Source organism: Aedes albopictus, chromosome 1 (assembly GCF_035046485.1).
Source record: "Aedes albopictus strain Foshan chromosome 1, AalbF5, whole genome shotgun sequence".
NCBI lineage: Eukaryota > Metazoa > Arthropoda > Insecta > Diptera > Culicidae > Aedes > Aedes albopictus.
This window is the reverse complement of record NC_085136.1, coordinates 297,234,331-297,378,509: the sequence shown is the minus strand read 5'-3', so window position 1 is coordinate 297,378,509 and position 144,179 is coordinate 297,234,331. Positions and strand designations below refer to the sequence as shown.

Genomic DNA, 144,179 nt, shown 5'->3' with positions numbered 1-144,179 from the left:
CCGAGAAATCCAACATCAAGTGCATCCAAACCGTCGAACACTCAAACATCCAGTAGCAAATACCTGCTTTGTTCTCCAGCATTCTGGTAACATGCCCTGCCCAACGTATCCTTCCGGCTTTGACCACCTTTTCTTAACCGTAGAGTACACCCAAACCTTCATTTGGGTAGAATTCATTTAGGTTAAGTCTACTTGAGTACCTCCATTAAAGTAACATTATTTAAATGGAATTTGATTATGTTCAGAGCAGTTGGAGTAGTAAAGGTTAGGGATAAAGTTGGTTTACGAGAAAAAAAAGCAAAGTTAACAGTAAAGAGCGTTTTCGCCGCCTCCATTTAGTATCGGCTATCGGATCTACTAAGGTATTTGGTTGTCTCTAAGAGGTTCATGACTCACACAGCCGCAGGTAACTATGGCCTAACAAATGATGAGTTCTATGATTGTTTAAGGTCTCCAAGAACTTCCTTGAGTAAGAACCTACGAGAGCTAATAGTTGTTTCTAAGAGCATTATGAATGAGATTTATACTCACAAAGCCTCAGACATGTATGTTATATTAAGTTGTTAGATCTATGACTGTATAGGAGTATCCAAGAACTCCCTAGAATTTAAGTCATCTGATCTACAAGCGTAATCTGTGATCTATGGAAGCTTGATGAATAAAATTCATGCTCACACAGCCCTATGCAACTAAGCCATGTGCTGTCAAGTGGTGAGTTCATTGTTTGTTTCAAGATCTCCAAGAACTTCGTTGATCATAGGAAATAGGATCCACTAACGTAGTTGGTTGCCTCTATGAGCTTTACGTATAAGGTTCATACTCATCCAGTCTCAGGGAACTATGATCTATTAAGTGGTGAGTTCAATGATTCGTAAGGGTGTCCAAGAACTCCCTTGAGAAAAGGTCATCGAATCTACGAGAGCTACTAGTTGTATTTAAAAGCATTATGAATGAGGTTCATACTGACACAGCCTCAGGCATCTATGCTCTATCAAGTGCTTAGTTCTATTATTCTCTAGGAGTACCCGAGAGTTTTCTGGAGTTCAGGCCATCTAATCTACTAAAGTTTTGAAACGCCTCTGAAATCCCCATGAAATCTCCCTGAACTTAACCTCAGAGCCTCTGAATCTCCCCAAATCCACTATGAAATCTCTTAAAACGCATTGAAACGCCTCTAAAACCCTCATAAAACCTCCGTGAAATTCACCTGCGAAAATCTTAAGCCACCTATCTCCCCCCGGAAACCACTGGAAATGCCCTGTAATGCATTGAAATGCTTTGAAATGCTTTCAAACGCTTTTAAACGACTTTCAAAATCCCATGAAGTCTCCGTGGAATTCATCTGAGAGTGTCCGAAGTCCCCTAAGCCCCTCTGAAACCCACTGCAACGCCCTGAGCGGTGAAGTACCTCTGAAAACCATATGAAACCTCTTGAAATTCCCTGAAACACCTTAAAAAGCTTCGAAACACCTCAGAAACCCCCATTAATTCTTCGTGAAATTCACCTGAGAGCCTCTGAAGCCCCTTAAGTCCCATTGAAAACTTAACTTCTGGAACGTCTTGAAACACATCAAACGCATTGAAATGCTTTGAAAGGTGTTGAATCGCTTTGAAACACATCTGAAACCCTCACGAAATATTCATGAAATCCACCTGAGAGACTCTGATACCCTCTTAAACCTCCCTGAAACTACTGAAACGCATTGAAACGGTCCCTGTTATGCCCTATAACGCATTGAAACGCCTTGAAACACAATGAAACACCCTTGAAACCTTTGTCAAAGTTTTTCTGAGAGCCTCTGAAACCTACTTAAACCTGCCAGAAATCTTCAAAAACGCAATGAAATGCTTTGAAACACCTCTGAAACCCCCATGCAACTTTAGCAAAAGCCACCAGAGACCCTCAGAAGCCCCCTAAAACAGCTCCAAAACCTCCTCAAACGCTCTGCAACGCATTCAAACTCCATGAAACGCTATTGAACGCCTCTGAAAGTTCCTGAAAGTTCCCAAAATCCTACGTGAAACTTACTCGAGAAGGCCAAAACCCTGTAAACTCTTCAGAAACGTCTTGAAACGCTTTGAAACGCCTCTTAAAACTCCTTGAAATCTCCGTTAAACTCACCTAAGAGCATCTGAAGCCACGTGAAACCACTCTGAAGCCGCCTAAAATCTCTCTGGAAACTCTTAAAATGCTCTGAAACACCATGAAGCGTCTTGAAACGCTTTGGAACGCCTCTGAAACTCCAATGAAACCTCTCTGGAACTAGCCTTAGAACCCCCCAAGTCTCTCTAAAACACCTCTCAAGCGTCCTGAGCGTCCACTTGCCCTTTTCAAGCTTCTTTGCAACCTTGAAACCCGTTTAGGTAATGAACTGAATCCTGAAAAATCTGTTTACGCAGTCCCGACGTATTACCAGAATGGTGGTTCGGCCGTCTCCGGATTAACGACATCAAGCCTCGTCTACTAGACTAGCTAAAGACCACAGACTGATTGCTGCGCTGATCAATTCCAAAAACATTTCAACCCACCCCATATCTGCTACAACATCCTGTCGTACTCGATTTAAACACATAGTACGCCAAGTAGGTAGGTACTAACCCAAAACAAATACAGCTTATTCGAAACGGAACAGCTTTAGGCACCTCATCGCCTCATTCCGTAGGTACCAGCTCACGGTTTGTAAGTGACGCGAATTGTAATGTTGGTCGGACCGTGGCCAGCCGCGTGGTTTCCCGTTGTTACACGCACTAATTGGAACAAACTGGCGGCGGCTGTTGTAGTGACTGCGGTGACTGAGGCGATGAGCGAGCGGCAGGTAGATTAAACAATGCGTAACAATTGGTGTGAAATGTGGCCATCAACAAGACAACGAAGACTAGTACGGGTGGTCATTCGGATTGACTGCCATTTGGTAAGTACCCAGCACTGATTGAGCTTGATTTGGATTGGATGCGATTGGTTACGATTGAATGGATTGGACGGTTGATTGGTGAGGTGTTGATTGCCATGACGAGGAATTACATCGACGTAATCGTCCATCGTTTGTTTAGGAAATTGATCGGAACCGATGTTTTAAAGTTGATGTGCAACGCTGCTCACGCGGAAACCGGATTGGGGAAATGTAACAGTTTGGAGCGTTTTCTTCGCTGATATGCAAATGTGGGAAATGCAACTCGGTAGTTGTAACCATCGTCGTCGTCGTACCGTCTAGTGAAGACAGTTTAATCGATGCACTCTCATCAATTGCCTTCCTATTGCAAAAGGCGGAAGAGTATCCAGTTCAGTTCAGGCCTATCACGGTCGACCGTCCACCAGGTGCCAAGTCCGGCTGGTTATTTTCTCTGCCAAGCTCATTAACATACTACAGCAGCTGATGTCGAACCCGTTTTGCGCTCCCACGGCCACGCTGTAGTCTTGAAGACCGCCATTCGCCGCTTCCTTGGGTCTTGAATCCAGCCAGCAGCCGTCACGATCAGCGGCGTATTATGTCAAATGACGCGATGTAAACCGTGCTAAAATTCGCAATCTATGCGTAATCGTTATCATATCCACGTCGTCGTCCGTCGGACGTAGCTGTCCGTCGCCAGTTCAAAGCCAAGACCCAGGCTCGGTGCGATTATCCAACTCTTCGGCTTTTACATAAACCTCCGCATGCGCGCACATCTAATAAAAACAAGACCGTGTACGGTAACTGCCCCTCGTCCACCTCCGTAACCCGGCGTGCCACGATCAGCTTTTAATCATCTCACAAGAGCAGCAACCGCAGCAGCAGCAGCAATGTGGACCCCTCTCGGTGTAGGAAAATGACTACATCACGCGCCTCGCCGCCTAGACGGTCGTCGGACTCTTTTTATGTTTCAGGTAAAAAGTATCGCCGGACGGACGACGACGGTGTGCGAAACTGTGGCTGCTGCTGCCGTGTATGGACATACCGTCGTTGTTCGGATCATTTTGGGGCTACTCAGTGGGACCAGTCTGTAGTGGGAAGACGCCAGCGAGGGGGAACCGGAGTCTGCGTGACCGGATCAACAACGGAGCAGGAAACCGGCTGCTGGCACTTTCGCTTTTCATTTCACTTCCACTCCTCGCTTTTACACACATGGTAAGCATCGGCGATCGTCGGTGTTTACTGTTGCGGGGGTCTCTGATGGATCTACCTCTAAGGTTTTCGCTTCGAAATGGACATTCCCTTATAGTTTTTCAATGACAGTGCTGCGTGGCATTGCGCAAGGAGGGCCCTTTTTCGGAGTGATCCATGAGGGCAGTCACATCTGATACCTCTGGTGGTGCTTGGGTTCAAGTGATGCTGTAAGTTGCTGCTGGTTACCCGCGTGCTTGAAAGGTGTTTGTTTACCAAGTGCCCAGTATCAGCATGATTTGAGCTGCTCACAACCGATAACCGCCAACAAGTATTTTGCTGCTGCTATGCACGCAACAACGACGATTTAATTCATAAAGGGATTATATTGAGCCCTGATTAGGGCTGAATAGGGGAGTAATGCAATTTTGTAGTGGACAATCTGAAATCCTCAGTTGTTTTTGTTACAGCATAGAATAAAATCAAATGAAAATTAATTGCCGTGCTCAAAAGTGGACTTTTCTTGGCTTTCTTGAGCAAATACTACGGAATGTCTTGAATTTCTCGCAACGGATAGTTTTTTTTTATCTTTTACAGGTCATTCAAATTATTCTGGAATATAGACCTTCAAGTTCCACAAGCTCTACTGAATCTCTTTACTTTATCGGTGTAGCTCCTCAACAAAATCCTTCAGGAATTCTTCTAAGACTTTCTCCAAGATTTTTTTTACATAATCTTCCCAGGTATTCTTCCAAGAAATCCTGGAAGAATTCTTCCAGGAATTTTTCAAGAAATTCCTCGGAAATTCTTTCAGGAATTCCTTCAAGTATTATACCAAAAATTCCTACAAGAATCCCTCCAGCAATTTCTCCAACAATTCCTTCGAGAATTCCAGCAGGGATTTCTTCAAGAATTTCTCCAGATCTTCTTCTTCTTCTTCTTCTTGGCGTAACGTCCTCACTGGGACAAAGCCTGCTTCTCAGCTTAGTGTTCTATGAGCACTTCCACAGTTATTAACTGAGAGCTTCCTCTGCCAATGACCATTTTGCATGTGTATATCGTGTGGCAGGCACGAAGATACTCTATGCCCAAGGAAGTCAAGGAAATTTCCTTTACGAAAAGATCCTGGACCGACCGGGAATCGAACCCGTCACCCTCAGCATGGTCATGCTGAATACCCGTGCGTTTATCGCCTCGGCTATATGGGCCCTAATTCTCCAGATATGACTCTCAAAATTCTGCCAAGAATTCCTCAAAGAATCCCTCCAGGTATTCCTCCAACAATTTCTCCAGGAATTCCTCATAGACTTCTGCTTAGAAATTCTTCAAACATTCCTCCAGAAGTTCCTCCAAGAGTTTCTCCAGGAATTCCTCCAAGAATTCCCCTACGGGTTTTTCCAAGAATTTCTCAAGAAAATCTTCAAAGAATTTCTCCCGGAACCTCCGAAAAATCGTCCGAAAATTCTTCCAAAAATTACTCCAGGGGTTCATCCGAGATTATTTTCAGGCATTTCCCCAGAAACTCCTCCAGGAATTCGTGAATACATTTTTCAAGGGATTCCAACAGAAATTATTTCAGGAAATCCTTCAGTAACTTCTTTAGGAATTCTTCGTAGAATTCTTCCAGGGATTTTTTGGAAAGTTTTTTCAAAAATTCCTCCACAAATTCTTCCATGAACACCCCTAAGGCTCCTTCAGAAAACCTTTAATAATTCCTCAAAAAAAAAAACACTTCAGACATAGCTCTAAGAATTCGTCCGAGAATCCCTTCAGAGATTTCCTTAGAAATGCCTCCGAAAACTGTTGAGGAATTACGCCAAAAATTCCTCCCGAAATTCCTCAAGAAACTCCCTCTTCCAGGAACTCCTTCAAGTATTCCTTAATAGAGCATTCTTGGAACTCCACCAGGAAGTCCTCCAAGAATTCCCCGAGAAATATCTCCAAGAATTCATTCAAGAGTTCCTCTAAGACATCTGCCTAGAATCATTTCAAGAATCCCTCCAGGAATTCCTCTGAAAAATCCTACAGGGCCTTCTCCAAGATTTTAACCAGGGGTCTCTTCAAGAACCGCTGCCAAGAATACCAGGTATTTCGCCAGGAATATAACCAAGGATTTTTGCAACCCCTGGGATTCCTCCCAGAATTCTTTCGGCAACTGCTCCGAGATTTCTTCCCATAATTCCTCCAAGAATCCCATCAATAACTACAGGAATTCCTTTAAGAATTAATCCGGGAAATACTCCAAGAATTCCTACAAAAAAATATTCCGGAAATTGCTCCAGAAAACACTCCAAAGTTTGCTCCAGGAATTCCTCCAGGATTTCCTCCCAGATTTATTCCAAGAAGTACTCCAGGAATCCCTGCAAGGAATATTTCAAGAAATTCTCCTAAAATTACTCCAGGAAAAAAAATTACAAACAAAATTCCTTCGGGAGTTCCTTCAGGTCTTCTTCAAGTAAACCCTTCAAGAATTCCTCTAAGAATTCGCCCCAGGATGTTCTTGTAAAATTCCTTCACACTACATGAGTTCTTCCAGAAAGTACTCCAGGAATTCCTGCAGGATTTATACAGAAATTTCTTCGAGAAATTCTTGGACAAATTCCTGTTAGAATTCTTGTAGGAATTCTTGGAGGAAATCCAGTAAGAATTTTTCAAGGAATTCCTGAAGAAGTTCCTAGAGAAAATATTGGTGGAATTCTTAAAAGAAGTCTTGAAGGTATTCCTGAAGTAATTCATGGAAGGTAATTTTGGCAAGTATTCTAGATTGTTGGAGGAATTCCTGGATGAGTTCACTTCAAGGGGTCTGAAGGGTTTCCAGTAGTCTCAGGGGATTCCAATGGGCTCAAGAGTTTTAGAGAGTCTCAGGGACGTTTCAGGAGGTTCTGGGGGCTCTTGAAGAGGTTTTAGGGAGTACCAGGATATCTCAGGGGGTTTCAGCGGATACCGGGAGGTCTCATGGGGCGTTTAAGGGAGTCTCAAGTACGTCTCAGGAGCACTTCAGAGGTATTTCAGGGGTCTCAGAGGGGTTACAGGGGAGTCAGGACGCATGAGGGGTCTCATGGGAATTTCAAGGGGCCCATGGAGTATCAGAGGGTTTTACGAAGTCAGATGGAAGTTTCAGAGGTTCTCGAGAGCGTAACAGAGGGTCCCAGAACGTTTTTGGGGGTCTCAGAGAACACCAGTGGGTCTCAGTCAGAAGATAGCTCTCATGGGTTTTCCAGGGGATTTCAGGGGGATTCAAGGGGTTCCAGGAGGTATCTGGTTGCATGGGCGCTTCATCGGATCGGATCAGATCGGAGCGGGAAAACTAGAGTTCTCAGGAACGCTCTTGTAGATTTCAAGGGGCTTAAAGGGTTTCAGTGGGCTTCAGAGGGTTCCAAGGAGTATCTGGGACGCTTCAGTGGGTCTCAGGGGCGTTCTAGGGAGCCTCATGGGTATTCCAGTAGGTCTCAGCGATGTTTCAAGCGGTTTGGGGGAGGGAAGGGGGTTGCATGAGCACTTCAGGAGGTCTTAGGGGCGTTTCGTTAACGGATTTTGTCCCTTACCGTTTTAGTAACAATAGAAATCAAACATTTAATGGAGGTAGTGGTGTCGTTAATCCTTTCGCGAGAAGCGGGTTGGCTCCGTTAAGAAGTGGAGCTGGAGGAGTAGAAAGCTGTGCACGTAGTGACATCGGCAATCCAATTTCCTCCCCGGATAGTTTGTCGGGTAAGGTATTAGATGGAGCGTGGTTGATGAGGGCCATGAACAAGAATCAAGATGGGCTCTTTGTGATGGAGGTGGCTGCGCAGCAGCTTATCTCCATCATTTGACTTTGCGTCCTCGAAGCCCTGCTGAGATTTTGAAAGTCAATGACGGCAGCCAAACAAGAACATGAGTAACCCGGCTTTAGGACAATTCCCCGAATTCAATTACCCCGATTTCCATTACCCCGAATAACCCATTTCCCCGAATGGCCCAATATCCGTATGATTTATCCACAAGCTTACCTCGAGACCCGCCATGAGTAATCAACGGTACACCAAGTGTTTCACCACATTTCCAACAAAAATTTTCCTTTTTTAGCATATGTTGTTCTCTTTGACCTTACTACAAAAGACATTATCACTACTATTTGGCCATCACATATGTATCCTTCTTTCAAGCATAAGCTATTTATTCTAATCATCTATTTAAACAATTTGTTGGCGTCGCAACTGTTATTATTTTTATCACAGATTTTTCCTTCTTTTAATCATAGGCTGTTCTTTCAAGTTATACTGTTATAAAGAAGAGTGAAATGATCACATTAGTTTATTTCTTTCGTCCATATGATTAGAATCCAATTGTTCAGTAGAGATTTTTTTCTTCTTTTGGCTATTGCCTGTTCTTTTAATCATACTGGTCAAAGATCTATTCAAAGGGTCCCAGGAGATCATTTGCTTGGTATACTTACCGCAAAAAAAATAGGCAGAATAAAGTTTTATCAACCAAGCTAGTTCGTTCCGGGATGAACGTCATGATTTTCCTTCGTATTGGAAAATACGAAATTTATAGTTAAAAAAAATGTTCGGGGAAATGGGTCATTCGGGGTAATGTAATTAGGGGTAATGTCATTCGGGGTAATGGAATTCGGTGAAATGTCATAGAGTCATCGGATTGAAGGAAATAGGGAATTTTGTTAGGCCCTCAGCAGCCACAAAATAGGACGGATCAGGGGGACCGGGGCGTTTCAGGGTGTCTCAGGGGCGATTCAGGGCGTCTCAGTGGCTTTCCAGGGGGATCGATATGGTGTTCCAGGGGGTCTCAGGGACGTTTTAAGGAGTCCCAGGAGGTTTGAGGGATTTCAAGGGCGCTTCAGGGATTTTCAAGGCGTTTCAAAGGTGCGTAAAACGGTCTCAGTGGCATTCCAAGGATTCCTAGGGGGTTCAGAAGGGAGGGGGAGGTACATAACGGTCTCTGCGGCCATTCAAGAAGTCTTAGAAGGTTTCAGGGAGTCTCACGTGATTTCAGGTGGTTTCCAGCAGGTCTCAGTGGCGCTTCAGAGAGTCTCAGCAGGTTTCAAGGGGCTTTCAGGGAGTCTCAAGCGGGATTACAGAGGGGTTCCTAGAGGTCTCAGGGGCTCTCAGGGGGATTCAAGAGGTCTCTGGGCGCTTCATACAATTGAAGCGCACCCGAAATATCCGTTATCTTTCTGAAATACGCCTGAACGCCATTAAAAAACTCTTGGGACTCCTCCATGAGGCCCATTGAAACGTCCCTGAGACCTCGAAGAACCCCCTGAAGTCCTGCTTAAGACTTTGTTTTTTAGCGCTCTTCGTATTTATCAAACACGGTAAGCCTAAAAAAATCACTTTTTGCAACTCGTTGCAGAAATAACTATTTCTGCATTCTGTTCGATCGACACTATAACTAACACTAACACCACCAGCAAAGTTCACTTAAATTTTTGTTGAATCGTTGAATCGTAGCGGGTTTTGTGTACGGTGCGAACAGTGAAAGATAGACTTACCAGAACAAATGTGAGAAAATGATACCCGCACGTCATTTATTGCAACGCAAGTGAAGTCATCGATACCGTAGGGGTACTTCGTCCGGTCGAAGTGTGACTCAATTACAGCGATCCTCGTCAGGTGAATGCAAGGAACTACAATGGCATTTTAGGCCTTCAATTTTATTAAAGGTATTTCGTTTCGTTCCGTAGTGTGAAAATTTGCATCCCGCATGCACAACCGAATGCGAAAGTGACAACAATAACATTACGGCTGGATTGCGGCCGAACCAACTGGACAAGGCGCAGTAATTCCATTCACACGGCCAGCGGTTGCTCATTATTCGCACATATTTTGTCTTGGCCCTGCAGCCAGCAGTCTTCACGACCGACGTGCCCAGATTGGTGCTGTTGGTGGCGGTATGTTAGCAAAGAGAAATTTCGCCTTTTGGTGCGATGAGTTCATCCCGGATGCACCGACGGTAACTGAGGTGCATTTACAGATGACACTATTGGATGTTACGAAATTGGTGTGATGAAGTTATTGAATATTTGCGATCAAATGACAGGACCATTGTAGTGATGGTAAACTAGAGAAAGCTTTTCAATCTCACTGACCCCCTCACAACGTACAATTTAAGGCGAGTTAAACTACTCACATGACATCCTTAATTCACGATGTGTGGAGAAACGCTCGCAAACCATTCGGGTCAAATTGGAGCTAATTGGAAAAGGTTCATAAACCACACATCTACCCAACGAGGTTCACCTAACGAACAAACTAGCAAAGGTAAGACTAGAGCGTAAATCACTACTCAGGGGCACCGAACGAGCATGGCTACCGGCGTGGAAGATGAAAAGCGCCCCAAATAGATGTGCCAGGTACAGTTGAAATGTTAACAAGAGAAAATTAATAATTCCCATCGGAAACCCGACTGCGCTGCTAGTGCTACCGCTTCTTTTCGGACACTAATGTGCCATGTTGATGTAACCTTTTGGCCTCTCGCCTTTAATCATAGAAAGCAGCTCGGGCAGACATTTTAGCACCACTTTTACATCAATTTTTCATCAATATGTAGGAAATTGGTGGCTCTATTAATTTTACAAGCTTTCACTCTCTGCTTTTTTGTGAGTTTGTTGCATCTTGTGCCGACCGGGCACAAGCACACGCCGTCACCGGAGGGGAGCCCAATTTGCTGTCAGTTTCTCTCCATCTTATCTGCTTTTTGACCCACTCTTCCACTCGCATCTGATGCAGTGCGGCTCGAATGGCCGCTGCTGGCCGCTTCGTGGGGTTCGATGTTACGCTGCCTAAAGTTGATGATATCACGCTTATCACTGGACCATAATGCAGTTAATGATCGTCAGTTTGAAAGCGCAACGAGTTCAACGAGTGTGGAAATGAACTTTCGGACAGTACAATAGAGCCATGGTCATTTGAAATTTGTGTGACTCCATCATTCATCAAAAATCAATTCAGTTTACTATTTCCGAATTCAATTCTCTAAGCGATCCTAGCTTTGTCAGCCAAATAGAAAAAAAGTTTTGTCAAACTTCAAAGAAAAATGATACGATTTTTAAAAGGGAGCGTCCATAAAGGAAAAAGCTTTTAAGGGGGAGGGTGATTCTGGGATTGTGGGGCGAGCCAAGTATCGGCCAAAAATGCTACGTCATATATGGACGCTCCCTAATGATTCACATATCTGTAGGTCAATTTAGCTTTCAACAGATAGCCAATGCCGCAAATCAATAAGGACACATAAATTATACCCGTTGATCCAATTTACCGCTTTCTCCGAGCGCTAAACAATGGGGCAACATTCTCATGCAGAATTGATCTATTTAGCACCTACTGGTCGGCTTAGCCGGCGAGGCGGTAAACGCACGGGTATTCAGCATGACCATGCTGAGGGTGACGGGTTCGATTCCCGGTCGGTCCAGGATCTTTTCGTAAAGGAAATTTCCTTGACTTCCTTGGGCATAGAGTATCTTCGTGCCTGCCACACGATATACACATGCAAAATGGTAATTGGCAGAGGAAGCTCTCAGTTAATAACTGTGGAAGTGCTCATAGAACACTAAGCTGAGAAGCAGGCTTTGTCCCAGTGAGGACGTTACGCCAAGAAGAAGAAGAGAAGAGGTCGGCTTAGCCCACTTTCAATCTCCTTCGGTGCGAGTTCAGACAACGTTCGGACCACCAATTCAGGTAACACGCCCCATAAATCCATTTCCGTCAATACATGTTTATTACACCGCACGCCAAAAGCCTCTTATCATCCGCTTCGCAGGCAGATGATGTTGACCAGCAGTGGCGAACCTAATGACTGGAATTAGCATATATAATGCTGTGTATACCTCCCAGCGGACCGAATGAGTCCAGTTTTGGCTCTAATCTTAGCCAGAGAGTTTTCCTTTCGATTGGTTTTAGCTTCCAATTATTCAACTATGTGTCCATTCAACATTTTAGATGGATTTAAAGAAATAGCAAAGCTTATTTGTTACATTTAATGATGATGATAGAAAAGTATCCAATATAGCAACAGCAATATAACATGTATTGGGGCGCGAAACCTTTCGAGAAAATCGTAGTTTTCCTATCTTTTAGAGGAAATCTCTACAGAGATTCTGGAGGATTCTCTCCAGTGATTCTGGAGGATTCTCTCCAGAGATTCTGGAGGAATCTCTCCGGAGATTCTGGAGGAATCTCTCCGGAGATTCTGGAGGTATCTCTCCGGAGATTCTGGAGGAATCTCTCCGGAGATTCTGGAGGAATCTCTCCGGAGATTCTGGAGGAATCTCTCCGGAGATTCTGGAGGAATCTCTCCGGAGATTCTGGAGGAATCTCTCCGGAGATTCTGGAGGAATCTCTCCGGCGATTCTGGAGGAATCTCTCCGGAGATTCTGGAGGAATCTCTCCGGAGATTCTGGAGGAATCCCTCCGGAGATTCTGGAGGAATCTCTCCGGAGATTCTGGAGCAATCTCTCTAGAGATGTTGGAGGAATCTCTTCAGAGATTTTGGAGGAATCTCTCCAGAGACTTTGGAGGAATCTCTCCAGAGACTCTGGAGGAATCTCTCCAGAGATTTTGGAGGAATCTCTTCAAAGATGCTGGAGGAATCTCTCCAGAGATGCTGGAGGAATCTCTCCAGAGATGCTGGAGGAATCTCTCCAGAGATGCTGGAGGAATCCCTCTAGAGATGCTGGAGGAATCTCTCCAAAGATGCTGGAGGAATCTCTCCAGAGATTCTGGAGGAATCTCTCCAGAGATGCTGGAGGAATCTCTCCAGAGATGCTGGAGGAATCTCTCCAGAGATGCTGGAGGAATCTCTCCAGAGATGCTGGAGGAATCTCTCCAGAGATGCTGGAGGAATCTCTCCAGAGATGCTGGAGGAATCTCTCCAGAGATGCTGGAGGAATCTCTCCAGAGATGCTGGAGGAATCTCTCCAGAGAGGCTGGAGGAATCTCTCCAGAGATGCTGGAGGAATTTCTCCAGAGATGCTGGAGGAATCTCTTCAGAGATGCTGGAGGAATCTCTTCAGAGATGTTGGAGGAATCTCTCCAGAGATGCTGGAGGAATCTCTCCAGAGATACTGGAGGAATCTCTCCAGAGATGCTGGAGGAATCTCTCCAGAGATGCTGGAGGAATCTCTCCAGAGATGCTGGAGGAATCTCTCCAGAGATGCTGGAGGAATCTCTCCAGAGATTCTGGAGGAATCTCTCCAGAGATTCTGGAGGAATCTCTCCAGAGATTCTGGAGGAATCTCTCCAGAGATTCTGGAGGAATCTCTCCAGAGATTCTGGAGGAATCTCTCCAGAGATTCTGGAGGAATCTCTCCAGAGATTCTGGAGGAATCTCTCCAGAGATTCTGGAGGAATCTCTCCAGAGATTCTGGAGGAATCTCTCCAGAGATTCTGGAGGAATCTCTCCAGAGACTCTGGAGGAGTCTCTCCAGAGGAGTCTCTCCAGAGATTCTGGAGGAATCTCTCCAGAGATTCTGGAGGAATCTCTCCAGAGATTGTGGAGGAATCTCTCCAGAGATTGTGGAGGAATCTCTCCAGAGATTCTGGAGGAATCTCTCCGGAGATTCTGGAGGAATCTCTCCGGAGATTCTGGAGGAATCTCTCCGGAGATTCTGGAGGAATCTCTCCGGAGATTCTGGAGGAATCTCTCCGGAGATTCTGGAGGAATCTCTCCGGAGATTCTGGAGGAATCTCTCCGGAGATTCTGGAGGAATCTCTCCGGAGATTGTGGAGGAATCTCTTCGGAGATTGTGGAGGAATCTCTCCGGAGATTCTGGAGGAATCTCTCCGGAGATTCTGGAGGAATCTCTCCGGAGATTCTGGAGGAATCTCTCCGGAGATTCTGGAGGAATCTCTCCGGAGATTCTGGAGGAATCTCTCCGGAGATTCTGGAGGAATCTCTCCGGAGATTCTGGAGGAATCTCTCCGGAGATTCTGGAGGAATCTCTCCGGAGATTCTGGAGGAATCTCTCCGGAGATTCTGGAGGAATCTCTCCGGAGATTCTGGAGCAATCTCTCTAGAGATGCTGGAGGAATCTCTCCGGAGATTTTGGAGGAATCTCTCCGGAGATTTTGGAGGAATCTCTTCAGAGACTGTGGAGGAATCTCTCCAGAGATTTTGGAGGAATCTCTCCAAAGATGCTGGAGGAATCTCTCCAGAGATGCTGGAGGAATCTCTCCAGAGATGCTGGAGGAATCTCTCTAGAGATGCTGGAGGAATCTCTCTAGAGATGCTGGAGGAATCTCTCCAGAGATGCTGGAGGAATCTCTCTAGAGATGCTGGAGGAATCTCTCCAGAGATGCTGGAGGAATCTCTCCAGAGATGCTGGAGGAATCTCTCCAGAGATGCTGGAGGAATCTCTCCAGAGATGCTGGAGGAATCTCTCCAGAGATGCTGGAGGAATCTCTCCAGAGATGCTGGAGGAATCTCTCCAGAGATGCTGGAGGAATCTCTCCAGAGATGCTGGAGGAATCTCTCCAGAGATGCTGGAGGAATCTCTCCAGAGATGCTGGAGGAATCTCTCCAGAGATGCTGGAGGAATCTCTCCAGAGATGCTGGAGGAATCTCTCCAGAGATGCTGGAGGAATCTCTCCAGAGATGCTGGAGGAATCTCTCCAGAGATGCTGGAGGAATCTCTCCAGAGATGCTGGAGGAATCTCTCCAGAGATGCTGGAGGAATCTCTCCAGAGATGCTGGAGGAATCTCTCCAGAGATGCTGGAGGTATCTCTCCAGAGATGCTGGAGGAATCTCTCCGGAGATGCTGGAGAAATCTCTCCAGAGATGCTGGAGGAATCTCTCCAGAGATGCTGGGGGAATCTCTCCAGAGATGCTGGAGGAATCTCTCCAGAGATGTTGGAGGAATCTCTCCAGAGATTCTGGAGGAATCTCTCCAGAGATTCTGGAGGAATCTCTCCAGAGATTCTGGAGGAATCTCTCCAGAGATTCTGGAGGAATCTCTCCAGAGATTCTGGAGGAATCTCTCCAGAGATTCTGGAGGAATCTCTCCAGAGATTCTGGAGGAATCTCTCCAGAGATTCTGGAGGAATCTCTCCAGAGATTCTGGAGGAATCTCTCCAGAGATTCTGGAAGAATCTCTCCAGAGATTCTGGAAGAATCTCTCCAGAGATTCTGGAAGAATCTCTCCAGAGATTCTGGAAGAATCTCTCCAGAGATTCTGGAAGAATCTCTCCAGAGATTCTGGAGGAATCTCTCCAGAGATTCTGGAGGAATCTCTCCAGAGATTCTGGAGGAATCTCTCCAGAGATTCTGGAGGAATCTCTCCAGAGATTCTGGAGGAATCTCTCCAGAGATTCTGGAGGAATCTCTCCAGAGATTCTGGAGGAATCTCTCCAGAGATTCTGGAGGAATCTCTCCAGAGATTCTGGAGGAATCTCTCCAGCGATTCTGGAGGAATCTCTCCAGAGATTCTGGAGGAATCTCTCCAGAGATTCTGGAGGAATCTCTCCAGAGATTCTGGAGGAATCTCTCCAGAGATTCTGGAGGAATCTCTCCAGAGATTCTGGAGGAATCTCTCCAGAGATTCTGGAGGAATCTCTCCAGAGATTCTGGAGGAATCTCTCCAGAGATTCTGGAGGAATCTCTCCAGAGATTCTGGAGGAATCTCTCCAGAGATTCTGGAGGAATCTCTCCAGAGATTCTGGAGGAATCTCTCCAGAGATTCTGGAGGAATCTCTCCAGAGATTCTGGAGGAATCTCTCCAGAGATTCTGGAGGAATCTCTCCAGAGATTCTGGAGGAATCTCTCCAGAGATTCTGGAGGAATCTCTCCAGAGATTCTGGAGGAATCTCTCCAGAGATTCTGGAGGAATCTCTCCAGAGATTCTGGAGGAATCTCTCCAGAGATTCTGGAGGAATCTCTCCAGAGATTCTGGAGGAATCTCTCCAGAGATTCTGGAGGAATCTCTCCAGAGATTCTGGAGGAATCTCTCCAGAGATTCTGGAGGAATCTCTCCAGAGATTCTGGAGGAATCTCTCCAGAGATTCTGGAGGAATCTCTCCAGAGATTCTGGAGGAATCTCTCCAGAGATTCTGGAGGAATCTCTCCAGAGATTCTGAAGGAATCTCTCCAGAGATTCTGGAGGAATCTCTCCAGAGATTCTGAAGGAATCTCTCCAGAGATTCTGAAGGAATCTCTCCAGAGATTCTGAAGGAATCTCTCCAGAGATTCTGGAGGAATCTCTCCAGAGATTCTGGAGGAATCTCTCCAGAGATTCTGGAGGAATCTCTCCAGAGATTCTGGAGGAATCTCTCCAGAGATTCTGGAGGAATCTCTCGAGAGATTCTGGAGGAATCTCTCCAGAGATTCTGGAGGAATCTCTCCAGAGATTCTGGAGGAATCTCTCCAGAGATTCTGGAGGAATCTCTCCAGAGATTCTGGAGGAATCTCTCCAGAGATTCTGGAGGAATCTCTCCAGAGATTCTGGAGGAATCTCTCCAGAGATTCTGGAGGAATCTCTCCAGATATTCTAGAGAAATCTTCCCAGAGATTCTGGAGGAATCTCTCCAGAGATGCTGGAGGAATCTTTTCAGAGATTTTGGAGGAATCTCTCCAGAGATTGTGGAGGAATCTCTCTAGAGATTCTGGAGGAATTTTGCCAGAGATTTTGGACGAATCTCTCTAGAGATTCAGGAGGAATCTCTTCAGATATTCTAGAGAAATCTTCCCAGAGATTCTGGAAGAGTCTCCTCAGAGATTTTTGGAGGAATTTCTTCAGAGATTGTGGAGGAATCTCTTCAGAGATTATGGAGGAATCTCCCCGGAAATTTTAATGGAAAATCCCCCGATATTCTGGAGGAATCTCCCCAGAGATTCTGGAGGAAACTCCCTAGAGATTTTGAAGGAATCTCCCCAGAAATTCTGGAGGAATCTCCCCAAAGATTCTGGAGGAGTCTTCCCAGCAGGAATCTCCCTAGAGATTGTGGAGGAATATCTCCAGAGATTCTTGTGGAATGTCTCCAGAGATTCTGGAAGAATCTCCTCAGAGATTTTGGAAGGCTTGCTGACGTAGTATACAGTTTGGGTCAAGGATGCGTTTAACAATAAAACAACTGTTCAACTGTTGTTTTGGCTGGCAGCCGAAAACTTTTCGTAACCGCTACGGCGGGAATCGAACCCACGCTCCTCAGCACGATGCGACTGAGAGCTTGGTGACCCTAGCCGCACGACTACGGAGCCGTTTTTTTCTGTATAAGGAAATAAAGATCCGTCCGTAATATCTTAGTAAAATGATATTGGAAAGAACAGTTTTTCGTGAAATTCGAAACTTTGTAGTAACTTAACATGTTCACTGCTATGGCACTTACACCAGCCTGTCATGGCTCAATGTAGTGAAAACAGTTTTTTTTGAACTTTTAAAGAAAATTACACACTATTCAGCCAGAGGATGCTTAGACTAAACATAAATAACACTAGACAGTGACACAGTGATTAGTTTTTGGCACGAGGCTCACGAAATGTCCAGCCGACTCATGTCATTAACCGCACGGCCACGAAGCCGGTTCATTCGATTTGCAAAATTTTGGAACTCAGAAACCTGGGATGAATGTGAAATTTTTAAAATGTTTAACGGACTGAAGTTGCATTTATGAGAACAAAAAACTCAGACCACGTACTTATAAAAAACAAATTTTGTGTTTTGATGTTTATGTATATCAAAGCCCTGATTAATCCACCCAGCGGTGATGGTGCCTTTCTCGTGCCTTCGAAATCCCATTTCCAAAAAACTCAAGTGGTATGTTGATGAGTATCGCACTTTCATACGTTTAACAAAAATGGCACCAGAAATCATATTGTTTATCTGTCTTTTAATGTTCGGACCTTGAACTCTTGAAAAAAATAGCAATCTTTAATTTTAAGTCCGCCATCTTGGAAATTCTGGTCGCCTTTTTTGGACTCCAGACTTCTTTCCTAAGGTATGCACACAGCAAAATCTAGCCATCGCATTTTGGATAGAAATTTTACAATTTTCAACGAATATTGGTAACTTATGGCGCAAATGAAAGTTTATTGTGTAAGGAATCAAAAAATATTTACTTCGGGGGATATTTTGACATTGTGTTTAAAATGGAGCCAAGGGAATAAGAAGTCCTCGAAAAGTTTTTGCACAAACGTGCTGGAAATCTGACAATGTACATTAAAACGACCGTCCCCACAGACTTTAGTTAGCTTTCAAGAATTCGGTTCTATACATCATTACAACGTAGAAAGGTTGCAGATTAACTTAAGACCAAGAAATAATCGAAGTTTGGCAAGAAATACATAGTTTGGTCAACAATATGAAATTTTGGTTTGAAAAATCGAGCTTTCAATAATACATGTACAACGAATCATCTTTTTCACTACGGGGAATGTCGGGAAAAATGGCTGGCACCCCTTATTCAAAAGCTTAGATATTGTGTATTGATTTGGATTTATTTTTGTGCCCTGCTTATGGCGGAGAATCCTTGTGTTTGTATGCAGAAAACTATGTGAAAATTGTACTGCATTTTAACAAAAAACCTAAAATCTCATATACCTCAAAACACACACCAATTGAAAAATATTGAGTAATCGTGAATTGGAACCTTCAAAAAATGTCAAGAAAGGCAGCTTTCATCAAAAAATAAGATTGATTTAGACACAAAGGTGGTAAAATATTTGTGGCAAGCGATCGAAGGTACTGTGCAAAACTTTACGAAAGGACTCAAGCCAAGATATAATAAGTCAAATCAACAATGTTTTGATGTTGATCTAAAGGAAAATAATGACTTTTTACGATGAACTACTTTTTGTTTGGGAATATGTTCAAATGTATTAGTACTGCTTGATTATTTTTGGCTAGATTTTGCTGTGCGCATACCTTATCACAAACATACCCAAATTGCATAAACACCATTAAACAACAACCATCTAGTATTTTAGACCGCCATCTTGGATATCCTGGTTGCTAGTTTTGGACTCCAGACGTCTTCCCTATAGCAAATATACCCCATATTGCAAGGCAACCTTGGATTTAAGGTCCTCATCTTGAATATTGTTTCACCTTTTTAGGATTCCAGACATCTTTCCCATACCCCATTATACCTCATATTGCATGGTTTTAGAGCCTAAATCTTCATTAAACAGCCGCCATCTTGAATTTGGAGCCGCCATCTTGAATTTTAGGAGTTGGAGTTGGTAAGAGATTAACGAGGTTTTCCAAAGTCTTAGTTCGGTTATCGGAGACCACTGCCGTATGTTGTTTACAATTCTTAAATGCTTTCATTTGATCGGTATGCCGATTATGGATGAATTTCCCTTGCTTATTTAGCTAGCTGCCGTTGTTCACGTACCGCCCACACCTTGGAGTGTGTTTTGCCTCCAAAACCCTTGCAAGGTTTTCGAGGGGCGGCTTGAGAGAGCAAAAACCCTTGTTATATTCTGGATATCGTTTTATGGCACATATGCTGTTGATTGTTTGGTCTTCTTTTGTCGTCCTATAGGGAAAAACTCGCACTATCCGTGTTTGGCTTGGGTATAGCCTTGGTATGTGCTCTAAAAAACCCTTGCCTTATGGTTGTGTGTTTACTTTTGGTGTTCGGGTGTTTGATTTATATTTTGTTTAGTAGTTCTGTCTCCTTGAGGAATTCAAGGAGGTTTCTTTCGTTCGTTTCTGTGTTATTATATATCTCTAGTCCTGTTATGTTGTATTTTGTTCTTGTTTCGTCGTATCCTGCGCAGTTCCTTATTATGTGGTCTGCTGTTAGTATATCATTGCAGTATTGGCATCTTGGTTGATCTTCCTTGTGTAGGAGGTATCCATGTGATAGCCATGTGTGGCCTATTCTTAGTCTTGTGAGTGTTCTTCGTTCTTTTACGTTTTTTCTGTCTTTCCATGGTAGTGTGGTTAGTTTGGATCTTCTGAGAAAGGTATCTGATTTTCTTCGCCAACGGTATTCGTGGGACCATACTGTTCTTGTCTTGTACCAGTTGATTGCATCTTGTGCTGGTACTGTTTCGTATTTTGTTCCATTTTCCCTGCCTTTTTGTGCGGCTTTATCTGCTAGCTCGTTTCCCTTTATACCTGCGTGGCCTGGGACCCAGCATATTGTTATATCTTTTTCTTCCGCTGCCTTTTGGATCTTCTCTATCCATGGGTGGTGGGATGTTGCTTTGTGTAGTGCATCAAGGCAACTTGCGGAGTCGGTGAAGATAAGATTGGGTTTATCTTCGAGTGCTATATTGTGGCTATGTGTAGTGCTTTACTCTCTGCTGAGTATATGGTGCACATCTTGTTCAATTTGATTGTGGTTTCGGTGTTGTTGTGGCTTATTCCAACTTATAGCCAACTTCATCTTCTTTGAGTGATCCATCGGTATAGATTACATTATGGTTTGGATATTTGTTTAGTGTGTTGAGGAATTCTTGTTTTGCTATGGTTTGTTGTCCTCCTGCTTTGACCCTTTTCTTTATGGTCCAGTCAATCTTGACTTTTGGTTCGTACCATTTTCTTCCTAGTGGGGTCTCTCTTTTTGCTATCTCTGGTAGGTTTTCGCCTGTCAATTCGGCTGCGAACCGGTTGGCTCGCTCTACTAGGAATTTTCCTAGATCATTGTTATGATCGTGGAGTTCCATCCATTTGATTGCTTTGACTATGGTGTTCAGTTTTATTTGTGTGTTAAGGGGTAGCACCCCAGCTTCCGCCAGTATGGATTCTACCGGGCTTGTTCTTAGGGCTCCGGTTATTGTTCTTATCGTTTGGTTGAATTGCGGTGCTATTATGTCCCACATATCTTCTGTACTTGATGAGTATAGGTGGGCTCCATACTGCATATTTGATAGGACTATGGCGTTGAAGATATTGAGTATAGTGGTACGGTTTGCTCCTTTGTATCTTCTTCCTATTGCTTTAATCATATTGCATCTGTTTGCTATATTCTTTTTCATGTCCTTCATGTGTTGTTTGAAGTTGAATCTGCAATCGATGGTGATCCCAAGGATTCTCGCGCTTTTTACTTGTGGTACCCTTTGTCCGTCTATTTGTATTTCTTTGATGTTGGTGCTGTGTTTCGTTTTATTGCATATATGCAGGATTTTTGATTTATGTGGTGCTATCGTAAAGCCTCTGTTTTTGGCCCACTGGTTTACTCTTTTTACTACCTTTTGTAGCATGGTTCTTAATTTTGCTATTACTTCACCTATGACTATGATGAGTATATCATCTGCATAGACTAGAACTTGTATGTTCTTTTTACTTTTATTGTAAGTGATTATTATTGAGTTCATCGCTATAAGGAACAGTGTGACCGATATCACTGCTCCTTGGGGTATTTCGTTTTCTTGGGTTCTGGGCTCCGATCTTGTCGCGCCCAGCTCTACTTGGAAGGTTCAGTCCGATAAGAAATCCTGTATGTATCTTATCATGTTTCCTTCTATTTCCCATTTTTGGAGCTGGTTGAGTATTGTCCTTCTCCAGGCTCTATCGTATGCTTTTGGTAGGTTAGTAGGGCGCATTCGACATGTTTGCCCTTTTCAATTGCTGGTCTGATAATGCCTTCCAGTTCGGTGAAGTATTCATCTGTACTTTTCCCCGGTCTGAAGGCGAATTGCTTGGGGTTGAGTCTTTGTTTTTCTTCTAGTTCCGTTATGAGTCTTGTATTGACCATTCTTTCGAGGATTTTGCCTACGCAGCTCAATAGCGTTATGGGTCTGTAATTTTTGATATCGTGTTGGTTGTCGTTTTCCTTGGGGATTGGGACTACGAGTCCCGTCTTCCATTGTTTTGGTATGCTTCCATTGTTCCATATGTGGTTGTATGTTTGAAGTAGTGCTGTTTTGGCTTCTATTGGTAGGTGTCTTAGCATTTCTTAGCTGATTTCATCGATCCCGGTGGCTTTGCCTTCAGCATTTTCCAGTGCTATTTCGAGCTCTTGCAGTGTGAAGTTTTTGTTGTATTGTTTGTTACTGTTATGTTTGAATTTGATTTTCTTTCTTTCTTTCTTCATCTCTCTTTGTCTTTTTGAACTCTCTGCTATATTGCTTTGTAGCAGATTGATCATAGAAGTAGTCAGCTAGTTTTTCTGCTATCTCCTTTGGTTCTTCCGTTGTGCTAGTTCCGTCAAATATTGTTATTTTCTGTCGCTTCTGTTTACCACTCAGCGTGTTTATTTTGTTCCACAGGTCTCTGGTTTCTGTTTGTTCGCTGTTTATTGAGTTGAGAAATTGTAGCAGCTTCATCTTGGTTTGGTCATTATTGGGAATGTATCTTTAGTATTTACGTAATGCTGTCTTCCTTTTTCTAATGCACTCCGCTACCTGTTTGTTCCACCAGAGTACGTTTTTGTCCTTTGGTGGTGTGGTTTTGGGTATGCTTGCATTTGCTGCGTTTGTTATCTTTTCTGTTAATTGTTCAAGTGTGTATTCTACATCCGGTGTGATGTTTGCAATTAGCACGCTTTGGAAGGTCTTCCAATCTGCTGTGGTTCCATTTTGGTTTAAATTCGTTTTGATCCGGTTGTTTTTCTTCCGAGATTATTATTGGGAAATGGTCGCTTCCTCTACAATCATTCTCTACTTCCCACTTTAGTCTTTCTAGCTTATGGGATGTAATCGTGAGGTCTATTGCAGAAAGGCATGTGTCATTTTTGCTTGTTTTAGTGCTATTTCCATCGTTCATGAGGAAGAGGTCCATCTCGTTGATTACATCTTGGACTGCTGTTCCCCATCTATCCGTTTTGAAGCTTCCCCATTCCGTGCTGTGTGCGTTGAAGTTGCCCATCAGTATGAATGGTTTCGGTAGTTGTTTTACTACTTTGGATAGCTCTCTTTTGAGTTCTTTGGGTTTGATCTTCCTTGGGGGATGTAGTAGATCGATGCATATGTTGTTGCCTTCTTTCCTAGTGTTCTGCATGCTACTATCTGTAACTCAGACTCTATGTCAATTTGTTTGTGAGGTATGGATTTGTCTATGGCTAGGGCCACACCATTTTTGGATGGGTTCTTGCCTGCCATTAAGTACCATTTATATTTTCTTTTGTCAAGTCTATCTACGTATTTTTTGTTATTGAACATTGTTTCTTGTAGTGCTATTACTTTGGGTTTGTATTCGTTGGTTATCAGGTGGTGCTCCGGTATCTTTCCTCGGAGTCCGCATATGTTCCATTGGTAGATTGTTTCATGCTTGACATGGTGTTTCATGGGTGGGTTTTTATTGTCTGTGCTGTTGATGTTTGTTGTTGGTATATGGTCTGCCCTTTGGGCTGGGTTTATTGCGCTTTGGCTTCTGTTACGTTTTGGTTCTACCGTTGGTGCGGCAGTTCCTATTTGTCTTTTGGGGTAACCCTTGGTCTGTCTTGGATTGAGATTAGTTAGGTTTTTTACGTTATCCATATATTTGTCTGGTTTGATAGGATACCAACTGTTGATCACATTACTCCTACACACTCAAAACAGATTTGCGGGCTCGGCAAAAACGCGCACAGCCGTCTGCTCAGTAAAACTATCAGCTGATATCCCAGAGCGATTTCAAGCAACAGCATCAAAATTTAGGACTTTTTTTAATTCATGATTTTCTATTGAGCTGAAACTTTGCACAGTTTTTCAGTTCCATCTAAATCACCATTTTTCGATATCATATCTTCATGTTGAGTCACGACTAACTTTTCAAAAGGGTGTATGTGAAAATGGTTGAAAAATATTCAAAAAGCTGCACAGCAAAAACGGTTCGTTCGATTGTTATGATTTTTTCAGCACAATTAGATAACTAAATGGTGATTACTAAAAAAATATACACTGTAAAAAAAATATTTTTTTTGCATTAAAAAATATAATTTTTGTCACAAAAACTTAAATATCTCAAAACCCTATCTTTTTACCAACGTCATTTTTTTAGGGAAAATGGTCCGTTATATAAGCTATCTACCATAAAAATTTGGTGATGGTAAACTAATAAACAAAAAAGTTATGACATTTCAAACATTTCACAATTTTTTACTTTTAGTAGAAAAAAATTTTTTTACCGTGTAAATTATTTCGAGAATCACAGTTTGGTGCTGTTTTTTTTTTGTTAAGGGTCTTGCGGGAGTTAAACAAGTTGTTTTTACGATATTCAATATTTGTGTATTCATTTGTATTATGTATATTATATGTATAAATGTTATATGTATTTATATTATATGTATATACATGTAATATATATACATATAATATATATACATATAATATTTATACATATAAATGAATTCTCAAATTACACAACAATAATCATAGATTTGACACAATAGGGGTAAGAGAGGGCTAAGAGTTTTGGGTTTGGATTTTATTATGGGTTATGAGATCATGAAAACAGTTTTACTTATTTTTTATTTGATTTTATTTATTTTTTTACAATATCGAACACTTTGGCATTATTGTCAGAACAGTTTGAGTATAGTTTTGCTTTAATTGTATTTTCTGACAATGGAATGAAACAATGGAATTTTTGGGTTCCTTGGATCGTTTTCGCGTTATTATATTGCTCGCTGAGCTCTGAAGCCTTTATTTCGTACTCTTCCGTAGTAGTAAAACAAAATGATAATTTGGTTAAATCTTCTTCTTTTCTACGATTCGCCCATTCAAAAAGTTCTTTCGCAGTTTTAATTGGATGCTCACGTTCTTTGGCTAAACTTGCTCTTGTGGCCATGCGCTTTATTGTTCCTCCAATAGCATCACAAGGACCTTTGCCATGTGACGTAGCAAAAAAATGCCATTCTGCATCAATTCCGTACATTGATTTAAATTGACATAGGCTCGAAAAATTCTTACGGTTTTTGTACTGCGACGCTGCTCCATCAGACATAAAATATATCTTTTTGACTTCTTTATGTTTATCAACGCGTAAAAAGTTAATCATTTTGGCAATGAACAAGTTTACGGATATTGAATCGTGCCTTAAATCTTCGGAAATTACAATGAAACTAAAGTGTTCAATTTGCGAACTTCCATTAAAATAAATAACGAATGGATGAATTGTAGCTTGTTGCACGTTCCAGTGATGGGACTGAACTTCATCTTGCAATACAAAACTGTAATTTTCAGAAAAATCACAAATGACTAAAAATTCACCATTTTGTAACGTATTTTTCGTATTTTTTAAAAAGCTGGATTGCTCTGTTTTAATAAAATCGTGAGGGATTAAACTTTCTAATTTCAAGCAAAAATATGACACAAACTCATCTACAGGTTTTACAATTGTTTCTAGGTCACACCTATCCGTGGTTACCCATTGCTCAAATGATAACTGATCAATATATTTTTCTTCAAACTCACCGAATAAAGTATTTTCCAATAATGAAGAATCTGGACAATCCGAACAAGATCGTAGATAGCAATTTGATGTTGTATTTTCACACAAAAGACTACCAGTTAACATTTTAATATCCTTTGTTAAATTTATTCTTTTCAAACTATGTAAAATAAGGTTAATATTCTCATGGGTTGTGCACACACAAACATTATGTGTTGCTGAATTGGAAAGAAGCTTGCATTGCCTTGGCCGAAGGCTTGCAAATGAGGAAAAACCTACTTTAATATTATTGTGAATTTCCTTGAAGCGTGTGTAAGCTTCTTTCAATGTCGTCATCATTAAATTAAATTAAAATCATTAATCGTTTTTGGATTGCTTGACGCTTTCCATCTTGTTTTACTGATACATAATCTTTCTGGCCAGGCATAGCTCGACTTTCTTCATCATCTTCAAAATATTGAACTACTATTTCTTTTGCCTCGTCTGTTAACGCATTACTAGACCTAGTATTTTTGGTTGAAAGACAGTTATTCTTAAATAGTTTTGCCTCTTTTACTGTATATCTATTGGTTTCGAACTCATCAATGGCATCTTGAATAGACCACGAACTTGGCAGCATCGACAAAATCAATAATTTTTCTTTCCTTGTCGTGGCTGGATTCGAGAACCTTTCCTTCATATTCATAATTACCTCATCGTAGTCTGTATTTTCCACATCCTCAGGTCCTAATTTGAAGAGGTTTCTACGTACAGCTTCGTTTATTTCACGGTATTTTTTCTCTGGATAATAAACGTAGTCCATCTTCGTCCATTTAATCGGAGTCACTTTTATCCCAGCTATGCCCTCGTTAAAGCGTTCGATGTTTACCTTTTGAATACACTCATCTTCCGATTGATTTGTTGAAACAGATGTCGCTGATGGTACGGTGGCAAGGCTCTCTGCACTTGGAACTTCTAGTAATTCCTCAGTTGTTGTCGTTTTCGAACTTCCTGCGCCCTGCTCTTCCGATGATATACAGATTGCTCGTTTGTCAACGTTTAGACGGCAGGACGTGCAAATGCGTAAATTTGTATTCAATGTGGACATTGGAGCATAACCTGTCGCTTTCAGTTTATCTATGGTGCTTTCGGTGAGATTTCGTAACTCTTTTGAGCACTTTTTTTCTGCAAACGGCCTACAACAGTTGAGAAAGCGACTACTCATGTTGTTCGTTAGATTTTAATAAACAAAATCACTTTCAAGTTTTTACTGACTAGTTTGGTGTCGTTTACTTGACTGAAGAAAACTTTTACTTTACAATCCTTAATAACCATAGCGGTAGTAATTTTTTGCTTTTTCGTGAGCATTGTCATGGTACCTATCATGCATTTGTTGTTGTTGAAGTTACTCGCTTCCTCCCGATATTTATGATTCTATTCTCTGATAGGTAAATTTTTGCAGGTAAACTAGACGTCTAGAGCATTGTCGTGGTATGCACCTATTATGTATTTGTTGGTGTTGCAGTTACTCGCTTTCTCTCCATCATAAAATCTATTATTTAAGAGGTAAGTTTTTTGCAGGTAAACTAGACGCATTCGTCTATATAAAACTTGTTTTGCAGCTTTTATCTTAAAAATAATATTACTTATGTTTCTTATTATCAACAGGTTTTAACCCTATTAACAGAATTTTTCGCCAGTCACGTACAATAAAAATAATGACACTATCAATACTTTTGATCACTACACTGGATCGCGTCTAAGTTTCTAATAGATGCTATAATAGTTATGAATAATTAAATAAAAATATCATGAAAATAACTTGTTTAATTCATGCGGTAGCCTTAACAATAAAATCAGCATCATAATGCGATTCTCTGAATAATGTACACGGTAAAAAAAAACATATTTTTTTTACCAAATGTCTAAAATTGTGAAATGTTTGAAATATCATAACTTTTTTGTTTATTAGTTTACCATCACCAAATTTTTATGGTAGATAGCTAATATAATGGACCGTTTTCCCTGAAAAAATCACGTTGGTAAAAAAATAGGGTTTTGAGATATTTGAGTTTGTGTGACAAAAATGATATTTTTTTAATGCAAAAAAAAAATTTTACAGTGTATATTTTCTTAGCAATCCCCATTAAGTTATCTAACTTTGCTGAAAAAATCATAACAATCGAACGAACCGTTTTTGCTGTGCAGCTTTTTGAATGACGTTTTAGATGAAATTGAAAAACTGTGCAAAGTTTCAGATATTTTTGAAATGGTCGCTCAGGATCGACTTGCGTGCCTCCGTGGAATCCCTCCCCAGCAAAAAGTGATATTTGTTAGCTGACTCTCAGCAAAACGATTGCCGAAGCTCAGCAATGAACTGTCAAAAATGCTGAGATCTCAGCAAAATTGTTGTTTGCTGATTACTCGGCTGTGCAAATCTCGGCAAAAGAATGGAAAAATGCTGATATCCCGGCAATCTGAATTAAGTGTGTATATCATGTGACAAGGGCTGCTTACTACATGGTTCGCCCTGGTGCCATGTAGTTTTCCGTTAGCGACTTCTATGTTTAGAGACCCTCCGCCATTCATCCTCTCAGCACGGAGCTTCACACCTTAGGATTGGGTCTTGTGGGGGAATTATTGTCTTTTTGATTCACATTGATGTTTGGTCTGTCTTATTCTTGTTTTTGTAATGCATTGGTAGCGTTCGCCATGTTACTAGGTATTATAGGCTACTATGCTATCCGCTGTGGCCCATGGGCCCTATCTTGTCCTATTCCGCTATTCGACCCTCTCGTCCCTTCAAACATCAAAACTTATGCATTTATGTTTCCATTTATGCATGTTGGTGTTGGGGTGTTTCTGTAGGCACCCGAGACGAGCTTTATCCTTTCGGATCTCATATTGGACTCCCTTGTTCTATTTCGTCATGCTTCCCAGCCATTGCCCTGTGCGTTAGGAAATTGTACGGCTCCCATTTCACATGGCTGGTATAGCAACTCTGTTCTGGGGTGTTGCATGGCTTGGCTCACCCAGTTAGTACGTTTTGTTCAGACGGGGTTTATTTGATCTGTCTTATTCTTGACCTTGTAATGCTTTGGTAGCGTTCGCCGTTTTACTAGGTAGTACAAGCTACTATGCTATCCGTTTTGGCCTAGGGACTTTACTTGTTCGTTCCCTCTTCGGTCTTTTATTTCCATCTCTTAGCCTCTGAATTTTTGGCTGTCATCTTGAAAGTTCTGGTCTCAAGTATTGGTTTCCACACTAAATTCGCCAAACATGCAAAAGAATACAAAAATCGCCGCAGTTAGATGTGTCTTATGAGGGGGCTTAACCCTCGAGCGATCGCGCTGTTGTATTTTGTACAACACGTTGAAAAAATCTCGCTTTTTGTACTCAGCATTAGTGTGGTGCTGACGCAGGTAGTCAACCGCGCGAGTTACGGAAGGTTAATTTGGTTTTATATACGGTCAGTTCTTCCGGTACAGGGCCGGATCACTGAAACGGTCATAACTCAGGAATGCCGTGAACGATCCAGACCATTTTAAATAGCATACATTGCGAAAAATCGATCAACTGGAAGTGTTTTAAAAGTAACTGAACTTTTTTTGCTCACAGCCATACAAACAAACACACATACAGACGTCATCTCAATTCGTCGAACTGAGTTGATTGGTATATGTGACTTGAACCTCCGAGCCTTATATAGAAAATTCGTTTTTTTCAGTGAGCATTTCGGTATACTCAGGTGAACGAGAAAGGCAAAAAAGACAGTGATGCCACTACAGCTGTGGAGGCACTCCTGCAGACGTAATCGGTATGGCTAGCAAAGGTGAGCTTTTCGCCGCTGTGGTCGGCGTTAAGACAGACCGGACTATCTGTTTTTCAATGATTTCGAGAAAATGTCCTGCATGCACATTTTCAATCAAATCTCTGGCATTATTTTTAGATATACTATTATTCTTTTATGTAATGACACATCTGCATCAAAATAACGTGGAAAAGATCAGGTTTAACGAATTCCACAGCTTATCTTTACCTGCCCGAAAAATCGCGTAGTCCACTCTGACTGAACGTCGATCATGTATATGACAGAAAACTTTTAAGCGATACATTCTTCCGTAAAATATCTTGTCAACACTCTACTATTAGAGGCGAATGAATTTATAAAATTTAAAACCTCTTAAATAAAATAATAATAATAATAATAATAATAATCTTGTCAACAATGTCTCATTGAGCATACAACTGTCTGATGCATTCGCTCACCCACGGCAGAGATTAAAACCGTTGATTCAAATTCATGTGAAGAAGCATTGCAGCGGCGCATGTTCATTTTGATTAGCGGATTGCCGATTGCATGCAATGGGCATGGGCTTCTCAGCGAAGTTGCAATCCAAGGTGCTTTTGTTCCAGAATTAGATACTCTGTGCAACAGAGAGATGTTTGACTTCTCGAAGCGAAGACCTATATCAGCATTCAGTAGGATAGATAACGTATGAAAGTTACTGGACGTCAATAGCTCCGACGAAAATGAAAACCGAAAGTGATACATACTTCCAAAAACGTGTTCCCCATTGTTTGACTCGGCACGTCTTATGGGCTGGACCCTTTTTGGGGTCTGCTTGCGTGCCAGCCAAGAGCTAAATGACCTCCACCAGCAGAGATGATTGAGGGCGCTGCTGTGAGCTGAGGTGCAGCACAGCAAATTATTACCTCGCAGCCGGACACGAGCTCGATCTGCACAAGCTGATTCCGGATGCGGTCGTGCGGTGGTCTTATTTTATCTTATTTTTATTTTGTTTTTTTTTTTGTTCAATTTTTCGGACCCCGGAGCATACGTAACTCATGCATGATTTCGGTGCCTGATTAGGCAAGTCGAGGCGGTCCGATTTCGACATGACGAATTGGTTACAAAAGCATGATGATTTTTTTTTCGCTGTCTTGATTGCACTGCGTTATCTCATAATGAAACCGGACCTTTTCTTGTGAAGACAAAAGAAGTCCTCGATTTTTTTTTCACATCGAAAATGTAGAACGACGGTTGCATGGAACGCAACGGTGGAAAGTGTCCAGATGGTGGGCGTACGAATTGTTTGCATTTTAATCTCATCGGAGCATCTCTCAGACTCTGTGCGAGTTGGTGAAGGACGGATGAGTAGGTTGGCCTCGATTTCACATTTCACCGTCGATATTTGTGTATCCATCCAAACGACATACCATACGCAACGCACCGCACATACACAGCACGCTTGAATGGAACATCAAAAGCTCTCACTCTCTAGGGGAGATGATGCAAATTTTCGGCTTTCGCTTCTGACTGGGCCAACAACGAACTATCGATGGCCTTGTTAATGGGTGACACTTGGTTCAAATTCAAAAGCGAGTTAAATCTCCTCTTCTGCTGTTAAAAAAGTACAAAATGAATGTCGATATTTAAGATGGATTATGTCTTGGATGTTTTTTGTCTTCTTGTTTGATTAAAGAGGCAACACAGAAGTCATACCATGTAGTTACTCTTCAGTTTATGATGGGATGGATGGATGCAGAAATTTAAAACATGCTAAAATAAATAAAACAATTCGATAAGTTTCCGGCTTGGAATGCGAGAGGAACAGAATGTTTCTCAACACAAGAAGTATTCCCTAAGACACGCTGTTCGGTAGAAAAGAAGACACATGGCACTTATCTCCTGAGCTATACTTCAAACATCTAGTTTAGGTAGACAGATAACAGACATCCGCAAGTCTAACATTCAATGTCACATATGTTGTTCAACAATTGCACGGGAACCGTCCTTCATTTTCATATGATTTCGATGGGGAAGGAAGAGTTTGAGTTTTCCAGAGCATTCACAGATATATTTACTTTCAGTTTAGCAATCAGTATAGAAAGCAAGCAAAATTTCGTGAATATTGTGATGCTTTATTCATGGATGTATCACGAGTTCAGCTGATGTTGTTAACATTGAAGCTTCACTCAGCCAGACTTTGAGCTTGACTACAACAGCAGCTAGGTGGTGGGTTAGTAGTGAGCATGAGAAGCAAGTTACACCCTTCTTTAAATTTCTCGTCGGCAAGCGAACGGTGGTGACCGTACACAAAAAAAAAACAGATTCCATGCGAGGCGATGTGATGACCTCTGAAGAATTTGAGCATGGCGCTTCTTTGTAGGAAAAGGAGAGATGCTTCGGACAACAAATTGAGGTTGGGGATCACGCCCACCCAGATTCGATTGATGTGGGTTGAATTGGGTTGTTAGTTTGATGTAGCATTGACGTTGGGCTGCTATTTGGAATTTATTTGCATCTAATGGGATTCGAAGGTGGTTCACTGGGTCACTGATTTAGTAGAACAAAAGTAGGTGAACAGACTGTTTTGTTTTAAATCAAAGTTGCTTAAACTTGAAACAATAATAGAATGGAATTTAAATTTAAACAAAATTTAAACAATTGATTGGAGTACAACTATATCAACATTGGAACTGATAATTGGACTTACCAGATTGGTAGACATCTTGGTTCACATGAAGAGGTACGTTGGTCAGATGAACATCACGCATGTGATGATCCACAATGCGTTCTAAGCATATCAGAAGAAAAGAGGTCAAACTAATTGGTCTTCAACTTTTTGCTTCTTCAGACGACGCACAATCCAATTTCGGAATAAACTTCACATAATCAAATCCCTTCTGAAGCATATAGGATAAATCCCATCCATCTGCCCCAGGAGATTTGAAAGAAGCAAAACTGCTTATTTCCCACTCAATCGATTCTATATGTAGATGCAATACTCAGCGCCGAAGTCAGTGAATCATAAGAAAATACATCAAGTTCATCCTAAGATGTAATATCCCCACATCCGGGGAAAAGTGTGCTGCATAAGCATTCCAGAACTTCCGCACATGAGGAAGTGAAATCGCCGTTTGGTGAACGAAGTTTTTTCACTCGGAAATCCTGAGATTTGGCAAGGATTTTGTTTCACCGACTGTCTTCACTCAAACTGGGAACATTTGTACAAAGGTTTTTTTGCAGCTGGATCATTTTGCAGACCAGAGAGCTGTCTTGTAGGCCTTGCGAGCCAACCTGAAAGCCTCCGATCCTGCCGTACGTCGTCTGTTCCAATTCTTTCAACTTTGTTTCCTGAGCTTGGTCAGATCAGAGTTCCACCAAGGGGTTCCCATTGTGGTCTTCACAGACCATAGAGGGCAAGCTTCTTCAAAAGCTTCCATGATGAGGGCCGTTGTAGTATCAACGGCATCATCTAAATAACTTGAAGTGTCAATGGAAGGTGAGTATCCATGAAATTTGGACGTAACCAAATCAGTAAACAGATCCAATTTGGTTGACCGGGGATTCCTGAAACGCAAAGTTTGCGAAGTAACATTCACATTTTCAATAAAAATGTAGCGATGGTCAGATAAAAATTCTTCGTCCGACACATGCCAATTGGTCAACTCGTGACTAATTGTACTAGAGCAAAGCCTTATATCTAACACTTCGTCTCTAGCAGATATCATGAAGCTTAGGCGGTTGCCTATGTTAAGTAATCCAAGATCAATACTACTTAAGTATTCCATCAAACTGGAGCCTCTCAAGTTAATGTCTTAGCCCCAGATAATATGGTGAGCATTGGCATCACTGTCAACAATTAGTGGAAGGCCTTTTGAAGTGCAGTTGGGTGATGGTTGCGGCCACTTGGGCTATACCATTTTGCATAAGTCTGCAAAGATTGATCGTTGCTGTTCTTTTATGCTGAAGATTGATCTGAGCTATCCTAACCGTAGCCCTACCCAAACTAGGTAAGATTAAACTCTTCTCAATCACATTACTACAAAGAACAGTAGCAATTAAACCAGATCGGTATTGTTTGGAAAACGCCAAAGACGAGAATACACAGAATACACTGTGTTAATCGCATAATGCGAAACCATACCTCACAGAAAAAAATATTCATGTAAAATTCAGCGAAAAATCATACACATAAAGGGAATGCTAGATTTAGTGCATATTTACATGAGATATCATGTAAAATTAAGTTACGTTTGTGTAAATTTCCGCTAAAAGTCGCGTAACCGGTTGGTGTCTATGATGATTTACGCGATGGTTGGCGGAAATTTACACGATAGTAATGTCATTTTACATTATATCTCACGTAAAAGTGCAATAACTCTAGCATTTCCTTTATTTGCATGATTTCTCGCTGAATTTTATTTACATATTTTTTTCTGTGCTATAGGTGAAAATTTAAAGTAATCAACAACATTTTCTTAATGCCGCCCTTATTTAGCCTCAAGTTTGATACCAAAGAAGGGCAGCTGATTGTCTCGGAGAAACACAAGGACCACCGCGTCATTGCTCCGGTTAGCGCAGTAAGGGCAAAATACTGTGGAGGGCGTTCTGGTACTCCACAGACTCCGTTTGCGGTTAGGTTTTTATTAGACCCCCTAGCCATTCATTCCTAGGCACGGTAAGCATGAAGCCGCATCACTCCATGAATTGAAGGGTCACCTGTTAGTGGACTCTTACCACCAGAACAGGCGGTCCGTAGTGTTCTTAGCCAATTGAGACAATCGGTACCGACACTGCACCGCTATCTAGCCTGATCGAGAAAAGTAGTTAATATTGATGATCAACTTCATACGGGCTCGAATAGCTGACGACTTCGTTTTTGGATACCTTCTTAAGCTTCCCTTTGGAATTTCTCCAGGAATCTGCTATCTGGACTCTGAACATCTTCCCATACAAAATATACCCATATTGCATGGTTTTAGAGCCTAAAACTCCATTAACCATCATCCAGCCAACGTACGTTTTCCACCTTCGGAAATGGTCATAACTTTTTTGTTTTTCGATGGATTTTGATGAATTTTTCACAACTTCCCGAAAAACTGATGCCAGGGACATGGATACCTGGTCCACATGGTTTCGGAGTTATTCCGTATTGTCTTGGGGTACCAAAATTGGCCACATACTTTGCGCAACGTTTATCTCAAGATCCCGATGAGTTAGAAGTATGGTATCTTCGGCGAATTTGTTCAACAGGTTAGGAACTAACTGGCAACGGCGACTTTGATTCGCGATTCAGCCGCTAGGCGCCAGGGTCAAAAATGTTCAAACCCTAATATCTCGGAACCCTGATAAAATAGAATGATGCTGTCTTCGGCAAAATTCTTCAGCAAGCGCAGAACTATCTGATAGTAAGGTCTTTGGTTTGGGGTTTATCCGCTAGGTGGCGCATTGTGTCTGAATAATTCTAACACGTATATCTCGATACCCTAATGAGGTACAAGCATGCCGTTTTCAGCAAAGTTGTTCAGCATGGTAAGAACTATCTGGCAATGGCGTCTTTGGTTTGAGAATCGTCCGCTAGGTGGCGCCAGGGTCAAAAATCTTCAAACTTCTATATCTCAGAATCCTGATAAGATAGAATGATGCCGTCTTCAACAAAGTTCTAAACAAGCTAAAAACTGTCTGATAGTTAAGTCTTTGATTCGTGAATTATTCGCTAGGTGGCACCTTGTGTATAATATTTAAACACGTGTATCTCGATACTGTGATAAGCTAAAAGCATGGCGTTTTCTGTAAAATTTTTCGGCAGGTTGAGGTCTATCCGGTAATGGCGACGCTAGGTGACACCAGCAATCAAAACATTCAAACAATTTTATCTAAAAAATCGGAAAACGTCCAGGAAATTGTTCCGAAAGTTAAGAGAAAGTAAGACGTATCTGGTTCCTTGGTTCTGATATTATTCGATAGGTTCCGTCAAGTATTAGGAAAATAATATTATTTGTATGAATTTTCCCCTTACAAAATACACCCATATTACATTATACAGCCGCTATCTTGAATTTGGAGCCGCCATCTTGGATTTTATTAGATTATATACCGCGAAGCGATGGAAGAGCTGTACCGCGCTAAGGACACACGAAAGTTCTACGAGAAGCTGAACCGCTCGCGCAGAGGCTTTGTGCCACAAGCCGACATGTGCCGAGATAATCACGGGAATATTGTCACGAGCGAGCGTGAGGTGGTCGAGAGGTGGCGGCAGCATTACGATGAGCACCTCAATGGCGACGTTGCAAGTACCGAAGATGGCGTGGTAACAGATCTTGGAGTATGTGCACAGGACGAAAGACTTCCGGCCCCTGACCTCCAAGAGATTGAGGAGGAGGTTGGCCGGTTGAAAAACAACAAAGCCGCTGGAGCAGATGAACTACCAAGCGAGCTTCTAAAATACGGTGGATAAGCACTGGTGAGAGCACTACACTGGGTCATAATCAAGATTTGGGAGGAGGAAGTATTACCGGAGGAAAGGATGGAAGGTATCGTGTGTCCCATCTACAAAAAGGGCGACAAGTTGGATTGCGGGACTACCGCGCGATCACACTACTGAGCGGTGCCTACAAGGTACTCTCTCAAATTCTATGCCGCCGTCTATCACCGATTGCAAGAGAGTTCGTGGGGCAATATCAGGCTGGATTTATGGGTGAACGCGCTACAACGGACCAGATGTTCGCCATCCGCCAGGTGTTGCAGAAATGCCGCGAATACAACGTGCCCACACATCACTTGTTCATCGATTTCAAATCGGCGTATGATACAATCGATCGAGAACAGCTATGGCAGATTATGCAAGAATACGGATTCCCGGATAAACTGATACGATTGATCTAGGCGACGATGGATCGAGTGATGTGCGTAGTTCGAGTATCAGGGACACTCTCGAGTCCCTTCGAATCTCGCAGAGGGTTACGGCAAGGTGATGGTCTTTCGTGCTTGCTGTTCAACATTGCTTTAGAGGGTGTAATAAGAAGAGCGGGGATAAACACGAGTGGGACGATTTTCACGAAGTCCGTTCAGCTGCTTGGTTTCGCCGATGATATTGATATTATTGCTCGAAAATTTGAGATGATGTCGGAAACGTACATCCGACTAAAGAGTGAAGCCAGGCGAATCGGATTAGTCATTAATGTGTCGAAGGTAAAGTACATGATGGCAAAGGGCTCCAGAGAGGAATCAGCGCGCCCGCCACCCCGAATTTATATCGACGGTGATGAAATCGAGGCGGTTGAAGAATTCGTGTACTTGGGCTCACTGGTGACCGCCGACAACGACACCAGCAGAAAAATTCAGAGGCGCATTGTGGCAGGAAATCGTTCTTACTTTGGACTCCGCAGAACTCTACGATCGAATAAAGTTCGCCGTAACACGAAGTTAACCATCCACAAAACGCTGATTAGACCGGTCGTCCTCTATGGGCACGAAACATGGACCCTACGTGCAGAGGACCAACGCGCCCTTGGAGTTTTTGAACGGAAGGTGTTGCGTACCATCTACGGCGGAATGCAGATGGAAGACGGGACTTGGAGAAGGCGAATGAACCACGAGCTGCATCAGCTGCTGAGAGAACCAACCATCGTCCATACCGCGAAAATCGGGAGGCTACGGTGGGCAGGTCACGTCATCAGGATGTCGGATAGCATCCCGACTAAAATGGTCATCCGAGAGTCATCCGACCGGTACAAGAAGACGTGGAGCGCAGCGAGCTAGGTGGGTCCACCAAGTGGAGGACGATCTGCAGACCCTACGCAGAGTGCGGAACTGGAGACAAACAGCCATGGACCGAGTGGAATGGAGGCGGCCTCTATGTACAGCAGAGGCCACCCCGGCCTTTGCCTGATCGGTAAGGTAAGTATCTTGGATTTTATTCCGCCATCTTGAATTCCGGGCCGATATCGTACAATTTTCGGTCTTCAGTGTTGATTTGCACACAAAATTCGTCAACCATGCTAAAGTTAACGAAAATCGCCGCAGTTTGATGTGTTGCATGATGGGGCTTGCTTGGTTCAGTGTTGTATACAGCCAGTTATACCGGTGCTGCTCCAGATTACTGAAATGATCATAACTCCGGAACGCCTTGACCGATCCGGACCATTTTCATTAGCAAACAATGTGGTAAAATTCCGGTTCGGTATTTTCGTCCCTTATTTTGCAAAAACTGTAAATGTTATAAGTTTGTTAGTGGAAAATGATCGTTTCAGTTAAGAAATGATCGTGTCTGTTCGTTTCGTTCGGCAATCTTGAAGCAAAGTCGGTTTTGCAATTCAGGACAGCTCAAGCTAGAATTTTATTGATAAGTTTCAGTTCATTTTAAATTTACAAATTTTGCAAAACTTACAAATTAGTGTCCGAACTATTCCGGCGACGAACAAATATGTATAATAATGATACAAATAACCTATAATGAAGTATTATAACTATACGAACAGTAACAAATACAAATAAGAAAAAAAAACTTACTATTTCAAATGATGTCCAATTCAGCTAATTAGTTTTGACAAATTATATAATATCTAGTCCTGCTTCTAGTTCCAAGCACTATTGGTTACAAATGGTGTGCAATGTTGTGACATTAATTTAATCTCCCTTATCTTTTTTGACATTCGCTTGGACATCATTGGGACTCTTTGGGTCATCATTTTGGCTCTTTAGACGAGGGGCTTGCACGTTACAGTGTCCAAATTTGATGTCCGTATCTCAAGGCTAAGTGGTCCCCAAGTGTCCTAAGGTGGTCAATAATGGTATGGGACTAAAAAACATGTTTCTTTTTTCGACGAAAAATACGCTATTCTGCTACTTGAAATGGTTTGATAAAACCCGACCGCTTGGGTCGAAGGCATTTCAGGTACTTTCAGAGGATTTTCAGGGGGGGTCTGGAGGCGTTCCAGGGCATTTTCTAGGGTTTTGGAGGGTCTCAGGTGCGTTACATGAGGTCCGAGGGGGTTCCAAAGGATTTTCGGAGGCATGTGGGGGTATTTAAGGAGGGTTTTAAGGGCTTCCGGAACCGTTACATGAGTGAGAGGATCTCATATATGCTAGAAGTGGTCCTTGGGAGATCCATGGGATTTTTGCTAGTATTTCAAGAAGTTGAAGAGAATTTTTGCGGAATCTAGTGGCGTTAGTTGGACATTTCCGGTCGTTTAAGAGGATCTCAGGTGCATTACAGGAAGTCCGACAGGTTTCAGGGGGTCTTCGGTGGCATTCAGAAAGTTTCAGCGAATTTTCAGCGGTGGACGTGTTACAGAAACGTTTTCGGGGGTTTAGGAAGGTCTCATGTGTTACAGGCGGAGATGCCATATAAACAGATTTATCTGAATTATACAGATTTCTGAGCATCCCTAAAGATTTCGTTTCATGTGAAATACAGAACTTGCCCAAGTAACACATCGAAACAAGTTGCAGATGAAGAAACTCAAAAATATGTTATCTAAGAGTGTTTTATAAGTTTCTTCGAAACATCTTTAGTTAATATTTAGTTTTCAGAAAACATTTGCATCTAAAATAATTTTGCCAATATGTTTTCAGAAAACAAATAAATTTCGCGTCTCGCTGTCAAAGTGGATTTATCCGAATCTGACTTATGGGCTTAATTGGCTAGAGTTTATTCCATAAATAAGACTCAGCGAGTATTGCTGAAATTGGAGCTTGGCAATTCTGACCAGGGTTAGATTGCATCCTTGTCTGGCTTACCACTCAAAGATGTTTTGCAAGACGACTTGCTTCTTTGCTCGCCAGCTGGCGGGCAGAGAAGCAAACCGTCTTGCAGAACATTTTTCAGCTGATATTTGTTTAGCTTAGGGTAACCTGGGGTAATACGCACCCCCGGGGCAAAACGCCCTCACGCTATTTCATTATATAAGTAAAGTCCCATTCGATGCAAGCAAACTAGACGTAAAACTGAGCCAGACAAGCCCAAGAATGCAAAGAGTATTCGAATGAAAAGCGTGGAAAATGATGATTTTCCACATTTGGTAAGATTGGTTAATTTGAAGCGCACGCAATTTAAGCAATTGCGCGCTGATTATATGGAATCAACCTATTAACTACCATCCGCCTCCTACTCCATCCATTTGCTGCCGTAAATAGTAAGATGGAGCCGCCTGGTATCTCATTAGAATTCGAAGCGGAAAATGCCAGAGATCATATTGCCCCACCTCAAGGTGCGTTTTGCCCCCAACTGTTTATCAACACCCAAAACGTAACACTTTTTAAAATTGGTAATTTGATTCGGTAAAATTTATATCACGTGGACCAAAAGTTGGTGTCTCTTAGTCAAATAAGTAAACAAACTTTAAAAACGCAAGACACCTATAAAATCATCTTAATCTTAGCTAAAGGACCACGTTTGCTTAGGGGGTGCATATTACCCCACCTTCCCCTACCTGTTTGTGATTCATCTTCGCTTCAATAGTCGATAGATAGCCATTAGTCGTTGTTTCTACCGCCGTAAATCTCCCCTGCCGTTCTAATCAACGAAAAAAATGCCCGTGAACCGTCCTCATTTCTTTCCCAAACTTTGATTGTTTTGTTTATGTTTGACACTACACAACTGAGTCATGGGAAAGTCACGGCAGCACAAGTTTTGTTCTACAGAAGTCACTGTGACTTCTGTGCAACAAAACTTGTGCTGCCGTAACTCTTCCGTGACATGTGTGTTGTTCGCCATGAAACGAATGCATATTTCAAAACATAACGAAACATGTTTTTGACAGATGTTTCCAATTACAGTGTATGCTAAAAAAAATCACAAGAAATAAATAGAAACTATTTGGTTTCTTATATGCATCGACACACGAGTTTACTCGGTTGTCGTGTAATCGTTTGAAGTAAGAAGACATTATTGGAAAAAAATAATACTGTTCAGCATAGTTGGTTGAAAATATAAAATAATAATAATACATGCTAACAAAGTCATATGTCATTTTGGTTGACACTGTATATTTTCCGTGCAGCCGTATGATGCTATCGCCATATTGATTCTTCTTGAATAATAACAAGATTGTTGAAGAAGCTTAACGACCGTCGTAAAAAATCTCAATAATTTGGTAATATTCGGTCGATCGAATGGCGCTTTAATTTTGTGGAGGTACAATGTCATACTTCACGATAAAAGTCAAAGCGCACACTTAATTTAGCATTATTCGGCTATGTTCGAAGATCTATTTTCCTTAAAATTTGTGAGCAAGATTTTGTTTACTCTTTTCTGACGACAAGCTTACAAGATAAAACAAAATCAATCGCCTTTTCCTGTATTCGTGCGTTTATGATAATTTCCCGCAAAAAGTTGTCAGCTGATGTAAGAATTTTGTATTTCGCTAACATGTTTGTTTGTTATCATAAAGTTACAGGGTGCGGCAGGAAAAAATGCGAAAAGTTCAAGGCACTATTACACGCTAAATATGGGATATATATGACTATTTTTTCATGACAGTGTATCAGTCAATGTCTATACTCTAGCACTGAAAAATAAAAATGAACATATTTGATGTTTAACATGTAATAATGTAGGCCTTATAAGCGGATATCAATAAACTGCGCGCCCAATGGTCATTAAACAAAATGACTATAACAGTAACAAAACTAGCTCAAATTCGATGAACAACCAGACCACACTGATCCAGAGCCATGTAGTTTCACATACCAGATGAAATAAGTACATATATTTGATGATATTGTAGAGAAAATCAAAAAATTTGTTTTATCAGATGCGAAATTTAGCGACCTGTGTGATTTTCTGCGGTTTGAAAATTCTGGTTGTCTTTATCTTCAGGCGCCGCCCTGTAAAGGTTAGTGACCAAAATGGGAAATTTTTAAATTAACTTTTCAGAAAACTAGCCTATTATAGATCCTGGAACGTTGAAACATAGATTGATTAATATCAAATGGACGAAAATGAGGTTTGAAGTTGAAAAACACTTTCGCATTTTTTCCTGCCGCATACTGTACATCAAAACTTTTGCATAACAATAATTTGTTGCAGAAGACAAAATTCTTGCGCTTTTTCGGTCATGCAAAAGTTACGGAACATGTTGCCGCATCTTTATTTCACGACAGGAAAATGTTATGGAGAAGTATGACAAGCTTTTCCATAACAAAGTGTGTTGCTTGGGTGAAGCTTGAGGGGACATTTTATTTTTGTATGGGACACAGATTTTACACCAAAATTTTGTATGGGATACAGATTTTTGCAAAGAGTGAACAGATTTTTCAAAAGTCATCTGACATCCTTAGTTACAGGAAGTCCAACGGGGTTACAGGGATTTTCAGAGCCATTGCAGGTTAATTCAGATGATTTTAAGTGCATTTCTAAGGCGTTTTGAGGGATTTCGGAGGTCTCATGATCGTTACAGGGGGTTTTGAGGGGTTTAAGGACAGACTTGTTAGAGTCCCAAAATGGCCGCAACAATGGCCGACTTTAGCACCTACTCACGATTTCGTGCGTACAAATCTCTTCGTAAATAAAACCAGTGCACCTGATCTTCTTATTTTAAGCTTATTACAAGTGAGCAAAAACAGAATAATAAAATGCACTGTTGTTTGAAGCTTGCTTCTTGAGATTTGTGCGTCTGAAGTTCTGATGTATTGTTGAAGTGGGATATCAAGAAGTTTATTCTTAAAGGAGATAGTTTTTAAAAAATACATTTAGGATCACCGCACTCAGGTGAGCTTGAGGGGATTTTAAAGACGTCTGAAAGCATTGCTCAAACGTTACAGAGCGATTCCAAGCAACAGCATCAAAATTAAGGAAAATTTTTAATTCATGATTTTCTATTGAACTGAAACTTTGCACAGTTTTTCAGTTCCATCTAAATCGCCATTTTTCGATATCAAATTTTTATTTAGAGCCACGACTTATTCAAAAATATGCACAGCCAAAACGGATTGTTAGATTGTTATGAATTTTTCAGCAAAGTTAGATAGCTAAATGGTGATTTCTAAGAAAATATACACTGTGAAAAAAAATCTATTTTATCATTGAAAAACATCATTTTTGTCACAAAAACTCAAATATCTCAAAACCCTATCTTTTTACCAACTTGAATTTTTTAGGGAAAACGGTCCATTGTATCAGCAATCTACCATAAAAATTTGGTGATGGTAAACTAATAAACAAAAAAGTTATAACATTTCAAAAATTTCACAATTTTTACATTTAGTAAAAAAAATTTTTCTGTGTAAATTATTTCGGCCGGGAATCGCGATTTGATGCTGATTTTATTGTTCAGCAAAGTTAGATAACTAAATGGCGATTCCTAAGAAAATATACACTGTGAAAAAAATCTTTTTTAACATAAAAAAATATCATTTTTGTCACAAAAACTCAAATATCTCAAACCCCAATCTTTTTACCAACGTAATTTTTTAGAGAAAACGGTCCATTGTATTAGCAATCTACCATGAAAATAAACAAAAAAGTTATGACAATTCAAACATTTCACAATTTTCACATTTATGTAGTAATAATTTTTTTTAGTGTAAATTATTTCGGCCGGAAATTGAAGTTTGATGCTGATTTTATTGTTAATGGCCTTGCGTGAGTAAAACAAGTTGTTTTTATTATATATTATACATACATATAATATAATATACTATGTACCGTAATGTTCCGATTTTATCACGCCCTCCGCGCATTAGCCGTTTATTCATTAATTTGCTGTTACATTTGAGGACAAGTGTTTTCCCTCTTCTTCAAGATTAATGTTGAAAGCGTGTTTTGCAACGTTAAAAATATTGAAATGGGTATAGATGTTGAAGAATATTACAGGGCATTTTTGAAAAGGGGCGTAATTAAATTGTTTAAACAGATGTCGCTGATGGCAATTTCTCAGTTGTTGTCGTTTTCGAACTTCCTGCGCCCTGCTTTACCGATGATATACAGATGGCTCGTTTGTCAAATTCTAGACGGCAGGACGTGCAAATGCGTAATTTTGTACACAATGTGGACATTTGGGCATAACCAGTCTCTTTCAGTTTATCTATGGTGCTTTCGGTGAGATTTCGTAACTCTTTTGAACATTTTTTTTTCATCAAACGGTCTACAAGAGAGCGTTGAGTTGAAGACCTTTGAGAAAGCGACTGTTCATCTTGTTCGTTAGATTATAATAAACAAAATCACTTATTAATTTTAACTTACTTGTTTGGTGTTGGTGGCTGAAGAAAAAAATACTATACAATTTTTAATATTCATAGCGGTAGTATTTTTTTGTTTTTTTCGTGAGCATTGTCAGGTATGTATACAGACAAACAAACGTAACACTGGCGAAATTTTCATTGACCACGCCTTCAACGATCATTTTGAATCTTGGTTGTGGCTTTCATAACAAGAAGAGCGCCCATCGTTTTTCTTTGCGTTTGACGTTTCACACTAGCGCCTTCTGATGACGATATTGCACAACGCAGTGTTTCGTGAAACATTTCCACCAGGTGGTGATAGTGTGAACTGGGCGATGAATTTTCACTAAAATTGTTCTAGGCGTTTCGTCTGTTTGTCTGTGGTATGTACCTCTTATGCATTTGTTGTTGTTGAAGTTACTCGCATTCTTCCGATCATAAAGTCTGTTCTCTAAGAGGGATTTTTTTTGCGGATAAACTAGACGTATACGCGTATAAAAAAACTTTTATTATACAGCTTTTGTCTTAAAAATAAATTCAATTCCATTTTTCTTATAATCAACAGCTTTTCAACACTATCAAGGGATTTTTTCACCAGTCACGTACAATAAAAAGTATGACAATCTCAATATTTTTGATCACAACACTGGATCGCGTCTAAGTTTCAAATAGATACTATAGTAATTACGAATAATCAAACTAAAGTATCATGAAAACAACTTGTTTAATTCAGGCGGTAGCCTTTACAATAAAATCAGCATCAAAATATAATTCTCGAAATAATTTACACAGAAAAAAATTTTTTTTTTGTTACTAAATGTAAAAATTGTGAAATGTTTGAAATGTCATAACTTTTTTGTTTATCAGTTTACCATCACCAAAATTTTATGGTAGATAGCTGATATAATGGGCCATTTCCCCTAAAAAATTGAAGTTGGTAAAAAGATAGGGTTTTGAGATATTTGAGTTTTTGTGACAAATATCATATTTTTTCCAAGTAGAAAAAGAAATTTTTTACAGTGTATATTTTCTAAGGAATCATCATTTAGTTATCTAACTTTGCTGAAAAATTTATAACAATCGAACAATCCGTTTTTGCTGTACAGCTTTTAGAATATTTTAGAACTATTTTCGCATACACCCTTTTGAAAAGTTAGTCGTGAGTGAATATGAAGGTTTAATATCAAAAAATGGCGATTTATATGAAATTGAAAAACTGTGCAAAGTTTCAGATATTTTTGAAATGGTCGCTCAGGATCGACTGACATGACTCCGTGGAATTCCTCTACAGGCGGTTTCAGAAGGAATTCAAGACGTTATGCATGCAATTTCGATGACTTACGCAAAAGAGAACTCCAAATAGTACTAACACCATCCCTTTCTAGCCGTTTGACACCATCTGCCAAGATTTTTAAAGTTTTCCCAGCTACTGTAAAGTTGGAGGTGTTGTCCGTGTTAGAATCCAGAGATTTGGTCTTGTTGACCTTGAGGAGTGTTTGGCTAGATTATTGAGCTTACAATGGTTAAACACTGTGAAAACACTCAATACACATTAAACTGAGAAACAGCATCCCTTCTAGTTGAAACGTTCATACGTTTAACGTTCATATGTTTAACTTATACCACATTTCTCTACAGACCACTCTAATATCGTCATTTCATTCATTTTCCTGCCTTCTGATCCGGCTTTTGACCACCGATGAGATCGGTGAAGCGGAATCAATGAAGTACCACCCCTCAGAGTTCGGTTCACACACTCCGCACAAATGCCTCTCGTACATATGTGAATTGATTTATTAATCCTAAAAAAAGCTGATCCCATAAACGTGAAAATCGTTTCGAAAAGGTGCACTCATACGAGCGAGGCCCTTTGAGAGGACGCGACATCAAAACAGCGAAAAACATGAATGGAATTGCAGTCGGCCGGAACTACCACCCACCACTGCTCCTTGACAGTAGTCAACGCAAACATCGGTGTCTACAACCAATACCTGCTCCGGTCCGGAGTGGCTTGTGGGAATAAACTTTCCATGAAGGAGGTTGCAAGCAATAATGTCGACGGCGCGACCGGTGATGACGAAGGCAATTATGATTCAATGGTTTGCTTACCACCGCGCCGCCCACCTCCCGACAAAGCCGGAACGAAACAAGTACGGGGAGCTCTGTTGAATGGTTGGTTAAACGATCCAGTTTGAACAGATATAATTGAAAACACTTACCTAATGTGGCTGGTTTGGGAAATTGATTCATAACATAAAGTATGCACCATTAGCGGTGGTGGCGGTATTTTTCCTGCACCATAAGGGAGTGAAGTGGATGATATGTCGTTGCTTGGAAGGTCTTTTTCGGATGAGGTGGCTGAAATGGTTTTGCTCAAGCTTTTCGTAATGTTTTTGATATTGAATCTCTACATCGATACTATTAAACAATCTATGCCCAAGGAAGTCAAAGAAATTCCTATTACGAGAAGATCCTGAGTTTACCTGGAATCGAACCCGTTACCATCAGCATGGTCTTGATGAATATACGCGCGTTTACTGCTAAGGCTATATGAGCTCATATGTGGAGAAAGTATAGTGTAAGAATAATAATTTAGTTCAAAACAATACTTAAAACAATTTCTCAAACATGTTTTTGCCTTTCTCGTACACCAAGGTGTACCGAAAGGCTATATGTTCACTCCAAAAATGAAATCTTGATAGAACCTCCGGAGGGCCAAGTCTTATATACCAATCGACTCAGTTTGACGAGTTGAGATGATGTCTGTGTGTGTGTATGTGTGTGTGTATGTATGTATGTGTGTGTGTGTGTGCGTGTGTATGTGTGTATGTGTACATAAATGTCACCTCACTTTTGGATAGTAAATATCATCCGATTTCAACGCTTTATGTTTCAATCGACGCGGAATATTGTTCCGGAGTTATGGCCATTTAGGTGTTCCGGACCGGTACCCCAGGAAGGGGCCAGATATGAAATTGTAACAAACCCATGCATGCGACCCATCAAACCACGGCATTTTCGTTCATCTGATGAACGGTAAGCAGAAAAATAGTCGCAGACTATATCTGAACCGGTAGTGTTCCGGAACCGGTTCCGGGTGTCCCGCCGGAAGTGGCCAAATAAAAAAGTGTACCAAACCCATACATGCGACACATCAAAACGCAGCTTTTTGTATAACCTGTTGAACGGTAGACAGGAAAATAGTCTAAGACCATATCTAAACCGGTAGCATACCGGAACCGGTTCCGGGTGTCCCGCTGGAAATGGCCAAATATAAAAGTGAAACAAACCCATGTATGCGACACATCAAATCACCGCTTTTTCTGTAACCTGATGTTTGGGAACAAGAAAATACTCTCTGATATCTGATCTGGTAGTGTTCCGGAACCGGTTCCGGGTATCCCGCCGGAAGTGGCCAAATATAAAAGTGAACCAAACCCATGCATGCGACACATCAAATCGCAGCTTTTTCTATAACCTGATGAACGGTAATTAGGAAAATAGTTGTGCACAATATCTGACCGGTAGTGTTACGGAACCGGTTTCGGATCATATCTGAACTGGTAGCATCCCGGAACCGGTTCCTGATGTCCCGCCGGAAGTGGCCTAATTCATACATGCGACACATCAAATCGTAGCCTTTTCGATAACTTCTACGATCAGAAAGAAAATAAGCTAAGACCACATTAGAAACTACGGATAGTGTTCCGGAATTGGTTCGAGGTGTCTCGCTGAAAGTGGCCGAATGCAAAAACAAACCAAAAAAATATTCGCGACACATAAAATGGCATTTAAGGTATCCTGATGAACGGTTACAAAGAAAAAATATCTCAGACCATGCTTGGGAGAACTAGTAGTGTCCCGGAATCGGTTCCCGGTGTCCTTCCGGATGTGGTCAAATGTAGAAGGGAATCGAACTCCATGCATGCGCTTCATCAAATCGCGGTTTTTTCGATATGTTGATGAACGGTTATTAAGAAAATAAGCTGAGATTACGTTCCACCGGTCAAGAGTGTCCCACTGGAAGTGGACATATATAAAAGTGGATCAAACCGATGCTTGCGGTATCAAATCGCCTTTTTGTCCGGTGGTGTTGCAGAAGCAGCGTTGGGTACCTCAACGGAATTACGAAAGTGAACTAAATCAATGCAAGCGATGGATATGTGTAAGAGAACCAAAAACCTAACAAAAACTAAATCGATCTCATTAAATCACACAATTTTAGATTCCTGAGACGTAAATTTACAGTAGGATGGGTCAACGTTATATGGAAAAATTAAAATTTAAGCGCATCAGTCCCGAACATTCTTTGAAATCTTTATTTGCGTCTAAAATTACTGCGCAAAATTTTGATGCGACTGGAGAGCGAGCTCTGAAATGTGGTTTATATTTGAATGTGATATAGCATTGGCAATTCAAATTACTACATAACAAATTTTACATGGATCTTGTAACCAATGATAACAAAATATAGTATAAAGTGTGCAGATTAAACTTTGTCAAAATGATCTGTGAAAAAGTTTAATCCTGGCTAGTAATTGTCATCTTGGTATGAATCAGCCTCCAGTGAAGATTATCAAGCAGTCAACTAAAAGGTCTGATACTTTCGGCTCTGCCCATACGTTGAACATAACGTAGGAATAAGTGCCCCAATTCGATGATGACCTTGAATTTCTAAATAAAGTATTCTCATGATTCAGAAATTCGTAGGTGGTATAGTCCCAGATGGCTGTTATGAGCATTTCCTCCTTCTCGTCCGTTACCAAAGCACAGAGATTTGGACCCCAAATTTTGGGGCTGATCACTGACTCTAAGGCAAGATTGATTGCGTCGACGGAAAGATTATTAGTACATATTCGACGAGAAAGGCACTATCACCACTAGGTGGATTTATCTGGGTTTTTTATATGTAGCAGAGGACAACTGGAACAACAAAAACAACTGGGAGCAGTTTTACGATCAAGTTATTATAATAAAGAAAAATCTGACATTGCATCTAATCATGTACTTGGTATATAATATTCAATCTATCCGTCAAACGTAATCAAGATCCGTTATTACAAACGAATATGTGTAGGCAGCATCACGAAGACTGACTGATAGATGCTCTTCACGCAATGCTACGCAATTGCTTATGTAATCAATGACTTCTCCACCGAGCTCAACTTACATTGTATCAGGTCAATACTATCGATTCCACATTTGTGAAACGGAACTGAAACCAGCCGTCCATAAAGGTAACACATCAAAACAACAACAACAGCCCAGCCAGTTCGCTATACCTACTACCTACCTAAGTGGTAAAACGACGACAACGCGTTCATGTGTGTTTGACCAAAAAACTGCCCTTCGTCGTGCTATGTCGATCATCTCACGACTTCATACTTGACAGAAGGAAAAAAAGAAGTCGCCCGCGAAAAAAGGTTCGCCGACTTTCCTCCGCCAACCCACCACGGGCACGGCTCACGTTACACGATCGTGACGAATGCAGAGACCTGCACGTTTCTTCCGTAACCAGTGGTGCTTCTTGCATCTGCTCCTGAAGAAGGGGGAATCGGGGTGAAATACGCCGTAACGTTCAAAGGTTACAATTCCAATAACATAAAACATAATCAACCATAATATGGTATTTTGGGGCAAGAGAGGTCGGCAGGCAAGATGGATTAGTGCCGTTTTGACTTTCTCGTACACTAAGTGTACTGGAAAGGCTATATATGTACTACAAAAATAGTCTCTCAAAAAACGATTTTTCGGAAAAAGGCTCGGAGGATCAAGTCGCATATACCAATCAACCCAATTCGAAGAATTGAGATGATGTCTGTATGTGTGTACAGAGGATAGACAAAATGATCGGGACAAACATAATTTTCACTTTCCAAAAAATGTTCAAATAGCTGTAACTTTTGTAAATGCGCATCAAACATTTTCAAATTTTTACTGTAAGCAGATCAACTAGTTGTGTAACAGTGGTCAAAATTCGGGCTATTCTGCACAAAGTTATAAAGAGTCTAGAAAAAAGGTATAATTAGCCGATAGCTCACTTAGAGCTGTTATAACTTCGGATTCAATAAATCGAATGCAATGAAATTTTGAACATTTTTGACTCATATAATGAGCTTTAAAAAACGTTTGACTAAACTGAAAATTGTTAACACGGAAAATAATTATAACGATTAGATTTGTTTTAATCAAACACCATATTAGTCAAAATTTCAAAATCGTTTCCAAAATTCAAGATGCTAACTATAGTTCATTGAAATCGCCTCTAATTGACTTGAATATAAATATGTTTTGATGAAAAGTAACAACATTGTCGGCAATAAATTGAAAAAGTAATGGGAAGCGTGTTAAAAATAGACCAATTTACTAAAAAATCATAAAATAAATTAAATGACTAAGGTATCCCGGGGCAAGTGGGACCTGAAAAAATGCTAGTTTAGTTTTGTCAAGCCAAAAAAATTCAAACATAAATATTTTTAAAATTCCAATAGTTCTAAAAGACATTGTTGGTACATTTTTTCTTATTAATGGGCATTACAAATGTTTCAAAAGTTTCACATCCTGTATATTATGCATATAATGTAAAGTGGAGTAGATCTTCATTTACTATCATTGGGCAAGTGGGAATGTTTATACAAATAGCTACCTATATATGGTTGCTGCTTATATGTAAGGTACCATAAATTATAAATATCTTATTTTTTTTTTTGCGTTTATTATAGAGGTTTTAAACCAGAGGGGTTCATTCGCCTCTTAGTAAATAATTATAACAACTATTACAATAGTTCAAATAAACTACTTTTCCTTAAAAACTTTAACAGTTTGGTTTCTTCTGATTTAGAATTACTAAGTGCGATTTGAATGTTGCTGTTGATGCCAATCTTGTTACGTAGGTCATCGTATTTCTTACAACTAGTGATTAGGTGTTCAACGGATAGTTCAACTTTACAAACTTCACACGTTTTGGATTGATGTCGATCGAATAGGTGCTTCTTGGTGAGTTTGGTATGTCCAATCCTGCAACGTGTTAGAACTTTCTGCTCTTGACGGTCTCGACGATCTTTCCACTGTCCAATTGCTGGCTTGATTTTTTGAAGCAAAGTCGGTCGATGGTCATTCCAAATTTGTTGGAATTTCTCGCACACTCGTTTGGAGATCCACTTGATAACGTCGTCGGCAGGTACATATTCGTGTAGTAATGGGGCAGCTCGGCCCCTTTCAGCGGCTTGATCTGCTGCTTCGTTCCCGGGTATCCCTGAGTGTCCTGGAACCCAGCAGATGGTAATGTTCTTGTGGCTTGCAGATACTAGAACAGCTTGTATGAACGGGTGCTTTGTATCCCTTTTTTCTATAGCAGATATGCAGCTAGCTGAGTCGCTGAAAATCACGGTGGGATTATCGTCAGCGCTTTGGACTGCTTTGACAAGCGCTGTTGCTTCTGCGGAATAAACGCTGCATTGAGCTGGTATACTCCCTTCTATCAGAAAATCTCGACTGATCACAGCTAGACCTACCGCATAGCCGGATTTTGAACCGTCGGTAAATATTTGACTGTATTCTTTGTACTTTTGACATTGGAGATCCTTTGTAATGGCTCTGGCAATATTCTTGTTGTGACCTTTTTTGAAGGCCGATTTGATAGACCAATCAATTTTGACTGGATGTAAATCCCATGGAGCTTTACCCATCCAGAGGAGTTTGGCGACAGCTGGGATTTGAAGACCGGTTTCATCGTTGAATAGTTCTGCTACCCTATTGCGGAGGTGTTGAAGGTCACGATTGGGTTTCTCTGCAAGTCTAATATAACTTCGGGTGAAAGATTGGACCAATCTTAGGTCCAGTGGTAGTTGTCCGGCCTCGACAGCTAAGCTAACTGTCGGTGATGATATTAGGGCTCCAGATGATATTCTCAATATTTCATTATAGATTGTTTGGAAGGTACTGGTAAGTTCAAGACCGAAAAGCTCGATTCCGAAGGTAAGCTTGGAGATACATACAGCATTGGCTATTTTCCATAGGGTGTTTCGGTCAGCTCTGAAGGACAATGCTTTCAAGTAGTTGATGCGACTGCTGATTGATTCTTTGGTTTTTGCTCCGTGTACAGCAAAACTGCCTTTCTGATTCATCCACACTCCCAGAAACCGAGCAGTTTTTACTTCTGGAATCACTACATTATCGATCATAACGGCATTCCGAGCATTTCGCCATCTGTGTCTAGATTTTTTGCAAAGATGAAGGATACAGGATTTGGTGGCAGATAGACAAAATTTGACACTTTTAGCCCACTTATTGACTGCATCCACTGCTTCTATTAGTTTACTTCGCACTTTCGGAAGGTGTTTGGAAATAGCGACCAGAACTATGTCATCCGCATAGACTAAAACCCTAATGTTTTTGGGGATAACTTCAAATACCGGGTTGATAGCAAGCAGGAATAGGGTAACAGCTAACACGGATCCTTGGGGAACGCCATTTTCTTGTGTCCGCTCCGTCGATAAAGATCCCCCATAGGACACTTTGAAACGCCGATCCATGAGAAAGTTGCTAATACAACTTCGAATACGTTTTCCAACGTTAAGGTTATCGATTTGTTGCATAATATGTGAGCGCCAGACTTGATCGTATGCTTTATTAATATCAAGCAAGGCAAACTCTGCATGTGCATTGGTTTGTTCGATTTCGGCCAATATTTCAGACAAGTCAGCGAAGTAGGATGATGTTCCACGCCCGGCTCTGAAACCATGCTGGTGTTCGTCGAGAATGTTGTTTTCTTCGAGAAATGTCACCAACCTATGGTTCACCATACGCTCATACACTTTGCCAATGCAGCTCAGGAGCGAGATTGGCCGATACCCTTCTACACGTTGATGCTGATTACTGGATTTGGGTATTGGTATGACGACTCCTTCTTTCCAGCTACTTGGAAATTTTCCTTCCGACCAGACTTTATTGAAGCTTTTTAGCAACGTAAGCTTTCCTGCATATGGCATACGCTTGATCATCGGGTACCCAATTCTGTCTTCTCCTGTTGAATGTCCGCTGGCGGAGTCGATAGCCCGCATTAGTTCATAGATGGTAAAGTCTGTATCAAGTCGAGGGTTATCCGCGGTGTCGATATTTTGATCCTAATCTGAATCACCCAAGTCGTTTCTGGCACTGGAACTTCCTGAAGATGTTTGGTGAAAAAAGTCGGCAAAGCGATCAGCGATTATGGAAGGATCTTGCACATATGATCCATCGATTTGGAGACCTCGTTGTCCCTTCCTTCTTTTCCCCATTAGACGGTTGAAGTTTCCCCAAAGCACATCAGCTGGAGTGCTTGGATTGAAGGTTTGGCAGAACTGGTTCCATGAGTCAAGTTTGGCATTTGAGATCGTCCTTCGAGAAATCGCCCGCGCCTGTTTGAAGGCAGTTTTAGCGTCTTCGTGTCGGGGGTCCGAGGGGTCCATACGCTTCAGTATGCGAAGAGCTTTCCGCCGTGCTTTAACGCTTTCTTTGACTTCTTTAGTCCACCAAATTTCTGATCGTCCTTTAGACATTCCAGACGTTTGTGGGATGGAAATTTCTGCTGCACTGACGATGATATTACTAAGCTGTTCAACACAATCTTCTGATGGCGAGAGAGAATTCGTAATACTGCTTTCAAAAGCCGCCCAATCAGCATCTTTGTAGATCCAACGTTTACGTGAACGTTGAACTAAAACACATTGTTCGGATGTGACTGTGATAGGAAAGTGATCGCTTCCCAGGGTGTCATCGTAGGTGGCCCAGTGAAATTTCGCTGCGAGATTGTATGATACGACTGTGAGATCAATTGCAGAAGTGGTCCCGTGAACAGAGCTGATGAAGGTGGGTTCACCAGTATTAATTACTAGGAGTTCGTGTCTGACGAACCATTCGAGTAGGATGCAACCCCGTTTTGTTGTTTTCGTGCTGCCCCAAACCTCATGGGCTGCGTTAAAATCTCCGCCGATGACGAAAGGGGGGTCGGTATTTTTAACAATGTTGTCTAGCGCTGCTATTATGTCCTGGTCACTAGTGTTTGGTGGCACGTATATACTTACAATTGTAATATTGAGAGGAGCTTGTAGTCGAGCAGCAGTGGCGGGTACGCATGTGTTGATTTGGTAGAATTGATGTGGGAACTCTTTGAGAATTCCCAGTCCAGCAGCACCACCGCCTTGGGGATAGTGCCGGTTAGATAATTCCCATTCGTAACGAGAACTGAGGGCCGTGCCCGGGTTTCTGGTCATCATTTCCTGAAGACCGATAGCAATTGGTGCATGTTGGTTCACAATGCGCGAAAGTTCGGGGTGGTTACCCCAGAACCCTCTGATGTTCCATTGTAGCATGAGAATACTTCTGTTCCTGTCGACATCCGTTGATGAAGAGCTTATACATCCAGGTGAGCTTTCGCGAAGGTTCAGTGTTTCTGAAACATTGTGGGGAGAACTTGGGTGGGATCTATGTCTTGGTTCGGAAAATGAAGAAATACTTGCCCGAGATGAGGGGCGAGCCACGCCGACTGCCGCCAGAGGCTCATCGAGCATGCTCGGGACATCCCTGGTCAGGGTCGACGTGGCGTGCCTCGCGCTTGGCGAATCATTTATTCCGGCACAAAAGCCGGTCGATGAGGTTGGTGGTTGCGGGTAGTAGTTATTCAATCGATCGTATTCGCTTGAGTCCGACGGCATCATTGGCGATGTTGTGTTTTTTGAAGCGGTGGCCGAGCTGAAGTTTCGGTGGTCAACAGGTAGAAGGATGACGTTTTGGACTTGGTCCTGGATCTCCTTCCCACTCAATCTCGCTCCCTTCCCCGGAAGTGGAGAGGGTGCTGCATTTTTTCCACCTTCAGGCTGCGTGGTTGTTTCATTCGAAGATGTTCTACTGATTTCTCTTGAAGAACTGTTGCTTGCAGGTGAGTTTTCACAAAGATTCGATTTTTCTGAAACGTGGTGATGAATACTTGGGAGAGAACTTTGTCTTGGTTCGAAAAGTGAAGAAATACTTGCCCGAGATGAGGGGCGAGCCACGCCGACTGCCGCCAGAGGCTCATCGAGCATGCTCGAGACATCCCTGGTCAGGGTCGACGTGGCGTGCCTCGCGCTTGGCGAATCATTTGTTCCGGCTATAAAGCCGGTCGATGAGGTTGATGGTTGCGGGTAGTAGTTGTTCCGTCGGTCGTATTCGCTTGAATCCGTTAGTATCATCGGTTGTATTGGGTTGTTCGAAGTGGCGGCCGAGCTGAGGGTTCGGTGGTCAACAGGTAGAAGGATGACGTCCTGGATCACCTCTCCACCCAGACTCGCTCCCTTCCCCGGAAGTGGAGGGGGTACTGCACATTCCCCACCTCCAAACCGCGAAGTTGTTTTGTCCGAAAGTGTTGTGCAAATTTCTTTTATCAGAGTTTGTTTTTTTGTTTTCAAATCTTGGTCCATTGTTTTGCGGGGTCGATTACAAAAGGCGTCGGGTGGGTTTCGTAGGTCATCCGATTTCATCTCATTTATCAATGCAGTGTCCGTTATCCTTTGATGGCTTTTTTGAGGGAGCATCTTGTTTATTGATCAGAGGTTCCCCCAGTGTCGGCGATCAACGTTGCCCTTTTGTAAGAGTTGGAGCTAGCACCGGTTGGTGACATTTCCATTAGGTGCTTTCTACTTTTGCTACGCGTTCTTATCCCTTCATTCACAGAGAGGTTCGTGGTCCTTCTAGTATCACTGTGTGTGGGTGGAGGAGATACAAACGTTTTGTCTTTGCGGGAGAGTCGCTGAGAGTTTTGCTTGGGCTTCGCTGAGCTGGGTTCTACTGATACGGTAGTTTTCTCTGGTCTGGAAACATTGGGAGAAACTAGGCGGGTATCATTTACTATGGCTTCAAGCTTTCGTTTCAACGACTCAACTTCCACTCGTAATTCAGCAATTATTTTATCTTTGCTGGATTCTTCTTGCCTGAGCCGCTTCTGCACTTCACTAGCGATGGTTTCCTTTTGTGACTCAATGGCGTAGATTCTCCTTGCTTCAGCGGGTGAGATTTTCTTGTCCACTCTGATCCGAATAACGTTAACTTCGTCTTTGTACTTCGGGCATATGCGTGCTATGGGTGAGTGGGCTCCTTGGCAATGCATACAATACGGAGCGTTACTGCATTGTTCTCCTTCAGTTACGTGTTGAGCTTGAGAGCACTGCAGGCAGATTCCAGATTGCTGGCAGAACTTCCGAGGATGTCCATATGTACCACACTGAAAGCAGATGATCGGAGCAGGGTAGTAGGAGCGTACGGCAACGCGAAGTCCACCAAAGTATACGGCTTCGGGCAGCATAGTTCCGTGAAAAGTTAACACGACTAGCGGAGTATTTCGTACCGTACCGTTGACTTTTTTGGTGATTCGGCGCACTGCCTGTATCCCTTGTGACTTCAGATGATTAAGAAGTGTTTCTTCATCCACGTCCGTAGAGTCTGCCTCAAACACGGTGCCTTGAACCTTGTTCAAGGTGGGATGGGATATTACTTCGACGACGGTTCCATCCGTAAGCCGGGTGATGCCAGTCAATTTGCGGTAAATTGACTTCAGATTGGTGCGGAGCAAATACCTAGTTCCACGACCTTCCTTGACCATTCCCACTTTTTTAACTTCTTTTGCACCTACTGCGACTTCGATTGATGCGGTGATGATGAACGGGTTCGGTAGTGGTGTTTGCGTATTTTGCCCATTCTCGTCCGATTTTCTACGCAGAAGCAAAACCATGGTTTGCCCTATTTCGTCATCACTTAACATCCAGTCCGGTTGACGTTTTTCCCGCAGGGAACCACCTGGATCCCCAGGGTCGCCCCTACCAGGGGCATGGTTGACCCCGGCCATTAGGCCGGGAAGCTAATACGATGATGACCAGCACTTTAATGTTCACTGTTGAGTCTCTTCTACTACTCGGGAATTCACTGTGATTTATCGCACAATACAACAATGGAACGGCGATAGTTGTATCACTTGTTATTGTTGTGTTCCGCGCACCAGTGGAGATGTAAAATTCACAAATTCACCAGTTTTTTTCGCGGGTTTGGATTTTTAGTGAAATAAACGCGATCAGTGTAGATGAATTGCTGTACTAGCAACTTTTCATAAACGAACGCGATGGATTTCACGAGAAAAAAGGGGTTCGAAACTGAGAGCTAAACGGACGCGTGGTAACAACGACTGTGTCCCGAACTCGAGTTGATGAAATATCTTATGCGAATAACTATGTTTAGCGATTTATGTTAGAAGAGTTTTGTGGTATCGTGCATAAATTACGTTACACATATAATGATGAATCACTGAAAAGAAAAATGATTTAACTCTAGCAGCTCGTGCAAAATAAATTGATTTCTTTTATACAAAAAGCGCCATAACGTTAAATGCCAAAAGATTTCCAAACTTGCTTTTCATATTACGTGATTGATGAATCTTGCTAAAAGATTTTTCAAGCTTTACAGATGTTATGTTTTCTTTTACATAATTTTACGATCATTTAATAAATATTTTAAATCGTGAACTTTGCATAAGTCATTTTCCATTTTTTTCATACTTAATGGCCGGTTACTTAACACTCAGAAAACTCATTATGCAGCGAAAAACGAAAAAATAATAGAATCTGCTTAGATGAAAATATAAAGAAATAGATGGTTTCGAAAATAAATATGTTCTAACCAAGAATCAGATATATCATCAGAATAAAAGTAATTATGTATAATTAAACGATTGATTACTTAAGGCGCTGATTTTTACTTCAATTTTGTGTAAATTTCGACTTAGGCTGAAGAAAGCGAAATCAAACTATGAAAATGTGTATATTTACTCTCATAGGTCTCACTTGCCCCAGATGCTGAAATGCACTGAGGCAAGTGAGAGCAGTTATCTAACCGTAACAAATGAAAATTAATTACAGCTTTTTTGCTTAAAATTATTTGCAAGCACTCCAAATATTATCCTGAAACCGAAAAAGTTTTACTTTATTTGTTATTCTTTTTTAAAACGACGAATGTAGTGGGGTACGCTAATCTCACTTAAAATATAAACGACTCATAAGAAAGTGATCATTCTTCATAAATAATTCGAAAAGTCCCAGTGAAGAAACAGGGGTGTAAGCAGTAATAAATTAGAAAAGTTCCATAAACAAATAAAAAAAATCATAAATAAATCAAAAGTTTCCATAAATAATTGATTTTTGAGCAAAATAAAAAAGTCAAAAATGCAATGATTAATTCAACTGTTGCAATAAAAAAAGCCATTTTTCCCACCAAATTACTTCGAATTTTCCATGAATAAATCCGATATTTCCATAATAAAAATGAAAATTCACAATAAAAAAATATCGAAAAAGCAATAAATAGTTCAAAAAGTGCAATAAACGAAAAAATTAATTATCAATAAATGTCAAAAAACGAGCAATAAACGTAAATGCATTTTGAGCCAAAAAAATACACAGACCATGCGGCGAAGCCGCATAGAGGATTGAGGAACTGAGGCGGCGGAAGGTCGCCGAAGTTTCCGATATCCGATGCACCGCAACTGCATCGTTTCGGTTCTAGGTAAACCACAGATCCAAGAATTTGCCCGGTATAATGCAAACATAGACGTTATCCCTTTTTTAGGTCCGACGAGCGATTGCTCGGTAAATTGCAATCATAGTTAGGCAGGCTTTTCAGTCATTACAGTCATATAAGTGCGATTCAGCATTTCACTGCATTATACTTTCCTGCATTTGTTTTTCATGGGTAATTTAGTCATTTTTTATTGCATTTTTTGAATTTTTTATTGCTTTTTCGATATTTTTTTATTGTGAATGTTCTAATTTTTTATGGAAAATTCTGATTTAATTATGGAAAATTCGAAGTTATTTGGTGGGAAAAATGGCTTTTGTTATTGCAACAGTTGATTTATTCATTGCATTTTTGACTTTTTGAATTGTTCAAAAATCAATTATTTATGGAAACTTTTGATTTATTTATGAATTTTTTTATTTGTTTATGGAACTTTTGTAATTTATTACTGCTCACACCCTTGTTTCTGCACTGGGATTTTTCGAATTATTTATGGGAAATTTTGTATTTATTATGGAACGTTTAATTGTCTGCCTTTTTGAATTCAAAGTATTCTTCTATGTGATACCTATGTTTTCCATGAAGAATGTTTGCCTTGAAAATGAAAAATAAAAAAAATTATAGCTGTAGGTCTCACTTGCCCCGGGGTACCATAAAACTTTTTTTCTTGTTAACAATTTCAAGTTAAGTCAAACGTTTTTCAGAATTCATTGTATAAGTCAATTATGATCAAAATTTAATTGCAATCGGTTCACTGAATCCAAATTTATAGCAGCTCAAAGTTGGCTATCGAATAATAATACCTTTTCTAGACTCTTTTTAACTTCTTGCAAAATAGCCTGATATTTTTCAAATTTTGACCACTGATACACAACTACTTAATCAACTTACAGTGAAAATTTTAGAATATTTGATGCACTTTTCGAAAAGTTACATTTGTATGTATGTATGTATGTTTGTGCGCAAAATAAGTTCACTCATTTTTAAGGCTCTTCCCATTGGATTTTACGTATTATGGCTCGAATCGAACCGGAATTATACGGCATTGTTTTCTATTGAAAATGGTCCGGATCGATCAAAGCGTTCCGGAATAATGGCCATTTTAGTGATTCGGACCAGCTCCGGTAGAACTGACCGTATGTAAAACAGAACCAAGCCCCATCTTGCGACACATCAAATTACGGCGATTTTTGTAACCTCTTTATAATTGTTGACAAATACTGGAGATCAGAAATTCCATGATGGTGGCCTAATATTCAAGATGGAGGTTAAAAATTCAAGATGGACGCTCAAAATTCAAGATGGCGTCTGTTTCATGAAGTTTTATGATCTAGAATCATGCAATATGGGTATATTTGGTATGGGGGAGACGTCCAAAAATGGCGACCAGAATATCAAAGATGGTGGCCTTAAACCCTAAATTCTTTTTCTTGTTTCTGAGGCTGTTTAATGGTGTTTTAGGCTCTAAAACTATGAAATATGGGTGTATTTGGTACGGAATAGAAGTCTGGACTCCAAAAATGACAACCAGAATATCCAAGATAGCGGTCTAAAGTCCAAGATGGCGGCTCAAAATGCAATATGGCAGCTGTTTAATGTTTTTTAGAATCCAAAACCAAACAATAAGGGTATATTTGGTATGGGAAGGAATGTCGAACTTCAAAAATGGCGACCAGAATACACAAGATGGTGAAGTAAATTCTAGGATGTCGTCTTAACATTTAAGATTTCGGCTGTTTATTTGAGTTTTAGGCCCTTAATCCACGCAATATGGGTATATTTGGTATTGGAAAGAAGGCCGGACTCCAAAAATGGCGACCATAACATACAATAAGGGATTGCCGTGGCCCGTGGCGCAGTGGTCACACGTTCGTTTCATAAGCGAATGGTCATGGGTTCGGTCCCAGCCCTGGCACTTGCAATTTTTTGTTAGTTGCTCTTCCCCAATAGAAATACACTAGAACTCCAATGGCGCTGTAGTCACTTTTCCTGTTTATTTAAATTTATAACTTATATTGTAATAATTGATTGTTTTTAAATGTCTAGATTGAAGAGCATCTTTTGTTTTGATAAACAAAATTTATTTGACACATCCAGTACCGCTACTGACGCTGTAAGGGCGTGGCAAACTAGATGTTAGTCACACGAACAGTCGTGACATTGGACTTCTGTGGCTAGTTATTCTAATTCTTCCCCCGAGAGCAGCTGACACCTGATTCACTTCTGAGCATACCTTTAGTTCTTTGGACCTGTCCATAAACTACGTAAACTTTTAAGGGGGCCGAGGGGGGGGGGGGTCTGGCCAAAGTCTACGCCCCATACAAATTTCGAAATATTTGTATGAACGAAAGTCTACGAGGGGGAGGGGGGTTCTGAGTTGTAAAAAGCAAACAGCAACCAGTTCGATATAATGGAATAATAGAATACATTTAGGCTTTGCACAAAAAGTGTAAGTGCAACTTCCGATCGGAATCGCTCACGTAGTGTCCCAGACAACCAGGAATCGCATAAAGATTCACGCTATACATCGTATAAAGTACTATTTCAAGTCACTATTGCACGGGTTCCCAACCGGTGGTCCGCGGCCCTTTGGGGGGCCGTGAAGCCAGTCCAGGGGGGCCGCGGTGTTACAAAAAAAAAATGTAAAATTTGTATTCAGTTTTGTGCAAGTTATACCGATTTTCAATTTGGTATCTTTGTTTTGCGTTATTTTGTCTGTATCGGTAATCAATAATACGTGAAAATTAAAGATGGGTACAAACCAGTGATTCCCAGAGTGAACGGAAGTCGGCTTGAAGGGAGGCGAAAGTACTGCAAAAGCGGTACAGTAGTTTCAAGAAATTTGTTCAGATATTTATTATTTCTTAAACTTTACATTTCCTAATATTTTTAGAACACTTCTTCTTCAGCAAAATACTTGTTCAAAGCATCTCAGAAATTTACATAATTATGTCGAATTTCAAAGTTGGTGCATGTACGGAATCAGTTTTTGTAAGTGTTTCTGGAGACGAAAAACATGTTGGAACTCGAAAATCTAATAATCTATTGCTAAGCTATTAATTGATTTCTTTTCATAGTAATTTTAGTGAATATTTAAGGTTGATTTTTACAGGAATTATTAAAGAAGATGTTTTTGTCTGACTTGATAAGAAAATGTTGTTTTATACTCATAAGCGGATTTTTTCAGAACAAATTTATTGTAGTGTTGGCTAGAATGCTCCATTTTTGATAAATTGTATCGTTCTTAAGATAAAAATCATGAATTCTGTTACAGTTCAGAATAAGTTTCCAGGAGAATTATGATTTTTGCTTATCTCTAGGAGTGGTTTGGAAAACACAGGAATTTAGCGACACATTTATTAACCGTTATGTGTCCGACAAACATGGGCCCGTATAGCCGAGGCAGTAAACGCACGGGTGACGGGTTCGATTCCCGGTCGGTCCAGGATCTTTTTGTAAAGGAAATTTCCTTGACTTCCTTGGGCATAGAGTATCTTCGTGCCTGCCACACGATATACACATGCAAAATGGTCATTGGCAGAGGAAGCTCTCAGTTAATAACTGTGGAAGTGCTCATAGAACACTAAGCTGAGAAGCAGGCTTTGTCCCAGCGAGGACGTTACGCCAAGAAGAGAGAGAGAGTGTCCGACAAACCTTTTGCATTTTTCTACACCGTGCTTTTTAAATGGGCGCTGGGTACCCAGGTACCCTGTCGGCCACATAAGGGTTAAACCGCTTTCCTTTTAAGACAATGTTAAAGTTAATCACTACCAAACCACCAACCACCACCTCCAAGAGCCACAATTTGAGAAACAAATTTTCAGTATAGAAGCTTACAGAAGAAAAAAAATTTACTCAAATTGAATGCACATGGCATCATAGTTTACGAAATGTGTGTGTCAAAAAAATAAAAAGTATCTATGATCGTCGAAAATCCTTCCCACAGTAAATTTCTGGCCACGCCACTGTACCCACATACACTTGCGTGCGCAGCCTTTTCTTTTTTCTCGCTCGTTCATTCTGTTGAACGCAAGTAAGAGCGAGATAAAAGAGGGGGCAAAGTGCCCCCTCTATTATCTGTTTCTTTCGCGTGTTTGTTTACGAGAGTGAGTGAGAAAAAAGAAAAAGCTGCGCACGCTAGAGCCCACATAACTCAGTTTCGTTTATTTAATTCATATTTGTTCTAAACAATTTCATTGGGCCGCAGAAGTTTTCAAAATTCTTGAAGGGGGTCGCCACCTCAAAAAGGTTGGGAACCCCTGCACTATTACATATATGTACGACTGAGGGACAATGTTCATCGCATATGATGTTATTTTTTTAACTTATGACCATGTATCTGGTAAAATCATATAAGAATGCAAATAAGCTTCTATCATGTATGAATACATCGAAGTAGATGATATTCTGAAGTTTTATTGCGAGGAAATTTGCTCAATCGCAAAAGCGTTCGAGCGAACTCGAAAAGTGCCAATTGAATTCGCATAGTTGCGTACTGCGACATTTATACGACTTCGCTTGGTACTTTTCTCTTTATGTCAGTTTTTCTCGCATTGGTGTACAAACTGAATCGCATAAAAGTAAAAGTAAACTCCCTAAAATTTGCATACAAACTCGCATAAGCTAGAATTGTTAACGTTGGCATATAGCGATGCTATACGTGATAACAACGAAAGAGGTCCTCTTGGAGTACCAAAAAGCTACAGGTCAACAAAACAAAAATGGTGACAAAACAAGTTACAAAGTATTAATTTTGGTTGTGTTGACTAAAGATACTATAAGCAAAGATACGAAGTGTGATGATTGTTGTTGTCGATGATGATCATCCAATCATGACGATGATGCCGACGAGCAATGCTTTAAAGCACGTTTGACAGGTCTCCTGCTCGATTGGAATGACATTGACAGAAAATTTGGAATTCCAAATGGAACATTTCGTGTCTTTGCATATAGTGTCTTTAGTGTTGACCTGATAATTTACAATGGCTAGCAAGAGAGGGGTAGTGGTAACTGTGCGGCTTCATCTTTTTGAGCTCCAGCTAGCCTGCCGGACACGTAGAACGCAGGGAAACCAATTGCATTTCAACAAACACTAAGGTGATTTAGAATGTCATGACAATTAGCCAGTGTGCTTCATAAGTAGTGTTCGGTGTTAAGTGTGAAGTGTTGCTCGATAATCCAAAGGCTATCGAATCACTTCGATTCTCAAGTGACAAGAATTTTTTTTTAATATTATTAAGTCGCATAAGGTGTTATATTACGTCGCAATAGTGCACACCGTGCATCGCATAAGATATTATTTCAAGACATATAGCGTTATTATTTTTCCGTCAATGCAGGTATAGCGCCTCCTCTTTTGTACGCATAAGTCACTTTTACTGCATTTTATGCGATGAAACTTTACCGCATAAAAGTACGTATATCATGAACATAAACTTCATAATACGTGTAAATTGGATGTCTGGGGCACAAGTGAACTAAAGAGCTGTAAATAAGGTTAAGTTTTTTTTTACTATAGAGGTTTTAAACCATCTGGTTCATTCGCCTCTGAAATAAGGTTAAGTGATTAAGAATAAAAAAAAAACAAACATTCAAGATGGCGGTCTAAAATCCAAGGTGGCGGCTCCTAATTCAAGGCAACGGCTATTTATTGGAGTTTTAAGCTCTAAAACCATGCAATTTGGGTATATTTGATATGGGGAAGATGATTGGAATCCAAATATGACGACCAAAGTATAAATAGGATAGAGATCCAAAATCAAAGAATGTGGCTCCAAATTCAAGATGGCGGTAGTTCTAGACGGCGTCCCGAAACTCAAAATGGAGGCTATTCAATGATGTTTTGGGCTAATAAATCATTCAATTAGGGTACATTTGGTATAGGGAGGATTTCCGGAATCCTAATATATCAACAGAACTTTTCAATATGGGTATCTGGTATGAGGAAGAAGTCTGGAGTTCAAAATGGCGACCAGAATTTCCAAGGTGGTGGACTTAAATCCAAAATGCCCAAAATTCAAGATTGCGGCTTTATTTTAAGAGTTAAAGGCTCAAACATCAAAAGCCAGATAAACGATATGATTTCTGGTGCCACGAAATGGATTTTTGTTAACCCACAATCACATGATTTTTTCTGGAGTACCTCAACCCTATAAAAGGAAGTTACTGCAGTCATTTAAACGGAAATCTACTGTGAAATTTTCGTTTTAATACACAGTGGGGCATATACACGTGAAACGCTGAAAATTTTGTTTTATATTTTTTTTTGCGCAGCTACCTTATTTTTATGAGCTATGTAAACCTATTTAAGATGACTGATCATGATACAAGGAATAGTTGATATTCTCTTAATAAAAAAAAAAATCAGTTTGAAATGTTCCAGAAAGGGATTACAATGTAATCATTAGTAATAACTAAAAAAAATCTACTAGTAGTTTATCAATGGATAATTTTCAACAATTTTTAGGCATCCCAATATACATCATTCTAACAATTTATAAATATAATGAGATATTCGGCATTCTAGTAGTATATCTTGCCCACCGTATCCTTTTGAATTTGACAATCGCGTAGCGAGCACGTGGCTCGCCCTCTGCCGCCACACATCGTTATCTTGTACATCGCCAAAGATTATCCTTAGCACTCATCATTCGAAAACTATAAATGTTTGCAAATGTTCTTTGAGCATGGTTTATGTTTCGTTTTTATAAAGGACTACCTTATTAGACTTCTGCACATTTCATTCTCATCTATCTCAGTTTTTTCCAGAGTTCACAGTAGAAACGATTTCCACTGGTGATGCGTGATCGTTTCACGGCTCACGTAATTTACAGCTGTGGTTATATGAACCTGAGTCCTTTATGTAATTCTATTCTGGAGATACACATGTTCAATATTTCAATAAATCATTTAAGCCGCCTAACGGGCAAACATAAAACCAACCGAATCATCATCGCATAACAACTCTCCTGAACGCTCACGAATAAGAAAGGAGAATTGAAGACGGTGCAACATGCTTCATTTTCCACGGTATTACAAAACTTGCTAATCTGTGAATAGACCGTTATCATTGAGTTCAAATTGATTACTAATATACTATACTACATTTTGTTCAATATTATATTTATTTATCAATATGAAATGAGACACAGCAGACCCAGATGTTCATGGCGGCGAAGCCTTAACAACGAAATCAAGCAAGTCAACAGAAATTTGGCCTGGTCATAGGTCAAGGCGATGTGATGGCTGGCTATCGCCGAGGATGAAGATCTTTCAATTCGGCCCTCTGCACCACCGTGGGTGCCTAGGACTGAAAGTAAGTAAGTAAGTCTACGAGGGTGGAAGGGATCTTAGACATCTAAAATGGACAGAGCCCAAGCCATATAGAATCAAATAAAAAGAAAAACAATATATACTTATTTTGAAACTTTTTTGTTTGTTAATAAAACTTAGGCCGATGCGAATATTCACCCCCCCCCCCTTCAAAAATCCCAAAATATTGAAGGGGCGAAAAAAAACATGGCTGCCTATGACTCCATTTTCAATAGAAAAAATGTTTACATGCAACTATGTTTCAATAGTTGAAAATATGTTTTCAATAGTAGGTACAATTTGTAATTTTTCAATAGTTTTTTTTTGTTTGTTCCTTATTTATTTTTTTCCCCCCCCCCTCCGTATCGGATGAGAGGTCTCGGACATAAAAGAAAAATAATGTTTGCATCGGCCTTATTAATTAAATAAAAACTTTCGTTTTCACAGAAGAGTGGAAAAAAAACATAGCAGTATTCTGCTCTTTAGCAGAGCGCTGTTCACACCTCTCTCCCCCAATCCGCAAAAGTGGCAACGGCAGTGTCTTGCACGTGTTTCAATTCGTATTTTATGTAAAAAAAAATTGTGTAACACTCGAACCGCGCGCTCGTATGCGTGTGCTGCAACCAGTCGCAGCAGTCAGTAAGTACACACATGCGACCATCATCGGATCGGTGGAGCAGCGCAGTGACCATCCGGTCACCACGCAAATAGTGGTCAGCAGACGGTGGAGGTGGCGGAGGTGGCAGCGGCGGTGGAACGATAGAGAAAGTTTTTCCTTCGATCTCGTTCAGCGGCCGCCAACGATGACGACGACGACGCATTGAGGACGACAGATGCAAGCGTCTTCTCGGTTTCATCATCGCATCGCCGCCGCCGCCGCTATGACCATCAACTGGAATTGGCCGAGCCGGTTACTCTGCTTTTGCACTTATCGCAGAGCTGATTTCGTCCGTGTGGTGAGTAGGGTGTGGTACCTGTTCTGGTCATGGGATAGTCAATACCTGACAGTCGCAATAATTTACTGGCTCTGAACAAAACATCTTCAAGGGATCCAAATTACAAATATTTTCACTCGTTTTTTATAAAATGCTTCGAGGTACTAAATATAGTAGGGTCAGCAGGTTTCAGGCAGCTTTAAATGCAATCCTGGTGATTTCAGCGGTGTTTGAAATAAGGAGAGAGGGGGGGGGGGATTTGATTTTAGGAACTTCCAGCGAATTTTAGCTGGGTTTAGGCTTTGATGTCATTTCGAGAGAGTTTCAAACGGTTTAACCTCTCGACAATCACGCGGTCTGCCACCCCAGCCAGCACCACGCTGCTGTTGTGCACAAAACCCCTTTGAAAGCCTCTGAGACGCTCTGATATTCCCTGAGCCCCCTTGAAGCTCCCCAGAAAAGCCCCTGGCGCTCTGAAAACCTCTTGATACCTACCTCCTTCCCGAGATTTCTCGAAACGCCCCCCATAAAGCCCCTCGAACTGATATTACATAAAATCACCTAAAAACCCCTTGAAACCCCTCATAAATACCTCTGAAACCTCCTGAAAATGCTTGAAAACCTTTGAAACTCTTGATGATCTTTGAAATAGGCTTAAAACATCGGGAACTCCCTGAGCTCAGAAGTTCAGGTACCCACTGAAACGCCAGGGCTTACATAACAGTAGCTGTAAACGCGTGGGTATTCAGCAAGGCCGACGGTTCCTGGTCGGTCCAGGTCCAGGAACTGTTCGTAAAGGAAACCCTACACTGAGCCAATGCATTTGTGTCTAATCCGTTGCCTAATTATTTTCACTTTGTTTACATTTCACCTCATTGTACTACAACTTACAATTGTCTTCGTTCTAAAAACAATACTTTTAATCATCCCCATCTCAATCATCCTCATTCCCAACCACCTTCTTTGTCAATTTAATTACCTTTTTTATCATTTACCACAGTCAAAACAATCTCTTATATCTTATTATAATCTTTTTTTTCTATCATCTCTCATCGCTCATCATCATCTCTCATCTCTCATCACCATCTCTCATCTCTAATCATCATCATCTCTCATTAGCATCATCTCTCATCTCTTATCTCTTATCTCTTATCTCTTATCTATCATCTTTCATCATTAACATCTTAAATTTTTCATTTCTCGTCGCTCACCTATTTCGTCCCTCATCTTTCAGCTCTAATCATCGGCATCATTTCTCATCTGTCATCACTCATCATCTGTCATCTTTCATATCTCATTACTCATCTCTCATCTCGCATCTCTCACCTCTCATTTCTAATCTTTCATCTCTCATCATCATCATCTTCTATCACCTGTCATCTCTCACCTCTCATCATCATCAATATCTCTTATCGTCGTCAATCTCATCTCTAATCTACCATCTTTCATCTCTCATATTTCGTCCCTCATAATTCATCTCTACTCTCTCATCACTTATCTATCATCTGTCACCTTTAATCTCACATCTCTCATCTTCATCATCATCATTATCTCTTTTCATCATCATCTTCCATCTTTTATCTCTCATCTCCCACCTCCCATTTCTGATCCTTCATTTCTCATCTATAATCATTATCAATCATCATCATTAGCACAGTAATACAAATCTCATCTCTTACCCCTTATCTTTAATCTCTTATCACTCATTTCTGATATCTAATCTAATCTCATGTTTCATGTCTGTAACATCCTATCTCTCATCGCTCATCTTTCATCTCCCATCACTCATTTTTTATCTCTCATCTTTCATCTCTGATCATCGCCATCATCATCATCATCATCTTACGTCTCTCATCTCTCATCATCATCATCTTCTCTCATCATCATCATCTTCTCTCATCTGTCATCTTGCACCTCTCATCTCTCATCACCATTATCATTATCATCAGCATCTCTTATTTTATCTACCATTTTTCATCTCCCATCTTTCATATCTCATCCTTCATCTCTCATCTATCATCACCGACGAACCGACGTGACAGTGGTGTTTCAAAAGTGTCCCCCCTAAACTTAACGGTCGACCAGCAAAGCGAGCGAACGCTTCTGTCAAATCAGCTCAGGCGCGAACCTTTTCCTATATGAATACAGGAGGGTTTGGAGTCAAGCTATCAAAACAACGCGAACCGTTATAGAGGAGGCGGTAGTGTTCGGCTATTTTTCATCATGGCATCGGGGACAACAGATTTGAATTTATTTGTTCTAGCTGTCACGTCGGTTCGTCGGTGCTATCATCACTATCAATTATCACCACCACAATCATCCTCATTTTCAAACACCGTTTTTGTCACTTTAGTTACATTTTCTAAGACATTTTCACATCTTTTTGTAGGTCTACCACAGTCATGCCAACCTCATCTCTCATTATGATCATCTCTCATCTTTCATCTCTCATCATCATCATCTCTCATGTCTTATCTCGCATCTTTCATCTCTCATCTTACACCAACATCGTAATTTATATCTTATTTCTTAACTCTGATGAGAGTTTGATAATTATCTCTCTTTTATATTTTTTTATCTCTCATCTCTGAACTTTCATCTCCCATATCTCATCTGTCATCGCTCATCATTCATCTATCATCTATTATTTCTCATATATCATCTGTAATCTCTCATTTATCATCTCTCATCTTTCATTTCTTATCATCATCAATGTCTCTTACCATCATCAACTCCCATCTACCAGCTATCATCTTCAGTCCCTCACCTTTCATCTTTCACCTCTCATCTCTCCTTGCTCAACTTTCATCTCTCATTATCATCATCATCAGCATCATCAACATCTCTTATTATCAACTCTCTTCTCTTATTGTCATCATTATTAACATCAACATCTCTTCTCATCATCATCTCTAATCTCCCATCCTTTGCCTCTCATTTCTAATCGCTCATCTCTCATATATCATCATTATCAATAATCACCATCGTAATCATCCTCATTTCCAACCACCGTCTTTGTCACTTATTACATTTTCCAAGACATTTTCACATCTGTTTTTAACCTTTAGCACAGTAATGCCGATCTCATCTCTCATCTTCATCATCATTCATCTCTTGTCATCACCCTCTTTCATCTCTTACCTCTCGTTTGTCCTCTCTAATCTCTGATCATCTTCTCTTATCTCTTATCTCTTATCTTTCATCATCATCTCATATTCCGTATCTCTTACCTCTGATCTATCATCTCTCCTTTCTAATCTCTCACCTCTCCTCTCATCTCTCAACATCATCATCTCTCATCATTATTTTTATCATCATCAGCCTACCCTTTCGGGGGAATTCACTTTTTACTATAGTATACCCTTCGGGGGAATTCATCATCGGCTCACCCTTTCGGGGGAATTTGCCGTCAGCTTACCCTCTAGGTGGAATTCGCTTTTTTATTATGACTAACCCTCTCGGGGGAATTCGCTTTTATATTATTGCTTACCAGGGCCCATATAGCCGAGGCGGTAAACGCACGGGTATTCAGCATGACCATGCTGAGGGTGACGGGTTCGATTCCCGGTCGGTCCAGGATCTTTTCGTAAAGGAAATTTCCTTGACTTCCTTTGGCATAGAGTATCTTCGTGCCTGCCACACGATATACACATGCAAAATGGTCATTGGCAGAGGAAGCTCTCAGTTAATAACTGTGGAAGTGCTCATAGAACACTAAGCTGAGAAGCAGGCTTTGTCCCAGTGAGGACGTTACGCCAAGAAGAGGAGAGGATTATTGCTTACCCTCTCGGGGGAATTCACAGTCAGCTTACCCTCCCGAGGGAATTCGCTTTTTAAATTATGGCTTACCCTCTCGGGGGAATTCAACATCGGCTTACTCTCTCGGGGGAATTCACAGTCAGCTTACCCTCTCGAGGGAATTCGCTTTTTTGATTATGGCTTACCCTCTCGGCTAAACCCTGCCGAGATGGTTCCACTTCCACTATTTAAAAAACAAATAAACAAGAGTTTTTACCCGTCAGGACGCGCGCCGTTGTAAAAAGTACAACGCCACCAAAAAACCTCGCTAGTCGTATATAGCGCGAGCGTGGTGCAGTTTTAGGATCAAACTGGCGCGTGACCGGAAAGGTGAAAAGGGTTTCTGGGGTGTTCCAGGGGATTTTAGAAGCTTTCAAAGCATTGTCAAGGGACGTCGTGGAAGTTCTAAGGGGTGTTTCTAAGGATATCAGAGGCGTTACAGAGTTCACAAGAGTTCAAGGTTCAGTGGTATCCTAGGAGTGTTGCAGGGTATTTCGGGGGTGTTATAGAGGATTTAGAGGGGTGTTCTAGATGATTTCAAGGTGGTCCAGGGATTTTCAAGTAGTTCCAGGGGTATTCCAATGGTTTCAGAGGCATTCCAAGGGCTTTCAAGGGGTTTCAAGGGTGCGCTAGGTTGTTTCAAAGGCGTCAAAGGGGTTTAATAGAGGATTCTGAATTGTTCCAGGGGATTTTAGAAGCGTTCCAAATATTCTAAAGGAATGTCATGGGAGTTCCAGAAAGTTTAAGGAGCTTGCATGAGGTTTCAGGGGCCTTAACGTTGTGTACCATAGGACCTCAGAGGTGTTCCAGAGTTCTCAAGGGATTTCAGGGGTGTTCCTGTTGTGTTCCAGAGTGGGTCGGGGGAGTTGCAGAGGATTTCAGGGCCGTTCCAGAAAGTTTCAAGGGTGTCCAGGGTATTTCAATGGGTTTCAGAGGAATTCCAAGGGTTTTGAAGGAGTTTCAAGGGCGTCCTAGGGTGTTTCAGCGACATTCAAGGGGTTTACAAAGCGATTCTGGGGTGTTCCAGGGAAATTTAGTAGAGTTCCAAGCGTGATTTCAAGCGGTGTCATGGGAGTTCCAGATCGTTTTAGGAGCTTGCAGTAAGTTTCAGGGGCGTTACAGGGGTGTTTCAGAGGATTTCAGATGCGTCCAGGGTTCTCAAGGTGTTTTAGGGGTGTTTCAGGGTATTTCGGAGATGTTACAGAGGATTTCAGGGGCATCCCAGAAGGTTTCAAGGATGTTCATTATATTTTCAAGTGATTCTTACGGGTTACCCATGGGTTTCAGAGGCGTTCCAATAGTTTTCATGGAATTCCAAGGGCGTTCGAGGGGGTTTCAAGGGGTTTCCATTCTGAGTAAGAGCAGAAAAGTGTCCAAAATAGAAGCCCTGCCGAGATGGTTCCACCTTTTAGATTTTAGAAGCGTTCCAAGTATTCTCAAGGGACGTCATGGAAGTTCCAGGAGCTTTGTGGGGCATTACAGGGGTGTTCCAAAGGATATCAGAGGCGTTCCAGAGTTCCCAAGAGTTCTCAAGGGGGTTCAGGGGTGTTCCAGGAGTGTTGCAGGGTATTTCGGAGGTGTTACAGAGGATTTCAGGGGGCATTCCAGATGATTTCAAGGCAGTCCAGGGATTTTCATGTAGTTCCAGGGGTATTCCAATGGGTTTCAGAGGCATCCCAAGGGCTTTCAAGGGGTTTTAAAGGTGTTCAAGGGATTTACAAGAGGATTCTGGAGTGTTCCAGGGGATTTTAGAAGCGTTCCACATATTTTCAAGGAAAGTCATGGGAGTTCCAGGAGGTTTAAAAGAGCTTGCATGAGGTTTCAGGGGCGTTACAGGGGTGTACCTTAGGAAATCAGAGGTATTCCAAGGTTCTCAAGGGATTTCAGGGGTGTTCCAGTAGTGTTCCAGAGTGTGTCGGGGGATTTCAGGGGCGATCCAGAAGGTTTCATGGGTGTCCAGGGATTTTCAAGAAGTTCCACGGATAACCCATTGATTTCAGAGGCATTCCGAGAGTTTTCAAGCGGTTTCAAGGGCGCTCTAGGGTGTTTCAAAAGCGTTCAAGCGGTTTACAAGGGGATTCTAGGGTGTTCCAGGAGATTTTAGAAGCGTATTAAGCGTAATTGTTCCAGAAGGTTTTAGGAGCTTGCATTACGTTTCAGGGGCGTTACAAGGGGTGTTCCAGAGGCATTCCAGGGCTCTCAAAGTGTTTCAGGGTATTTCGAAGGTGTCACAAGGGATTTCAGGGGCATTTCAGAAGGTTTCAAGTGTATACATGAGATTTTCAAATAGTTCTTATGGGTTTCCCATGGGTTTCAGAGGTGTTCCAATGGTTTTGATGGAATTCCAAGGACATTCGAGGCGGTTTAAGGGGTTTCATGGGGTGTTCCAAGTAACGTCAAATTTACTTCTATACAACCAAAATCTGCGCAGCCGTAACTCTTGTATAGCATGTGTGTTGCTTAGTTGGCTAAACGCCAGTCCAGCAAATATGTAGTCGTGGTTTCGTCTAAATGCGTGGAACGCATTTTTTCACAATTTGATCTCTTAATCTCTTAATAATTCCGTGTCTTCTTATTTTCAAGTTTTGGTGGTGTTATAGTGGTTTTTAAGAGGTTTAAGAGGTATTCTAATAGATTTCAGGGACGTTTCATGAGTGTTCCAGGGCAGGCCCGTGCACAGAAGTGGCGCCAAGGGAGGGGTTTTTTTCAATTTCGCAAAAGGCGGAGGGGCGCCTAGTGTATGGATCATCGATTTAGATGGGGGGGGGGGGTGGAGTGGTGGTGTTATCCCCCAAACCCCCTGCACGAGCTTGATCTAGGGGTTCTCAGGTAGTTTCGGAAGGGCCAAGGACGTTCCAAAGTTTCAGGGTCATTTCAGGTGGTTCCTGGAGTTTTCAGAGGCATTTAAGAAATGTTCTAGAGGTTTCAGGGAAATGCAGGGTCGTTCTAAGGGATTTTAAGGGATTTTAGGGGTATCTACTCAACCCAACGGAAATTCCTTCGGATCCTTCCTGAAATTCCCTGAAATGTCTTCATGAGGGAAAATGATAATAAACATGAAAATATTAATATAAATGAAAATTACATCAAAACTATGGAAAAATAACATGAAATACACCCCAAAATAAAGAAATTAAAAACTACATTTAACAAATCGGTTGAGAAACACTAACCTAGTGAAAACGAACACAAAGGCGCCCCGAGAAAACAATCGCTCTTGCCAAAAATTGATACCCTTTCGATTCCATTCACTGTCGGAAATCATCCCCGAAAGATCATCGATAAACCCCCCAAAGAGCATCAGCTCACGAACACGCGATGCGATGCGATGGTACAGAAGAACCGACCGTGTGAAATTTGCTCAACCCGAAAATTAATTTTCGACATTTATCCATCTTGGTCGTGGTTGTCCTCGTCGTCGCCGCTTTGGTCTTTCCCCCTTGGTATTTGGTTCCCAGTGTTTTGTTGTTGCGACTGCTCGACACGATTTTTTTCTGCGGGGCTGCGCCGGAGAAAGGAGAGTGCCTCTTCTTTTTTGCTTGATTTTCGGCAAGTCATGCATCTCAATGGGTGCGCTTGAGGGGCCGATTGCTACACTTTTTTTTTCTAGTTTTTTGGCGAATGATCCGTCGAGAGTTATTCCGGACTGCGGACTCAATGGTTGGAATCGTTCATAAGAAGAGGTTTGTGTTTGATTGAACAGATCTTATGCATCTTCGGAATCAATGCTCACAAAATCACGATTTTCACTCAATGAGGCTGATTGCAATGGGATCACTGATTGACGTCACAATCAATTGTGGGTGGGGTGGATGAAGCCTGGTTGTTGATGAGTGTGATTGATTTGAATTGCTGGATTGCTTGGCGTTTTAGTGCTTGTCGGACATTGTCCTATTTGTGCATAGCAATTATTACTGCAATATAGTAGAATTCACACCCGGGAACCTTTTGTTTTTCAATATGCTAACTGGAGCTCCACGGTTAGCCCTGGAAAGCCTAAAACCCAATACTACACAATACACCCTAAAATACACAATACAGATTATCCTGAATGTTTGTATGAATTCACGTATCTTTTGGAGTCAGAAATTATTTGGATTTCCTGGATCTTCTTCTTGGCGTAACTCGCCACTGGGAAAAAGGGTGCATCTCAGTTAAATGTTCTATGTGCTCTTCCACAGCTAGTAACTGAGAGCTTCCTCTGTCAATGATTATTTTGCATGTGTACATCGTGCCTGTATCGCATCAACTATATGGGCTCATCTGAATCTGTAGGATAATAAATCTATCTAAGTTGCAAAGAAGATAATAACAAACGAATTAAGAAATACATAACATGTTATTTCTGCCTAAACTCGTGAAAACTGACGAGGTTCGTTGCTTTAACGTCGTTGAACTCTTTTGATCACATGCGAGTGATCGATCAAGCACCTGACCCCCCATCAGTAGGTACCTACTTCAAAAAGCCTATTCACGATCAATGTCGAAACTTTGCTACAAGGTCGCTGCACTAAAAAAGCTTTCATGGTCAACAAACGCGTAACAGCTGCTTCACGTACGCAGCCATAATGCTGCGCTTACGCTAAGCGAAGAAAGTTCAGAGCGAGCGAAAGAAAGGAGAAATTGCGAAAAGGGAAAAGCTTTCTCTCGGCGGAAGTAGAAACGGGCGAAGATGTGAGAGCAGTTACCACCAGAAGATCGTGGGTGTTATGAGCACTATAATGCTTTCTCTGCTATTACACGCGCATTAAGTTGAATAACCAAAGGCGTTTTGGATTTGGCATTCTATAATTCTGAAAGTGAGACATACTGGAAGAGGTTTATGCATATAAGGGACTGGTCATTTATTACGCAAAATAATTTTCTCGGTTTTTCGACACACCCGTCTCCCACCTTTGTAAGTTTTTGTGTATGAGGACCCATATATTTTTGTGTGGCGCTTAAGATTTTTCAAACCTCCCCTGCGCCCATAAACCCTTACGTAAATAATGAATCAAGTGATTTTCATAGAAGGTATTTGTAGATCTTAATCAAAAGAGAAATCATCAAATTCTACGCAAATGAACTTGACATGGATTGCTCTAAAACTTTGCCTAAGATAAAACAGAACATTTCCAGCCCAAAACGTGAGAAAATATTGTTTTTTTTTTGACTCAATGCACTAGAACTTTTTTGAGCAGGTTATTTTTATCAACTTTTAGTTTGTGCATCTTTTCATGCCCCGCATTGAAAGAGGGAGAGAGAGAGAGCTACTCAGATCCAATATTGTGTATACACTGAGGATACTGCAACTCCGAAAATCATACGAATCAACTATGATTTTTTACCACAAGAATTTCTTGCGACAATCATAGTTACGAACTATGATTTTGGATTCAAAGCGCCAACTATTATTGTCATACTGTTTCTGTATAAATTTCATAACACTCACGTATGAAAATCATACCGATAACGTATAAAAACTGAAATTATGTCTTATGACTATCATACATATTTTTATGAAATATTTTGCACAAATTAAATAAAATCGCAACCTGGAATCGAACCAGGAACGTCAAGGTTGGCGAGTGCGTGCTTTACTCATTCGCCCATCGACGCTTCGGAAGTTGAAGTGTTTAGAAGCCAATAAAAGGTTTTGTTGTTTTTTAGCAATGGTGTTTCATAACATATCTTATGATTTTCATACGATGCTTCTTATGAGATTTTTCATACGACAAGTCTTATGGATTTCGCTTTTCAATGTATGAAAAGCATACGAAAACTATGAAATGATGAAGAAAATAAAAATAACTGATTCATAAGATGTAAACTATGAAAAACATACGAACAGTATCCTCAGTGTAGGTAAATGTAATAATGACGGTAAAAATGGCAACGGCGGCCATTTGCTTTTATGGGAGAAATTAAGGACAGATTGCGGGCGTTTCAAGTGGTCCACAAGGGTTTCAGCGTGGTACCGAATGATCTCAAAAACGATTCATGTCTTCAGCCAGAGGCCGCACAGACTGAATACATTAGACAACGGACAACACATATAACACCCAGTGGCCCAGTGGAGGATTTTCCGTTCGACGAAAAGTTTTCCCCGACTGGAGCGGGAATCGAACCCACTCTCCGGGGCTTACGAGACACCTAGACGACTGACGCCGCTAGCCGCTCGGCCACGAAGCCCACTCTGGGCGTCCCAGAGGGTTTCATGGGGTTCCAAGGGGGTAGCTGGAGGACTCAGGCATGTTTCAGGAGTTCGCAGATGATTTCGTGGAGTTTTACGAGGGGTCCCAGAGAGTTTCACGAGTGTTCCAGGAGGGCCCCAGGGAGTGTTTGAGGCGTTTCATACTAATGAAACTCTCGTGAAACCCCATTAGCTTGAGTTTAAGTTTGACCGCCTGTTGTTGCTACTTCTGTATCGGCAGATCAGCGAGATGAGTGAGTATATTACATAGCGTTGGGCAATTTTAAATCGATGTTCGCAACATCGATGTTTTTGTTTCGATTTTTGAATCGATGTTGAAGCCCCATAAAATCGAACGAATCGATATTTTACATTCGATTATTCTTTCGATTCAAAAATAACAAATTTTCATTTTTCTTCAGAATGCATTGTCTCAACGCTATATCAATTTTCGACACAGAGTCGTACAATCATTGGCGCAGCTAGGATTTTTTTCTGGAGGGGGCCCAGAATATGCAAATAGGCATTGCAGTTTTGAGGAATCAAAATGACTGTTTTAGATTTGTTTCTAGTTTCGTTAACAATATATGAGTATGGACAATTCCTCAAGATTTTTTTCCATAGCTTGCGGCAGTGATTCCATCTTGAATGCCTCCAGATATTCCTTAAGAATTCATCTAGGGATTTCACCAGACATTTCTTCGGGTATTTGTCCTGGGATATCTTTAAAGGTTCCTCCAATGGTTGTTCTAGTGCTGTTTTCAGGGTATCCTTCACGAATTTCTCCAGAGATCCTTTAAGGTATTCTGCAGTATGCAGATATTTCATCAGGATTTCATCAAGGATTTCTACATATATTCCTTCCCAAATTTCATCCAAGTATCCCTTGAATAACTCCTCCAGAAATTACTTTAGACATGGATTTCTCCAAATTCCTCTTGGGATTGGTTCAAGCTTCCTCCTGGGGTTTCTCCAGGAACTTCTCCAGGGATTCCTTCAGGAACTGCTGCGGAATTGCTCCAAAAGTTCCTCTGCGTACTCTTTTTGAGATTCCTTCAGAATTTCCTTTCGAATTTCAGTGATGTCTTCAGTACTTCCTCCTAGGATTTCTTCCGAAACTCTTCTTATAAGTCTCACAAAAATTATTTCTTGGATTTCTTCAGGAATTCTTCCTGGGATTCCTCCAAGAATTCCTCAAGGGATTCTTCCAGAAATTTATATAGGATTCCTCTGGGAATTCCTACATGGATTCCTTTAAAAATTCTTATAGGGATTCGTCCGGGAATCCTGTAGCAATTTCTCTCGAGATTCCTCTAGGCATTCATCCAGAGATTCCTACAGATCCTCTTAAGATACCTCAACGAATTCTCACAGGAATTCCTCCTGCTCCAGTGGTTCTTCGAGGAAATCCTCCAGGAATTCTGCCACGGACTTCTTTAAGGATTCCTCCAGGGATTATCCATGGAATGTGTTCAGTCCGCAAAGCGAACTGAAGTATGAAAATGCACCATCGACATCATCTTGCGCCCATCAAAACCCACCTCCCATCGACCAGCAGCAGTTAGCAACCAGTCGGCGCATATTGAGAGGGAGCGCACGGTCGGAGCGTAGCAAAACAGTTGCTCTCCGATACGACCCGCACACCCGTGCAACGAGCGTATACGAGCGACCGAGACGACGACGATCAACGTGTGACGAGCGGGGCGAGAACCCACGAGAGATGAGTGACCCGACGAAGCCGACACAGAGAAAGAGAGAACTTACACGCCCGGTGTGCGCGTCCGAAGCTGATCATCATCATCATCGTCAACCGTCATCATCGCGGGGGCCTCGAGAACTTTCCACCGTATTCTAGAGCGCATTGGGAACGGTTTAAATATGCGCGTGTTGCGCAAAGCAATTCAGTGTAAATCGATCCGGTTAACGATCGCAATAAATAGAATTAAGTTAAGAGAAATTATTCCTCTGGTTTCATCCACTTATCCGAACCGATCCTGGTTTCTGGTGTCAGAGCTCTTAGCTTCTGGTAACCAGTTGGAGTGTGCTATCAGCCGACCGAGGCTGAACTAGTCCACTTGAGAGTTGGATACCATTCGCCTGCGGGCACCCCCGGGAAGGAGCTCCAAACCGCTCCTGCTCCCATCGGCTCGGTCTCTGCGGGGACGAGCGCATCCGGTGAGGCCAACCGGCCAATAGCCAGCCCCATTCCATCCAGCCTATACAGTCCACTGCGCGTGTGCTCACGCAACAGAATGTATTCAGGGATTCCTCCTGAAATGCCTCTAGAGATTTCTCAAATAATTTCTCTAGAGATTTTTCCAGGAATTCCTACACGCATGTCTCCAGGAATTTCTCCAGTGGTTCCTCCAGGCATTCCTTCAGGAATTCTTCTTGGGATTGCATCCCTCCAAGAATTCCTTTTGGAATACCTCCACAATAAATACGGCAATTTCTCCAGAAATTTATCCAAAATATCCTCCAGGGATTCCTTCAGAAATGCCCCGAGAATTCCTCCCGGAATTTATTCAGGAATTATTCCAGTTATTTCTCCAAGCATTCCTCCAGAATTTCAGCCAGACATTTCTCCTGGGACTCCTTCGGGAATTCCACCAAGAATTTCTCCAAGGATTACCACAGGTATTTCTCCAGGAATTCCTCCAGGATGTGATGATTGCAATCGTTTGCCCTTTTCAGGCTGTTGAGTCCTTGCCTGTGGTGGCAAATGGTTGTTTTGGTACAAGGTGCGTAGATGCCAGAATGTATGAAGAGTACTAAAATGATTAGGCACAGTTCACTTGGTTTAACTTATTCGCGACTATTAAGGTTGATGATCCGGGAAATGAGTGAAAAAAGCGAAAAATCTTCCCTCTTTTACTTTCTTACAGAAAACCGCATTAGGTGTAATATCATAGATCACAGATCGAAAAAAAGAGTGTAAATTTCTGTGACATATAATGCACATGTTTGGAGCGTGGGATATCACAAAAGTTTACATGACATATCATGTAAAAGTCATAAAATATCATGTAAAATTCCATTACATGTCATTTAATTTTGCATGACTCTGAGTGTTTACATGAGATATAACACAAATTTACATGATCTATCATGTAAACCATCATAACATTAAGTTTACATGACTAAAATGAAGTTTACATGACGTGTAAATCTCATTATTTTTATCTGTGATTGACACTGTGCTGTGTGGATTTTCCCCCCGTTTTTTGGTTCTAACGAAGTTTATAAACATGCGGAGATATACATTTAGTTTATTTAGCTAACATCAAATTCATGATAATACTGAATCAACCATTTGCCGCCATATTACTCGCCAGATCACGCTCCACTTGGCCCGCCCATCGTGCTTTCTGCGCTCCACGCCTTCTTGAACCAACCGGGTGGTTAGCAAACACCAACTTTGCAGGGTTGTTGTTGATGCGGAGATATACATGAGATATATCCCTTTCGTGATGGAGTTCAAAAAGAAATCTCCATACAAATGGCTCAATTTTGGCTCTCCAGAACTCTTAGATTTCACAATAAAACAACAATTGTTTTACCTCATATGAAAGAACTACTCTTTATCTTTCGATTTCTTGTTTTGACTACCCAGACAAATCGGAATTAAAAATTATGCGACAGACAAAACTTTTCATATGTTACGGTTTTTGTCCACTTTTTATTTACCTCGTTGTGATAAATCTCACAGGCAACGTAAACAAAAGTTTGTTTACCCACAAACGAGTATAAGTAATGGCTGAATTATTGAAACAGTTCACATCACATAAAACAAAGTATAAACAGATGAAAAAAATATGCAAAAATGCTGCTGCTCAACAGCACAATTGTGCTGGTTCGTCTCGAAAGTGTAGTGGAAAGTGAGAGAGAAAGTAGATAGAAAAATACGAAGTATGAGGAAATGAACGAGTCATTTGATTGAGCCCAGAACCTTCTGCATATGAATCAGAAGCGGGCTGTCTCATGATGAATTTCACATATGATATCAGGATTTCTGGAGCATGTTCAGGATTCCTTCAGAGATTCTCGTGCAGCTTTTTACACATATAACTGGACATGGAATGATGGAATAGATTTTAAGAAAACATAAAATAACATAGGACAACTTATGATGAAAAAACATTGGACAAATTGTGTTAATATTCTTTCAGTTGAGTTCTGAGCACCGTGTACTAACTGAGAGTGGTTTCTGAAAGTATACTATGACCACTATGCTGCACACGGCAGGAGACCGCAAAACAATGAATATAGAGAAGTGTAATAAAAAGGACCACCTGTATGTTTAACTCCCTGCTGTAACGATACGCAGCTCAAATACATCCAGGGCAAGAAGATATCTGGAACACCCTGTATCGCGTTTTCGAGCATCGCATTCGAGACGATGCCGGAAGAAAACCTATCGCTCGGGTTTGTAAAATGTCAACTACTGGACTAAGAAACCAAGCACCGGTTGGAAGGTTGCGTTTTCTGGATCCAAACAGGTGAAGAATAAAAAGTGGAATTGCTTTCACTGTATGAAGAAAGGTCACAAACAAGTGGATTTCCAGGGTCGAGAGAAGCAAGGAAGCCAGAAGGGACATCAGAAGTTGAAGGCGGACGTAGTTGAACCGAATGCTACCGGAAGACCAGCGGACCCGATGATACATCGATTTTGACGCAACGAACCATCTAAGTGCGGGACAGAGTGCTATTCAGTGAATTGTACCGACTGAAGAAACCGGTTGAGATCGCGGTGGTCAAGGACGATGAGACAATAGTGGCCGAGTACGCCGGCACCGGGGAAGCCATTTCGGTAGTGGACGGTAAGACAATCGATAGTACGATTTGAATGCACTTTGTATATGCCAAAGTAGCGGTGCAACTTGTTTTCCGTGATGAACGTGGAAAAGCTGGTATGCGTTTCCGAGTTCAGGAAAGGAAAAGTTTACAGCGGTTCCCAAATTGCCGCGAAAGCATCTCGTGGAGAGAAACTATACGAACTCGGTTTGAGCGAATGCAAACTTTGGGGTGTGTTTAAACAATAGTGTCATTCCCATTGTATGTTCTGCCCCAAGAAAGCATCATGAAAAGGTCGTCAGTGTGATGCTGCCTCATTGAAGATTGGAACAATGGTGGAGTAAGTTGCCTTGATCGTGAGGTCACGTACATTGCTAAGTGATTCTTCTGTATTTTGGTAACATGACTGGGAACAGATTGTTCCAGTGAGTACGGTAATATTCACACAAACCGAGAATCGACTGAAGCTGGGAAAAGTGGACGAAAAGCAGCAAACCGAAGAATCTCGAGACCGCGTTGCCAGACGAGGGCGAGCTCGATGAGGCCCCTCTGAAGGACTGCTGGAGGACAGTGAAAGCAGCCATCAACAACGCAGCCGAGAGCACCATCGGGTACGTGGAACGGAATCGACGGAACGAATGGTTCGACGAAGTGTGCAGAACGGTTTTGAAGGAGACGAACGCAGCGTGAGCAGTAATGCTGCAGCAAGGGATCCGACAGAGCGTGGGACGTTACAAACAGATGCGGAAGCAGCAGACCTGCCTCTTTCGGGAGAAAAAGCGCCTCCTGTAAGAAGCGGAGTGTGAAGAAATGGAACTACTGTGCCGTGTCCAAGAAACACGGAGTTCTATCAGAAGCTCAACGCATCATCCCTCAAAGGCTTCGTGCCGCGAGCCAAAATGTGCAGGGAAAAGGGCGGATGTCTCTTGACGGACGGACGTGAGCTGATCAAAAGGTGGAAACAGCACTTCGATCAGCATCTGATTGGGGAGGAGAACGTAGATTAGGAGAACCACGGCAACGAAGGACACGGGATGCCAGTGCAGCGGAGGACGGAAATGAATATACTCCCACGCTGAGGGAAGTGAACGGTTCATCAGCTCAAAACTAACAAAGCAGCTGGTAAGGATGGTATCGCAGCTGAACTCATCAAGATGGACCCGGAGAAGTTGGCCACCTGTCTGCACCGGCTGATAGTCAGAATCAGGGAAACCGAAAATCTACCGGAGGAGTGGAAGGAAGGGCTAATCTGCCCCATTCACAAGAAAGGCGACCATTTGGAATGTGAGAACTTCAGGGCGACCACTATTTTGAATGCTGCCTACAAAGTGCCATCCCAGATCATCTTCCGTCGTCTATCACCTGAAACGAATGAGTTCGAGGGAAGTTATCAAGCCGGCTACTGCGACGGCCGGTCGACAACGGACCAGATCTTCATCGTTCGGCAAATCCTCCAGAAATGCCGTGAATACTAGGTGCCAACGCATCACCTGTTCATCGACTTCAAAGCGGCATACAAAAGTATCGACCGCGCAGAGCTATGGCAAATCATAGACGAAAACGGCTTTCCTGTGAAGCTGACTAGACTGATTAAAGCAACGATGAACGGTGTGCAAAACTGCGTAAACGTTTCGGGTGAACTATCCAGTTCATTCGAATCTAGCCGGGGACTGCGATAAGGTGATGGACTCTCATGCCTACTCTTCAACATCGCTTTGGAAGCTGTGATGCGACGAGCCGGGCTCAACAGCAGGTCAATTTGTGTGCTTTGCGGACGACATGGACATTATCGCCAGAACATTTGGAACGGTGGCAGAGCTGTACACTCGCCTGAAACGCGAAGCAGCAAAGATCGGGTTGGTGATGAATGCCTCAAAAACAAAGTACATGCTGATATGCGGAACCGAACACGAACGTATCCGTCTGGGTAATATGTTACGATAGACGGGGATACCTTCGAAGTGGTGGAGGAATTCGTCAACCTTTGGCACTATCTGATTAATCCATTGCGGCCGTTTTATTCATCTTAATGATCAATTATTCCATAGATTTCTTTAGAAAACTCATAGAACTTTCTCCAAAGTTAAAATTAAGATGTCCTTAGCAAATAATTGGGGAACTTATTTTAGAAAAACATCCATGAATTCCTTCCACTGTTGCTCCATAGATTTCTTCAGAAAATCCTCCAGGAATTTCTTTTGGAATATTCTTCAAAATTTTCGTTAGAGGATGCCTCAGAAATGTTCCAAAAATTACTCTAGCATGGGTTTTATTAAAAATTCCTCTAAAGCTTATTGCAATAATTCGTACGACATTTCTTTTAGGATTTCACCCATGAATCTCTTTAGAAATGCATTCAGCGATTTTTTAAAGAAATCAAAAGTTCCTCCAGAAATTTCTCCAAGAATGACTTTAGAAACTGTTCCATAGACGCTTTAAAAAATTCGGACATATATTTCTTTAGAAATTCTTTTAGAAATTTAAGTGGAGATTTCTTTAAAAATTCCATTTAAAATTCCTTCATAAATTTGTTCACATTTTTATGGGTTTCATCGAAAATTAATCCATGGATTCCTTCTGAAAATACTCATCGAGTTCGGTCTTAAAATTTAACAAGGCTGCTTTCAGAATTTCTTTCAAGGTTTCCTTAATGAATTAATCCAGAGCTTCTTTCAGATATTCCCTAATGAATTCCATCTTTTTATCAAAATTTTATTTAGGTAGAATTCCTTCTGAAACTTAACCAGTAATTGCTTTTAACATTTTTATAAGGATTCATTAAGCTTCCGCACGTTTGGCCACCACCGACAGCACCTATGTAACCTAATTGCTTGGATTCGAGTCGAAAGTCCGGGATCCACGAGTCTGGTTACCAGTAACTAGTGACTTAAGCGCCACCTTCAACAGAAGGACCACTAGCACCGTTTATGTCCGGCCAAAAACTCATTTCTGAGGGCAGGTAGTTGTTCCCAATCACTGTAAATTCACTCAACACTCTCCTCAAAACCCAACCAATTTACGACCAATCAGAAAACCGAAGCTAGAAAATACGATCTAAATCACTATAAAATCACCACACATATCTACATATTCGAGCACTGATGGAGACGCATGGTTAATGAAGATGATTGAAATAAATATACTAAAAACCAGGATTAAATTCAGGTAATTAAGAGAAAATTGAACAAAAACTTAATTATAAAACGCTTCCTAAAGCAAATTAAGAAAAACTAAAGAAAATTCAAGACGTGTATTGACATTTTTTTACAAAAATCCTCCAACTTTTTTAGAGCTTACTGATAATTGTTGCCATTTACTGGCATTTACCAGATTTGCTGGTATGTCATAAACATACAGAAAAACTTGTAGTTAGAAGGCACAGAATGTTGCCAATTGACAAATTGAGAAATGAATTTTTGAAAAAATCGCGTTCTGGTGAGATTTGAACCCACGGCCCCGAATTCGCTAGACCGGTGCTTTCTATCTACAAGTTTTTCTGTATGTGTTTAGAGCTCTTTCTTCGTTTTTGAGTGTACTAATTAAAACGGACTTACTTGCTGGCCAGCTGGCTTGGGTTTCCAACGAAGGATGACTTCACGTGGCGTCGACGCACTTCAGTTCATCGGAGCGGTTCGGTAATCGTCGTACCCTAAGAGGCCGCAAAGCAGATTCTTCGGGAAAATTGTCCCGGAATCGTGGGTGGTGGACAGTTGCTTGCCAGTTAGCGACGACCGAGCGTGGGACGGCCACGTTCTTTGGGCTCCAGACAAACAATGCTGAATATAAAAATCTAGATTTTTTCAATTTGTTGTACAAAATACGAGGGCGATCGTTCGAGAGTTAAAAAGGAATTTCTCCAGGGAATGCTTTAGAGTTTTCTACGGGAATTCCTTTAGAAGCTTTTTAAAGATTCTTTCATGAATTCTTCCAGTAGTTTCTTCAAAAAAAATCGTTTAGGTATTTCTTAAAGAAGACTAACAGAGATTTGTTCATGAATTGCTCTAGGGATTCGATTGCATTATACATTAAAGTGTCCAGTAATTTCTTCAGTAACTCATCCGAAAAATCCAGCAGGAATTCGTCTAGAGATTCCTGCAGAAGTTCATTCTAAAGTTCCTTAAGAATTTTACCTTATATTCCTCCCCGCATTACCACAGGAATTTATCTTGAATATCTCCTTAAAATAACTCCAGCAGCTCCACCATGGACAGTTTAAGAAATTTGTTTAAACATATTTTCCAGAAAGAGTTTTTTTAAATCTTTACAGACCCTTATATATGCGGTTCAGCAGTTGTTTAACATATTTTTTTTTTCAAGAATTCTGTTCACGGATTTCTTTGGGAGTTCTTGCATGAAATCCTGAAATTTTCGTATAAATTCCTCAATGTTTTGCTTTAGGAAATTCCCCAACATTTTTCCAAGAAGTTTATCCAGGGCTTCTTTCAAAAATACCTGCCTGGATTCCTTCTGAAATACCTTTGAGGGAATATTTTTGCCTCCAGAAACTTCTTTAGAATTTTAGGCAATACTTAAAGAATTTCAGCATGGGATTTTTTCAACAGTTCTTCCATGGAGTTTTTCATGAATTATTTCAAAAATTTCTTTACAAACCCCTACAAGAATTGCTTGGTTTGCTAGGGTCTTCCTAAGGTTGCTCTAGGAATTTCTTGAGAAATTTTCCGGTTATTACAGCAGAAATTCCTACAAGGATTTTTTTAAAGAAATTGTTGCTCCATCAGAAAATCTCCCATTCTTTTGAGACATTCTTTGGAGATCCCTACAAAGTTTGTTTGGATGGTCCTCCAGAACTTCAAGAAATTGTACAAAAACTACTAAACGATTGTTCAAGGAATCCCGCTGAAGGAATTATCTTTAAATTCTTTCGGAAACACCTTTGAAAACGCCTAAAACAAATTTTGAAAATATTTTGGAGGGAATGCTTAAAAAAATGAAGCAACTTCTGATTTTATTTCTGAAGCAATTCCTGGAAGAATGCCAGGCATAATACCGAGGAGAATACATGGGTACCTGAAGATAGTCATTTATTTCATAGAATAAAAAAAATCAAGAGAAACTTCTCAAGGAACTCTGCAAGTTATTCCAAGGAAAAATCCTCGAAAAATTTCCGGTGGAATTCCTGCAGAAAACCGTAGAGGAATTTCTGAAGGAATGATTTAAAACATGCCTGCAGAAATCGCAAACAAAGGTACTGGTGAATCCTTGGAAGTATTCTCCGAAAAAATCTAAAATAATTAAAAAAAAAGTTCTGAAATAATTGAAATCAATGCCTGGAGAAAAACCTGTAAGAACTGTTTAGAAAACCTCTGAAACATAATAAAATACATATAAAAAAGAAATTTAAAAAAAGTAATTTAAAAAATCTTTCAATAGAATCTCTTGGGAGTTTCCAAATAAATGCCCGAAAAAAATATGTAATGGAGCAATACTCTAACCTTTGGGAAAATTCAAGCAATAATTCCTAAAAAAAAACCCTAATTAATCCACCTAGCGGTGATGATGCCTTTCTCGTGCTTTAAAATATCCTTTCAACAAAACTCAAGCGACGTGTTGATGACATTGACATAAATTCAAAATGGACACTGCTTGCTAAATCTACTCAATATGGATACATTTTATATTAGCATAACATCCAATATTCAGAAAATATAAGACAACGATCCAAAATTCAAACCAAACAAGTGTCATGAAGCCGCAAAATTTTGAAACGTCATTTTAGATTTTCCGGTCATCATTTTTTGACTCCGGATATCTACCCCAACTAAACTAAGCGCCATCTTGAACATTGAGACACCATCTTGGATGTTCTGGTACTCATTTTTGGACTCTGCACCTAAAATTACATAAAATAGTCACCGTTTTGAATTTTGGTATGTCGATTATGATTTTCTGGTTACCAGTTTTGGACAAAGACCGGCATTATTCCCCATTCAAACTATAGTCATATTGCAGACCTTGTGAAACAGCGCACAGCTTGGGTTTTCTGATTTCAAATTTTGAATTCTGGACATATTTCCATACAAAATGTGCCCATAATGCAAGAATTCAAAACCCTATCAAATAGGCGCAAACTTGAATACTGGGCCATTATCTTGGATTTTGGAGCGCTATCTTGGATACTCTGGTGGACTCCGAACATATTTCCCATACCAAATACACTTATTTTACATAGTTTTAGAGCTCAAAATTCATTAAAACAGACGCCATCTTCTGTTGGCGCGATCAAATTCTTATATTTCCATTCAACGTTGACCCATCCTGCTATAAATTTACACCTTAGGAATCTGCATGGTACGATTTGATGAGATCGCTTTAGTTTTGTCTATATTTTTTTCTCTTTCATATATCAGAACTTAGACCTATTCGTCACTGTTGTTCATACCTAACGCCTATCAGGCCGTTAAACAAAGCCACGATCTAATTTTTCACATGAACGTTAGTTCTGCTACACAACAGCCAGTCTGTAATGTGATCTAAGGCTTTTTTCTTGCTAACCGTTCATTAGATTATCAAAAAATCTGCGATCTGATGTGTCGTATGTATGGGTTTGGTTCATTTTTATATTTGGTAATTTCCGGTGGTAAACCCGGATCTGATTTCATGACACTACCGGTCCCAATTATGGTCTGAGATTATTTTATTGCTAATTCTTCACCTTCACCTAATCAACGCGATTTGATATATCGCATGTATGGGTTTGATTCACTTTTACTTTTAACTACTTTCGAAGCCACAGCAACACTACCGGGAATCTAATGTGGTCTGACCCTATTTTTCCATCAGGTTGGCGCATGATTTGATGTACTGCATCCATGAGTTTGGTTAAATTTTACATTTCACTACCCGGATCTGATTCCGGGTAACTACCGGCTGAACCAAATATGGTCTGACACTATTGTCTTGTTAACTATTCATTGGATAAAAACGTTGCAAATTAAAAGTGTCACATGCAGGGTTTGACAATTTCGACGGGACTCTCGGAACCACTTCCGGAACACTACCAGTTGTCTCTAGTGTGATCCAAGGCTATTTTCTTGCTAACTGATCATCAGGTTATCGCAAAAGCCACGATTTGATGTGTCACATGCCTGGATTTGGTTTACTTTTACATTTGGCCTCTTCTGGCCACTCAGAACCGATTCCGAAACACTTGCTGGCCGTTCATTAGGTAATCTAAAAAGCCACTATATGATGTGATGCCTGCACGGGTTTGTTTCTCTTTCAGATTTGACCACTTCGGCGGGAACCCCGGAACCGGTTCCGGAACACTACTGGTTCGGATATGGTCTGAGATGATTTTTCTGCTCATTGTCCACCAGGTAATCGAAAATGCCGTGGTTTGATGTGTCGCATGTATGGGTTTGGTTCAATTGTATATTTGGCCACTTCCATTGGGACGCCTAGAACCGGTTCCGGAACACTACCGGTTCAGATATGGTCTGAGACTATTTTCCTGCTTACCGCTCATCAGGTTATCGAAAATGCCGTGGTTTGATGTGTCGCATGCATGGGTTTGGTTCACTTGTATATTTGGCCACGTCCAGCGGGACGCTTAGAACCGGTTCCGGAACACTACTGGTTCAGATATGGTCTGATATAACGTTTTAGTCTGTTACAACAGTCTGCGGCTTAAGCGCCACCTTCTAAATTAGAAGGGCCGTAGGCTGAGATCCAATCCCGGCATGAGATTACTTGCCTCAGGGCAGGTTATAGTATTTCCGGAATGCTAAAACTACAATTTGAACGAACCAACCGAAGCTAAATCAATCCAATTTCAAACCACACTTACTCAATACGCCTCAATCACACGATCGATCAAGGAGTGTGTCTCGGCTAAACTAAAAATCAACTCAATATGGGTCACAAAACTTAGCGCGCGGAAAAAAAGAAACAGTTCAACTAAGCTAGAAGTAGGAAATGATAATCAATTAACGAAATTTTATTGAAAACTAGAAAAGCAGTCTTGTTTTGAGTTTTACAAGGTTCAACTAATGATCAAAACTATTTGACTATTGCGCATTTCTATTTGTGACGTCATCAAAGGATCTAATTGGATATTCTATTTTAGGTAAGCTTCCCCTAGGGAACAATATTCTTCGTGCACAATAAAAAAGGTCTGACCTTGTTCGGCGGGCCTAGGTCCCTCGAAGTCCAACGTAGCTACGAGCTAGCAGTCTACTCACCACAGCTAATCCCACGTCGAGTACCGATTCTGAGGTGCGAGGCGGATTCCGAAGGTCAAACCAGTCCCGGGTGTGCGAAATCGTCGGGGTAGAGATGTCCCCGGAAACGGTGGAGTACCGAGCCAGTTGGCGAGGCTCTGATCGCACAGGTTTGTCTAGACGGGATTCCGATTCGGCGAAGTGGACACTCAAGCACCTTGCTTGTGGGACTCGACTTCTGATCGAGCAGTTCGAAAAAATGTCCAAACGTAGTTTGGCGGCGGCTCGAAGGGCGTCCTGGAGGCCGGAGTCCAGTTTCACGGTTGCCCACGTGGTCGAACGGTGGGTTTGGTCTCCCAACGTCCTCGGTCTTCACAGACGAACTTCAGGCCGACTCTTAACCGGGCGAAACGGATCCAAAATGAACCACGATGGCCGACGCGGACAGGAACTGGCCAACACTAGTCCGACGTGGCCCACACTAACCGCCCTCGTTGGTTGGGCTTGGCCTAAACAACGTGGTATTCAATCACTAATCTTCACTAGTAGGTCGGATAAAAGCTTACCTTATTCAAGTCTTACACAAAGGCACAGTGTAGACTTTGATCCTTTTCACTAGAAAAAATCTAATAGAACTCAAAAAAAGAACTAGGAGATATTTCATATTAATTCACTTTTTAAATGCTAATCCAATTCGCGTTCATACTTCGAGTTTAATTTTAAATCTGCTCGACTTATCGATAAAAATATCGATAGAGTAATATTCACCACTTTTGATTTTTATGAGCTTTACTAGTTGAGAACTCCACCAGAAATGATGGTCGATCGCGTCTGGATTGATCAGTTATTTCAGCTTACGACGCAATTTCCCAGACGATCATGTACTGAGAGCTTACAAAGTATACGCTAGAGTGTCCTTCCCGGGACATCCCGGGACAAGAATTCCCGGGATTTGAGTGATTTCGGGATTTCCCGAATCCCGGGATACCATTTCAGAAATCCCGACAATCCCGGGAATCCCGGGATGAAGACAATTTGTAGATAAAACTGCCAAATATCAAGGCAAAAACTTTATCTGGCCATTTTCACTTTCGAAATATGAGCGGTTTTCTCATCACCATCGGGCTTTGGACACTAGGTCATACTTGAAAAAAAAAAATCAATCATTCATGATAAACTTGGTATCATGTTATGCATTTCATTCATCTTTTTCTATTTATTGGTTTATTCAGTAGCAGCAAGAATAAACTGGACATAGCCCACATACCATATTACATTGTAATTTTGGAAATCTGAGACCAAACTTTTACTATATTATGTAAATAATTTGAATTTTTCAGAAGAGAATTAATGAATCTCAATAACAAGTACAAAAGTTTTAAAATTATGGAAAACCGCAATTGCAAAAAGAGTCCAACCTTTTGTATTGAAATATTCGGAAACTAAGAGTTCAAAAGGTACTCTAAAGTTATATTGAAGTGCGATTTTTACGATACATATAAACAATACAAACATCTTCCGTAGCGATATAATACAGATTATGATAATTATTTTTCTTAAACTATTAGATATCGGTAGAAAATTACTTGCAATAAATTAACTACTGAATAGTTGAAAACAGACTGTTCTTGGCGAACATAACGTTGATACTTTTATATGTATTTCGTTATTGACATTTGTACATCAAGTAGTAGTGCAGTACATTGTATAAACATTTTATAATACTTCTTGTGATGGATACAGAAATAACCATAACTTAAAAAATGAATATTTCAACTGCACAAAAGTTAAACATACCAATTTTCTGGGTTTTATTGAAATTTTAAAAAATCCCGGGATCCCGGGATTTCCCGGGATTAGCTAAGTATTTTGTCCCGAATCCCGGGACACGAAAATTGGCCGGGAAATGGACACTCTAGTATACGCGGATTGGAAAATGGATTATTGAGAATTTAGCTCTTTAATCAGTTCAAATTTTTCTCTACTGCGCAATTTCTGGACGGAATTTTCCATTTTCATAGGAATTCGAGCAGCAAGCTGATGCGCCTAAATGTAGACCTGCAAACGTTCTAAATGTTATAATTTGCTTCATGCCTTTTTGAATCACAGGTACCTCGGATTGTTCATAGGTGGCGCATAGACAAATGGAAGCTTTTAAAAACTTGCAGACACACGGTCAGAAAATTCACTCATTTTGGAGCAAAAGTGGGACAACTCAAAATTGAGTAAATTTTTTTTCCAGCGATAGCGCTGGCCCAAGTGCGAAAATCTCATCAGTTTAAGCCGTACAATATTCTTGATGATGCGAAGAATATTATACGGCTTAAACCAGTTGGATTTTTGCACTTGGGCCAGCGCTATCGCTGGAAATGCAATTTACTCATTTTTTGAGCTGTCCCAGTTTAGCTCAGTTTTGTGTGAATCTTACTCATTTTAGAGTAACATTTTCTTAGCGTGCATATGCGTAAACACGCTAAGAAAAGTTTTATCTTTTTTGTAACATATTTTAAGGGCATTGAAATGTAAAATACAATTTCTTTTAGAAAGGGAACTAAACCACCGTTACATGCTCATTGTCCATCAGGTAATCGAAAATGCCGTGGTTTGGTTTGGTTCACTTGTATATTTGGCCACTTCCAGCGGGACACCCAGAACCGGTTCCGGAACACTACTGGCTCAGATATGGTCTGAAATGGTTTTCCTGCTCATTGTCCATCAGGTCATCGAAAATGCCGTGGTTTGATGTGTCGCATGTAAGGGTTTGGTTCAATTGTATATTTGGCCACTTCCAGCTGGACGCCTAGAACCGGTTCCGGAACACTACCGGTTCAGATATGGTCTGAGACTATTTTCCTGCTTACCGCTCATCAGGTTATCGAAAATGCCGTGGTTTGATGTGTCTCATGCATGGGTTTGGTTCACTTTGATATTTGGCCACTTCCGGCGGGACACCCGGTACCGGTTTCGGAACACTACCGGTTCAGATATGGCCTGAGACTATTTTTCTGCTTACCGCTCATCAGATTATCGAAAATGCCATGGTTTGATGTGTCGCATGCATAGGTTTGATGCATTTTCATATCTGGTCCCTTCCTGGGGTACCGTTCCGGAACACCTAAATGGCCATATCTCCGGAACGGCTGGACCGATCCGAACCATTTTCAATAGGAAACAATGGGACCAGATTCCGCGTCGAATGAACCGTCGGTCATTGAAATCGGTTGAGGTTTACTGCCAAAAAGTGATGTGAGTTTTTTTGTACACACTCACACATACACACACACACACACACACACACGCACACACATACATACACACACACACACACACACACACACACACACACACACACACACTCTCTCTCACACACACACACACACACACACACACACACACACACACACACACACACACACACACACACACACACACACACACACACACACACACACACACACACAGCGGGGCAGCAGGGACAGGAGTCCAGGGGCTTGACGAACCCCCGCTTCTGCGAGTCGGGTGGCAGCTTAGGAGTTCATCCTAAGCGAAAATCGTTCGCACATCCGTGTGGATTACCACCTTTGGCTCTTCCTTCGGGGAGTGACCGAGCTTCTGGTTTCCAGACAGCTCAAGCAGAGGATGCCTAGGATGTGGCGGGGTTTCAACAGTGGGCTCTGTTGGATCTCCATAAAAAGCCACACATCCGCAAGCAACTCTGTACAAGCGACCTGGCACCGCTTCCAAAGTGTCTTAGCCCAAATACTCGGAGTGCTAACCGGCACATCAGGATCGATGCCAGTAACATCCTGATTATGGCATACTGGTCAACGCAAACGACAATGGACTACGGATTACGGATAGGATGACGACGATGGGCTGACATTCGTGCCATTCTGCTCCCTGAGTAAGGAAGGGTGACACCTACTTGAAACGGCGAGTGGGCTAATGGTGCGTCTGCCTCCGTCCCGGTAAAACCTTGGCAGGCCTCCGGATACGTTCTTCATCTGTCCATCAATTTTGATGGGTACTAGGCTCGGATGTAACACTCCCGACTTACGCTGATCTGGCTCTGAACACGGACCCCATGAAGGTACGTGTTCAACCCTCGCTTGGCCTCCCTGATTCATAGACAACCAAGAGATCATGAAAGCGACTACGTGCAGCAGGTGGAGATAGCGGCTCGGAGGGGGGACCCAACAACATGGAAGGAGAAAACAAGAATAACAGCGGAAAGGTGGCGAATCCGTTCGCCAGAGGAGGATTGATGAGGTCTCCTCAGCAAAGAGAAGAAGCGGAACAGCAACAAGAAGCGTTCTTGCAGCGAAGCGCGGTACACGAACATAACCACAGTGTACAACAGGAGCAACAGCAGCAGCAGCAAATGGTGGCCCAAGTGCAACAGCAGCAGCTGCCGACGAATAGCGGATGGGGCGTGCCCCAGCAACATCCGAAGGTTCTAGTGGCGAAGAACTGGGTGGAAGAGCTCCACGAATTCGTCGACAAGAAACACAATGTGCACAAGGACATCAAGGAGCTGGTGTTAAAGATCCGGAGAGCTCTCGGATCAGCCGTCAAGGAGTGGACCAACGTGTTGCAGAGAGCGGAAATAGCCGAAAGCGAATTGGCATCGACGAAAAACGCTCTCGCTGATAAAACGCTGCCACAGCAAACACCGAGAACAGTCCCGGGAAACCTCGGCAAGAAGGAGAAACTAGCGCGAACGGAAAACACACCGATGTCTGCGACAAAGAGACACCGATCCTCGCCAGGAGATGAAAGGCCAGGAGGCTCTAAAAGGCAGAGAGACAATCTGCGCAAGCGATTGGCCGCCGCAGAGGCAGAACAGGTCGGTGTCGGCAACAGAGAGAACCAGTGGCAGACTGTGCAAAGAAAGGGCAAGGCAAAGCAGACGAACGCAGGCGCAAGACCAAAAGCAATTAGGAGAAGCGTTAAAAAGAAAGGCGAAGCGATTGTGGTGAAGACCCGTGAGGAAAGTTACCTTGAGGTTCTACGTACCATAAGAACGGCTCCGGAGCTTAAGGACTTCGGCGCGGACGTACAAAAAGTCAGGCGCACACGGTCTGGAGAAATGATCTTCGAGCTGAAAAAGGACTCGAAGAACAAGAGCTCTTCATATAAGGAGCTTGCAGCGAGCGTCGTGGGAGACACTGCGCAGGTCCGAGCTGTTACGCCAGAAGTGGTTCTGCAATGCGTCGACATAGACGAGATTACTACGGCGGAAGAAGTAAAAACTGCAATTAAGGAGCAAATGGAGATAGGAGACGTTGAAATGTCAGTCCGACTAAGAAGGGGACCTTCCGGGACGCAGGTTGCGTCTATCAAGCTCCCGGTGGATGCTGCCGACAAGGCGCTGCGAATTGGCAAAGTGAAAGTCGGGTTTTCAGAATGCTCACTGCGGGTTTCTCAGCAACCGGAGATATGCTTCAGATGCCAAGAGTTTGGACATCTGGCACGGAACTGCCGAGGACCAGATAGATCGAAACTGTGCAGGAGATGCGGAGATGAAGGTCATAAAGCACAAGAGTGTAAGAAGCCACCAAAGTGCATCATCTGTGAAAATGAGGGGCGCAGGGACCACTTTACTGGTGGCCCAAAATGTCCAACATTCAAACAGGCGGTGTCCGGTAAATCGCAGTGGAGGTAGTGCAAATAAATCTCAACCACTGTGATACGGCGCAGCAATTGCTGTGCCAATCCACGAAGGAAGCGAAGTGCGACGTAGCAATCATCTCGGATCCGTACCGTATCCCATCCGGAAATGGTAACTGGGTAGCAGATGAAGCTGGAACCGCTGCGATTTGGACGGTTGGAAGATATCCCCTGCAGGAAGTGGTGTATCGCGCGATAGAGGGTTTCGTTATAGCCAAGGTTAACGGCGTCTACATATGTAGCTGCTATGCACCTCCACGCTGGACGATAGAGCGGTTCAATCAGGTGCTGGACCGAATATTGGAGAAACTTGGCGACAGGAGGCCAGTCATCATTGCCGGCGATTTTAATGCCTGGGCAGTTGAGTGGGGTAGCCGCCTCACAAACCCCAGAGGATGGAGCCTGCTGGAAACAGTATCCAGACTGAACTTAGTTCTAGCCAACGAAGGATCCACAAGCACCTATCGAAGAGAAGGCAGAGAGTCTATCATCGACGTAACGTTCTGTAGTCCGACTGTAGTGAGAAGCATGAATTGGAGAGTCTGCGAAGATTATACGCATAGTGATCACCAAGCGATCCGATACCGCCTTGGAGAACGGGTACAGACGGCGGCACGTGGGGATGATTCCAAAGGGCGGAAGTGGAGAACAGAAGCATTCGATGAAGACGTGTTCGCAGAAGTGCTTCGGTATGAACGCAATATGCTGAACCTGAGTCCGGATGAACTGGTTTCGGTTCTCGTTCGAGCTTGCGATGTAACTATGCCGAGGAAGATACAGCCGCGGGACGTCCGCCGACCAGTCTACTGGTGGAATGGGAGGATCGCCGAACTCCGTCGGAACTGTCTTCGAGCTAGGAGAAGAATGCAACGGGCTCACACTGATGAGCAAAGGGAAGAGCGCAGACCTTTGTTTAGGGCGGCAAGAGCGGCCCTAAAAAAAGGCATCAAGCTCAGCAAAGCAGCTTGCATGCAGGAACTCTGCCGTAATGCGGACGCAAATCCATGGGGAGATGCCTACAGAGTAGCTATGTCAAGGATAAAAGGCCCAGCGACCCCACCCGAGAGGTGTCCAGAAAAGCTGAAAGCCATAGTAGACGGACTGTTCCCTCAGCACGAGCCAACGGTCTGGCCTCCCACGCCGTATGAGGAAGTCGCCGCTGATATGGAGGAATCCCGTATTTCCAACCAGGAGCTCATCACGGTAGCGAAGAGCTTAAAACCCAAGAAAGCGCCAGGACTAGATGGTATCTCCAACTTGGTTCTGAAAACAGCAATCCAACAAAACCCGGATATGTTTCGAACCACATTGCAGAAGTGTATCGACGACGGAAACTTCCCCGATCGTTGGAAGCGGCAGAAATTGGTTCTGCTGCCGAAGCCGGGCAAGCCACCCGAAGATCCATCGGCGTATAGGCCTATATGTCTGCTGGACACGACTGGAAAACTTCTGGAGAAGGTGATCTCCAACAGACTCGGAAATTACACAGAAGGCGAGAACGGACTATCGAGGATGCAGTTCGGGTTCCGAAGAAGAAGGTGTACAGTTGACGCTATCCGGCTAGTTGTCCAAGCAGCCGATGCTGCCATGAAGCAAAAGAGAAGAGGAAATCGCTATTGTGCGGTCGTCACTCTAGACGTGAAAAATGCATTCAACAGCGCTAGTTGGGAAGCAATAGCTAGATCCCTACACCGGATGAGGGTTCCCGAGTATCTCTGCAGAATACTGAAGAGCTACTTTCAGAACCGGACGTTGGTCTACGAAACGCGTGAGGGACAGAAGAGTGTAGGCATAACAGCGGGTGTTCCTCAAGGCTCTATCCTGGGCCCGATGCTGTGGAACGCGATGTACGACGAATTGCTGCAGTTAAGCTTACCAAGAGGAGTGCAGATTGTTGGGTTTGCGGATGACGTCGTGCTCATAGTAATCGGTGAGTCGCTGAACGAAGTGGAATTTCGGGCCTCGGCGGCGATAGAAATGGTCGAAAACTGGATGTGCGAGAGGAAGCTGGCATTAGCTCATCACAAAACCGAAGTGCTGATGATCAGCAACCGAAAGGCGGTACAGCATGTTAAAGTTTCAGTCGGAGAACTCACCATCGACTCGAGACGAGAAGTGAAGCATCTTGGGGTGTTGATCGACGACCGGCTAAACTTCAACAGTCATGTCGACTACGCCTGCGAGAAAGCGGCCAAAGCAATCGCAGCGTTGACCAGGATCATGTCAAACAGATCGGCAGTCAGTAGCGGTACGAGGAGACTCCTTGCCAGCGTGTCGACGTCGGTACTTCGGTACGGCGCTCCTGTCTGGGCAGCTGGACAGCTATCGAAGAGGAACCTGGCGCGGCTGAATAGCACATACAGGCTGATGGCTATGAGAGTAGCCAGTGCATACCGAACCATATCCACGGAAGCGGTCTGCATCATAGTGGGAATGATCCCCATAAAAATCGTACTGGAAGAAGACTGCGAATGTTACAACCGCCGAGGAACGACAGGATCCCGCAAGAATGCGAGAGCTGACTCGATGAGAAAGTGGCAGCTGGACTGGGATAGCGCCGGAAACGGAAGATGGACCCATCGGCTCATTCCAAACGTTTCGGTATGGGTGGACAGAAAACACGGAGAAGTTAACTTCCATCTGACACAGTTCCTGTCAGGCCATGGTTGCTTTAGGAAGTATCTGCACCGATTCGGCCACGCAGAGTCCCCACTTTGCCCGGCCTGTCCGAACGAGGAGGAGACACCGGAGCACGTGGTATTCTACTGCCCACGGTTCATGGCGGAACGTAGCGAGATGCAAGCGAGTAGCGTTGGCAATCTGAACGCGAACAACATCATTACGGAGATGTGCCAGAACGAAGCTACGTGGAGCGCGGTGAATAGGTCAGTTGTACAGATCATGTCGTCGTTGCAGCGAAAATGGCGGGAGGATCAGAGGATGGCTGATCGCGAACGGAGTAGGCATGATCCATCGTCGGGGACATGACCGAGTAGTTCGTGGCGTAGTACCGGTTTTGAGTCGTCGGGGCGCTGGTGAACCGGAAGCCAACCACCAACCGGAATCGTCAGACCGACCTCGGCACTTCACTGGTCGGGATTTTCGGTGTCGGGAGAACTTCCACTGCCGGGGTTGTCTCCGTCGGAGTAGGCTAGGTCCACCGCCGGGGACTAGACCGAGTAGTTCCGCGTAAAAAGCACCGGAGCTTGGTCGTCGGGGCGCCTGTGAACCGGAAGCCGACCTCAACCGGAATCGCAGAACCGACCTCGGCACCTACCCGGGAAGTTCGGTTTCGGAAGATCTTCCACTGTCGGGGAACTCTTCGTCGGAGCAGGATAGATTCACCGCCGGGGACTACCCGAGTAGTACGCGAGAGTGCTAAAGGCTACATTGTCGCTTCCAGAAGACCTGTTTTATCAGCGGAATAGAGAACTGCATGAGGAGTGTTAGTAACCGTAATCAATCGCTAAATGGCGAACAAATTAGTACTAACACATTACTAACTGGAGCTAAATGGCTCGGCATGTGGCATGGTAAATGTGGCTAACACAGTAGAAGGTCGCTAAATGGCGACACTTTAATCAAAATAGAATAACAAATTACACGGGAGCCAAACGGCTCAGTACGAAGACTAGAATAACGAATTGGTGATGGTGCACAAGGCACATAACGCCTCCCCTCCGAAGAAATACTGCATGGTGGTACCGGAGGGGAATTTAAGGTGGAGGTGAACTAGGAGAGTGTTTTTAGTGGGTAGGCGCACATTCGAATCCCACACAGCGTCTTTAGAAGATTTTTGGACTCCTAGAATAAAAAAAAAAAACACACACACACACACACACACACACACACACACACACACACACACACACACACACACACACACACACACACACACACACACACACACACACACACATACACACAGACATCACCTCAACTCGTCGAGCTGAGTTGACTGGTATATATAACTCGACCCTCCGGGGCTTCTATCAAAAAGTCATTTTTGGAGTGAACATATAGCCTTTCCAGTACACTTAGTGTACGAGAAAGGCAAAAACTTTCCTCATAAATTTGAATTTAGTGAATTCAGACTAAGAAAAACCCTAGAAGAATTTATGATAGAATCTCCGAAACTGTGAAAAAATCCCGTGCAATTGTAACTTTTTAAGAAATGTTTGAAGAAACTACTGGAGGAACACCTGAAGAAACTTCCAGAAAAATTTTTAAAGAAATTTCCTGGAAAATTTTTGGGATTTTGGGCCGCTGAATCCGAATCCGGGCTCAGATTTGCTCCAGCACGTCACAATTTTGAGCAACAGCTTAATTTATTGGGCAAAATATGCGATTTTGAGCTTTTTTGACTGCTAGACATTAAGCATGGACATATTTTTATAAGCAATCAAGAAGTAAAATGGTCAATTTACATCTAAATTTTCTTCTGATGCAAAACATTTCGTATAAGTTTGCTCTTGAGACAAAAAAATGTTGCGCTGTGTAATGCATGGAGTAGTTTTCCCAGAATCATTCTAAATTGTATGCAATAGTGAAATCATTTCATTGGGGGTGTACCAGTATAAGAAGCGCTAAAATGTGAAAACTTTGAGTAACCAGCTCTGATTTTAACATGACAACACTGGCGTGAACCACGCTGAAGTGACACGGATGAAAGTAGTAAGCAAACGTAAAAACAGCAGCGCTGCGAGTGGCTAATTGACTACCTATCGAATATTTGAGTAAACCATAAATAGAGTATCTTCGTGCTTTCCTGCTATAGAGCTGTTGCTAGCGTATCCCTGGGAGAGGTTAATATCATTTTCTATTTTAGATTTGTTATCGAACACCCCGAACAAGTTTCAAGATAGGAAAGAAACCAGGCAGCTGATTCAATAAAACCGAAAATATGTTGTGCACTTGAGCGTTGACCAAACGCATCTTTTGCACTTCACCGTTTCACTAACACCAAAATTCCAGTGACACTTAGGCCTGAAAGGATATAGAGGTCTCTATGCATTTTCTTATTCGTCCAACTAATCTGCCTTTTCCCCAAACAGTACACATGTCACAAAGGAGAGCCGACCTGCGCTGTCGATACTCCTTTGTAACAGGTGTGCTGCTTGGGTCCTAAGGACGTGGCCAGTACAGCACTCGACCGATGAAGGATTGCGTCAATCTTGCCTCAGAATAAGAGATTCGTCCTAACGGACGGAAAGAGGCAACTCTCATAACAGCGGTCCAGGACTGTACCACTTACGATTGTGTACGACTTGCTCAATGCTAATGTATTGTTAATTCTAACTTGTTTCTCATTCTTTATTCAAATTTGTAGAACATGTCAATATAATTTCCAATCATCCTATAATTTGTCACCAAAAAGGCAAACTTTGACCATAGTTTCGAAATTCAAAGCTTTTCAAATATGTTTGAATTAATTCAAACTATTTCCATGTTTTTGCCCTTCTCGTACACTAAGTGTACTGGAAAGGCTATATGTTCACTCCAAAAACGACTTTTTGATAGAAGGTTCGGAGGGTCAAGTCACATATACCAGTCAACTCAGCTCGACGAATTGAGGTGATGTCTGTGTGTGTGTATGTGTGTGTGTGTGTGTATGTGTGTGTACAAATAAACTCACATCACTTTTTGGCAGTAAACCTCAACCGATTTCAATGACCGACGGTTCATTCGACGCGGAATCTGGTCCCATTGTATCCTATTGAAAATGGTTCGGATCGGTCCAGCCGTTCCGGAGTTATGGCCATTTACGTGTTCCCTTGGAAGGGGACATAAAAAAAATGTAACAAACACATACATGCGACACATCAAACTGCGGCATTTTGGATAACCTGATGAACAGTCAGCAAGAAAACAGTTTCAGACCATATCTGAACCGGTAGTGTTCCGGAACCGGTTCCGGGAGACCCGCCGGAAGTGGCCAAATATAAAAGTGAACCAAATCCATGCATGCGATACATCAAATTGCGGCATTTTGGATAACCTGATGAACAGTCAGCAAGAAAACAGTCTCAGACCATATCTGAACCGGTAGTGTTCCGGAACCGGTTCCGGGAGTCCCGCCGGAAGTGGCCAAATATAGAAGTGAACCAAATCCATGCATGCGACACATCAAATTGCGGCATTTTGGATAACCTGATGAGCAGTTAGCAAGAAAACAGTCTCAGACCATATATGAACCGGTAGTATTCCGGAACCGATTCCGGGAGTCCCGCAGGAAGTGGCCAAATATAAAAGTGAACCAAATCCATGCATGCGATATATCAAAGTGCGACTTTTTTGATAACCTGATGAGCAGTTAGCAAGAAAACAGTCTCAGACCATATCTGAACCGGCAGTATATCGGAACCGGTTCCGGATGTCCCGCTGGAAGTGGTCATATATAAAAGTGATCCAAACCCATGCATGCGGCACATCAAACTACGGCATTTTCGATAACCTGATGAGCAGTTAGCAAGAAAACAGTGTCAGACCTTATATGAACCGGTAGTGTTTCAGAACCGGTTCCGGGTGTTCCGCCGGAAGTGGCCGTATATAAAATTTGACAAAACTCTTGCATGCGGCAAATCAAATCACGGCTTTTTCGACCACTTGATGACCGCTTATTGAGGAAATAGGCTCAGACCACATTATGGACTGTCAGTAGTGCCGAAACTAGTTCCCTCCGAAAGCGGCTAAATATAAAATTGAACCAAACCCATGGCGTTTTTGATTACCTAATAAACTTTAGCAAGCAAATAGGCTCAGACTATTTAAGAGACTATCGGTAGTGTTTCGCAACCGGTTCCGAGCCGGAAGTGACACCAAACCCATGCATGCGATACCTCAAATCACGGCTTTTTAGGTAACATGATGAACAGTTGCAAGAAAATAGACGCAAGCCCTATCAGTGTGTTACGGAACTGATTACGGGTGTCCCGCCAGAAATGATCAAATGTAAAAGAGAACCAATACATGCGACATATCGATGACTTATTCAGTAACAAGATAAACGGTTAATCTCAGACCATATTTGGGAGGACCGGTAGTGTTCCAGAACAGGTGACAAGACGAGTAACGCGTCGGAAGTGGTAAAATATAGAAAGGAACTAAACCATAGCGGCGTTTTTGATAATCTGATGAACGGTCAACAAGAAAATAGTCTCAGGCCACAGTAGTTCGGAATCGGTTGCGGGTGTGATTTGATAGAAGTGAACCAAAACCATGCATGCGATTCATAAAATCGCGGCATTTTCAAAAATTTGCCGAACGGTTAGCAAGAAAATAGCCTCAAATCACATCAATTTCCGGCTTCTCAGGTCACGTGACGAACAGTTGACAAAAACATAGTCTGAGACCATATTTGAGACAACCGGAATCAGTTCCAGGTGTCCCGCCGGAAGTAGTCAAACGTAAAATTTAACCAAACCCATGCAAGCTGCACACCAAATAGCGGAATTATAAAGGTTAACAAAATAAATGTCAAAGCGATAAATCAAATTGTGGCTTTTTTGATAGCATGTAAACCAGTGTTTCCCAAACTTTTCACCCCCTGCCCCAACTGAAATTTAATTTTTCCTGAAAATTTACTTAGTAGTCTTTAAAAGCTCACTATTCAACACTATTGTGGCAAACCTGGTATTTAGTGTATCTAAATTAGAGCCGCTCTTATTTTCGTTGAGTTTTTTTTGCAAATGCACTGATTGTTTGCATTAAAAAAAAACTGCATTATTGCATGTAAAACCAATACGTTTTGAAATCATGTTTGTGCTATACATATTCTTGAACAAAATCGAGCAAAACAGATAGGACTGTGAACATTTACGATCACTCGTCTTTCTCAACCACATGTTTTACTAGTGTTCTTCAACACCCGAGATGTTTGGTCACCAAAAGTATTCAAATAAGAAATTGAAAAACAATTACAAAAATATCTTTTATGCAAAAATACAATTATGGAATATATTGATGTATTTCCAAATGAAGTCAGTTTTGCTCATTAATTGAAAATTTAAAAAGCCAGTTGTTGAGGCCATCAGCAAACTGTCGGGGTGTTTGCATTCCACCGCACTGCAGTGTACTGGTAGTCGATCAAGCTATATGATGAAGCAACGAAATGAACACTTTGTACTATTCAAAACACAACAAACCAGATAGCTTACACCTTTTCCGTCATGTGTTCTTCTAGCTATTCAGGTAGTGAACAAAGAAATTTATTATCTGCTTTGTCAAATCCAATTACAATACCTTTTGTATATTGCATACAATACTGCATACAAAATGTGCTACCAGAACATTCTTTGTAGACACAATAGGGGAAATGGGGTATAAATAGGGCACCTTCAACTGTATCAAATTTAGTCTGAAATATATCGTAAAGTGTTATACACCCTTGTAGAGAATGAGATAGGCTGCAATAATATTGACTATTAGATTGGATGGTTTGAAAACTTTAGTAGGCCATGATTTTCATGAGGAAAAATTGTCAGTTTTGTGACAGAACTTGTAGAAGACGGACGGAAAAACGTATTGATTAAAAATTGAATTGTAAAAAAAAAAATCATTATTTTCACTGGAAAGTCCTGAACTTCCATCCAACCATGGTCACTTGGGTCACGACATGGCGCATGTGCTCCCAGGAATGAAAAATTTCAAGAATTCTACGGTGTACAAGTGGACGGCCCTGATGGAAGCAACGAGATGATCCTTGATCGACAGCAAAAGCTATTGCAGACCAGATTCAATTTGACGACGAGATCCACACCAGCGACGCCAAACTGGAAGAAAGTGTCCGGTATGGTATGGTATCATTACGAAATGGTCAGTATAGCGCGTAAGTTATGGACGTACAGCAGCGGTAAGTGTAAAAGAATGAATCAATAAGTGAAATAATGGTGAGAATACTTGAAAATCTGATGACAAAAAAATAATTGTGAAAATGCTCTTTTTCAATATTTTCTGATGCTATGGATACTCTGGCACTCTGAAATTTTGAATTGAACTGTAGTGATTTTGTATCCAAGAAATAGAAGTGTGATTTGGAAGAGGTGCTTAATAACATCTATTTAAACCCTTGAATTGTACTGAGTACAAATCTTGCTTAGATGTGCATAGAGTGATGTAATAAATATTTTTTTTATGCAGGTAACATCAAAATGATCACTATTTTAAAGATCTTTAGCGTCACTTAGTTCAAGATTGTTAATAAGATTCTTGGCTAATGTTTCTTACGATTCTTTTGAATATTTACACCTCGCAATTATTGTGATTGTTGTGTCAAATTTAAATGATATTTTAGAATTTTCAACTTAACAAAAACTGCACATTTCTAAGTGTATAATATGTTAGATTTATTACGATCAGGGCGTGTGCTTATCACAGTTTTTAGCATTACATATGTTGAACATCAAATAATCAAAGTTTCAAAATATTATATTGAAGCAAATAGACGAGTTCAATCGAGTTCCAGTTTCGAATTTTGGGTTGGATATCTACGTATCCTATGTATTTTAGTTGAAGAACTAGTAGTAGTAATTAGTGAAACTGATGCAGTTTGACAGATAATCAATGATCAAACAATCTATTAATTTTGTTTTTACCTAATGATATTGGTGATTATAATGAATGAAGTTATTGAGTTCCTACTTTCATTTTCAAAATATTTAATGAACATGTTTTGGTTATAAAATATTAAAAACACGTTTTGGACGTTTAACTTTACGAGATTATTTCTTGAGTGAAAATACTTACATTTAATTGGATATTTTACAAATAATGTTATTTTTATCAATGTCTCTTAAATTGATGTAGAATCATAATTGCTATTGGAAAACATGTGTTTATTATCATAAGCATTCGTCGATCATTTACATTGAACTATGATAATTGTGTGGTTTTTTAATATTGTACATGATTAACGAATATTAAATAAATTACGTAGCAGAAGGCTCATGTGGAACGGCGAATAGTTCTATCAATATTAATTCTGATATATCGATGTAAGACTAATTGTGCTATTTTCAAGATACTGAAATATTGATTCTTTTTTTATGAAATCATTGATTTACAAATGAAATACCTACGTGACAACATTTATTTAAAGAAAAATAATAAAGTATATTAGAGCACTGACCGAAAAAATAAGAAGAGCAGGAAATATAGCAGGCACGTCACGTTTGGAACTCCGTTACGAACATTTTAATTCCTTTCTTTTGTTCTGGTCGTGAATAATCTTAAATTGAATAAATTTCAAATTGTCATGAATAGATTTCTTGAAGCTATTCTGATAGTTTCTCATTTATATATATAAATAAAAATGGATTGGTATTTGTATGTCACGAATAGGCTCGGAACTGGGTCAACGGATACACTTTCACTTTTGCATTCGTGCAGGGCACCGACGCACACTTTTGCGGATGGCATAAAAACGTGATCGAAATTGTTTTGACCATGAAAACATGATTTTTGATCTTTGGTGTCTTCGGCAAAGTTTTTCTATAAAATAAGCCCTAATTTATGGAAAAATCAGTTTTGTGATCAATCCCCCTAAAAGTGAGAAACGATTTCTATCTTTTTAATTTGTAAACCAAAAAAATATGTTTGTTCAGAGAAGTTATAGACAATTTCACTAGAAACAACTTTGCCGAACATACAAAATTTCTATCTTTTGATTTGTATGTACATTTGAGGCGTTTTTTATGAAGCACCCCTAAAAATCAGTTTTTTGCTTATAACTTTTTCTATGAATTTTTCACGTTTTCCAAATGTTCTAGCAAATGTTTTGCTTATTAAAACGCGTAACTTTTGCGAAGAAAGTATATATCTATCTCTCATATTTATCATGTTATTGGAAATTTCACTTTAAAAAATGCTTATGTTTGACATACCCATTTGTTAACTTTCGCACGTTTTCGCAGACCAGGATTTTCATATTTGAAAATATGGAACGAGTTTTATCTATTGCAAATATAGCCAGTTTTAGCCTGATTTCGCCTGCATATTTAAATTTACATACTAGAAATGACTTTCATTATAAAATGTGTTATTGTAAAATGATCAAGATATCAAAAAATGTACTTAGAGCTTTTCTTACATGATTTTCCCACATGAACACGCAAAAACGTTTCCACAGAATCACTTGGAACTACATCAGATGACTTTCCCATAAAATTTAAGTTTTTTTTTCAGATAAACAGTGGCTCTCATAGTAGTACGATAAGTCTCTTCCACAAAATAAACGATATTGTTGAATGATCTTGCTAATGCTCATAATTTTTTTCGAGTTCATGTACACTTTGCAGAAATGTAAATTTTCAGAATGTTTAAATTCGATTAAAATTGGGTTTCAATTTGTTTACTTGAAAATTATTACATATCTGTTATTATTAACGCATATCATTGATTAACGTCATCACTTATTTCATTGCTTCCAGTTACTATCTCGTCATATGTTTAGAGCAAAAGGTTGTTCGCATCCTACGTTTATGGTGTTCTAGTTTTTTTTTTAGGAAATAATCCAATATTCCTTATTATGGGATCAGATGTTTCAAGCAGACGATGTAGGAGATCTGTATTAGTTCAGATTTTTGGAAATTTACTTCTATGATCCTCTCTGTAATTCCTTTGTTGCGTGACTCTTGTGCTTCCTCGGACAGAAAAACATACATACAGTAACTGGAAGCAATACATTTAATGATGACAGTAATCAATGATATGTGTTAATAACAGATAAGTTTCATTTTTCATGTAAACAAATTAAAAATCAATATTAATCGAAACATCAGTTGTTGTTATTTGAACCTTCTGCAAATTAACATTTTTGCAAAGTGTACATGAACATGAAAAATTTTATGAGCATTAGCAAGAGCATTTCAAAATATCGATTATTTTGTGGAAGAGACTTATCGTACTACTATGAGAGCCACTGTTTATCTGAAAAAAAAAACATTAATTTTATGGGAAAGTCATCTGATGCAGTTCCAAGTGATTCTGTGAAAACGTTTTTGCGTGTTCATGTGGGAAAATCATGTAAGAAAAGCACTAAGTACAATTTTTTGATATCTTGATCATTTTACAATAACACATTTTATAATGAAAGTCATTTCTAGTATGTAAATTTAAATATGCAGGCGAAATCAGGCTAAAACTGGCTATATTTGCAATAGATAAAACTCGATCCATATTCCAATGTGAAAATCCTGGTCTGCGAAAACGTGCGAAAGTTAATAAATGGGTATGTCAAACATAAGCATTTTTTAAAGTGAAATTTCCAATAACATGATAAATATGAGAGATAGATATATACTTTCTTCGCAAAAGTTACGCGTTTTAATAAGGCAAATATTTGCTAGAACATTTGGAAATCGTGAAAAACTCATAGAAAAAGTTATAAGCAAAAAACTGATTTTTAGGGGTGCTTCATAAAAAACGCCTCAAATGTACATACAAATCAAAAGATAGAAATTTTGTATGTTCGGCAAAGTTGTTTCTAGTGAAATTGTCTACAACTTCTCTGAACAAACATATTTTTTTGGTTTTCAAATGTAAAAGATAGAAATCGTTTCTCACTTTTAGGGGGATTGATCACAAAACTGATTTTTCCATAAATTAGGACTTATTTTATAGAAAAACTTTGCCGAAGACACCAAAGATCAAAAATCATGTTTTCATGGTCAAAACAATTTCGATCACGTTTTTTGGCCATCCGCAACAGTGTGCGACGTGTTCGTGCGAAATAATAATTGGATAAAATGTCTGGATAGACGAGAAAAATGGGAAAATCTAAAATTCGGTTTTGAGAATGTTTTGAGCGACACTTTGCTGAGGAACTGGATGTTAAGAAACATAGTACGACGTTTGCCGGGACAGCTAGTTTTAAATATTTATTGATCTGATGTGAAATGATGTAAGCGATAAATTTTTTTTTCTGTGGTAAGAGAGACAAAAAGTCAAAATGACATTTGCCATAAATGATAACAAAAAAGCTGTTAGTATAACGTTATTTTGCTAATAAATTTTTTAAGAGCTATCACGCGTGAGTCCCGAGATGAGTTTATGGGTTAAAAATCTCGGTTATAAAGACAAAAAGAAAACTTGTTGAGAAGCAGACTTTGTCCCAATTGGGACGTTACGCCAAGATAATCAAAAAGCTTCCGGGTAAATGAAATTATTGGAATTTAAACTAGTTTTTCAAAGAATGTTATTTTTTTTTAGATTTAGTGTTTGAAATTGCTCAATTCATAGGAGCAACTATGCAGAATATTTGAAAATGTTTTAGAATTTGTGAGAAGTGCATGATTTTTCAAAAACTAAAATAACATTTAAAAATAATCGAATAGGGAACAGAACTTGCAAATTTTATATTGAAGTTTTGATACACGGAAATTGCGAAGTTTATTCAGTTATCAATGGAACGAACAACTCTGAGCGGTTGAGTGAGGCTATCGTACTCTAGCAGATATACGGCAAAACTCTTGAACTACTCAGAGTAGCTAACACTATCATATTCTGGATGGTACTTATCAAATTATTAGAATAACTCTGACGGACTATCGTTGTTAAATATGAAACAGTTGGAGAGCCTTTGAGTCAACCAATGATATATATCGTGGACTTCTTAATTGACTCACGCAACCCTTCGAGTAGGTTCGTTAATTAGCTTGGACTCAATAAGCATGCATTACAAAATCTCTAAGTAGGTTAACTAGTGGATTCTTTGTCTCTTTCGACAATTGGCTACACGGTAGTCTGTTATGCCATTATATATATATATAAATTTATGTATTCAAATTTTAACGACTTTTTATGTCTGTGTGTGTTGATTAAGTAAGTCGCACTATGGATTGAATAATGGACTCATAAAAGAAAACCTCTGAGTTGGTTTGTAAGACACAACTTGAACGCAATAACGAATTCATAGAATAACCTCTGAGTTGGTTAGCAAATCACATCTTGAACTCAACCTCTGTGTTGGTTGATAAGTTCAGATCTGACCTCTATGAAAGATGCATTGAAAACCTCTGAGTTAGTTAGTATGTCGCATCTTGGACTCAATAATGGATTCACAAAATAACCTCTGAGTTGGTTGATTGTGAGAATCCTGGCCTCAATGAAAGATACATCGAATACCTCTGAGTTGGTTAGTAAGTCGTATCTAGGACTCAAAAATGGATTCATAAAATGACCTCTGCGTTGGTTGATGAGTAAAATCCTGGCCTCAATGAAGGATGCACTGAAAACCTCTGAGCTGGTTAGTAAGTCGCATCCTGGACTCATAAAAAACGGAATCATAGAACAACCTCTGAGTTGGTTGATTTGTGGAATCCTGGCCCCATTGAAGGATGCATTGGAATCTCTGAGCTGATTGGCAAGTCGCATTTTGAACTCAATAATCTTGCAAGTTGCCTGCTGACAAACTAAAAGAAGGCGGCTCATAGATAATTGCCAAATGAACATCAACGGAGGTCAAACAGGACAACAGGTTTGATGAAAGCAACAGTACCGAGCTTGAAGATCAATCAATTCCATGCAAAACAGCCTTTATTCAAGTAGACAAAGAAGAAACCCATGTGTTTACGCACATAGAAGCGTCTCGGATATTCACGTACGCGGTGATATCGATCACTGAGAAACACTATTTCGCGGGTCGAACTAAAACAACTTTATTACGAGTCAAAGTACAACACGGTACCGATCGCGGCGGAGGGATATTTATTACTACTAAATGTTTACATCTTCTGCTGCTTCTATCCCGCAGAGATGGATAGAGAGCGAACCGATCGTGAGGCGATCGGTACCTATAAGCCTATTGTACTCTATTCGTACACACAACAGTGTGCGACGATCAGCTGTTGTAGCTAATAGTAGTGGAGTGTAAACACGGAGAGTGAGTGACCACACACTAGGGTGGCACTTGTAACATAATTGAAATCAATTAACTTTTGGCGCAGACACCATGAAACATTCAAGGTACAAGCATTGGCAAGTTGAAATCGGAAACATTGAATCATCGCAGGAGCTATACTTGCTTCAAGCATGTTGCATAACAAGGAGAATGTTGTTTAAACATTATTGCGATAAGTATATGAATACGATATGTATGAACATTATTTAATATTTTTACTGTTGTTTATTTTGCATTCCAAATTGTTTTAATACGATGTTTTTTTTGCAGTGCAGTAACCGATGACTAATTAAAAATTATGAAATCTAGTATGAGTGGTGTGGTGACCCTCCATAATCCAGCAGGAAGACGGTTGGCAGACTGACACCGAACACCGGTCAGGTAACCGCCGGATGGACAGGACCGGGGGCCGGAATCTTCAGTAGAAAACAGATTAACGATGCATGGACAGCGAGACTCAACTTGACTCGAACTGCGACAACCAGACGAACGATCAGAACCAACAATGGCGAACTAACGGATGGCAGGAACGAGCACGAGACAGCATACTTGACTAGAGGCAGGGCTAACTTTCGGTGAAAGATGACGAGCCAACGCATGTTAGGAACGGATGGGACAGTAGGCTTGACTAGTGGCGATAAGACAGGGCTTGACTAAGCTTGATCTTCAGGCAGTGACGGCCTGACAACGGATGACAGGAGGAGATAACGCACAGTAAGGTTTACTAGCAGCGACAAAGCAGGACTTGGAATGGATGGCGAGGACGCAACATCAGACACATCAATGACAGATAAATGAAAAGGCTGGTTTTGTTGCGACTTGATAAGTACATATATGAAAACGATATGTTTGAACAACATTTCAATTATTTAATAATTTAATAATAGTTTATTTTGAATTCCAAATTGTTTTTAACATGATATTTTTTTTTTCAGTGCAGAAACCAATGACTAATTAATTTGAATTATGAAATCTAACATATTATATACTAAGATGATTTTTCGAACCTGTTTAGGCTGAATTGAAGATTGCTGAGCCTCAATACAAAAGAAAAATCATTGAAATCGAGTTCAAGTATATCAAAATATTTGACTGATGTTCTTCTTGAATGTATCATTGCTGAAGATTTCATGAATAATATCAAAAAGGAAGCGAGAAACACACATACAAGAGTTAGTAGAACGCTGATGAATGAAGCATACGATGTCAACAATCTAGAAGTTTTCAAAATATATGATTTGTTCTGAATCCAATGAGTATTATTATATTACAATTATCCTTGTTTTGAAGTTTTGAACTTGATTATAAGATTAATGAGTTTTATTTTTCTTTTAGTGTTCAAACTGGTGCTTCGTAATTTTACCTGCTGAACATGGGCAAGACGGTATTTCTCCTAAGAAAACTCAAAAACATAATAAATATATTCATTATATGTACATTTGGCTTAGAGTAGATAAGGAGGGCAATGTAGAGAATGAGATAGGCTGCAATAATATTGACTGTTAGATTGGATGGTTTGAAAACTTTAGTAGGCCATGATTTTCATGAGGAAAAATTGTCAGTTTTGTGACGGAACTTGTAGAAGACGGACGGAAAAACGTATTGATTAAAAATTGAATTGTAAAAAAAAATCATTATTTTCACTGGAAAGTCCTGAACTTCCATCCAACCATGGTCACTTGGGTCACGACAACCCTCTCGTGTCTTTAATTCCCATCCTGGATAGTATCCGCGGGAACACCAGTATTGTGAATTGATAAGTTTCTATGAATTGGAAAACTTTTTATTGTCAAATAAGAAGACATGCGCCAATCATTACTCGATTTCAAGGGAATTCAACGCTGAATTTGTGGAAAAATTTCAAAATAGCCCCTAGTAATAAGCAACGTTTGAATTTCCTCCAGAAAGCCTCTCTGAAATATTTTCATACAATGTGTGATGAATTTCATCCGAAAAGTGTTCTTAGATTCATTTTAAACTTCATGTATATGATTGAAATTTCCATGAAAAACAAACCGCATGTAAATTAAAAACAAAACTTTCGTATCAAGCAAAAAACCCTGTTCCTTTCATAATTTAGAAAAAAAAACAATCATGAATTTTCGCCATAGAAGTTTCTTATTAAAGAGATTTCCAGAATCACTGAGAATTCTCTCGGAAATTAGTACATATAGCAGTTTTCTTTTCTTGGAATTTTGCCATTACATTCACGTAAACATAAGAAATTCTGTAACATTTAGTCTATCTCGAAACAGACATTTTCAATAATCCTAGAAACAAAAAAAAATCTTGAAATGCCAGGGAGTTGTAATGATTCAGTTGACATTCAATACAATACATTTCAATACTTTTGATATTTCTCAATCATTTGAAAAAATCGCCCCCCTTTTTAGTATTTTCGCCCCCTAAATTTAGTTTTTCAAATTTTCGCCCCTTTTCGGACTGATTTTCGCCCCCTGGGGGGCGATTTCGCCCACTTTGGGAGCCACCGATGTAAACGTTGGGTAAGATTATAAATGAAGAAATGATCAAAGTCTTCATATATGCGAGAGAACGATATCGTGACCAAAGCGATCTCTTCAAATCACACCATTTCAGATTCCTGCGGTGTAAATGTATGGTAGGATGGATCACTGTTTTATATAAAAATATAATTTAATCACGTCAATCTTATACAGTTTTTCAATCTCCAATCTCCTTATGCTTCTAAAATTACTGCTCACAATTTATGTGCGGCTGGTTGAGCCCTCACTCTTTTCATTGCGATTGAAATTTGAATGGAAAATCTACATTTTCTGCATTTCCCTCGTAGGAAGGTTAAATTTTACATGAATCGTGTTACCAATGATAATAAAATATAGCCTAAAATGTGGCGAAGATCACAAAGTGATCTGTGATTGTGAATAAAATTAACCTTCTTCAAGCATTAGCTGACGCTCACCCCGCTGCCGTAGTGGATGGAATGGGGTCACAGTGACCCCAATACACGACTAGGGTTAAGGTGGTCAAGCAGTCAACTGACAGGTCTGATATTTTTCTGCTCTGTTTTGTTGTTGAACATAACATCGGAATATGTATCATCAATAAGTTTCGAAAATCGATGATGGCTTTGTTAAAATTGTTGCTAATGTAAAGTGTTTTCAGGATTCAGGAACTTTTTGTCTAACGTCTAAGAAAAGTTTATGAGTACATATTCGACAAGAAAGGCACTATCACCATTAGGTGGATTAATCTGGTTTTTTTTTTAAGAATGTTGGACGTAAATTCTGTAGATTCTCTCGTAATTTTAAGCGACTCCGTTAAAAGAAAAGTGTAAACATCAATTCATAATAAAAGCTGATAAAATGCGAATCTGTTCAATTGATCGAACTTGTTCCATTCATACCTGAGTGATTGATTTCGCCCTGTGCTATGAATGTTCAATCGCATTATCCCTTTCCACAATTTCACCGCAAACCAACCATGAAAATCAATCATTGTATTGTTGTTCACCGGAATCCGATTCGGATGTTTCCCGATATCCACTCCACTTTCTTGCCGGTCACGCACCACTGACCGCTTATTACCCAGAAGCGCCAGCGCAGCGTACTGCTGGCTGGTGGCTGACTGATAAGTCTCGTTTTCTCCTTCCACACGGATCCTTCCCAGTAATCATAAATGGCCACATCACATTATTGGCACTTGCGGCGCGCGCCCAAGACCGACCATCATTCATTGCAATTATTATGCTACTTTGGCAGCGGTAGCCACCAATCCGTGACCACATGGCTAGAAACTCCACATGGAAATCAGAAGTGAAAATTTGAGAAACTGCGCTTGCGAAGCAAGTGCCTTCTAGCATCCCATCTGACCGGGATGTTATTGGACCGCATTTGGTCATCATCATCATAGGTAGAAAACCTGATTCGAAAGAAAGTGCGTCTGATTCCGACGGGAGCTAGTTTTTCCAGCTGCAGGTGAACTTGTTTTTCCCGCTTGCACTGGCTGTGCGCGGCGGAAGAAAACTTGATCCCTGCGGTTGCCATTGACTGGCTGCCACCACCGGACCACCGGTTTCAAGTGAGAGTGAAAGGCGGCGCTTTTCGGAAAATGGGTTGATCGTTGGAAATTAAAGAAACACAAGGGCAGGATTTCTATTTTTTCATTTCATCATTTTAGTTTATTCGGCTTTTTACAAATGGATCTTAAGAGACTTAATTAAATAAATAATCAGTTCTTCGAGTGGCATAAATTAAATTACAATTAAGTTTTAATAAATATGTTAGCAAGTTTTTAAAACTATTTTTAAAAAATGCTAAAAGGCTATTTTGTTTCAAAACAAGACGGGAAGGCGGACGGAGTCGTTTGGGGAGACTCCATTCGCATGGTTTGTTGTCCAATGGGGAGAGTTTCAGGAAAATGGGGGGAGACAGATCAAGGGAGGTAACGTAAAACAAACAAAAAATTTGGATTATCCTTTTTCGATCATCAGTCGGTTTCCTGAAATTTCGCGGTCATTCTGTTGGTGTGTGTTTGTGTGTTTGTTGGGTGTGGGGGCGTCTGTTGTGTTTCTGTCTGTGAGCTTCTTCACAAGCTTTGGCTGTTTCTGATTTGAGTGCTTCCGCTGAGTGTGAGACCTTGGTTGAGGTCTTCTCAGCTGAAGTGCTGGAGTGGCTTACTGGGCGTAGTGTCCGTAGCCGTTGTAGGCCATGCCTTGGGCAGCGCCGATACGGCCCCAGCCGCCACCATGTCCACCGGAGACGACGACCTCATGGGCCGATTCGTGGTGGCCACCACCGCTGGAGATCAGTTTCTTGATACCGATGATCGAGGCGAGTGCGAGAGCGAGCTTGGATACGATCAAAGCTTTACCGGCCAGCAAAGCTAGGGCACCGAAGGCTAGAGGAACCAGGGTGCTTCCGAGCAGCAGTGGGATCATGATCCAGTGTCCGTTCTTCTTGTCCTTGTCCTTGTTGCCGAATCCGCCTCCGATACCACCACCTCCGAATCCACCACCACCTCCAGCACGGACTTCCTCCATGGAGCGCTTGATCTCCTCGCTGGATGGGAACTTGACCTGGTTGGGGAGAAGAAAAGAGGAAATGGGTGTTTAAGACACGATGCGAATCTCCAAGGGGCTAATCAAATACTTACTTGCAGGGTGTGGGTTTGGAAGAAGGACAGAACCTTGTCGAAGAGCATCGAGTTCAGAGAGCGTTCCTTCTCATCCATGGAGCGGGGCAGTTCCATCTCGATCTGGGCTTCGCTCTTGACTGGGGTGCTGTCGATTGGCACCTCCTGATCGCGGACGAACTTGACTCCTTCGCTGATCTTGAAGTCCTTGAGCGATCGCGCCACACGATCCAGGATGGTGTACAGTTTCAGTTTCAGGCAGGTAGGCACATCGGAGTTGACACAGTCCTGGTATGTCTTGTACAGGTATTTGATTTCGCCGAGATACGACCCGGAGCGAGGTGTCTGCTGTTGTGGGTCATGGCTATCGTCAATCGTGTTTGAGTTGATCGATTGCGCTGCGGATGCACTGTGGGCCAAGGACACCGTCGCTAGGCAGCTTATCACCAGTAAACACTTAAACAACTTCATTGTGTTCTATTAGGGCTAGGACTCCTCACGGACTAAACTAAATCACTAAACTTGCTGATTTTTAAGTAAATCTGTTTTGCGGGGAAAACAGATCACAAAGTTGAACCGCTTCACGGAACTCCTCACTCTCTGCTTTGGATAGTTCTAGAACTGTAGACGAATGAAATCAAACTGTGCCTATCTCCGGCCTGATCCGGCCATATATACCACTTGCCAAGCCGGTTGAATTTTCAATTTTCCACCAACCCAGGCTCGGCTCGAGTTTTCCACACCCCTCCGATCATCCAGCCAGGCCCTGAACCAACCTGCCAGCATAAACTATGTGCACTAGAAAACCCGAGAGCTACATACATACATGAATCGAAACGCAGCGCTGCATAGGAGAAATGCACACACGCGAGACTCACGGGTGCATCTTCTGCTGCATCGCCACCAACAACAACCAGTTCCTCCGCAGACTCGTCCGAACCGGCCAAGCCGAGCAAGCGAGACAACCAACCGCACGCCGTACGCTAATTCCGTTCTATTCTATTACACCTCAAACCCGAGGCAGACAGCCAGGCATGTTTACACACAGGTTTCCCCCCGCAGCATAAAAAAAACTGACCACTTCCACCCCACGCTGGCGCTGGTTGGTTGTTGCGTGCTTGCGGGGGACCACGCTTTCCTAGCATACCGATTCGTTCATCAAAAACCCATCCACCCACATCCAGTACTGCACTTCTCCAAATCCTTCCAACACTCTCACCGATCATTAACCACCAAAGCGTGAAGAATGCAAACTCCGGCACATCGAACGCCTTTTAACAAAACTACACAAATAACAACACCATAGAGGTACCAGGTACCTACCTACTAGAGTGAAATGGATCGAGCACTAAATTGTTTAAATCCTCGGAGGCTTTCCACCCAGAGTTTCCATGTCGGTACCAGCGCTTTCGATTAAGGTGCAGATGAGTGCGTAAAAAGTGCATTGTACATTTTCCGTTAATTCCGTTAATGGAGTATGAAAAAAAATGACAAAAATTATGGCTGGCGCCCGGCGGAGGTGACGACCCTTCCGATTACCGAGGAATACCTACCTGTACTGTACATTCAGGGCATTACCATAATGGAAAGTGATTCCGCACTCCGGCTGGCTTCCTTCGAAAATGCAACACCCCGCCCCGGGGGTGATTGAATTTTCACTTTCCTCGGTGAGCCTTGCTGGTGCTGGTTGAACTAAAAGTGGTTGATGCGCGAGGGAGTTATCAGAATGGGAGAGTGGTAGAACCAGTCTTATAATCGAGACTTGAACCAAAAGTTGATGGATTGGTTTAAGTAGCTGAAATTGAATGGTTATTTTTACGGAATCAAAAGAAAATCTTTCCTTTTTTACTGTGATGCAATAATAAACAAATTAAGTCATCGTTGTGGTCAGAAAATTGTAGGAATGGTATTGCTCTGTATCTGCACGCGTTTTCCGAATAAGGCAATTAAAGAACTCTATTTCTCCCATAACTTTGTTTTACTTATTGAAGCAAAAGAATCATAAAGAGAATCAAGCAGCGTCAACGTTGAAATTAGACGGCTTGTAAAAAAAATACTGAAAAAAAAATATCTATGAGTTTGGCGTAACAACACAAACCTGTTAAAATTTACTAAAACATATTGGCGTAGCTGCTTGGGGGCTCAACAAGCAACGTGTCCCAATCATAGAAATCCATAGGTAAAATCGGTGTCCGGCCATTTGGTCGTATTATTTTCAAAATAATTCAAAGTAATGTTTTGACATTTTAGCTGCCAATATGATGATCAGTAATATATTATTCTTACAATAATTGGCTCTTTTTTCTGGTTTCAGTTGGTGTTGAAGCTGTCAATATTTTACCAGAGATGTTTTCTTCTTTAAATCATAGGCTATTGGCATTTGTTTTTTTTCAGAATTTTTCCTTCTTGAATGCATAACTTGTTCTTTCAAGTTTCATTGCTGAAGTTATTATTGACACTTAACCCTTTAATAACCAATCCCGCCTTTAGACGGAGTACTAATACCTCAATTTAGTAGACATTTCAATTTTCTAAATGCCCATAAAATAAAATTTCACATAAATTTGAAGCATTTTTTCTATTTTAATAATACACACTTAATATAGAATGCCGAGATCAGCTGTGTAAACCTTGATTAAAGTTCATTTGCTGAAATCTCGGCTAAACGTTTGACGTTTCATATTTGATGCAAGCGGTGCTGCTCTGAATAAACTCGACTTTTTGCTGATACCTCAGTCAAATTGCGATTGTCGAACGCTTGACTGTGCGAAGCTCTGCAAAAAAATAAAATTTGGCCAAGCTCATCTGAGTGTGTTTACCCAAATGTACCAAAACATATAAAAACTGCATGAAAAATGAGTTTTTGGTAAAAGGCTTGAAGTTTTTGGCATACATTAGTAATTCCGCTAAATATCGAATAATCCACAAAAAAGTTCACAAATTCATTCAGGGATTCCTTTGAAAATGTCTCCGAGGATTTAGTTATCCTGGAATTCCTTTACGAATTTCTTCAAAAATTGTCCATTACGAACTGCTTAGGAAACTCCTCCAAGGATCTCTTCTGAAATTCCTTAAGGGGTATCTTCGGAAATTTAGAGATTCGTGACAAGCACTTCATAGAGCGTGGTTACTGGTTGTGCTGTATTTGCCGAACGATCTTTCTGTACAAGTATTGTAGATATTGATGCAATAACGACCGTTTGGATGGTAATTAGCAATTACAGGCGCGTTTTCGGTCATCTGGTTACTTATAAAACAACGGTTTTAATTATAGCCGACGTTTCGAGCGTTTATTCACTCATCTTCAGGGCAAACTACAATTTACATACAAAGTTTGAGTAGTCAAGTCATTAGTTACATAAAACATAAAATTACTCACATTCAAGGTTGTTTTTAGGTCAAGTGGGTTTGAACATGGACAATTTAAACGGTTGACAACATTACACTGAAATTATAATCACACATATAAATTTCGGACCTAATGACTTGATTCATTTTTAATTAACAACAATCTATAATTAAAACCGTTGTTTTATAAGTAACCCGATGACCGAAAACGCGCCTGTAATTACTAATTACAAGTATTGTAGGTTTGTACCGCTATCTGCTCTATTGCCTTTTGTTGCAATTCTGCGGTGTTAAATTAAAGTAAGTAAACCCAGAATTTTCAACTTCACAACGACGGTCTCCAAAGAAAACTTTCCAAATCATCCAATTACAGATTATTTCATAAAATCTTACATGTGTTCTCCATGGTTTTTTGAGAAATTTGGCATGAATTGCTTCACCAATTCCTGCATGTTCTTTAACAAATTATTTTAGAGATTGTTTGAGAAATTCGCTCAGGAATTACTTCAGAAATTCCTCTGGACATTTATTCAGAAATTTCTCTAGGCATTCGTTTGGAAAATCCAATGGAGATTTCTCTCATCAGGAATTCTTCTAAAAATATAAAAAAAAATCTTTCGGAAATTTGTCCAGGTATTCGACTAAAAATGTTTTAAATAAATCTTCCATAGATTGATTGTGAAATATTCGCCAGGGATTTGTTTAGGATTTTCTTCTCTTAAACAACTTTCCCAAAAGATTCTTTCAAATCATCTTGTATGATTTTCTTCTGAAATTCCTCCATTTTTTTTACAAAAAAATATCCATGAATCTGAGCAGAAATTGCCCCAGGGATTCTTTTGAAAATTCCTTCAGAGATTTTTTCAAAAAATTCTTCTGATCTTTATTTCGAAATTTCTCCAGTGATTCCTTTAACCCTCGAGCGATCACGTTGTTGTATTTTGTTTAACACGTTGAAAGAAATCTCGCTTTTTGTATTCAGCATTAGCGTGGTGCTGACTGTGGTGGCCAAACGCGTCAATTACGAAAGGTTAATGAAACTTTTAGCGATGCCTTCAGAGACTATTCTAGAGTTTTTTCAGAAAAATGTTTCAAAAGTTCCTTTTAAAGTTTGTACATTGGAAATTCTTCCAAGCATTTCACCAGAAGTTACTACAGCAACTTCCAATTTCCCCAGATATTCTACCAGGGATTCCTCCAGAAAATTCAGAAAGAAATTGTGTATGAGTTTCTACAGAAATTCCTCCAGGGATTTCTTTATAAAATCCTTCAGAGATTCATTCTCCTTTTTCGGGACTTTTTTTTTAGAATTTTTATTTCCAAAATATCTGTACTAAGCATTGTCTTAAACGATCTTCCGAAGATTTATTCCAAAACTTTCTCCCGGGTTTGCTATAGAAATTGCTCCAGGTTTTTTTTAATCAGAATTTCTGTCAGAAAATCTTCCTGCGATTTTTTCGAAAATTTCTCCAGAAAGTCTTTAAAAATAATAGAGCTGAAATTTTTACATTTTGTCATGCCAACTGTGATTAGTAATCAGTAAAAAAAAACTCAGCTTTGTACAGCATTTCGTTCGTCAGTTATGTCTTTAGGAAACTTTAGAACCCGACTCCGGATAATCGAGTCCGACCTGTAATGTGAGATCCATTTGGGAATTTTCTACAGGGATTCTTATATAAACTGTCCTAGCAGTTTCTTCACAAAATTTTCGAAGGATTCCTACAGAAAATCTCCCACGGCTTTTGTTATAAATTCGACTCATAATTTCCTCAGAATTATCTCCAGATATTCCTTCAGAGATTTCTTTACAAATTTTTCCAATGAACTTTCACAGATTGTTTGATAATTCTTTAATAGACCCTTGCTGATATCCATCCTAGGATTTATTAAAAAAAAAACAAGAGTTCCTAAAAAAACATCCCAGAGATTCATTCAATCCCAAGTAACAATTTTAATTTTATCAAAGTTTTTAAGCGATTCAAAAATCCTAAACATAAAACCATTGATGCCGACTTTAAAATGCTCTCGAGTTCTTGTATGCCTCAATAAGCCCACGTTCTGGCTAGTTGGCCCAGTCTTATTAGGGTCTACAGGACTTCGTATGCAAACCGGCTTAGGATTTCGGGTTGTGTCATAGTTTTATCAATCTTCAAAATAAAACCATCTTCTGACTTGTCAAATAATTGTTTTGATTATTTTTCACTCTCAATGTTCGATCGTCAGAATAAATTATGCTTGGTTGTTTATCCAGCCATCAATTGGAAAAATGCAGATATGGAATTCAGATTTGTTTTCCTATTTAATACGTGTCAGGAGACATGCCAGTGAAAATTTGTGGTGAATGCGACTGTGATAATGACAAAAACTAAGTGCGCCACACAAACTATGCATAATTTGGAAGTTAAATGCATTTAATTTACTCGGTGGAATTGGGTGCAAAAAAGGTTTTTTCAACACAGCGGAGTTTAAAAGACATTATGTAATTTTTCTGACAAAATAAAATGACGGAAACGTGCTGTATGGTTCAATTTGATCTTAAGCTGTACGTGAAATCATAAAAATGAGTAATAATTTTTCTGTATTCACATGAATTATCCCGGCTAGGCGACATATTTTTCTGATAAAACTCTGTGTTCCTAATGATTCCTCCAATAGGGCTAACCCTCCTGAGGTAGTCATAACTGAGCTCATAATAGAACTAGCGGTTTTATAACAGCATTTTTTTGGTTTATGTTACGGCCACGAAATCTTATGTTGGTTTTATGCATTGCCTCACAGTTTTGTGTATTTGTTTACAAAAAAAATCTCTCCGACAACAACCGCAAATGCAAGTTTTATTGAAATGGTATATAATAAGCGATAAAACCAATTCATGTCCACTTGCAAGTTTTTAATTGAAGATGTTTATAGCAGAAGTTATATGATAGTTTTATGGAACGCCAAAGGTTCAAAGTAAAAAAAACTACTACATAAAACTAATTTAGAACAACTAGCTTTTTGGCATACTCGTATAAAACCAGAATAAAACATGAATAAACCTTCAAGGCATGCTGATTGTTACTTGGGATATCATTCAGGAAATTCTAAAGAAATTTATTCAAATATTTTTTCAGAAAACATTCTAGGGATTTCTTTAGACTTTAAAATGTTTCCTAGTAATTTCTTCAATAGCTCCTTGAGAAAGCCTTGCACGGATAGATTCCAAAAATGTTGCATGGAAACCTTAAGAAAATATGTACTTCAAGAATTCCTTTAGATTTTTATCTTGCATTTATACTCTCCTGATCAAAAGCTTGGGGTCACCCCCTCAAAAACATGCCATTTTTTTAGGCCCAAATCTCTGCAACATTACGTCCGATTTCAAGACCCCAGGTCTAATTCAACAGATAAAAAGTCAAAGTAACTGTGATCATGGTTTGGGTGAAACTTTTACAAAAATATTTGTATGTAAACCAGTGAAGATAATTATCAGACAAAAGACGCACAAAACAAGCAAAAAAGAAGGCACGACGATTACTCTTTATCCCCTACCAAGTAAACTCACATCACCTTATGTACGTCGACGATCTTAACATATACCGGATCATTAGCTCACTGGTAGATTGTGCAGCCTTGCAACAAGATGTCAACGCTGTGGCTGCTTGGTGTGCTTCAAACGGAATGGAACAGAACGCGATCAAGTGTAAGCTAATTAGTTTTAGCAACTCGCAAACGCTGTTGACGTTTGATTACAGAGCAAATGGGATAGCGCTGGAACGAGTGAACTCCATCAAGGATCTTGGAGTAGGTAATTATGGACAGCAAGTTGTTGACCTCGACAACCGCTAAGGCTTTTGCTGTGCTTGGGTTCATCCGACGGAATGCGTCTGAGTTCCGTGATGCGTACGCCTTAAAAAGTGTTTACTGTTCACTCGTCCGAAGTATGCTCGAGTATGCGGTTCAAATCTGGCTCCGTATAGTGAAACTCAAATCGGACATATAGAAAGGGTCCAACGGTGCTTCGTTCGCTATGCTCTACGGAGACTGGCGTGGCCTGACCCACTGTAGCTGCCACCGTACAACGACCGATGTCAACTTATAAGACTGAAGCCATTGCGCAAGCGCCGCTTGTACATATCTACAAAGTACGATGTGCTCAGCAACAGGATTGACTGCTCAGAGCTTCTTCAGCAAGCGCGTTTCTTTGTTAAGCATGTTGATCCCATTTTCATGAATGATGTTGATTGTTTTGAATATAATATAACTAGAACTCGTTTCAAGAACATTATAAGGAATAGTATATAATATAAAAATGCAGTGGCATACGTGGGACCGCGCATAACTTGCGAACAGAAGGTCCAATTTTGGTCATCTAAGTTTTGTTCTGTTAGTTTTCACCCAAGGATGGTTTGTGAGGCAAAAAAACATGGAAAAATTGAGAGTTTTTGAAAATCGATCTTGCATACATTTTGACCGGGGACTTTGTCTTGGCTAGAAACTTGAAACGTCAAAAAACGCAGTAGGCAAGACAAAGTTTGCCGGGTACAGCTAGTAGTATATAATTAAGCATTAAATCAGTCTGTGCAGCTCAGCTGAAGACGGTGTAAATAAATAAATAAATTCCCTACTGGTAACAGATAATGATCTTAAAAATTTTTGTTGCAGACAAAACGGAAGCTGAATTTGTTGCGTACTTTTCAACTCGTGAATAACACTTGTTTACAACATTTTTCAACGCGGTAATCTCATGATCATTTTTGGTGTAGACTCATGCCCTGAGTTCGAAAACGCGAAGGAAAAAAAATAACAGTAGAGCGGAATTTTTTTCGACTTTCCAAACAAGGTTGATGATTTGAAATCGATTTTTGTTCTATTTTTAAGCAACGTCGCTCACTTCACACATCTCATACATACATTTATTTGTTCAACATCATTAAGACAAGACATAATCAACAATAGTACGCCACAATACTTGGTTTGTGGCTGCCGCTCTCCATCCTCGGTCGCGCCCAATGCTCGCCAAGTCACGCTCCACCTGGTCCGCCCATCGTGCTCTCTGCGCTCCACGCCTTCTTGTGCCAACCGGATCAGTTGCAAACACCAGCTTTGCAGGGTTGTTGTTCGGCATTCTTGCAACATGCCCTGCCCACCGTATTCTTCCGGCTTTGGCCACCTTCTGGATGCTGGGTTCGCCGTAAAGTGCAGCGAGCTCGTGGTTCATCCTTCTCCGCCACACACCGTTCTCCTGCACACCGCCGAAGATCGTTCTTAGCACGCGTCGCTCGAAAACTCCGAGTGCTTGCAGGTCCTCCTCGAACATGGTCCATGTTTCGAGCCCGTAGAGGATCACCGGTCTTATTAGCGTTTTGTACATGGTGCATTTGGTGCGTGGGTGAATCTTTTTCGACCGCAGTTTCTTCTGGAGCCCGTAGTAGGCCCGACTTCCGCTGATGATGCGCCTTCGAATTTCACGGCTCACGTTGTTGTCTGCCGTCAGTAAGGATCCGAGGTAGAAGAATTCCTCCACCACCTTGAAAGTATCCCCGGCTATCGTAACATTACTACCTAGACGGATCCGGTCGTGTTCGGTTCCGCCTACCAGCATGTACTTTGTTTTTGAGGTATTCACCACCAGTCCGACCTTTGCTGCTTCGCGTTTCAGGCGGGTGTACAGTTCTCCCACCGTTCCAAATGTTCTAGCGATAATGTCCATGTCGTCCGCAAAGCACACAAATTGACCGGATTTTGTGAAAATCGTTCCCCGGCTTTTGAGTCCGGCTCGTCGCATTACACCTTCCAGAGCGATGTTGAAGAGTAGGCATGAGAGTCACCTTGTCGCAGTCCCCGGCGTGATTCGAATGAACTGGATAGTTCACCCGAAACCCTTACGCAGTTTTGCACACCGAGGATTTGCCATACGGTAAAGATCTGGTCCGTTGTCGACCGGCCGTCGATGAAGCCAGCTTGATAACTTCCCACGAACTCATTCGTTTTAGGTGACAGATGACGGAAGATGATCTGGGAAAGCACTTTGTAGGCAGCATTCAAAATAGTGATCGCCCTGAAGTTCTCACATTCCAAATGGTCGCCTTTCTTGCGAATGGGGCAGATTACCCCTTCCTTCCACTCCTCCGGTAGTTGTTCGGTTTCCCAGATTATGACTATCAGCCGATGCAGACAGGTGGCCAACTTTTCTGGGCCCATATTGATGAGTTCATCTGCGATACCATCCTTACCAGCTGCTTTGTTGGTTTTGAGCTGGTGAATGGCATCCTAAACTTCCCTCAGCGTGGGAGTTGGTTCATTTCCATCCTCCACTGCACTGGCGTCGTCGTTTCCTCCGTTGTCGTGGTCTCCCGTACCTACGTTCTCCACGCCGTTCAGGTGCTGATCGAAGTGCCGCTTCCACCTTTCGATCACCTCACGTCCATCCGTCAAGAGGCTTCCGTCTTTATCTCTGCATATTTCGGCTCGCGGCACGAAGCCGTTGCGGGATGCCTTGAGCTTCTGATAGAACTTCCGTGTTTCTTGGGAACGGCACAGTAGTTCCATTTCTTCACACTCCGCTTCTTCCAGGCGGCGCTTTTTCTCCCGAAAGAGGTGGGTCTGCTGTTTCCGCTTCTGATTATAATGTTCCACTTTCTGTCGAGTCCCTTGCTGCAGCATTATCGCCCTCGCTGCGTGCTTCTCCTCCAAAACCGTTCTGAACACTTTGTCGAACCATTCGTTCCGTCGATTCCGTTCCACGTACCCGATGGTGCTCTCGGCTGTGTCGTTGATGGTTGCTTTCATTGTACTCCAGCAGTCCTCTAGAGGGACCTCATCGAGCTCGCCCTCGTCTAGCAACGCGACCTCGAGATTCTGCGCATATGCTGAGGCAATATTCGGTTGCTTCAGTTGCTCTAGGTTGTACCGTGGCGATCGCCGGTATCGTACATTGTTGATGACGGAGAGTTTTGGGCGCAGTTTGACCATCACCAGATAGTGGTCGGAGTCGATGTTGGAGCCACGATAGGTCCTGATGTCGATAATGTCGGAGAAGTGCCGTCTGTCAATCAGAACGTGATCGATTTGAGATTCCGTCTGCTGTGGTGATCTCCAGGTGTAACGATAAGGGAGGCTGTGTTGGAAAAAGGTGCTACGTATGGCCATATTTTTGGAGGCGGCGAAATCAATGAGTCGTAGGCTGCTTTCGTTCGTTTACTGGTGGGCGCTGAACTTACCAATCGTCGGTCTGAGTTCCTCCTCCTGGCCTACCTGAGCGTTTAAATCTCCTATGATGATCTTGACGTCGTGGCTTGGGCAGCGATCGTACTCGCGTTCGAGCTGCGCGTAAAAAGCGTCCTTGTCATCATCAGTGCTTCTGGAGTGTGGGCTGTGCAAGTTTATTATGCTGAAGTTGAAAAATCGGCCCTTGAACCTTAACCGGCACATTCTTTTGTCGATCGCTACGATGCCGAACCCGCGGTCCTTCAGTAGATCGGCGAGTATGCGGGTGCTCCCAATGAAGTTGAGAGATCGACAGTTCCACGTATCAAGTTTCCAATCGCAAGTCCTTTTTGTTCGCTGGGGTCGTTTCCGTTGGTCTCGGTTCGTATCATTCTGTTGCTGATTTTCCGTTATGATGGTTTTTTACGGCTGGCTCGTAGAGCCTGACACCAACCCCCTACTTTCCGGAGGGCCATAGTGAACAGTTGAGCTTAGAGTCCCTCGGACGTAGATCAGCCGCCCCTAACATGGGGATAAGACGCTGTTGTGAGCCGCTCCTCCTGGAGAACAGACGCTCAGGTTTGCCGAAGCAAAACCCCCCTTTCCTGTCATTTTACGACCAAAGTTCTCACTGGGGTTGGTTACCCGATCTTCCCTAAGGTTACTCGCAGTCCGGCCGGTGCCACGCCGAGGTAAGGATGGAAATTGCTAGGGAGAGGCTAGTGATTTCAATGGATCTGTATTGCGCTAATTACCCAGCTTTACCGTGCCGATTTCTTTACTTCTTATCCATATGAACACAACGGCCATAAAGACGAACTGGACCGCTCAAAAATATGCATTCGTGAGTTATATTGTCTCAAAGTAACGCCAAATTAAATTTTTGTATAGAGATTTAATACACCTGAATAATCCAAAGTGGAAGTTGTAGCCCTTACTCGAGTAGACATACAATTAAAACGATTCTTTGATCCTTTGCTACAGTAATAATAAATTACGCCTTCATCATTGTGAGAAACAGCAAAGTGGATGAAATCCATGCAGAATTAGTTCACGTAAATTGGAAACTTCGATACTTTCGGCAACGAAAATTCCCATTTCATTTTCTTGTTTTCAGATTATTTTCGAAGCGTGATTCAATTATTGTAGGTTTCATGTGACCCATTCGCAATTTATTTTGCGTGGTAGCAAACAAAGACATTAAGAATGAAATCAGTTTATTTCGGTGGAAATGTCTTTCCTACATAATATTTATTTAATGTTATTACAGCTTTGCAACAGCAAACAGGAAAGGATAATTTTATTGCCGCTTTTCAGCCGTTACGGCCCAGCAACCCCCCTCCTCATAGTTGCTGGGCAAGCAATGGATAATGTTGAAAGCTTCCAATGTCTTGGTAGTCAAATGGTGGCCAATGCATTAATGCATTGGTGGCACAAAGATCGACATAAGTGTACAGATCAAGAAGGCAAGAGCTGTTTTCACGAGTTGAAGAAATGTATAAATCATCCGAATATTGACGTACCACAATCCGAATATCCAACCCAAACGTAAAATCAGTGCTGTCGTACACCAGTGAAACCTGGTGGGTATCAATGGAGAATACTCAATAATTGATCAATAGATAACTACGACAAATAATTCGTGCATGTTAGACTCACTATAGCTTTTACAGAATTTCAAGTAAATATGCCAATACCAGGATTTCAAAATCATTAGAAAGTGAAAATGTGATAGCTACACCCAGGTGTCTCAAGTGCAAAAATCATTCGACCATGACCGCTATACATAGTCGCTAATCTGTTCCATAGCTCAAGTTAGCACTTTCTTTCGCTCATCTAATTAGCTAAAAACTTATCGCAAGTGGCAAACAGCCGAGGATAAAAAACGAAACATTTTATCTGCTCCCCGCACTCCATCTCCATCAATACGCTTCGGTATCATACATTTTCCTCACCCACCCATCTCCTTGTCAGGCACAAAATACCTATATCATTAATTATCTTACTTTCAGTCATATTGCACGGGCCAAAGCAAATGTAATTTTCCGAGTTTATAGAACAGAACGATCACCACCGATACGTTGCGTCGGTAGGTACCTCGTTGCATCTTGCGCCCGCTTTATCGTCAGCACAGTGACGACGGTGCTGCAGCAGACGATGCGATGGAGGCGAGCTTCGCTTTTTATCACATCGTTACAGAGATTCAATGAGCGGTGGCTACCCAGTACCCAGCCTACGCAAATCTCAGGATAGAGATTAGGTAGGTACATAGGAGTCCGAGAAGAGGAATCACGGGTCCGTCACTAATCATAGTGTTTCTCTTTCTCGCTCGCTCAATGGGAAACATATATTTCAGTCTGTGGCTTGCGGTTACTACTGTTGGCTTTCCGATGATGACGACGTCGATGGTTTCAGCTTCGTTTTCTTTTCTGCCGAGAAGTACCCAACAGTGGATGGTCAATATATCGAGTACATCCTTCCCGTTTCAAACGACTGCTGTATACAGTGGGATTTTTCTGGCATAAATTGTTGTAAGAATATCTATGGTTTTCTTGTTGCTTGCTGAGAGACTCCAAAAGAAAATTGGATGCGTTAAATCACCCATTTGATAAAAAGGCACTCTGTCTTTGGAAAAGTTATTGAACAACCTCAATTTTGCAGTTCATTCTCATTGTGCGCCGGACAACGTCCGTCAGCCACCAGCACGCGTTTGTATTATCTGAATGAAGTTATACGCTGATTGAATCGTATAATTGCCTGGATGCAGTTCACGCTCGCCAGTCTTAAACTCGATGCTTTTTAACCAGGGAGAAGATTGTATCGTTTCTTGACTCAGCTGGTTGCTACACTGCCGCGGGAACTTTCACTATCAACCAAGATTCTGATTGCGAAAACCATAGAGCAGGAAAAAAACTGCGACATAACAATCTCCGATTCGATTACGAGATGCTGCCATGGTCCACTTCTACGAACACAGTCACCGCCGTCATCACATTGGATCCAGCGGAAACCGATGATGGTGATGTCGATCGGATATTGGAATTGCATTTGAAACTGTTTCAATTTCTATATCAGCGCAGGTCCAATGGGGGAAATGGCTCTTGTGGGCGAGAAATTGCGCATCGTCTTCCGACTGCTGGTCGTGTCAAACTGTAGCACACGAGGAAATTGAAAACTGATGCTGGATGATTGTCAGCGTTTGATCCGGAATGTTCCCACATGTAGAATTCTATTTCACGACCCGGTGATTCCTCTTGGGAGAATTTGATGCTGTCAGAGAACAGAAAACAGCTTTAGCAAAGTTCGTTTTATTGTTCTATCTTAATGCGGGTTGTCTGTTGACCCACATTAAAACTGGAAAATTGAAAAGCGTTTATTTACTCAACGTAATCATGAACATCCTACTGGCACACTTTGGTGCTTTTATCAGCTCCATACTTCTAACGGACTTATCAGTTAGATACCTAGTTCTTGCTGCAGCCTACTGAATCCTGTTTGCGGTTCAGTCGAAGTCGAGCCGTCCAAGATGCTTCTTACATAATCTCATCCGACTAGCCGGGTACTCCCGGAGTAATTACGGATCAATTAAGTTAACGGAAAGCCCAAGGTTGGCACATGCGATAGAAGAAGAGACGAAAAGAAAAGTCAGCTAGTACATAGCTATAGCTAATTGATTGAGCATCTCCCCGATCTTAGAAGGTACATGGGATGAGTGTGCTTGCGCACTACACTTCCTACATGAATGGAGTGTACTTCTTGGTCCGTGTGTCCTGCGGGAAAATGGGATAATCAGTATTTCACCGATGGAATAAAAGTGCTTATTTCTTTTTTTTTTGTTTCCTATTATTTATAGTCCATACATTTTTGGCGCATTTAGAAAAAAAATACAAGAATGATGGAGAATCACAATTTATACAGTGGTGACCCGATTTTGTCTGCCTTTTTAAATAACAAGATACAGGTCCGATCCGGAGTCCTGCTTGCTGCCGTCCGAGAGTTGCGTCAATCTTCTCCTGACGGATACAGGAAAAGGATCACTTTACAGAGGACTTTGATAACGTTGCACAGCAACATGATGTCCCGTCAATTATTACAGACAGTCAGAAACAGAACTGTATATATGTAAATGTGTATGTATAAAAGAGAAAACGAGAAAAGTTACAAAGTAGGAGGACGTGCCAGGGCCTGAACCCAGGACTTCTGCATACCACTCAGAAGCTGCTCAAGAATAAAAATTAGCTCATCATAACATGAATAATTTGTGAAAGTCTCTCATCAAAGCAAAACAGTGGTGACCTGTGATTGGAATGCTCTGAGATATTTCTTAAAACCACTGGAGCAGTTTCTAAATTCATACTTGTGGAAATTTTTGAAAGAATTCCTGAAGAATTTCCAAGAGAATCCTGATGATTTTTTTTTTTGAAGAAATCCTTGTTGACATTTCTGAAGAGGTTCTGTAGATATGAAGCAATAATAATAATTAAAAGATCTTTTGAATGAATTTCTTGAATAAATTTCATGAGGAATCCGTGGAAGTTTTTCTGAAAGAAATCCGGGTTGAATTAAAAAAATCTAAAGGAGTTATTAGAAACATTCATTTACGATTTTTCAATGAAATTCCTGGAGAAATTTCGAAAAGAACCCCGGAAGCAGCTCGTACAAGTGTTTCTGATCCAAATTGGAAAAATGTCTGTAGAAACCACGGTCGGAAGCAACCCATGGGGTTTTTTTAAGAGTTATTGTAGAAATCTCTAGATGTATTCGGGAAGAAATCCATAAAAAAATATGAAAAAATCCCTAAAAGATTTTGTGGAAGAGTCGCTGGGAGATTATCTATAGGAATGTCCGAACAAAATACTGGAGGATCTCCTGTAAAAATTTTGGAGGTGTTTTTGAAGCAACCCATGGAAGATTCTATGAAAGAGACCCTAGAGAAATTTCCGAGGAAATTTCTAGAATTTCAATGCTGTTTGTAAACAAAAATAACAACTTATTTCGCTTATATATTTTTATAGATCACTTCGAAAAAAGTCAATTATCTTGTAATGCAAATGTTATAATTTTAGTGTTTTCTGCAAAGAACTCCCAGGCATCTGGTTATGCATTGGTAATTGTGAATGCCGGGCAACTCACTGGAACAATCCGTTCCCAGCCATCTTAGCAAACTGCAGTAGAATCACCTGGCATAATACGGAACCTCACGGTGATGACAACTTGCTCCGCCAACAGTCCACTCGTCAATGAGGCAGCATCACACTCACGACGACCCCGTCATGGTGCTGGCTGTCACTGATGCTTGCTAGGGGGAATACACGCATGGGAAATGCTACTCAGCTTTGTTCATACCCCACATTCTCCCTCTTCTCCGAAAAAAAAAGTTTTCTTACTAGCAGGCTTGTTATTTTTACGCTCAATCCCTCAATTTCGTTCTCTTCATCCTTATGGCACCAATGCAACAAGATACACTTCAAGATACAAGAATTAAGACGAATGGCCACATTTACTTTTTTGTTTAGTAAACACACTTTTGTTAATATAGAACCTATATCATTTGATTGATAACTTGCAATGCTAACCGATCATCTATGGGGTTTTGCCGAGCTCCAATAAAAATAACTACAACACACGCAGTTGGGTGATGCGTCTTCTCTCCTTCAAGCGCACGTCTCGTTATGTAGCCGGCCCTGTTTTTCTCTCACTCAAATCAATCGTTATTCACGATTGCGAAAAAAAAAAACAAGAGATTAACGAATTTGAGATTTATCAGACTAAAGATTCCGTATATCATACAACTCCACTTTCAATGCTTCAATGTGATGGTACAGATGGACCATATATAACACACAAATGTCCTTCATTATACGAAAATAGATTCTACAAAACGAGTTCGAAAGAGGTTCTACAACATATTTTCAGCAGAGAAGTTGTTATTGGGTGTGATTGTAAATAAACATAACCTAAATCCTCTTCGCGCATCTCTATAACAACTTCTCTGATTTTCAGTAGATATGTTTTCATTGCGTACTTCGAATTTTAAACTGTTTTACGATATGCAATTTTTATGGGCGGTTTTCATTACACGTCCCTGCATTTTCCTCACGCACAGCTTTCGGCAGTTATCATGCAACGCCATTTCCTTAGACGGGTTTCTTTACACATCGCTGCATTTTCCTTATGCAGAATAATTTTCGGCGGTTATCCAAAAATGCCGTTTCCTTGGACGGTTTTCATTACACGTCCCTGCATTTTCCTTATGCAGAAAAATTTTCGGCGGTTATCCAACAACGCCTTTACCTTGGACGGTTTTCACTACACGTCCCTGCATTTTCCTTATGCAGAAAAATTTTCGGCGGTTCGACACGCCATTAACCCGTTAACGCCCAAGGTGTCTCACAATTTAAATCTTCAAATAAATTTGTTATCAAAGGTCAAGTTCCAATAAAATAAGCATGATTTGATGAAAAAATGGAAGTCTATGGTGTAGTTCCAAAAAAAATCTTCAATGTAGGTCCTCAATATCTGATAATTTTCTTGAGTTCTACTTCAGCACAACTTCTACGCTATCGTTATATTCTGATCCGTATAGATAAAATGCAGCTCTAAACAAGTGAGCGAGATGATAACCACTCAAAAAGAATAGAAAAAGGACTTATAAATTGGGGCAGAAATATAACCCGATAAACGCCTAAAAGTATGCAATGTATGGTTCTTGTAATTTCATGTAGTTTCGACTGCAGTGTTTAACATTTCTCATTTTTTTTAACAAATCAAATAAAGCGAGCTCACTATGTGTGGCATAAGCAAACGTTAAAATACTTTAGAAGTTAGATTTTACACAGATAATTATTTCTAATAAAGTAATAGGAAGCAATCAGTGAAGTACTAGATTGAAAGTAGTGAGCTGGATTTTTGTATGGTGAGATGATCAGTTCTCCATTTCTGTAATGAAATGGTACAAACAGCGTGGGTTATATGATTTCTTGACTAATTTGATGCTATTTGAGCAAAAGTTTGGGTAACTGTGTTGTTGTATTATTTATTTCTTGCAACTTCAACAACACAGTTACCCAAAGTTTTGCTCAAACAGCATCAAATTAGTCAAGAAATCATAAAACCCACGCTGTTTGTACCATTTCATTACAGAAATGGAGAATTGATCATCTCACCATACAAAAATCCAGCTCACTACTTTCAATCTAGTACTTCACTGATTGCGTCCTATTGAGTTTTTCCTTCAGCACCCCACAAACTCTCTTTACGTACTCACCATACGTAAACTTTTCAGAAGTTTTTTATATTTAAAAAAGAAAATCGTGTTAAGTAATGTTCCATTCAATTTGTCTCCTTTGACAGATACGAATTTCGACCTCAATGACGGGCTTGGTGGTCTAGTGGCTACCGCTTCTGATTCGTATGCAGAAGGTCATGGGTTCAATCCCAGGCCCGTCCCTTTCATACTACTTTGTATCTTTCTATCCACTTTCTCTCTCTCTCTTCACTACATATACAACTCATGTATATTCATATGTTCATAGCCATCGCTAGAACCAGAAACGAATTGAAAAAAGTCGTTTCTCTCCCTTCCAACTTCCATTCACAGCACAGTGTATATAACGCCTACAAGTTATGCAACCAAAGCGTGCTGTGCCGCTTGACCTTATTCATCTTATTCACCACACAATCTATCACCTTACGAACACTATAAATAATATCCCTATCCATGGATCGCATCACCGACCCAACGGTGACTCCCAGATCTCCCATCCTTTCCGTCTAACAAATACCCCAGTCCGTACTGGTTGTGGGGATGCAGAGGTGCTCTCGGTCTTTAGTAGCAACAACCAGCACACTCTAACATTCCTTTCCCTTCCCAACTGACTATAAGGACGTGGCCGGCGCCGTTATTGATCCAAAATGCATGAGCTGCTAAAATTGCACTTTGAGAATAAGTGGAGTGTCCCAGCCCTTATTCATTTGGATCTCAGTGCAATTGGTACCAGCTCAGATCAATCACGGAGGAGCAACCATTGACATGTATAGTCAGATTTGATCGTTTGATCGTTTTTTTTTTGACAGATACGAATTTCGACCTCAACTATATGGTCGTTTTCGGTGTCTCGTATTTACAGATATTCTACTAACATGCCCAGGTTCATCATCATTCCATGTTTTGATATAAAATTTCAACCAGATATACTCTACACGGCTTCTCCACTTATGTTTGTACTACTCCATGATTGTTTATTCGTGAACAATATGTGAATTTTATGGTGTTATTCTGGGTACTATCATAGTTACATCGAAAGATAATGTGAAATCCCCGAATGAATCCCGGGAGGATATACAGAAGGAATTCTGAGAGTCATATCTGGTAGAGTTCTGAGGGAATCTCAACTGAAATTTTGGTAGGAATCCCTGAAATAATCACAGAAGAAATCCCGGGAGGAATTGCTGTATAAATCCCGAGCGAGGATCCCGGCTCATAGAAAGAATTCCATTGGGATTCTCTGAATATGTTTCGACTTCTGTCGAAAGTATACTAAAATGAATCTGTGAAGTAATTCCAGAACAAATCCGTGAAAGAATTCTGGGTAAAATTTATGAGAGAATCCTTTCAGGATTTTCGAAAGCAATTCTGGCACAAATCCCTGAAGTTATTCCTGGAGGAATTCCGTAAAGAATATTTGATATATTCCTTAGAGAGATCACGACAGGAATGCCGGCCAGAAGCTGAGCAGACATTCCTGCAGGAACCATAGAAGATGTCTCAATGATCTAGGGTTGCCTGAAAACAATCTCGGAAGAAATATATATTTTTTCATTTTTTTTTTCGTGATAAGGAATAACAGCAGGAATCATGGAGGGAATCTTTGAAGGAATTCCAGCACAAATCCCTGAAAGAATGCAGAAAAGAATTATAACAGAATCCTTTCAGGATTTTCCAAAACAACACCTGCAAAAATCCCTGAAGAGAACTCCGGAGCAATCCATACAGCAATCTCGGAAGCAATATCTGAAGGAATCTCGGGAATAAACCTGAGAAGATTCTCGAAAGGAATACCTGAAGAAATCCTGGAAAGAATTCCTGAAGGTATCTCAAAAAAGAACCTGAGCTCATCTAATCTCATCTCAATTGTTCACCCTATTCTCTAGCCTCTATCTTACTGTCTTCTTTGCCCTCTATTCCAACCCTCTATCCTACGCTCTATCATAACTTTCAACCCTACCATCTGCCCTATCCTCTAAACTATCCTCTACCTACTATAACCACTGCCATATCCTTTACAGTACCCTCTAGTCTATATTGTGCTTAATCGTACCGTCTACCCTACTCTCTACCCTAACATTTTTCCTACCCTCAAACCTACTCTCTATTCTACCCTTCTGCCTACCGTCTACCCTACCCTCTACCCTAACCTTCTACTCCACACCCTCTACTCTATCATTCACCCAAACCGTCTACCCGACCGTCTGCTCCACCTTTTATCCCACCCGCTACCCTACCATCTACCCTTTAGATACGCATATTGCATGGTATTATAGCTCAAACTACCATTCTGTGACCACTAACTTGGGTATGGTCCGCCATCTTGGGTTTCAAAATAGCGTCGGATATTCATTTTTGAGTTCTACTCATTAAGTCCGATCGATAGATACCCATATTGCATGGTTTCATAGCTCAAACTCTCATTCTGTGGCTGCCATCTTGGATATGGGCCGCCATCTGGGATTTCTAAACAGAGTCAAATATCGTTTTTTTTACTTCTACTCATGAAGTCCGATCGATAGATACCCATATTGCATAATATCAGAGCTAAAACTACCATTCCGTAGCCTGCATCTTGGATATGGTCCGCCATCTTGAATTTCAAAATGGCGTAAAATATCGATTTTTACTTCTACTCATCATGCCCGATCGATAGATACCCATATTGCATGGTATCATAGCTCAAACTATCATTCCACGGGCGCCATCTTGGATACGGTCCGCCATCTTTGATTTCGAAATAGAGTCAAATATCGATTTTGACTTCTACTCATGAAGCCCGATCGATAGATACCCATCTTGGTTTTCGAAATAGGGTCAAATGCCGATTTTTGACTTCTACTCATGAAGCCCGATCGATCGATACCCATATTGCATGGTATTATAGATCAAACTACCATTCCCTGGCCGCCATTTTGGATATGGTCCGCCATCTTGGATTTCAAAATAGCGTTAAATATCGATTTTTTACTTCTACCCATCATGCCCGATCGATAGATACCCATATTGCATGGTATTATAGATCAAACTGCCATTTCATGGCCGCCATATTGGATATGGTCCACCATCTTTGATTTCAAAATGGCGTCGGATATTCATTTTTGAGTTCTACTTGTGAAGCCCGATCGATAGATACCCATATTGCATAGTATCCGAAGCAGCATTGTCGTTAAAAAGCATATATTCTGGAGTTTTGACCGCCATTTTGGAACCTAAGCCGCCATCTTGAATTTAAATATCCTTGCTACCACCTCCACACCCTAAGGAATGTGTGATTAACAACTCTGCCGAAGAAATGAACTGTAAATTATTAACCATTGTCAAGATTCCAGGGAAATAACTTTTTTTTGCATTGGAAATGATGCTCACAGATCGTGATAATATGCATTCTTTGCAGCATCGTTTACGCCACCTAGTGAACCAGTCACATACTATATTGTCCACTATGAGCAAGGTATGGATGTGGGAAACATCTTCTCTGAAGAAAGTATTCTAAAATTTTGCATAATTCTGGAGATATTCACATCCAAAGGACTGTCCTATTTATAGGACGCTGGGCGTTCGGGGCATCTGTCCTATAAATAGGACGCTGGGCGGATATGGGTTAATTTGCCCAACCAAAAACCCGAGCAAAAAACCAACCCAACCAACCAATGCCGCGAGTATTTTACGGCAACATTCACAATAGTCAAACACCTCTACCATCATGCACATCAACCTGTTTGCATTTACCGTTCAACCGAGCGACAACACGAGCATGTACGATCCGAGGAATCAACGAAAGCGCGACCATCCATGCCGAGCAAGAACATGAAGAAACATGCATGCAATCATCGACCGACCACCTATCCACAGCGTGCTACCAGTCGACAACAAAAATCAACCACGTCACCGCGCCTTTGTTCATGTGTTTGTGCTAGAACCAAGGCTAAAACAGAACGCGGTTGGAAAAACAAAAACTTTCCGCGCTCTAGCTTTCGTCAGGAACCGCAGAATTGCAGCACCACCACACACTTCACACACCAAAACGATTTGTTTTCTCTCACTGTTTTTATGCCAAGTGATTCTACCTATTTTATGATTAACTTGTTATTGATTATGATGCACTCCTGGCAGGATCGCCAATGTGAATGCCGGGCAACTCACTGGAACAATCCGTTCCCAGCCATCTTAGCAAACTGCAGTAGAATCACCTGGCATAATACGGAACCTCACGGTGATGGCAACTTGCTCCAATCAGCTTTAGCAGGTCTTAGCAACATACAAATAACAATACTCGTACAACTTGTATTGAGAAATACGACGGGCTTAAAATATTGGATTTTATTAATAATCTTGGTCCATTGAAAAGTTACATAGTCGACGTCTTTGGCAAAATCGAACAAATTATTGAGAGCATCTTATCTGAAAAAATGGCCCGGTTTGATCTAGATTCTAGAATTTCTTCAGGTATTTTTCTACAAATTCCTTCTGGGATCCACGGATTTCTTAATGATTCCCGCAAAGATGTACCAGTATTTGCTTCAGGAGTTCTACAGAATTGCCACCAATAATTCCATCGATAATTGCTCCAATGATTCTCATGCAGGTACCCTCAGGAATTACTTCCGAAATTTCAGAAGGAACTTCATTCCGGATTTTTTTTCAGAAATTAATACATATAGGGATTTATTCAGTGATTGCTCTCAAGGTTTCTCCAAAGCTTTATCTAGGAAACCTATTTAGAATTCCTATACTATTTATTTTCAGGAATTTCTCTCGGAATTATTTCAGGAATACTGCCAGTGATTCAACTAGGAATTCATAGAAGGATTCCTCCAGAAATTCCTTCCGGGATTTTTGCAATAATTCCTCCCTGGATCCCACCAAGAATTTGTTCCGGGATTCCTCCAGAGATGCTTCACTGGATTTCTCCAGAAATTCCCGGGATCCCCAGTAATTTCTTTCAGTATTTCTCCCGGAACCCCTCCAAATATTCCTCCCGAGATTCCTCCAAGAAGTCCTCGCGGGAATCACTCCAGGAATTCGTACCGAGATCCCACCAGGAACTTCTCCTGGATAACAAGTTAGCGACACTTCGTTCCTTTGTGCATTAAATGGACTTTACCATTATCCTACTTCAAGAAGTTGAATCTGCTAATCTGCATATACCTGGTTACAATGTAATAACCAATGTAGATGAATAAAAAAAAAGGTACAGCTATTGCCCAAAAATCGCATATTCCCTTTGCAAACGTCCAAAGAAGTTTGAATAGTCTATTATGTCTGTAAAATTGCTAATTCGCTAACAGTTTTGGTTGATTCGCTATAATTTGGTTGATTATAGTTTTGCCCGCTCCAACTCTGCTTCTCGAATAGATCGTATTTATGTCACCAGGTCGCTTGTTCCGCATCTTTGTGTCGCAGATCTACTAGCTACGTCGTTCTCGGACCATAAGGCATACCGAATTCGATGTTGTTTGCCTAATTTAGGGAAACCGCATGGTCGTGGGTATTGGTGCATACGTGCACACATTCTCAATGAACAAAACCTTGAAGAATTTCAGCAGAAATGGTTGCGATGGGTACGTGAAAGACGAAATTTTGATAGTTGGATAGTCCTGGTGGATCGAGTGTGCCAAACCAAAAATAAGGAGTTTTTTCGATGGAAAACGAATGAAGCTTTTCGTGAGTTCCACACAACAAATGAGTTTCTATTCGGCAACTTAAACATGCATATAAACAGTTGTATCAAAATACAAATGGCATAGTTGAAGTCAACAGAATTAAAGCCAAAATGTTTAATGTTCAAAGCAATTTTTCAAAAGCATATGAACGTTTGAATGTTAGATTTTTATGTTGCGTTGCGTTGCGTTGCGTTGCGTGGTAACGGAGTAATTCGTAGATTGCATACTGAAAGTTGTCATGTTAAAACTCTAATACTCCTATTCTAATTGCTTATGGAATGCTATTTGGGAAAGAATAGCTATCCAATCAGAGGTTGAAGTAAAAAAGACATGAGAACTTCCATTGCCGGCCACGTCCATCTTCTCCGTTACGAGGATAGGAAAGGATGTGATGATATGACACCTACTTTACAGGAGGTCAGCGACTCACCGACACTCCCATAAGTGTCAAAGAGGATATATGGAATGGGTTGATTGGGGATTCACTATAAGCGAGTGATGCGGTAAGATTCAGATTGTGTAATTGTATTTGAGTAGATCATGTAGATGTGTTGGTGTGAGTGTTTTAGTGTATTTAATCACTAACGTTGGGAGTGACATAGCTAAGAAATGTTGTCACTCCATGGGCCTTTTTGCTTCAGGGATGGAGCACAGGCATTTGGACCATGTGTCCTGGCTAACAAGCCTAGGATTAAGCTCTGTGCTTAAGCGCCATTGCTCGCTCTCTGGAACGAAATTTGGCCTACCTCAATTAACCTACATATAGCGTTGTATATCCTTTGTTATGAGCATGGGAAGGGATAGTAGGGAAGGGATGAAATCTATTTATCGAGGTGCCAGCGACTCACCGAAGCCCTCGTAAATAGAAAGCATTGGGATTTTGGTTTGAGAGTGGTGTGGGATTTAGTATAATTGAGTATTTTGTCTGGATTATCATGGTTATAGTAGGTTTTGTTAAGACAGATTATTTTCCTTCCTTAAATGTATGAAATTGTTAATTAAGAAATCTCACCAAGTATTTGTCTTGCTCCGGCTAATCCATTATTCCCAATAGGAGCCATGAATAGATGTCAATTTTCCGCAGCCCCGCGGTTGCAGCGGCTAACAAAACGGTGGGTGACCAGTCTGTGTTACGAACAATCGCGAACGCTGCCTAAAGCCTGGCTGCACACACGTAATTGTTTTCCGAATTCTCTTCAATAAATCCGAGGGTGTCGTACGGCCGGAGGAGCAGGAATTACTCACATACAATTTTCAGTCTTCATTCTATTATATATTTTTGGAGACGGTAATCACGAACCAGATCTTTCACCAACACCACTAGGAGTCTTCCGCATCGGATGTCATCATTTTACACATTTTGCGACAATCTACACCGTTCTTCCCCATGTCATTTCCCCACCCTCACACGTCAAAACACAAAACACAACACGATAACATTCGACACTCCCGTTTGTGGAACTGCTAGTAGCAGCATCAAAACACACACGACACGACGACCCAAAAAGCTCACCGGATGGCGTAGCACTAGCCAGCGTTGCCAACCTTCCAGATTTATCTGGATTTATCCAGATTTTCGAGGTCTCATTTTGCAAAAATCTGGAAGATCCAGACATTTGTTTTCGAGATTTGTAAGGTTTTTCTCGGAATTTGTAAGGTTTTGGCCGGAATTTGTAGGGTTTGTCACATGATCCAGAATTTCCAGACAAAACTTCCCAAATCATCCAGATTTTTCAAAAATTGACCTGGCGCCCCTGCCTCAATGGATGAAATTACAACAGCTGAACTATTCTTTGCGATAAGATCAAGTGCACCTCGAAAGTCTCCTGGTAGTGATGGAATTCCGAAAGAATCCTACATTAAAACATTCGATATCATTCATCCGTAGCTCAACATGATCATCAATGAGGCTTTGCAAGGTAATATCTCCGAGAAGTTTGTCGAAGGGGTAATTGGCTTCTTTAGCGGTGTTGAGATAATTCCATATTCAGGATCTGCATGCAAAACTGAGCCGAAATCAAAATTTTCATGAATTTTGGTGCCCGGGAACATATTTAAAAATCAGTTTGAAGTTTGTATGGGAGCGATTTGTCGAATCACCCCTCATCGCATTTTGTACTGAGCGGAGCTGTCAAGCAGTTGGCCAGCTGTCAAAAGGTGATTTCGAAAAATCTCTTCGGTCATTGATTTTAGGAACCAAAATAAAGTTCTAAAAATCTGAAAAAAATCATGGTGGTTCAGAAAAAGGTGCTCTTTTGTATAAAATCAAAAAATCAGTACATTTTTCTTAATTTAAAAACCCAATTGTTCTGTGCAAGAAAAAAGATGGTGACCAGATTATCAAAGCGAACAGGCCGATAAGTCTGCTCAACTATGACTATTAGCTGCTACCAAGAATCCTCAAGGATCGACTAGGGAAGGTAATGATTAAAAACAACTTGCTAAATTCAAGTCAAAAATGTTCAAATTCCGATAGAACTATATTCGAAGCCGTCCACTCGATCAAAGACCGCTTTGTGGAAGTAAACTGCAAAAGAATGCGTGGAAAACTAATATCTTTCGATCTTGATCATGCTTTTGATCGGGTCAATCAAAACTATCTAAAGGTCGTGATGCGAAACATCCATTTGAATGCTAACTTTGTGCAGCTTTAAGGGAAGATTATATCCTCCGCGTATTCTCGTTTACTTATTAACGGAAATCTCACTCCTAGCCAGGGATGCCATATATACAGATTTATGTGTATTATACAGATTTTTGAGTTTCCATACAGATTTCGTTTTATATGTAATACTGATTTTTTTAGCTACAGGAGATACAGATTTTTCTCCCAAATTTTGTATAGGATACAGATTTTTGAAAAGAGTGTTACAGATTTTTTCAAAAAATCATCTGGCATCCCTGCTCCTAGCTTCCCCATCCAGCGTTCTGTTAGACAGGGCGATCACTTGAGCATGCATTTATTTGTCCTATACCTCCACCCAATCCTAGAAAAACTACTCACTACCTGTAATGGACCAAATGATCTCGTGGTGGCATATGCAGATGACATAACCATTGTCACAACCGATGAACGAAAGCTAAATGCCATCATACAAACGTTTCGAAGTTTTGGGGAATGCTCTGAGTCTTCATTGAATATCAGTAAAACCGTCGCTGTAAACTTGGGTCCGCAGCGTAACGTGAACGACACAGTATGGCTAAGGGTTCAAGACTCAATCAAAGTACTGGGGGTGACGTTCTTCAAGACTTTGGCTCCTTGCCTCGATTATCAGTATACCGAACCAAGCAGTAGCACGTATGACTTCGTATATTGGGAGTTTCATCTGGGATCGTTTTCCAACCAGGGTTCCCATTGAACAACTTACTTTGCCGAGAAGTATGGGCGGTTTGAACCTGCATCTACCAATGCACAAATGCAAATCACTGCTTGTCACCAGATTCCTGATTGAAATCAGGGAAATCCCATTTGCTTATGAGACAGCATTTGGAAAATCCCCCGAATTCAGCTGCAATCCCTGCTCTCTACCCGTGTTTGAAGAGCATCTCTAAAATTCTACCGTATATCCCAAGACGAATAGAAGAAAGCCCATCTGCTTTATCTCTTCATAACTACTTCCGAGAACAGCTGAAAAAAAAACAAAAGTCATGGAAGAAAACGCCAATATTTCCTGGAAAAGAGTATGGAGCAGCATCCCAAGCAACACACTTGTTATATATTAGTTACGACAGCGCAAGTTTTGGTTGTATAGAAGTTTATTTGACGTTATTCCTACACAATGTTGGAATTACGTAAAATTAACTTCAATACAACCAAAACTTGCGCTGTCGTAACTCTTATATAACATGTGTGTTGCTTGGGATTGGAGTGACATCGATGTAACGGTCGGTGTACTATTTGGTCGTAAATGGAAAGATCCCTCATGCGCAACTACTTCATCGTCAAAACCGAGTTGCAAGTCCATACTGCCATCAGTGCCCTAATACGGAGGAGGACTTAGAGCACAAACTCGCCGCCTGCCCAAGGATCAGTGCTCTGTGGAATTATCTCCTTTCTAGGTTGGAGACAAATATAGGAAGGAGGATGACATTCATCAGTCTAAAAATACCGAAGTTGAAGAATATGAATAGACGTTGCCGATACCAGGCTCTAAAAGCATTTATTACCTATGTAAATTTTATTTTAGACGCCAATGACCAAAAAACAGTAGAGGCATTAAATTTTGTTTTAAATTGTGCTTTCGTTTGATCCAAATGTATGTGTATTTAGTTGATTAGTTTTAATAAATGTATAAACAAAAAAAAATCATCTGGAAAAGTATTAATTCTCATAGAAAGTGTGCAATCTTATAACTGGAATTTCATGTTTGAGATGTCATGTTGATCAAAATCCGTACCAGCGTAGTCAGTAACGTTGTCGAGTCTTAGCTCTGAAGAATTGTGTCGTTTCTTGCTGTGAATGCATCGCTCCTGCATGGGGTGAGCAACGCAGCATAATTAATCGCGTTCGCCTTTGGGTGCGATCGTCCGACGATATGAAACTTGGTAAGATCCTTCCAATTTATTTTTGTACACTATATTGTTTTTCTATCCTATTTCTTTATTCGCTATTTTTACCATCCTATCATCTATTATAAAATGCTTGCTAGGAATTGGCCAGGTGTGTGGAGATAAGTGGGTCTATGTTATTGTAGATAGTAGCAAAATCTATAACAGCGATGGATATGCTTATATTTGCAACTCCATCCACGATTTGTGCAAGTATTCGTGCTATGCTATGCTATGCTATGTTATTTGGGATCCACGCGATTTTTATATACAACTAGCCAAGCAACTAGCTGTCCCGACAAACTTTGTCTTGCCAAGTTGTGCTTTATCAATGTTATTACCTTTCTAGTTGTTTTTCGTAACTTTTTGTACATATAAACACAGTCACCACGAATACGAACCGAACCGTTCAAGAGTCATGCTGATCGGTTTACCCGTTCGCGAGTTTTTTGCCTCAAAGGGACTTCAAACTCATTTTCATATATAGATTAGGGGGACGAAAGGAAAATTTCCAATATCATTAGCAAGGCTTATATATTTATAGTCTCAACATTTGTGAGAGCACAAAAAAAATAAAATTCACTAAAAAAAATAATTAAAGGTCCTCAGGATGATTGGGTATGCTTTAAACATTGTGCGGTTGTAATTTGAGTGAAATATTGAAAGCAGTATCCAAAGCTTAATTATTCATTCGTTAATTTTTAAACTTATAACCGAGAAACAAACATGAGATTTAACTTGACCATAGCATTGGGTGTGTTGTGTACAATGCAGGAAAAAAGCCTAAACTTGTTAAGAAAATCACCGGATGAGGAACGGCGCTTGCTTGAATGTTAGATGCAATTTATCCATATCATAATTATACTTATGTTGAAGTCTACAACCCACGGATCGGTTGACTCCATTTGAATCAATGTTTCTCAACCTCTTGAGTGGGACCATTCACTTCCATTTGCTCCCATAGAAACATTACTGCTGGCTGATGTTCGATGCGTAGCCCATTGGGAATCATCGCAAGACATTACTCACTAGCGTGGACCTTGCTTAGACAGACTTTTACGAACGGCGGCGCCCAATAATATAATATACTCCCCGTTACTAAGCCAGCCTGACTTGGCTCATGTGGGTACCGACCGACCGTGTAAATAACAGAAAAAGAGGATGGATTAGTGAAACCTGATCGGATGCAATCGCAACTGCCCGCCACCCATGCCATGATCACCTTTACTGCTGCAACACAGCTACTGGTTTATGTCACGTGTAATTGCTGCTATGACTGCTTGCTCACGCGAAAAATGATCGATTACCCCCGGTGGTGCCGGAAGGATGAAGGTAAACATTAGGGATGCTGTCATTACGCTGACTGATCGCGGGGTTTGATGCACGGAAATTACTTAATCGGTTCAATGGCGGAAGGGTTTCTTCGACATTAAACGGACACGGGAGGCGTTG

The 144,179-nt window shown here is 41.1% G+C and overlaps 1 protein-coding gene across 1 annotated transcript; it reads right to left on the bottom strand.

Annotated features, from left to right (window-relative positions):
- Positions 1-113,728: 113,728 nt before the first annotated feature.
- LOC109417098 (uncharacterized) lies at positions 113,729-115,365 on the bottom strand. Its single transcript, XM_019691224.3, has 2 exons — positions 114,732-115,365; positions 113,729-114,654 (listed from the first exon to the last, which is right to left on the bottom strand). Exons 1-2 carry the CDS (start codon positions 115,179-115,181, stop codon positions 114,253-114,255), a joined length of 852 nt encoding a protein of 283 aa, XP_019546769.1. The 5' UTR covers positions 115,182-115,365; the 3' UTR covers positions 113,729-114,252.
- Positions 115,366-144,179: the final 28,814 nt, after the last annotated feature.

Bases quoted from the DNA above. Each gene is read 5' to 3' on its own strand.
- LOC109417098 (XM_019691224.3), bottom strand. From the start codon at position 115,181: ATGAAGTTGTTTAAGTGTTTACTGGTGATAAGCTGCCTAGCGACGGTG. The intron at 114,655-114,731 runs GTAAGTATTTGA...CTCCCCAACCAG, and splicing joins TCCAAACCCACACCCTGCAA to GTCAAGTTCCCATCCAGCGA.